Source organism: Hyla sarda, chromosome 4 (genome assembly GCF_029499605.1).
Source record: "Hyla sarda isolate aHylSar1 chromosome 4, aHylSar1.hap1, whole genome shotgun sequence".
In the NCBI taxonomy this organism is placed as follows: Eukaryota; Metazoa; Chordata; class Amphibia; order Anura; family Hylidae; genus Hyla; species Hyla sarda.
In genome coordinates, this window is record NC_079192.1 from 49,942,725 (window position 1) to 50,086,903 (window position 144,179).

Below are 144,179 nucleotides of genomic sequence, written 5' to 3' on the forward strand. Positions count from 1 at the left end.
GAGTTATTTTTGGAGAAAGGGAGATAAGCGGCTGCCAGATACAACTTATTTTGTATATAAAATAAAAATACACAAATAGGACCAAAATGGCCAAAAAATAACCTGTCCAATCCATAAGGCTCATAGACTTGAGATTGTCAGCAGGGTCTGGTACAATAGGAGGGACCTCCTGACAATCTCATGTCCTCTGGCTCTTGTATATGGCCGGCGTTAGCTTCATGCTGGGGCTGTAGAAATCCTGGCTGCATGAACATGCTTGTAAAGAGCTTTGTCACCATCTGTTTCCAGCTGGACAGAGATGTCCGGGCTCCACCTCTTCAAAGGTCTTATACTATTCCTCAGGCCGTAATAATCACATTCGACTATGGCAGACATTCCTTACGTGTTTCTGAAGCTCCAAAGTCAAACTACTAGGTATGTCCAAGCACTGACTGACCATACACAGGCATTGTAACACCAAACCACAAAAAAAAACATCTCCAGCCCTTGGTACTTATAGTAGACTGGAGAGCAGGCGGGAGCCACAGGGACCGCCCCAATGACTCGTGGTTCAGGCAGCATGAAACTGAAGACAGGTTCCCTTTAATAGGTGGCTTAGCTGCAATACCAAACAAGATGCCTTTCATACAACATGTTATTGTTTAACCCCTTAAGCAGTACAGCTCTTTACCTGTAAATCCTGGTTTGCACACACAGTCATCTGTCATCTGTTTATCCCGTCTTTGCATTCACCGTATTCACATGGGTTGCTGGCACAGTCATCGTAATTGTATTCGCAGTTAACACCTATGAAGCAAAACATAAGATTATTTACAAGGCAAACACGTCTTTTGACTTGGTCTTGTAAAACAGAGCTCCTACTGCTGAGGGAGAAGAACGAGACGTGGTGTCTGGAAGGTGTTAGGCTAGGTTTCCACTTGGTTTTTTTTCTGGCAGTTTTTGGAAAACTGCCACTGCAGTTTTTGAGCCAAAGCCAGAAGTGTATTCAAAAGGAATGGGAAATATAAAAGACAGACTTATACTTCTCCTCCCCTTTTAGATCCAATTCTGACTTTGGCTCAAAAACTGCAGTGGCAGTTTTCCAAAAACTGCCAGAAAAAAAACCAAGTGGAAACCTAGCCTAAGCAAAACAAAAAAAAGGATTGCATGCAACCCCCAAGGTAGTTGTAAGTGGACCATATGAGGCTTCACGATTTCTAACCTGAAGTCCCCTGCTGACAGTAACACACGTACTTGTTGACCAGGTCAATGTATTTTCCTTCATGCAGACAAGGGCTACTGTGGCATTCATTTATCTGGATCTCGCAGCGATAGCCAGTGCACCCAGGATCACAAGTGCAGGTGAACCTGGCGATTCCGTCGCGGCACTTTCCATGGTGAGAAGGGTCAGGAGAACACTCATTTATATTGCGTTCACAGAGAGGTCCTTTAAAGCCTGAAATGGGAAAAGAGTATAGTAAAGGAAGCACAAACAAGCAGCACATGCCAATGGTGGAGCTAAAACACAAGGGATGGCTTTCATGAGCCATCAGCAGAAGAGGACTCTCGAAAGAGTCAAAAGCTGAGCAGGCCATGGGAAAAAAAAAGCCAAAAAAGTCAAGCACGGTCATTGGAGAAGCAAAAGATGAAGAAGCATGAAGCACAAGTGAAGTCCATTTAGGCCAATGGGATTGGAGAAATGAGAATACAGCAGGCAGATGAGAAAAGGATGGAAATCTAGAGACAGCGCAAGACTTTCCTCCCTGAATATATAAAGAGACATCCAGAGAGCATGAGAGAGAACAGGATACTGCATCAGAGACAGACCCCAGGAGTAAGGCTACCCTCAGTCAGTTAACCTGGACCTAAGAACTCACCCTCCGCACACCGACATTCGTAACCGTTGGGTCTATCCACACATTTGGCTCCGTTCTTGCAGGGCGTACTGGCGCACTCGTCTATGTCAATCTGACACATGGAGCCCGTAAATCCTAATAGGACAATCACAACATTACTTAGAAGTATAAATTTTATTTTATTTTTCAATGTTAAATTCAGAACTTTGCGGCTAATCCTCTCCTGGGATATGAAGTATGCAACGAGAGGTCATCAAGTTGGACACAGGCTAGAATTCATTTGGATGCTATTGTTTTTGGTAGTGACCCAACTTTTATAGGACATCTGTTTGTGCTGCAGATAAAACGGCTTGGAATGCAGCATGTGGTTCATTTGTTCATAAATGGAAATGAAGAAAATGGACTGAAACAAATGGATGCTATTCATCCACTTAGACTTGTATTTCTGAGTTCTTCCTCTAAGCAGGAAGATAATTTGCTTTAAGGGGTACTATGGTGTAAAACAACTGTGTTCAAATCAATTGGTGCCAGAAAGTTTTACAGAATTGTAAATTACTTCTATTTAATAATCTTAATCCTTCCATTACTTATCAGCTGCTGTGTAGTTCTTTTCAGTCTGACCACAGTGCTCTCTGCTGACACCTCTGTCCATGTCAGGAACTGTCCAGAGCAAGATAGGTTTGCTATGGGGATTTGCTTCCACTCTGAACAGTTACTAACACAGACAGAGGTGTCAGCAGAGAGCACTGTGGTCAGACAGAAATGAACTACTACTCTGTAATATACAGCAGCTGATAAGTACTGGAAGGATTAAGATTGTTAAATAGAAGTAATTTTACAAATCTGTATAACTACCTGGCACCAGTTGATTTGAAAACATTTGCTTTCCACCGGAGTACCCCTTTACCAGACAACCAGGCATCAGATTTTTCCACTAAGTATTCAAGAAGTTTGTGTTTGGAAAAATACTGTTAGTCTTGTCTATTCTTCTCATTCCTATGAATACATGCAGCTCTTCTCTAATGTACAGCTATAAGTCCAACATATGTGAACCACAGCTTTAAGCCACACCATCTAATACAAAAACCCAGACATGCATACAGACATGATATATAACATCTAAATAACAATACTTACCAGCCGGACAGCTACAGGTAAATCTGTTCACCACATCTTTATAGACCCCGCCATTAACACATACACTGTTGCCTCACTCATTGATGTTGTGCTCGCAGAACGTACCGGTAAATCCTGGAAGAGAACAAGTCCAAGTTTTACACGCCCAATAAAAGCAATAAAAAAAAAAAATATATCACAAGGTCATTGTTAGTAATGCTATAGAGCAACTCACCAGCCATGCAGATACAAGTGAAGCCTCCAATTTGTTCTAAGCAGGTGGCATTGTTCCTGCAAGGGGTGGACAGACACTCATTGACATCCGTTTCGCAGCAAGACCTGGTGTAACCCCGAGCACACTGACACTGAAAGGAACCCTGAGTGTTCACACTGCATCCAAAGTGTTCACAAGGGTTGGCACCTTGAAGAAGAGACCGGTAGCTCAATATCAGATTGTTATACAGTATATACTTATCCGTCTATGCCTACATTCATAGTCAGCCCTCCATTAATCATAGCGCTTTCCATTACCTAGTGAGCATTCATCCACATTTTGATCACAAGCTCCCCCTGTAAAACCAGGAGGGCATGTACAGATGGCGCGTCCATTCACCTGGTTAGTGGCACACATGGCGTTGTTGTGGCATGGGTTCCTGACACGCGTCCTCCAAATGACATAGGAGACCTGGCAAAACCAAGAGTCACAAGTCGATTATTTACTGATAATATTATCAGAACTGAGGATTTATTAATAATGATTACTATCCTGGGCCGAAAAAGGGGTGACATTATGGTATGGATCATTTACTTATGGACAAGGCCTCCTGCGTAGTTCCTCTATGCCAGTCCCTATGCCAGGTCAACTCAGCTGACCCCAATAATTAAGCTAAGGGTCTGCAACTGTATTCCAGTATGACATGGGTTGGATCCACTGTCCACACTTACCCGTTTTGCCCATGGGACATTCACAGTAGAAGGAAGCCACCCGATCATGGCAGGTGGCTCCATTGAAACAGACAGCAGTAGCGCAGTCGTCGATATTCTCGCTGCAGCTTTCTCCCGTCCAGCCATTGACGCAAACGCACGTGTGCCCACCCAGGGTGTTATGACAGGTCCCTCCGTTGTTGCAGGCATTGGGTTGGAGTTGACATTCATCCACGTCTTTTGTACAGAACTGACCTATTGTGCAAAAGGCAGTGTTTCCCAATCAGGCTGTCCAGACATGCTGAGAGTTGTAGTTTTGCAACAACTGGAGTCACCATGGCTGGGAAACACTGCCATAAGGGTTTGCTGGGGTAGAAATGGCTAATCCAGTAAAAGGATTTAAATGGGCACTGTCAGATTTAAAAACTTTTTATATGTTGTACATCTTGGAAAAACAATAGTTTTTCTGATATATATATATATATATATATATATATATATATATATATATTCAACGTATTCGCCGATACATCTCTCCCCCTATTCACATGGTGCGTTTGTAGCATTAATGCGTTTTTTTATTTTTTATTATTAATATGTCCTTTCATTGCTTTTGGACTGGGAGAGAACGATTATGTTCCCTCCATGGTCTATGATGACAGAGGTATTTGCCCCTTTACTTTATTTTGTATATCGTTTTTTATATATCTTACTTCTGTTATGTACTTTAATCTAATATAGACTCACACTGTTTTGAATGGTCCGGGACCTGTGGCGCTCCCACATCTTCGCCAGGTCGCCTGATGCCGTTTTCGGCATCAGAGTGACGGGCGTGCATGCGTGAGTATGCGCTACGGTCACGTGACGACGGGGCGGAGTGGGGGGACGTCACATGACCGGGAACCATGTGACAACAATAGGAGACGCCGTAATGGTGGCGCCCATACGCGGGAGGTGAGTGGTCTGTCCCCATGGCAATATTGTTTTTAATCACTGTAAGATGCAGTTGCAGCTGCGTCTTAATTATATGCACTTTATTTTTTTAACAACAGCGATGGTCTAATGTGTGAACTGTGATCATTGCTGTTTCTGATTGCTGCACTTTTTATATCACTTGCACTTTTTGTATATTATGAATTTTGAATTGATAATGTTTTTTAATGTATGGATTGTGTTTAATTATATTGATTGGAGATTGTGATCAGCTTAATATGACACCATATATAGGTGTGTCTTGCACAATTGTATACCATGCTTGAAAAAGGTGGTGGATACCACTGAAACGTTGCATCCAAACATGGTTTAAATAAACACCCTTGTGTTAACTAATTCTCTATAAATCAAATGTGCTCTAATAAAACTTAGCTTTTATTAAGTTCAAATAATAGGGTTCGTGAGGAGGCACTGGTCAGGGGACCCGGCTGGCTGGAGGAACATCTGCTGGGGGCCCCGGGAGTCGCAGGGCCATCAGGTGAGCCTCGGCCTGCACGCTCCAGCGCGCACAGTTCCCGGGTGCCAGAGAGGCTGAGCCCCGACGTGATCCTGCGCTCGCGCCGCCGCCATGGGAGCCCCGACAGGGACCCTCAAGCTTCCTCCTCCTGCTCTGTGTTGAGCGGTGGAGGGGCGGGAGGAATCCCCCCGGGCGGCAGCGGGTGGCGGAGGCATCAGGCAGACACGTGGCAGCGAGGGCCGGTGGGCGGAGCAGATGGAGGACTGCAACTGCGGCCGGCACGGATGTTCCGGGTGCCGGTGGGGCTCGGCGGGCACAGAGGAGAGAGAGCCTGTCACCCGCGGCCCATCTGGCTGAGCGGTGTTGGTCTGGAGGGGTGTCCGGAGGAAGGGGGAGTACGTGGAGATTTTCTCCCTTTGGAGAAATTTAACTTGGACCGGGTTAAGCCGGACGAGTCAAAAAAGGAGGAGGAGAGGCGGCGGTACCGCCTCATCCCTCGTACTTTTATGAATTGGTTGCAGGCCTTCACCATCATAGCCAGTATAATTGGGGAAAAGGCTCTGGAGCATTGTTCCGGGCTTTTTTTGCTATATGGACTCTATAGGGGAGGCTTATAGGGTGTATGGGGGTGCGGCCTGGCTCAGATACGATGATCAATTCCGTCAGCGGAAGGCGGTGCGGGCGTCCTTGAGGTGGGATCACGAGGACATTAGCCTTTGGATGCTCCTCATGGCGGCACCAAAAGGGGTTGGGGGCCCGCAGGGCCCTCAGTCCTTTCGAGAAAGGGCCGGTGGCTTTGGACCTGGGTCCTGGTGGCCGGCAGGAGCCAGTAAGGGTTGCTGCTGGCAGTTCAATGAGGGCCAGTGTAAGTTTGGGGAGTCCTGCCACTTCCGGCACTCTGGGTGCTCTGGGTGTGGGGGGGGGGGGGGGACATAGCTTGTCCCGTTGTTTCAAGAGAAGGAAGTGGGCGGGGAAGTGGGGATGCTGACCAGAAGAGGGGCGACGCCGGTGATGGTGGGAAGGATGCTTCCCTACCTCGACAGGTATCCCGATAGGAAGGTTGCTGGAGTGTTGGCAGCTGAGTTTGTGGCCGGGTTCCTGATTCCGTGCGAATCGGCCTGTCCGGAGGGGGGGGGGGGGTTAGGAATTTGGTGTCAGCTTTAACCACACTAACCGATCGGGTTAGTGCCTAGGAAGGAGGCGAATAAGTTTCGCCTGATTCACCACCTCTCGCATCCGGCGGGAGCCTCGGTTAATGACTGCACTGATCCGGCCCTTTGCGCTGTTTCATACACATCTTTTGATAAGGCCTTGGTTTGGGTCCGGAGATATGGGGCCAGGGCGCTACTCGCTAAAACTGACATAGAGGCGGCGTTCCGGCTCCTGCCGATGCATGCGGATAGTTTTCATTTGTTGGGGTGTTGTTGGGAGGGTGAGTTTTTCGTCGACTTGTGCCTTCCGATGGATTGCTCCATCTCGTGTTCTTACTTTGAGTATTTTGCCACGTTTTTGGAGTGGGTGGTGCGATCGGAGTCACAGGTGGCTTCTGTTTTGCGCTACTTAGATGACTTCTTGTTCATCAGTCCTAGGGGATCGGCGGTCCGCGCCATCTTGTTGCAGACTATGGAAAGGGTAGCGGCCCGCTTTGGGGTGCCTTTGGCGCCCGACAAGACGGAGGGGCCCGCCACTGAGCTAAAGTTCCTTGGTATCGTCATTGATACGGTTGCCATGGAATGTCGGCTTCCGCAGCAGAAACTGGGGGAATTGAGGTTAGCAGTTGGTTTGGCGTGTCAGGCACGCAAGATTCAGTTGCATGACCTGCAGTCGTTGTTGGGCTGCCTTAACTTTTCCTGTTGGATTATGCTGATGGGGCGGATCTTCTGTCGCCGGTTGGCGGTGGCTACGGCTGGGGTTCGTCGGCCTAGGCACTTTGTGCGCCTGACTGCCGATCTGCGAGCGGATTTGGCAATGTGGCAGGAGTTTATGGGGCTGTACAACGGTAGGTCGTTGATGATGGAACCGCAGGTGTCCAATTGGGACATGCGTCAGGTAGTCATGGGTTTGGGGCCTATTGCCAAGGACAGTGGTGTGTGGGTGAGTGGCCGGAGGCTTGGAAAGGGTCTGGTTTGGTGCGTAATCTGGCGTTGCTGGAGTTAAAACCCATTCTGGTGGCGGTCGAGATTTGGAAGGTGTGTTTTCGGTGTGACAATTTGGGAGTAGTGCAGGCGGTCAATGTGCAGACGGCAAATTCCCCAACGGTGGTGAGGCTGTTGCGCTAGCTGGTGTTGCGGGGTTTGAGTTTGAATGCACAGTTTGATGCGTTGCATGTGCCTGGGGTTCTTAATGATAATGCTGACTCTATTTCTCGTTTCCAGTGGGAGCGATTCCTGGAGCTGGCGCCGGAGGTGGAGGTTCGGGGCATCCCTTGCCCGGATCAGCTGTGGAGCGTGGTGTGAGGGCGCTGCCATTGGTACAGCGGTCCGTGAGTGGAACCACGTGGGCAGGCTATAGTCGCTGTTGGGGGGAATGGGAGGCGCTGTTATTGGAGGTAGGTGGGGAACGGGGCTCCGGTGACTGGGAGGTGCTAATTTTATCCTATGTAGGTAGGTTGTTTGGGGATGGGGTGTCACCCTCTGGACTGGGGTGTCGGTTGGTGGCCCTTGCATTTTGGGTCAAGGTTCGGGGTTTGGGGGATGCGACCAAGTACTTTTTGGTGCGGCAGGCTGCTAAGGTTTTTCGGAGAGGTGCAGTGGTTAGGGACTCTAGGCGTCTGATGTCTTTTTCCTTGTTGTTGGAGTTGGGTTCTGGAGCGGGTGTGTTTTTCGGCATTCGAGGTGGCGCTGTTTAAGTTGGCTTTTCCTTTAGCGTATTTTGGGGCTTTTAGGGTCTTGGAATTGGTCACTCCCAGTAGACAGGTGGCGGGGGGTTTGTTAGTGACTGATGTGAGATTGGAGGGGTCTGCATTGGAGTGCCGCATTAGGCGTTCCAAGACGGATCAATCGGGTCGGGTTTTCTGGTGCGTTTGGCTTCTGTGGGTGGGTCCTTGATGTGCCCGGTGGAGTGTTTTCAGGAAACTTATGGTGCTTCGCCCGCATGGGGGGGGGGGGGGGGGTGTCCCTGTTGATTCATGAGAATGGGGATTTTTTTTGTCCAGGTATCAGTTTACGCAGGTTTTTCAGCGCAGCTTGGGGTTGTTGGGTAGGTCTCCGTGGGATTTTAGTTCTCATTCGTTTAGAATTGGGGCCGCCACAGAGGCTGCGCGTTGGGGGCTGGAGCCAGAGGCGATTAAACGTATCGGGCGCTGGGAGTCGGAGCGTTTTCGAATGTATGTACGGCCTCATCTACTTTGAGGGCTGGTGGTGCTTTGATGTTGGGTGGATCTTGTTTGGGTGGGTTTTATTTTTCTTTTGTGTCTTACAGGGCCTGACCCGTGCCTAGTGTGGATTGTGGGGCATTCATACGTCCGGAGGGGTGCTGCACGGGCGGAAGGTTGTCCTATCAGGAGACAGCTAGGGTTGGCCCGGGTGTGGCACAGGTTAGGTGGTTGAGTAAAGGGGGGATGTTGTGTGCGGGTGTGCTGCCTTTTGTTCAGTCCTATGTGGGGGTGGATAGGGACCCTGATGTGTTAGTTTTGCATGTGGGGGGTAATGACCTGGGAATGTGGGCGTCTAGGTCCCTCATGCGGGACATTAAATTGGATATGATCCATTTGTGGTCCTCGTACCCAGGGATCTTGTTGGTGTGGTCTGACATAGCAAGGTCCGTCAGGAGGATTGATTGGGCCCGGGCCAAGGTCAATCGCGAGGTTGGCCGCTTCATTGCTCGGAATGGGGGCTTCATTGTGCAACACAAAGAGTTGGAGGTGCCGTCGAGGGACTTTATGGCGTCCGATGGTGTTCATCTGAATGCCATTGGGACTGATCTATGGGCGTTTTCCATTCGGGAGGCGGTGGAGCGTGCTGTGGCCTTGTGGGCGGCCAGCCGTGAGTAAGGTGTAACTCGCGACCGTGGTGGCAGGGGCTGGAGGGGGACTTGGAGGCATTGGGAGACATCTGGAGAAGAGTATGGAGAAACTAGGATGGTGAAGCTGTGGCGGTACCCAGCCGATGGTGGAAATCCCTCCGGGGGCGGTCCCAAAGGGAAATGGTCTCCGAAAGAGGTGTCCTTGGGTCAGGTGAGCTACGGCCAAGGGTAAAGTAGGAGACTGAAGATTAGTCTGCCTTCAAGTCCCTCTCCCTCTGGGATAATGGTTGTAGGATTTTTTTCCTTGCACTGTTTTTCTTGCACTGTGAAAATGTTATGGGTAATGTTTACCTAATTATTATAAATGTATTTATCACAGTTATTTATATGGTTAAAAATGTTATTTAATAAAGTGGGCTGCTATGGCCTTTTTCTACCAACCTGGTGTAGGATTATTCTTTGAAAGGGGGTTTACGGGGGACACAGCGGTATAGCCTGTGAGTCCTGCTTCTTCCAAGTACACATGGGGGAGATTTATGAAAACCTGTTTCACAGGAAAATTTGCCAAGTTGCCCAAAGCAACCAATCAGCTTGCTTCTTTCATTTTTAACAAGGCATCTGCAAAATGAAAGAAGCGATCTGATTGGTTGCTATTGACAACTCACCAACTTTTCCTTTGCACAGGTTTTGATAAATCTCCCCCATAGAGAAAGCCTTTACCATTGCCAGGCAATCGGGGATCAGATTTTTCCACTAAGTATTCATGAAGTTTGTGTCTGGAACAATCTTTTTAGTCTCATCTATTCTTCTCAACCCTATAAATACATTATATACAAACACAAAAACCAAGTTGATATTAACTATTAAAAGTATTTACTTTTATTGTATACCATTAAAAAACATATCGTACATGGTGATATTCACAGGATTGCAGACATAAAAACTACCAGAGCCAGCATTACATTCCAAAAAATGCTAATCTACACATATCAGCTGAGAGTAACTCGAAATGTATAATATACATTCATATATATCAATAATGCACCGGGACTGAATGCAACACTTGGACACAGTATGGTACTATAGTATTCCAAAATAGGAGTTACCACTATACTTTGCCCATAACCAGTGTTAAAATCATCCTAATTACAAGGTATTGCTGCATTGCTGCTTACCCATGTGCGCTGCTGGTGCTGTGTCTGGACCCCTATAAATACATGTAGCTATTCTCTAATGTACAGGTATAAGCCCACCTTTACAGACCCCGCCATTAACACATAGACTGTTATCTCACTCATTGATGTTGTGCTCGCAGAACGTACCAGTAAATCCTGAAAGAGAACAAGTCCAAGTTTTACACGCCCAATAAAAGCATCACAAAAAAAAAAAAAGTCACAAGGTCATTGTTAGTAATGCTATAGAGCAACTCACCAGCCATGCAGATACAAGTGAAGCCTCCAATTTGGTCTAAGCAGGTGGCATTGTTCCTGCAAGGGCTGGACAGACACTCATTAACATCCGTTTCGCAGCGAGATCCGGTGTAACCCCGAGCACACTGACACTGAAAGGAACCCTGAGTGTTCACACAGCGCCCGAAGTGTTCACAAGGGTTGGCACCTTAAAGAAGATGAGACAGGTAGCTCAATATCAGATTGTTAGATATACTTATCCGTCTATGCCTACCCCAACCAATCCAACAATCCTCCATTCATAGTCAGCCCTCCATTAATCATAGTGCTTTCCATTACCTAGTGAGCATTCATCCACATCTTGATCACAAGCTCCCCCTGTAAAACCAGGAGGGCATGTACAGATGGCGCGTCCATTCACCGGGTTAGTGTCGCACACGGCGTTGCTGTGGCATGGGTTCCTGATACACGCGTCCTCCAAATGACATAGGAGACCTGGCAAAACCAAGAGCCAGAAATCCATAATTTACTGATACGATTGTCAGAACTGAGGATTTATCAATGATTACTATCCTGGGCTTAAAAAGGGGTGACATTATGGTATGGATCAGTTACTTATGGACAAGGCCTCCTGCGTAGTTCCTCTATGCCAGTCCCTATGCCAAGTCAACTCAGCTGACCCCAATGATTAAGCTAAGGGTCTGCAACTCTATTCCAGTATGACATGGGTTGGATCCACTGTCCACACTTACCCGTTTTGCCCATGGGACATTCACAGTAGAAGGAAGCCACTCGATCATGGCAGGTGGCTCCATTGAAACAGACAGCAGTAGCGCAGTCGTCGATGTTCTCACTGCAGCTTTCTCCCGTCCAGCCATTGACGCAAACGCACGTGTGCCCGCCCAGGGTGTTGTGACAGGTCCCTCCGTTGTGGCAGGCATTGGGTTGGAGTTGACATTCATCCACGTCTTCTGTACAGAACTTACCTGGTGTGCAAAAGGTCACAATTTAGGATATTCAATAGTACCATAATAGCCATGTGGAAGAGATGAGATATTGCCATCATCGTCAATGATGCTACCTCATAAGGCAGTCTTTCCCAACCAGTGTGCCTCCCGCTGTTGGAAGACTACAATTTCCTGCATGCCGGGAACTACCAGGGAGCTTAGACATGCGCGTATGTCCTAGGTCCTTAAAGGGGTATTCTGCTGGAAAACATTTTTTTTTTAAATCAACTGGTGCAAGAAAGTTAAACAGATTTGTAAATTACTTCTATTAAAAAATATTACTTTTTACAGTACTTATCAGCTGCTGTATGAGACACAGGAAGTTCTTTTCTTTTTGAATTTCCTTTCTGTCTGTCCACAGTGCTCTCTGCTGACACCTCTGTCCATTTTAGGAACTGTCCAGTGCAGAATAGGTTTGCTATGGGGATTTGCTCCTACTCTGGACAGCTCCTAAAATGGACAGTGTTGTCAGCAGAGAGCACTGTGGTCAGACAGAATGGAAATTCTAAAAGAAAAGAACTTCCTCTGTAGTATACAACATCTGATACATACTGGAAGGATTAAGATTTTTAAATGGAACTAATTTACAAATCTGTCAAACTTTCTGGCACCAGTTGATTTAAAAAAAAATAATGTTTTCCAGCGGAGTACCCCTTTAACCCCTTAAGGACTGAGCCCTTTTTTACCTTAAGGACTCGGCCATTTTTTGCACATCTGACCACTGTCACTTTAAACATTAATAACTCTGGAATGCTTTTAGTTATCATTCTGATTCCGAGATTGTTTTTTCGTGACATATTCTACTTTACGTAGTGGTAAAATTTTTTGGTAACTTGCATCCTTTCTTGGTGAAAAATCCCCAAATTTGATGAAAAATTTGAAAATTTTGCATTTTTCTAACTTTGAAGCTCTCTGCTTGTAAGGAAAATGGATATTCCAAATAAGTTTTTACTTTTGGAAGACACCAGAGGGCTTCAAAGTTCCGCAGCAATTTTCCAATTTTTCACAAAATTTTGAAACTCGCTTTTTTTCAGGGACCAGTTCAGGTTTGAAGTGGATTTGAAGGGTCTTCATATTAGAAATACCCCATAAATGACCCCATTATAAAAACTGCACCCCCGAAAGTATTCAAAATGACATTCAGTAAGCGTTTTAACCCTTTACGGGTTTCACAGGAATAGCAGCAAAGTGAAGGAGAAAATTCACAATCTTCATTTTTTACACTCGCATGTTCTTGTAGACCCAATTTTTGAATTTTTGCAAGGGGGAAAAAGGAGAAAATTTTTACTTGTATTTGAAACCCAATTTCTCTCGAGTAAGCACATACCTCATATGTCTATGTAAAGTGTTCGGCGGGCGCAGTAGAGGGCTCAGAAGGGAAGGAGCGTCAAATGGTTTTTGGGGGGCATGTCACCTTTAGGAAGCCCCTATGGTGCCAGAACAGCAAAAAAAAACCACATGGCATACCATTTTGGAAACTAGACCCCTCGGGGAACATAACAAGGGGTAATGTGAACCTTAATACCCCACAGGTGATTCACGACTTTTGCATATGTAAAAAAAAAAAAAAAAATTTTACCTAAAATGCTTGGTTTCCCTAAAGTTTTACATTTTTAAAAAGGGTAATAGCAGAAAATACCACAGGATTGAAACCCCACTTTTGTCCATAGGTGCGGGTCCTCTACCCCATTGTATGAGTGCACAATTGCACATGGGGTTGAGCACCTGTTATCACCTTCAGACTACGTTGTTTTGTTTTTCTAATAGCAGAAAATACCCCCCAAAATTTGAAGCCCAATTTCTCCCGATTCAGAAAACACCCCATATGGGGTTGAAAAGTGCTCTGCTGGCGCACTACAGGTCTCAGAAGAGAAGGAGTCACATTTGGCTTTTTTGAAGGAAATTTTGCTCTGGGGGCATGCCACATTTAGGAAGCCCCTATGGTGCCAGGACAGCAAAAAAAAAACACATGGCATACCATTTTGGAAACTAGACCCCTCGGGGAACGTAACAAGGGGTAAAGTGAACCTTAATACCCTACAGGTGTTTCACGACTTTTGCATATGTAAAAAAAAATTAAAAAATTTACCTAAAATGCTTGGTTTCCCAAAAAATTTACATTTATACAAAGGGTTAAAGCAGAAAATACCCCCCAAAATTTGAAGCCCAATTTCTCCCGATTCAGAAAACACCCCATATGGGGGTGAAAAGTGCTCTATTGGTGCACTACAGGTCTCAGAAGAGAAGGAGTCACATTTGGCTTTTTGAAAGCAAATTTTGCTCTGGGGGCATGCCGCATTTAGGAAGCCCCTATGGTGCCAGGACCGCAAAAAAAACCCATATGGCATACCATTTTGGAAACTAGAGCCCTCGGGGAATGTAAAAAGGGGTTAAGTGAACCTTAATACCCCACAGGCGTTTCACGACTATTGCATATGCAAAAAAAAAAAAAAATGCTTCTTTTCCCAAAAACTTTACATTTTTAAAAAGGGTAAAAGCAGAAAATACCCCCCAAAATTTGAAGCCCAATTTCTCCCGAGTACGGCAATACCCCATATGTGACCCTTAACTGTTGCCTTGAAATACGACAGGGCTCCAAAGTGAGAGCGCCATGCGCATTTGAGGCCTAAATTAGGGATTGCATAGGGGTGGACATTGGGGTATTCTACGCCAATGATTCCCAAACAGGGTGCCTCCAGCTGTTGCAAAACTCCCAGCATGCCTGGACAGTCAACGGCTGTCCGACAATACTGGGAGTTGTTGTTTTGCAACAGCTGGAGGCTCCGTTTTGGAAACCGTGGCGTACCAGACGTTTTTCATTTTTATTGGGGAGGGGGGCTGTGTAGGGGTATGTGTATATGTAGTGTTTTTTACTTTTTATTTTATTTTTTGTGGTAGTGTAGTGTTTTTAGGGTACAGTCACACGGGCGGGGGTTCACAGTAGTTTCTCGCTGGCAGTTTGAGCTGTTGCAGAAAATTTGCTGCAGCTCAAACTTGCAGCCCGATACTTACTGTAAGCCTCCGCCCATGTGAGTGTACCCTGTACGTTAACATTGGGGGGGACCTCCAGCTGTTGCAAAACTACAACTCCCAGCATGCGCTGACAGACTGTACATGCTGAGAGTTTTAGTTTTTGCAACAGCTGTAGGCACACTGGTTATGTGTCAAGGAGTTTGTGACCTTACTCAGTGTTTCAAAACCAGTGTGTCTCCAGCTGTTGCAAAACTACAACTCCCAGCATGTACGGTGCATGGTGTAAGGTGACTGCTGGGAGTTGTAGTTTGCAACAGCTGGAGGCACACCGGTCGTGAAACACTGAGTTAGGTAAAAAAAAAAAACTCTGTTTCACAACCAGTGTACCTTCAGCTGTTGCAAAACTACAACTCTCAGCAGTCACCGACAGCCAACGGGCATGCTGGGAGTTGTAGTTATGCAACCAGCAGATGCACCACTACAACTCCCAGCATGCACTTTAGCTGTTTGTGCAAGCTGGGAGTTGTAGTTATACAACAGCTGAAGGTACACTTTTCCATAGAAAAAATGTGCCTCCAGCTGTTGCAAAACCATAAGTCCCAGCATGCCCATAAGGGAATGCTGGGAGTTGTGGTGGTCTGCCTCCTGCTGTTGCTAAGCAACAGCAGGAGGCTGTAACTCACCTCCTCCTGCTGCTTCATCGCAGGAAAGTCCCTCGCCACCGCCGTCGCTCCTGGGGCCCCGATCCCAACATGGACGCCGGGGATCGGGGTCCCCAGCACCCGGGGTCGTCTTCCCGCTCACGCCCTCCGGAAGAGGGGCGGAGCGGGTGCGGGAGTGACACCCGCAGCAGGCGCCCTGATTGGTCGGCCGGTAATCCGGCCGACGAATCAGGGCAATCGTGAGGTGGCACCAGTGCCACCTCACCCCTGCAGGCTTTGGCTGTTCGGGGTCGTCAGAGACGGCCCCGAACAGCCAGTAATTCCGGGTCACTGGAGACCCGATTGACCCGGAATCGCCGCAGATCGCTGGACTGAATTGTCCAGCGATCTGCGGCGATCGCCGACATGGGGGGGCATAATGACCCCCCTGGGCGATATGCCGGGATGCCTGCTGAACGATTTCAGCAGGCATCCGGCTCCGGTCCCCAACCGGCTAGCGGTGGGGACCGGAATTCCCACGGGCGCATGGATACGCCCTGCGTCCTTAAGGACTCAGAAAGCAGGGCGTATCCATACGCCCTGCGTCCTTAAGAGGTTAAGCCCTTAAGGACCAAGGACGTATGCGTACGTCTAAGCTCCCTGGTAGTTAAGGACCAAGGACGTAAGCGTACGTCCGTGGGAATTTCAGTCCCTGCTGCGTGCCGGGCGGGGACCGAATCGGCGTGACTGCTGATATCGATCAGCAGTCACCCCGCGCAAATGCCCAGAGGGGTCATCGGATTTGCGCCAATTCCGGGTCATACGGGTCTATTGTGACTTGGTGACCCAGAAAATAAGGGGGATCGGGGTTGTCCAAGACACCCACGATCCCCCTGATGGGATAGGAGTGAGGTGGCAGGGGTGCCACCCCTCCTATCCCTGCTATTGGTCATCTAGAAGCGACGACCAATAGCAGATCGGGGGGCGGGGCGGTTAACTTTCGGTTTCCCCGTTCTGCCCACCCACAATAGGCGGGGCAGAACGGGGAAACCAACAGAGGACCGGCGCCGAAGATCCACTTACCCATCCGGCGACAGCGGGCGGTGATCGGCGGGCGGCTGCTCCCTGGATCCTACGGAAGACGGTGAGTTGCCTAGCAACATCTGGAGGGCTACAGTCTAAGCCATCCAGATGTTGCAAAACTACAACTTCCAGCATGCCCAGACAGCTGTTTGCTGTTTGGACATGCTGGGATTTGTAGTTTTGCAACAGCTGGAGGGCTACAGTTTGGAGATCCCTGTGCAGTGATCTCTAAACTGTGGCCCTCTAGATCTTCCAAAACTACAAATCCCAGCATGCCCACACAGCAGTTTGCTGTCTGGGCATGCTGGGATTTGTAGTTTTGCAACATCTGGAGGGCCACAGTTTGGAGATCACTGTGCAGTGGTCTCTAAACTGTAGCCCTCCAGATGTTGCAAAACTGCAAATCCCTGCATGCCCAAACAGCAAACAGCTGTCTCGGCATGCTGGGAGTTGTAGATGTGTACCTCCAGCTGTTGCATAACTACATCTCCCAGCATGCCCTTCGGTGATCAGTACATGCTGGGAGTTGTAGTTTTGTAACAGCTGGAGGCACACTGGTTGGAAAATACAGAGTTAGGTAAAAGAACCTAAAGGTTTTCCAACCAGTGTGCCTCCAGCTTTTGCAAAAGTTCAACTCCCAGCATGCACGGTCTGTCAGTACATGCTGGGAGTTGTAGTTTTGAAACAGCTGGAGGTTTGCCCCCCCATGTGAATGTACAGGGTACATTCACACGGGTGAGTTTACAGTAAGTTTCCTGCTTCAAGTATGAGCTGCGCCAAATTTTTCGCAGCAGCACAAACTCCTAGCGAAAAACTCACTGTAAACCTCCCCCGTGTGAATGTACCCTAAAAACACTACACTAACACATAATAAAGGTTAAAACACTACATATACACCCCCTTACACTGCCCCCCCCCAATAAAAATGAAAAACGTATTGTACGGCAGTGTTTCCAAAACAGATCCTCCAGCTGTTGCAAAACAACAACTCCCAGCAATTCTGGACAGCCACTGACTGTCCAGGCATGCTGCGAATTTTCGTTAAAGTTGGATGGGGTAATGAAAAAAAAAATAAAATTCCCACTAAAATGCTGGTGTTACCCTGCATTTTTCATTTTCACAAGGGAAAATAGGAAAAAAGCCCCCCAAAATTTGTAACCCCATTTCTTCTAAGAACATACCCCATATGTGGATGTAAAGTGCTCTGCGGGTGCACTACAATGCTCAGAAGAGAAGGAGCACCATTGGGCTTTTGAAGAGAAAATTTGTCCGGAATTAAAGGCATGTGTGTTTACAAAGCCCCCATAGTGCCAAAACATTGGACCCCCCCCACACATGTGACCCCATTTTGGAAACTACACCCCTCATGTAATGTATTAAGGGGTACAGTGAGCATTTATGCCCCACAGGTGTCTGATAGATGTTTGGAACAGTGGTCCGTGAAAATGAAAAATGTAATTTTTCATTTGCTCAGCCCACTGTTCCAAAGATCTGTCAAATGCCAGTGGGGTGTAAATGCTCACTACACCCCTTATTACATTCTGTGAGGGGTGTAGTTTCCAAAATGGGGTCACATGTGGGGGGGGGGTCCACTGTTCTGGCACCACGGGGGGCTTTGTAAACGCACATGGCCTCTGACTTCCATTCCAAACAAATTCTCTTTCCAAAAGCGTAATGGCGCTCCTCCTCTTCTGAGAATTGTAGTTCGCCCGCAGAGCACTTGAGGTTACAAATTTTGGGGTTAATTTTCTCCTATTACCCCTAGTAAAAAAATTTAATTTGGGGAAAAACTGCATTTTAGTGAAAAAAATATTTTTTTTCATTTACACATCCAACTTTAACAAAAAGTCGTGAAATACCTGTGAGATGTTAAGGCTCACTGTACCCCTTGTTACATTCCTTGAGGGTGTAGTTCCCAAAATAGTATGCCATGTGTTTTTTTTTTTTTGTTTTTTTTGCTGTTCTGGCACCATAGGGGCTTCCTAAATGCGACATGCCCCAAAAACTATTTCAGCAAAATTTGCTTTCCAAAAGCCAAATGTGACTCCTTCTCTTCTGAGCATTGTAGTTCATCCACAGAGCATTTTACGTCTTAACATGGGGTATTTCCATACTCAGAAGAAAACCATTTCAGAAAAACTCACTCTCCAAAATCCCATTGTCGCTCCTTCCATTCTGAGCCCTCTACTGCGCCCGCCGAACACTTGACATACACATATGAGGTATTTCCTTACTCGAGAGAAATTGTGTTACAAATTTTGAGAGGATTTTTCTCCTTTTACCCCTTGTAAAAATAAAAAAACTGGGTCTACAAGAACATGCGAGTGTAAAAAATTAAGATTTTGAATTTTCTCGTTCACTTTGCTGCTATTCCTGTGAAACACCTAAAGGGTTAACACACTTGAATGTCGTTTTGAATACTTTGAGGGGTGCAGTTTTTATAATGGTGTCATTTGTGGGGTATTTCTAATAAGAAAGCCCTTCAAATCCACTTCAAACCTGAACTGGTCCATGAAAAATTCAGATTTTGAAAATTTTGTGAAAAATTGGAAAATTGCTGCTGAACTTTGAAGCCCTCTGATGTCTTCCAAAAGTTAAAACATGTCAACTTTATGATGCAAACATAAAGTAGACATATTGTATTTGTGAATCAAAATATAATTTATTTGAAATGTCTATATTCCTTACAAGCAGAGAGCTTAAAAGTTAGAAAAATGATAAATTTTCAATTTTTTCATCAAATTTTTGAATTTTCACCAAGAAATGATGCAAGCATTGACAAAATTTTACCATTAACATAAAATAGAATATGTCACAAAAAATGTCAGAATGAAAGGTAAAAGCATCCCATAGATATTAATGCTTAAAGTGAAAGGATAGATCAGGATACAATCTCTTTAGTTGTAATTGGAAATTGGATGTGATGAGGGTCTACAAAGTCCATCTAATTGTATCTGCCACAAATAAATTTTACCCCCAGGTAACATTAGCAATTCCTATGCCTAACCTTTCATTATGTCAGCCATAAAGGGGCTCTGTCAGGTCTCTCCTAAGCTACCAAATCTGAGGGCAGAATAGAATAGAGGAGAAGACAATGGGGGAGATTTATGAAAACCTGTCCAGAGGAAAAGTTGCCCAGTTGCCCATAGAAACCAATCAGATCGCTTCTTTCAGTTTTAACAAGGCCTCTGAAAAATGAAAGAAGCGATCTGATTGGTTGCTACGAGCAACTGGGCAACTTTTGTTCTGGACAGGTTTTGATAAATCTCCCCCATTAAGCTTGAGGACATATAATTTTCTATGGTTTAACCCCTTAAGGACCAGGCCATTTTACACCTTAGGACCAGAGCGTTTTTTGAACATCTGACCACTGTCACTTTAAGCATTAATAACTCTAAGACGCTTTTACCTATCATTCTGATTCCGAGATTGTTTTTTCGTGACATATTCTACTTTATGTTATTGGTAAAATTTTGTCGATACTTGCATTGTTTCTTAGTGAAAAATTCCAAAATTTTATGAAAAAATTTAAAATTTTGCATTTTTCTAACTTTGAAGCTCTCTGCTTGTAAGGAAAATGGATATTCCAAATAATTTTTTTTATTCATATATACAATATGTCCACTTTATGTTTGCATCATAAAATGTATGTGTTTTTACTTTTGGAAGACACCAGAGGGCTTCAAAGTTCAGCAGCAATTTTCCAATTTTTCACAAAATTTCCAAAATCCCTATTTTTCAGGGACCAGTTCAGGTTTGAAGTGGATTTGAAGGGTCTTCATATTAGAAATACCCCATAAATGACCCCACTATAAAAACTGCACCCCCCAAAGTATTCAAAATGACATTCAGTCAGCGTTTTAACCCTTTAGGTGTTTCACAGGAATAGCAGCAAAGTGAAGGAGAAAATTCACAATCTTCATTTTTTACACTTGCATGTTCTTGTAGACCAATTTTTTAATTTTTACAAGGGGTAAAAGGAGAAAATGTATACTTATATTTGTAGCCCAATTTCTCTCGAGTAAGCACATACCTCATATGTCTATGTAAATTGTTCGGTGGGCGCAGTAGAGGGCTCAGAAGCGAAGGAGCGACGAGGGGATTTTGGAGAGTACGTTTTTCTGAAATGGTTTTTGGGGGGCATGTTGCATTTAGGAAGCCCCTATGGTGCCAGAACAGGAAAAAATACCCACATGGCATACCATTTTGGAAACTAGACCCCTTGAGGAACGTAACAAGGGGTCCAGTGAGCCTTAACACCCCACAGGTGTTTGACGACTTTTCGTTAAAGTCGGATGTGTAAATGAAAAAAAAAAATTTTCCACTAAAGTGCAGTGAGCCATAATACCCCACAGGTGTTTCACGACTTGTGCATATGTAAAAAAATCTTAAAAAAATGTCACCAAAATGTTTCCCCCCAAATTTCACATTTATGCAAGGGTTAATAGCAGAAAATACCCCCAAAAATTTGTAACCCCATCTCTTCTGAGTATGGAGGTACCCCATAAGTTGACCTGAAGTGCACTATGGGCGAACTACAATGCTCAGAAGAGAAGGAGTGATATTTGGCTTTTTGAGAGCAAATTTTGCTTGGGGGCATGTCGCATTTAGGAAGCCCCTATGGTGCCAGGACAGCAAAAAATACCCACATGGCATACCATTTTGGAAACTAGACCCCTTGAGGAACGTAACAAGGAATAAAGTGAGCCTTAATACCCCACAGGTGTTTCACGACTTGTGCATACGTAAAAAAAAAAAAAAAAATTCACTAAAATGTGTGTTTCCCCCCCAAATTTCACATTTTTGCAAGGGTTAATAGCAGAAAATACCCCCCAAAATTTGTAACCCCATCTCTTCTGAGTATGGAGGTACCCCATAAGTTGACCTGAAGTGCACTACGGGCGAACTACAATGCTCAGAATAGAAGGAGTCATATTTGGCTTTTTGAGAGCAAATTTTGCTCGGGGGGCATGTCGCATTTAGGAAGCCCCTATGGTGCCAGGACAGCAAAATAACCCCCCATTGCATACCATTTTGGAAACTAGACCCCTTGAGGAACGTAACAAGGGGTACAGTGAGCATTTATCCCCCACTGGTGTCTGTTAGATCTTTGGAACAGTGGGCTGTACAAATTTTTTTATTTGCACAGCCCACTGTTCCAAAGATCTGTCAGACACCAGTGGGGTGTAAATTCTCACTGCACCCCTCATTACATTCCGTGAGGGGTGTAGTTTCCGAAATGGGATCACATGTGTTTTTTTCTTTTTTTTTGCGTTTGTCAAAACCGCTGTAACAATCAGCCAGCTCTGTGCAAATCACCTCAAATGTACATGGTGCACTCTCCCTTCTGGGCCTTGTTGTGCGTCCCCAGAGCACTTTGCGCCCACTTATGGGGTATCTCCGTAGTCGGGAGAAATTGCATTACAAATTTTGGGGGGCGTTTTTCCCTTTTACCTCTTGTCAAAATGAAAAGTATGGGGCAACACCAGCATGTTAGTGTAAAAAAATTTTTTTTTTACACTAACATGCTGGTGTAGACCCCCAACTTCACCTTTTCATAAGGGGTGAAAAGAGAAAAAGCCACCCAAAATTTGTTAGGCAATTTCTCCCGAGTACGGCGATACCCCATATGTGACCCTAAACTGTTACCTTGAAATACGACAGGGCTCCAAAGTGAGAGCGCCATGCGCATTTGAGGCCTGAATTAGGGATTTGCATAGGGGTGGACATAGGGGTATTCTACGCCAGTGATTCCCAAACAGGGTGCCTCCAGCTGTTGCAAAACTCCCAGCATGCCTGGACAGTCAACGGCTGTCCGGCAATACTGGGAGTTGTTGTTTTGCAACAGCTGGAGGCTCCATTTTGGAAACAGTGGCGTACCAGACGCTTTCATTTTTATTGGGGAGGGGAGGGGGTGTGTTTAGGGGTATGTGTATATGTAGTGTTTTTTACTTTTTATTTTATTTTGTGTCAGTGTAGTGTAGTGTAGTGTTTTTAGGGTACAGTCACACGGGCGAGTTTCCCGCTGCGAGTTTGAGCTGCCGCGCAAAATTTGCTGCATCGCAAACTTGCAGCCTGATATTCACTGTAAGCCCCCTGCCCATGTGAATGTACCCTGTACATTCACAGGTGGGGGGGGGGGGGACCTCCAGCTGTTGCAAAACCACAACTCCCAGCATGCACAGTCCATCAGTGCATGCTGGTAGTTATAGTTTTGCAACAGCTGGAGGAGCACGGGTTGGGAAACACTGAGTTAGGAAACAGACAATGTTTCCCAACCAGTGTGCCTCCAGATGTTGTAAAACCACAACTCCCAAACATTCTCAGGCATGCTGGGAGTAGTAGTTCGGCAGCATCTTTAGAGCCAGATGTTGCCGAACTACAACTCCCAGCATGCTTGGAGTTGTAGTTTTGCAACATCTGGAGGACTATAGTTTGCAAACCACTAATACAGTGGTTACCAATCTGTCCCCTTCAAGATGTTGCAAAACTACAACTCCCAGTATGCCAAAACTGTCCAGGCATGCTGGGAGTTGTAGTTCTGCAGCATCTGAAGGGCCAGATGTTACAGAACTACAACTCCCAGCATGCCTGGACAGTAAGGGCATGCTGAGGATGTGTAGTTTTGCAACATCTGGAAGGGCACAGTGGTCTCCAAACTGTGGACCTCCAGATGTTGCAAAACTGCAACTCCCAGCATGCCCAGACGCCAAGGGCTGTCTGGGCATGCTGGGAGTTGTAGTTTACAGGGTCCCATTACAGCAATGCATGTCGCTTTACGGCTACTGAATTGGGGAGACGCCATGTGGCAGAATTTGGCAGGTTGTTTTTTTGCGTTTCTGAAAAAGAAAATTACAAAAAAAAAAAGAGTGGAAACAGGCTAACTTTGTTTTTGCAAGTAAGAAGCTGTTTAAATGATGTCGAAACTCCTTAAAAAATCCTCCATTCTTCTACCCCCCATCATCCTGAGAAAAGCCTGTGAGTCCTGCTTCTCCTATCTAAACAGACAAAGCCTGTGAGTCCTGCTTCCCTCACCTACACATAGAGAAAGCCTGTGAGTCCTGCTTCCCTCACCTACATATAGAGAAAGCCTGTGAGTCCTGCTTCCCTCACCTACACCTAGAGAAAGCCTGTGAGTCCTGCTTCCCTCACCTACACATAGAGAAAGCCTGTGAGTCCTGCTTCCCTCACCTACATATAGAGAAAGCCTGTGAGTCCTGCTTCCCTCACCTACAGATAGAGAAAGCCTGTGAGTCCTGCTTCCCTCACCTACATATAGAGAAAGCCTGTGAGTCCTGCTTCCCTCACCTACACATAGAGAAAGCCTGTGAGTCCTGCTTCCCTCACCTACATATAGAGAAAGCCTGTGAGTCCTGCTTCCCTCACCTACACATAGAGAAAGCCTGTGAGTCCTGCTTCCCTCACCTACACTTAGAGAAAGCCTGTGAGTCCTGCTCCTCCCACCTACATATAGAGAAAGCCTGTGAGTCCTGCTTCTCCCACAACTCAACCAGGAAAAGCAGTTAAAGGGGTACTCCTGTGGAAAACTTTTATTTTAAATCAACTGGTGCCAGAAAGTTAAACAGATTTGTAAATTACTTCTATTAAAAAATCTTAATCCTTCCAATACTTATTAGCTGCTGACATCACGAGCACAGTGCTCTCTGCTGACAGAACTGTCCAGAGAAGGAGAAAATCCCCATAGCAAACATATGCTGCTCTGGACAGTTCCTAAAACGGACAGCAGAGGTCAGCAGAGAGCACTGTGGTCATGATGTAAGCAGAGAGCTCTGTGTTCCAAAAAGAAAACAATTTCCTCTCTAGTATACAGACCCTAAAAAGTACTGGAAGGATTAAGATTTTTAAATAGAAGTAATTTGCAAATCTGTTTAACTTCCTGGCACCAGTTGATTAAAAAAAAAAAAATGTTTTCCAAGGGAGTACCCTTTAATTTCTATGTTTGGCAGGGTCATTAGCACTCATTTAATGACTGGGCGGAGTTAACAGGACTCACAGGCTCTATCGATAACTCCTGGCAGCATTTTAACAGCCTATGTGATTTAAGTAACAGAAAATGAAATATCCCAGTATGTCTTTCCTCCTTTCTATGAAAAAGTATAATTGGAGATCTAAAAGATCCGCTTTTAAAAGTAGAACATCAGAGTCTTCTCTTCAAATGGATTCCAGTATAGATTCCTAACAAGGAAAGCTAAAGCTTTGTTGGTCCCACTCCTCCTTGATCAAGAATACAATTCTAATGCTTTAGTAAAGACTGACACTCCTAGTAGCTCAGCAAAAATATTGAGGGAATTCTTGCCATTAATATAGGTATTCAGTTCCACTAGAATTTAGGATCTCAACTTTCAAATTTTTGGCTAAAATGTTATTTAAACCAGCTGTTGTCTAAGGATGATGTGAGAAGATCAGACATATTGGTCCTTACCTGTCCATTCCGGAGGACACTGGCAGTTATAGGTGTTCACGCCATCCACACACGTGCCACCATTCATACATCTGTGGTCAGGGCAGTCGTCAACATTTATCTCACAGTTTGAACCTTCAAAACCTGTAGGACAAAGAACATTAATAATGAGTTGTAACACAGGTCAAGTTCAATGACTCCATTACTAGGATGGCAGGTTCAGAATCATCTCCTTACCTGGTAGGCAAACACACTGGTATGTGAGGTCCCCAGTTGGTCGGCAGGTGCCTCCATTTTGGCATTGTGAAGGTGAACATGGAACGTAAGGGACTTCACATAACTGGCCGGTGAAGCTGCTAGGGCAGCGGCAGCGAAACGAACCAGCAGTGTTAATACATTGGCCTCCATTTTGACAAAGGCCTGGAGTTCGGCATTCATCAATATCCACTCTGCAACTTCGTCCTTGGTATCCTGGGGGGCATGTACAGTTGTATCGCCCATTCCAGTTGGTACAACTAGCCCCGTTTTTACATGGGTTGGAGGCACAGGCATCGATGAGAGAGCAATCTTGTCCTGAGAAGAGCAAAATTATTAAGATGGACGAATTAACATACTCCCAACCCAAGGAGAGAACCTGTGGTGTTACAACTGCTCACCTTTGAAACCCTTGGGGCAGCTACATTCATATTGTACAGTTCCTCCTTTAATAGAACTCTGGCAGACGCCACCATTGACACAAGGAGTTGGCACACATGGATCTTTAAATTGGTATTGTTCCCCAATCCAACCAGTAAGGCATCTAAAAAAAAAAAAGAATAAAAAATAAATGAACCTTTTAAATGTAGACATGGCACAGATACCCACCGACAGGCTTTTCAAAACTTCCACCTCAGGTGTGTAACGCATAAAAAGTATGGCACTATATTTGGAGATCCCTTTCTGCCCTAAGGTGGGCTGTTCTTCACAACAGTTTACTTTACTGCAGGCCACTGTCTTCAAAAGAATCCCATAAGTATAAAAAAAACATCAGTCTCAAAGTACAACACCAGTCAATGGAGATGACACATTGAAAAAACATGCGAAAAGCAGAGATCAATGACCAAATGTTCACAGATTTCAACCCAGTAAATGTTAACCGGTTCTTTTCTGTAGGAATTTCTATACTTAAAGCAAACAGAAAGTGAGCAAACAGAGAAATACATGGGAAAAAATGATACACAAAAAAAGAAAAAAGGGGGGAAAAAAGACCAAACCAAAAACAGCGGGAAAATTCATAAAATGTATAAATAAAATAAATAAATGTGTGAACAAGACAGATTTGCGTAAACAGTAAAGAGGGAGACAAAGAGAGGGGGGAGGGGGGTTTCAAGAACCAGACATGAAAGAGCTGGGATGTGAGCGGATACTGTAACCCTTTCCAAGTTTGAAGACTGAGGCTTGGATGATACTACACAGGGCATTATGATGTATGGTGGCAAGTAGAGATGAGCGAACTTACAGTAAATTCGATTCGTCACGAACTTCTCGGCTCGGCGGTTGCTGACTTTTCCTGCATAAATTAGTTCAGCTTTCCGGTGCTCCGGTGGGCTGGAAAAGGTGGATACAGTCCTAGGAAAGAGTCTCCTAGGACTGTATCCACCTTTTCCAGCCCACCGGAGCACCGGAAAGCTGAACTAATTTATGGAGGAAAAGTCATCAACTGCCGAGCCGAGAAGTTCGTGACGAATCGGATTTACTTTAAGTTCGCTCATCTCTAGTGGCAAGATCGTGTGCCAAAAATAGAAACGCTGGTTTTTAAATTTAGGAAGTATCGCAACTTTAGAATTTCCCTATAGAGGAAAAATGTATACAAGAATTAGAATTTCTGTCATTAATGCCCACAACTTTTGCTATCATAAGAAAATGCAAATTATGGGTTTTGAGTTCTCTCTTTCCCTGATTACCCCATTCACATGCTGATTGTTCATGTGTTCTTAAAGGGGTACTCAGATGCCTGATCGCGGGGATACCGCCGCTGGGGACCTACGCGATGTCTCCTGCAACACCCCCTTTTTCTCAGCTGCACAGAGTGAGTATGATGATGGGCGATCCAGGGGACTGAGTAGCATGATGTCACAAGGGGGCGGAGCCATTACGTCACGAGATCAGCCCGTCAGTTCCTCGCTCTGTGCACCTGAGAAATGGGGGTGCTGCAGGAGAGATCATGGAGGTCTCCAGCGGCGGGACCAGTGGCGTTGCTAGGGTTGGTGTCACCCGGTGTGGTAGAAAATGGTGTCACCCCCATACCTTCCCCCCCTCAGTAAGTTTTTAGCCTGTTGCGCCTGTTGTGACAGGCATTGTGAGAAATTCCAGTATAATATACCAGTTGCCACAGAATGGGAAAGTGTTAAAGAAGTTTAAAGAAGAAATACTCCACTGGAAAACATTTACTTTTATATCAACTGGTGCCAGAAAGTTAAAGGGTACCTCTCATCAAAAAAACTTTTGATATATTATAGATTAATGTATGCAGAATAACTTCACAATTGCATGTTATTAAAAAATATGCTTCTCTCTATTTAATTTTCCACTTTGAAGAAATGACCACTAGGGGTCTCCCCACCAGTCCTGGCAGCATGCATTTCAGACTCATGCTGGAGTCCTAAACACTACGAGCTGCCAGTCTGCTTTGTTCACAAAGGAGAACACTCAGAGCTGCCAGCCTGCTTTGTTCACAGCCTGTTTGGCTGTGAACAAAGCAGGCTGTCAGCTCTGAGTGTTTAGGACTAGAGCATGAGTCAGAAATGCTTGCTGACAGAACTGGTCGGGAAAAATACAATAGAAAGAAGCATATTTTTCATTTGCATGCTATTGGAAAGTTATTCAACATTCATTAATCTAAAATATATCAAAAGTTTATTTGATGAGAGGTACCCTTTAAACAGATTTTTAAATTACTTCTATTTAAAATCTTAATCCTTACAGTACTTATAAGCTGTTGTATTCTCCACAGGAAGTTGTGTAGTTCTTTCCAGACTGTCCACAGTGCTCTGTCTGTCCATGTTAGGAACTGTCCAGAGCAGGATAGGTTTGCAATGGGGATTTGCTCCTACTATGGACAGTTCTTGACATGGACAGAGGTGTCAGCACAGAGCACTGTGGTCAGACAGAAAATAAATTAAAAAAGAAAAGAACTTCCTGTGAATCACTTATACAGCAGCTAATAAGTACTGGAAGGATTAAGATTTTTAAGTAGAAGTAATTTATAAATCTGTTTAACTTTGTAGCACCAGTTGATTAAAAAAAAATGTTTTCCAGTAGAGTACCCCTTTATGCAGTGGTAAGGTTATGCTGGGAGTTGTAGTTTCACTCACCATAACTGTAGAACTTACAAGTGACTACAGCTCTGATAGGACAGTGACTACAGGTGACGTCTTCTCTATAGTGAGGAGAATACACAATGATATCAGTGACTACAGGTGACGTCTTCTCTATAGTGAGGAGAATACACAATGATATCAGTGACTACAGGTGACGTCTTCTCTATAGTGTGGAGAATACACAATGATATCAGTGACTGCAGGTGACGTCTTCTCTATAGTCTTCCCTTATCTAATTCAGATAGTACATACCACCGGGTCCAGCTAAAACTCCTGTCTGCAGAATGTGACGCCCAGATGACTCCTCACTATGTCAGCGCATTCTCATCCTCTATATTAAAACAAGTATTATTATAAACCTGCCAGACACTGTATCCTCTAAATATAATACTACTATACACTATACTCTTTGATTATAAACCTTCCATACACCATACCCACTGAATATAATACTACTACCACACACTGTACATTCTGAATATAATACCAACACATACTGTACCCTCTGAATATAAATCTGCCACATACTGCACCCTCTGAATATAATACCGCAACACACTGTACCCTCTGAATATAATGCTACCACACACTGTACATTCTGAATATAAATCTGCCACATACTGTACCCTCTGAATATAATACTACCACATACTGTACCCTCTGAATATAAATCTGCCACATACTGTACCCTCTGAATATAAATCTGCCACATACTGTACCCTCTGAATATAAATCTGGTGGTGTTGCTAGTGGATAATGGGGGTGCTAGTACTGGGGGGGGGGGTGTTGCTGGAGGATGATGAGGGTTCTACTGGCCATCCCCCCTGGCAGTATCACCCCCATCATCCATTGGCAGGATCATCCTCCTGGCAGGAGCACCCCCATCATCCACCATCAGGATCTGCTGATGGAGGTGCTGCTGCTGGGGGGGTTTGCTGGTGGATGATGAGGGTGCTACTGCCTGGGGGGAGCATTAGGTAGGCAGTAGTTCCCCCACTTAAGGTAGGTAGCAGTTCCCCCACATTAGGTAGGTAGCAGTTTCCCCACATTAGGTAGCATAGATTCCCCACATTTGGTACCAGTTACCCCACATTAGGTAGTAATTTCCCCACATTAGGTAGCACAGATTCCCCAAATTAGGTAGCACAGATTCCACATATTAGGTAGCAGTTTCCTCACATTAGGTAGCACAGATTACCCACATTAGGTAGCAGTTTTCCCACATTATGTAGCAGCTTTCGCACATTAGGTAGCAGTTTTCCAACATTAGGTAGCAGTTTCCCCACATTAAGTATCAGTTTTCCCCCATTAGGTAGCATAGATTCCCCACATTAGGTAGTAGTTTCCCCCCATTAGGCCGCAGGTTCCCTTGCATGTTCCCCACAATAGGTCAAAGTCTCCCCACATTAGATCGCTGGTTCAAACAAACCACCCCCTCTCCCCACACAAAAAAAAAACCACATACACACACAACACAGAGACACTGTTACGCCTAGCGCTCCGGGTCCCCGCTCCTCCCCGGAGCGCTCACGGCGTCTTTCTCCCTGCAGCTCCCCGGTCAGTCCCGCTGACCGGGAGCGCTGCACTGTCATGGCCGTTGGGGATGCGATTCGCACAGCGGGACGCGCCCGCTCGCGAATCGCATCCCAGGTCACTTACCCGTTCCCGTCCCCTGCTGTCATGTGCTGGCGCGCGCGGCTCCGCTCTCTAGGGCGCGCGCGCGCCAGCTCCCTGAGACTTAAAGGGCCAGTGCACCAATGATTGGTGCCTGGCCCAATTAGCTTAATTGGCTTCCACCTGGTCCCTGACTATATCTAACCTCCTCCCATGCACTCCCTTGCCGGATCTTGTTGCCCTTGTGCCTAGTGAAAGCGTTTTGTGTGTCTAAAGCCTGTGTACCAGAACTTCTGCTATCCACCCTGACTACGAACCTTGCCGCCTGCCCCCGACCTTCTGCTACGTTCGACCTTGCTTCTGTCTACTCCCTTGTACCTCGCCTATCATCAGCAGTCAGAGAGGTGAGCCGTTGCTAGTGGATACGACCTGGTCACTACCGCCGCAGCAAGACCATCCCGCTTTGCGGCGGGCTCTGGTGAAAACCAGTAGTGACTTAGAACCGGTCCACTAGCGCGGTCCTCGCCAATCCCTCTCTGGCACAGAGGATCCACTACCTGCCAGCCGGCATCGTGACAGTAGATCCGGCCATGGATCCCGCTGAGGTCCCTCTGCCTTATATCTCTGATATCACCACGGTGGTCGCCCAGCAATCCCGACAGATCGCCCATCTAACCCACCAGCTGTCGGAAATGTCCACCATTGTGCACCAACTTCAGTCGCAACTTCAGCAGCAATCATCTCCTCCGCCAGCTCCTGCACCCCTTCCGCAGCGAGTGGCCACTTCTAGCCTCCGCCTGTCCTTGCCGGACAAATTTAATGGGGACTCTAAGTTTTGCCGTGGCTTCCTTTCGCAATGTTCCCTGCACATGGAGATGATGTCGGACCAGTTTCCTACTGAAAGGTCTAAGGTGGCTTTCGTAGTCAGCCTTCTGTCTGGAAAAGCCCTGTCATGGGCCACACCGCTCTGGGACCGCAATGACCCCGTCACTGCCTCTGTACACTCCTTCTTCTCGGAAATTCGAAGTGTCTTTGAGGAACCTGCCCGAGCCTCTTCTGCTGAAACTGCCCTGCTGAACCTGGTCCAGGGTAATTCTTCCGTTGGCGAGTACGCCATACAATTCCGTACTCTTGCTTCTGAACTATCCTGGAATAATGAGGCCCTCTGCGCGACCTTTAAAAAAGGCCTATCCAGCAACATTAAAGATGTTCTGGCCGCACGAGAAACTCCTGCTAACCTGCATGAACTCATTCATCTAGCCACTCGCATTGACATGCGTTTTTCTGAGAGACATCAAGAGCTCCGCCAGGAAAAAGACTTAGATCTCTGGACACCTCTCCCACAGTCTCCACTGCAATCTGCGCCTAGGCCTCCCGCCGAGGAAGCCATGCAAGTGGATCGGTCTCGCCTGACCCTGGAAGAGAGGAATCGCCGTAAGGAAGAGAATCTTTGTCTGTACTGTGCCAGTACCGAACATTTTTTGGTGGATTGCCCTATCCGTCCTCCACGTCTGGGAAACGCACGCTCGCACCCAGCTCTCGTGGGTGTGGCATCTCTTGATGCTAAGTCGGCTTCTCCACGTCTCACGGTGCCTGTACGGATTTCTACTTCAGCCAGCTCTTCCCTCTCAGCCGTGGCCTGCCTGGACTCTGGTGCTTCTGGGAATTTTATTCGGGAGTCCTTGGTGAATAAATTCCGCATTCCGGTGACCCGTCTTGTCAAGCCACTCCACATTTCCGCGGTCAACGGAGCCAGGTTGGATTGCACCGTGCGTTACCGCACGGAGCCCCTCCTAATGTGCATCGGACCTCATCACGAGAAAATTGAATTTTTGGTCCTTCCCAATTGCACTTCCGAAATTCTCCTTGGACTACCCTGGCTTCTACACCATTCCCCAACCCTGGACTGGTCCACTGGGGAGATCAAGAGTTGGGGTCCCTCTTGTTCCAAGGACTGCCTTAAACCAGTTCCCAGTACTCCCTGCCGTGACCCTGTGGTTCCTCCTGTATCCGGTCCCCCTAAGGTCGTTAGGGACTCTGCCTGCCACAGAAAATGCCTCTCCCCCCCTCCCAGTCCCTTCAGGCAAGCCTCTGTGTCCCCTCATGGCTCCCGTCCTTGTGTCTCCCTGCCCCGTGCCAAGCTTCACCCTCTGCCCTCCCTCCCCATTCCTACTCCTGCTGTACTGCCTGCCATTGAGGAAACCATCCATTCCTTCCCGGTGTCCTCATCCCAGGGGAGGCAGTCACCGGACCAAAAAAAGGGGAGACCTAAGGGGGGGGGGGGTACTGTTACGCCTAGCGCTCCGGGTCCCCGCTCCTCCCCGGAGCGCTCACGGCGTCTTTCTCCCTGCAGCTCCCCGGTCAGTCCCGCTGACCGGGAGCGCTGCACTGTCATGGCCGTTGGGGATGCGATTCGCACAGCGGGACGCGCCCGCTCGCGAATCGCATCCCAGGTCACTTACCCGTTCCCGTCCCCTGCTGTCATGTGCTGGCGCGCGCGGCTCCGCTCTCTAGGGCGCGCGCGCGCCAGCTCCCTGAGACTTAAAGGGCCAGTGCACCAATGATTGGTGCCTGGCCCAATTAGCTTAATTGGCTTCCACCTGGTCCCTGACTATATCTAACCTCCTCCCATGCACTCCCTTGCCGGATCTTGTTGCCCTTGTGCCTAGTGAAAGCGTTTTGTGTGTCTAAAGCCTGTGTACCAGAACTTCTGCTATCCACCCTGACTACGAACCTTGCCGCCTGCCCCCGACCTTCTGCTACGTCCGACCTTGCTTCTGTCTACTCCCTTGTACCTCGCCTATCATCAGCAGTCAGAGAGGTGAGCCGTTGCTAGTGGATACGACCTGGTCACTACCGCCGCAGCAAGACCATCCCGCTTTGCGGCGGGCTCTGGTGAAAACCAGTAGTGACTTAGAACCGGTCCACTAGCGCGGTCCTCGCCAATCCCTCTCTGGCACAGAGGATCCACTACCTGCCAGCCGGCATCGTGACAGACACACACACAGATAGATAGAGAGAGAGAGACACACACACACACATTCAGTCAGAGAGACACACAATCACAGACAGAAAGACACACACACAGACAGAGTCACACGCAGTCACACACACACAGAGTCACACACAGACAGAGTCACACACAAACAGAGAGCCACAAACAGACAGAGATAGCGACAGACACACACACAAACACACACACACACACTCACAGACAGAGAGACACACACACAGACAGAAAGTCACACACACACAGTCACACACAGACAGAGTCACACTCAGTCACATACATAGAGTCATACACACACACACACACAGACACAGACAGAGACACACAAACAGAGATAGAGTGAGACAGACACACACTCACTCACCCATCCAGCGCAGCGCTCCTTCTATCCGGGCGCTCTGTGAGTGACATCACGTCCTCCTGCGCGGCCCTGCGGAGGCACGTCGGGCCGGCGCAACAGAAGACGTGGGGGCGCAGGCCGGTTCACTGTGCAGGTGACCGGGGGGTGGGGGGGGGGGGTGCTGCTAGTACGGAGACAGCACAACTGAGGTCCGGGGACATACCTGGTGTCACCCCATCAGGCCGTCGGACATCTTATCCCCTATCCTCTATCCTTTGGCTAGGGGATAAGATATCTAGGGGCGGAGTACCAAGCCCAATAAACTCCTCTTTAAGGACCAGGCCAATTTTATTTTTGCATTTTCGTTTTTTCCTCCTCACCTTGTTAAAATCTTAACTCTTTTATATTTTCATCCACAGACTTGTATGACATCATTTTACCATAAAATGTATGGCGCAACCAAAAAAAATACTATTTGTGTGGGGAAATTGAAAAGAAAACCGCAATTTTGCTAATTTTAGAAGGTTTCATTTTCACACCGTACAATTTACGGTAAAAATGATGTGTCCTTTATTCTGTGGGTCAATACGATTAAAATGATACCCATGATTACATACTTTTCTATTATTGTACCGCTTAAAAATAATAGCAAACTTTTTAACCAAATTCGTGCGCTTAAAATCCCTCTAATTTGAAGACCTATAACTTTTTAATTTTTCCGTATACGCGGCGGTATGAGGGCTCATTTTGCACTGTGATCTTTACTTATTATAGATACCTGTTACGCTGAGCGCTCTGGGCACCCTGCTTACCTCGGTGCGCTCACAGCGTGTGCTCCCAGGCAGCGCTCCAGTCACCCGGTCTCGGCATGCGCGTGCCGGGACTCTTAAATTTAAAGGGCCAGTGCACCAGTGATTGGTGCCTGGTCCAAACTGGTTAATCTAGGGTTAAAGGTTCTGCTTTGACTTAATTAGGCCTGCACCTGTACACTGCCTATAAGTACCATCTCCTCCCAAAGCTTCCTGCCGGATCTTTGTTGCCTTAGTGCCCTAGAGAAAGCGTTTATGTGTATTCCCTGCCTGTTGCTGAACCTGTTGCTATTGACTACCGCCTGAGAACCGTTGCCGCCTGCACTGACCTTTTGCTACGTCTGACATCGCCTCTGCCTGATTGTTTTGTACCTTGCCTCATCTCAGCAGCCAGAGAGGTTGAGTCGCTCCTGGGTGGAACGACCTGGGGGTTACATGCCGCAGCAAGACCATCCCGCTTAGCGCCGGGCTCTGGTGAAAACCAGTAACTCCTTAGACTCCGTTCCCCTGGTACGGCCCACGTCATCTCCTCTCTGGCACAGCTGATCCACCTCCAGCTCCTGCTAGCTCCTGCCAGTCCGGATCCTGACAATACCACATTTTTGTAAAACTTTATATTTTTTTATTATTTTTTTGGGGAATAAAATGTGACAAAAAAGCAGCAACTTTGGACTTTTTTTTTTTTATGTTCACGTCGTTCACCGCACAGGATCTTTATATTTTAATAGTTCGGACATTTACGCACGTGGCGATACCCGATATATTTATTAATTAATTAATTTATTTTACACTTTTTGGGGGTAAAATGGGAAAAAGGGACAATTTACATTTTAATTGGGGGAGGGAATTTTTCAGTTTTTTTTAAACTTTTTTTTTTAACTTCTTTTTTCATACTTTTTATGTCCCCATAGGGGACTATTTATAGCAATCACTTGATTGCTAATACTGTTAAGTGCTATGCATAGTATAGCACTGATAAGTATTATCGGTGATCTTCTGCTCTGGTCTGCTGGAAGGCAGATCAGAGCAGAAGGCGGTGGAGGCAGGTGAGGAGACCTCTGTCCGCCATGTTATCTGATCAGATCAGCTAAAACTGTAGGCACACTGCCGCAGATGCAGTGATCTGTATTGATCACGGCATCTGAGGGGTTAATGGTGGACATCCATGCGATCGCGGATGTCGGCCATTACCGGCTGGTCCCTGGCTGATATCAGTGTTATCAGCAGCCGGGACCTGCCGTGCATAACCCAAGCATCAATCTGATGCTCGCGGTCATGTACAGGACATAAATGTACGTCCTGGTGCGCAAAGTACCGATGCACCAGGACGTACATTTACGTCCTTGGTCATTAAGGGGTTAATGTAGGAGGGATTGGGGGGAGATTGGGCCTAACTCTCCAAGAACAACAATAATTCATCCAGCTCAATCACTTGGGAAGCACCCATCAACATTAGACAGTCAGCTGGTCCCAATAAAATCGACATGTTAGACTTACTTTTTTCTGAGGTGTAGAAATTATCATAGACGATTAGGTTTAAAAAGAAAGTTTTACTTTTTTTTTTTTTTTTTACACAACAATGGCACAACAACTCTTGATGGTTACAGTCTTTCACCCCCCCCTCCCATAGACATTAAAGGGGTATTCCAGGCAAAAACTTTTTTCTTATATATCAACTGGCTCCGGAAAGTTAAACAGATTTGTAAATTACTTCTATTAAAAAATCTTAATCCTTTCAATAGTTATTCGCTTTTGAAGTTTTCTGTCTAACTGCTCAATGATGATGTCACGTCCCGGGAGCTGTGCATGATGGGAAAATATCCCCATAGGAACTGCACAGCTCCCGGGACGTGAGTCATCAGAAAGCAGTTAGACAGAAAAAAACAACTCAACTTCAGAAGCTAATAACTATTGCAAGGATTAAGATTTTTTAATCGAAGTAATTTACAAATCAGTTTAACTTTCCGGAGCCAGTTGATATATAAAAAAAGTTTTGGCCTGGAATACCCCTTTAACGGAGGGTGCGTGGCGTGACGTCACTAGGGGGCATGGCCATGATGTCACGTCCCCGTCTCTGAGACAGCGCCCGGCAACAGAATGCTAGGGGCTGCACCGAGATCATGGGGGTCCCCAGCGGCGGGGCCCCGGCAATAATATATCTTATCCCCTATCCTTTGGAAGAAGAAGATTCCTATGTTCTCCCTGGGTTCTTCAGAGCCTTCTTCAGAGTTTTCAGCCTGTTTGGAATTGGATCCAGATTTGAAATATGATGATCTCCCTGAGGTAGATGAGGAATAATCATCTATTTCAATGATAGTGCTTGTTGTGTCCTTTGTAGGGCCCTTACATCGAACTCACCACGATAAGCAAGGTAGTGAATGTATAAAATATTAATACAATGAAATAAAATAAAATAGACATTAGTGTTGGGCGGCATAGGCCATATTCGAATTCGCGAATATATGGACGAATATTCGTCATATTCGCGAATATTCGCATATTATCGTTTTATTTTCGCATATGCGAATATTCACGTGTGCGAAAATTAACATATACGAAAATTTGCATATTCAACAAATTAACATAAGCGGAAATTCGCATATGCGTAAATTAGTATATGCAAATATTCGCAGATGCGAAACTTCGCACACCAGTCTCACACAGTAGTATTAGAGCCTTCTTACACCACATAAGCTGGAAGCAGAGAGGGATGATCACTGTGATGTGTACTGTGAAAAAAAAAAAAAAAAAAAACGAATATTCGTAATTACGAATATATAGCGCTATATTCACGAATATTCGCGAATTCGCGAATATGCGATATTCGCGAATAAAATTCGAATTGCGAATATTCGCGAGCAACACTAATAGACATATAGGGGGAGATTTATCAAAACCTGTCAGAGTAAAATTTGCCCAGTTGCCCATAGCAACCAATCAGATTGCTTCTTTCACTTTTGAAAAGGCCTCTGAAAAATGAAAGAAGCGATCTGATTGGTTGCTATGGGCAACTCAGCAACTTTTCCTCTGCACGGGTTTTGATAAATCTCCCCCATAATAGATGTATGCACAGAGATCGTGCCTTTTATGGTTGATTACAAATAGTCTGAGTAGCAATGTCTCTGTATAGCTCGTATCTGGTCAGGATACTGCATTCGGCAGCGTGTTGGTAAGGGGTTAAAATCAATGCGCTCTGCGGCGCTGGGGTTTCCTTGTGTGTATCCCACTCTACCCTGGCGGCACAGGGATAGAGATTGGTGAGTGGGATATAGATAGTCTCTAAATTGTAATCCTGTGGGTGCATAAGGCAGCACTCTGCAGCGCTGGAGGCCCCTCAAATGTGGACCACTCTACCCCGGTGGCACAGGGAAAGTTTTGAGTGGATTTGGGGATTGGCACACTATGCCTCTTACCAGCAATGTCCTGGAGCCTGGTTGCCGGAAAAAGGTTTTTGCTAGGGAGACGTCCGCTGGCAGGCGGGATGTGTACAACCCCGGAAGCATGCTCCGGTAAATTATGGTAAAGATCGTCGGGTTTGCCAATACTGGGGTACAGGTGATAAAGGCTAGACGTGTTTCGAGGTACTCATCTACCTCTTTTTCAATAGCAATCATTTTATTTGATTCTAGTAGCAAAAAAAAACAAAAAAAACACCGTAGTTTGGGTGAACTTTACCTGACGTTTCTACTGTGACTCTTGATTTTGAAGAAAGAAGAACCCTAAGAAAGGAGTTTACCGCTCCTTTAAGTCCTGCCAGTACAAATTCCGTGATTCATTACGTCCTTTAGCTAAGATTATGGACCTTACTGAAGAAGATATTGCTTTAGACAAACCAGTAGATGTTTTCATCCGTCACGGCTGGATCCAAAGAGCTATATGACTTTTTGGTAATGCCAATACTGCATTGTGCACGACGGCATTCCATTCTTATGAAAATGGATTCTCAGTTGACCCATTTGGCCACGTCTTTTTTTTTTAATGGTACCCTACGAAATTTTATTAGAAAAGGTATCTCCATCAATTTTTTGGATAAAGTCTAAAGTCCAAAAAAGAATAAAACCCGCCAGCCAAAGTTTAAACCCACATGGCGTTTTTCTTGGTGTTTTTTTACTCCCATAGACTTCTATGGGAGAAAAACACCAAGATTTTTCCGAAAAATACAACAAGAGGTCGTTTTTGAAAAACTGCCAAGGAGCCAAAAAGAGCTGAAAAACGTCCAAAGGATTAAAAAAAGCCAAACTGAAAAACGCCAAGCAGATCTGGCATTTTGCAGTTCACTACTGACTTACAGCTAACATCTGGCTGCGACATTTTTTCACAGAAAAAACGCTGTGCAGCAAAATGGGCATGAAAAACCTCAGTGTAATCATAGCCTTATAGAACTCCTATAGAACAAACTCTTATAGTTCCAAGAAAGCTATTATCCCGGTTTCTTCTAAATTTTCTGGTTTTCTAAACAATCTATTTCTAGTAAAAAAAAAGAAAGATGGAGATCACAAATCTGTAATAAATATAAGATTTCTCTACAACTCTGTCAAGTATCAACATTTCAAAATGGAGGGAACTCATCTGTTATGAGATCTTTTGATTTAAATAAACTGGATAGTCAAAATTGGTCTAAAGGATGCCTATTTCACTGTCCCTATTCACCCATCATGTCAGGCGTATCTTCAATTTTCATGAAAGAATCAAATATGGAAATTCACATGCCTTCCATTCAGTCTAGCCTTAGCTCCCTGGTGTTTCACAAAATTCTTGAAACCAGTAGTAGCGGTATTACAAAGCCGGGGTGTTCGCCTTATACTTTATCTAGACGACATTCTTAACATGGCCCAGTCTCTAGCTCAAATATGTAATGGAATCTGTCCTTACTTACAGATCTCGGATTTCTGATCAATTTCAAAAAATCCGTTTTGACCCTCTAGGGAAGCGGAATTTCTAGGGTCCTTGAACTTTTTAATTCCTGGGGAGACAAAGGAGGAGGCTCCTTATCAATTACATTTCTATTGTATAAATTATAAATAGAATGCTTTTCTGCTTGATTTCATTTAAGAGAGTATCAGATGTTAGAGTTCTGGATACCTCTCAGACAAATTTTCTCCTCAGGGTGTTCATTTTTCTATAGTTAAACGTATAAAAAAATAAATAAACGTATCGTTAAACGATAAAGAAGAAATTATAAATCGGGATCAGGAAAGAGCAAATATATTAAACAAATTCTTCTCCACTGTATTTACTGAGAAAAATTAAATGCCAGGTAAAATACAGCGAGATAAGGTAAACGCCCCTGTACAGGTCACTTATCTAACCCAGGAAGAAGTACAGTGCCGCCTACAAAAATCAAAGTAGACAAACCACCAGGTCCATTCACCCCCGTGTTCTAAAGGAATTAAGTAATGTAATAGACAGACCCCTATTTTTAATATTCAGGGACTCTATAGTGACAGGGAAAGTTCCCCAGGACTGGTGCATGGCAAATGTGGTGCCAATATTTAAAAAGGGGTCAGAAGGTGACACCGGGAATTATAGGCCTGTTAGTTTAACCTCGGTTGTATGTAAATTGTTTGAGGGTTTTCTAAGAGATAATATTTTAGAATATCTTGATAAAAATAAATGTATGACTCCATATCAGCATGGCTTTATGAGGGATCGGTCCTGTCCAACTAACCTGATCAGCTTCTATGAGGAGGTGAGCTCCAGACTGGATCAGGGGGAATCGCTGGATGTCGTATATCTGGATTTTTCCAAAGCATTTGATACGGTGCCACATAAAAGGTTGGTGCATAAAATGAGAAAGATTGGGCTGGGGGAGAATGTGTGTAAGTGGGCAGGGCCGGCCTTAGGGGTGTGCGAGCTGTGCGGCCGCACAGGGCGCCATAGCAACAGGGGCGCCGGGCGGCCGACACAGCTCACACCAAGTATATATAATTTGTATTGCCCGACGCCCGGGATTTAGCCCTGCTTCGGGCAAGCAGCTCTAAATGCCGGTGTAATGAAGAAAACTGTGCCCTGCAGTGGAATGTGACCCTCCGCACAGGGACACAGTTTTCTGCTTTTCAGGCCGCTCCCTCTCATTACATTCCCACTACCCTCCCTCAACTGTGTCCCTGCGCTTCAGGGCACAGTTTTCTTCATTACTCCGGAAGGCTTCACTTACCCGGCCCTCCTCCGCGTCTCTGGTAGGCTGGCGAGGCCCGAGTCTGAAGAGGGACGTCGCACATGTGACATGCCTCCGCAGACCCGCACAGGACGTCAGTGACATCACTCGTCAGGCCGCCACCGGAGAGAAGAGAAGCGCAGGTCAGGTAAGCTTGTCTATGTGTATGTGTGGGTGTCTGTGTGTGCGCGTATGTGTGGTTGTCTGTCTGTGTGTGTGTGTGTGTGTGTGTGTGTGTGCATGTGTGGGTGTCTGTCTGTGTGTGTGTGTGTGAGTCGGGAGGGGGATGGGGGAAGGACAATGCTACCGAATCCGAATTTGGGGAACCTGCTTCTTCCTAATGTGGGGCTATACTGCACCTAATGTGGGGAGCTATACTGCACCTAATGTGGGGCTATACTGCACCTAATGTGGGGAGCTATACTGTACCTAATGTGGGGAACTATACTGCACCTAATGTGGGGAACTATACTGCACCTAATGTGGGGAGCTATACTGCACCTAATGTGGGGCTATACTGCACCTAATGTGGGGCTATACTGCACCTAATGTGGGACTATACTGCACCTAATGTGGGGATCTATACTGCACCTAATGTGGGGCTATACTGCACCAAATGTGGGGAGCTATACTGCACCTAATGTGGGGCTATACTGCACTTAATGTCAGGCCATACTGCACCTAATGTGGGGAGCTATACTGCACCTAATGTGGGGAGCTATACTGCACCTAATGTGGGGAACTATACTGCACCTAATGTGGGGAACTATACTGCACCTAATGTGGGGGAGCTATACTGCACCTAATGTGGGGGAACTATACTGCACCTAATGTGGGGGAACTATACTGCACCTAATGTGGGGGAACTATACTGTACCTAATGTGGGGAAACTATACTGCACCTAATGTGGGGGAACTATACAGAACCTAATGTGGGGGAACTATACTGCACCTAATGTGGGGAACTATACTGCACCTAATGTGGGGGAGCTATACTGCACCTAATGTGGGGGAGCAATACTGCACCTAATTTGGGGGAACTATACTGCACCTAATGTGGAGAGCTATACTGCACCTAATGTGGGGGAACTATACTGCACCTAATGTGGGAGAACTATACTGCACCTAATGTGGGAGAACTATACGGCACCTAATGTGGGGAACTATACTGCACCTAATGTGGGGAACTATACTGCACCTAATGTGGGGGAGCTATACTGCACCTAATGTGAAGAGCTATACTGCACCTAATGTGGGGGAACTATGCTGCACCTAATGTGGGGAACTATACTGCATCTAATGTGGGGAACTATACTGCACCTAATGTGGGGGAACTATACTGCACCTAATGTGGGGGAACTATACGACACCTAATGTGGGAGAACTATACTGCACCTAATGTGGGGGAGCTATACTGCACCTAATGTAGGGAAACTATACTGCACCTAATGTGGGGAACTATACTGCACCTAATGTGGGGGAGCTATACTGCACCTAATGTGGAGAGCTATACTGCACCTAATGTGGGGGAACTATGCTGCACCTAATGTGGGGAACTATACTGCACCTAATGTGGGGGAACTATACTGCACCTAATGTGGGGAACTATACTGCACCTAATGTGGGGGAACTATACTGCACCTAATGTGGGGGAACTATACTGCACCTAATGTGGGAGAACTATACTGCACCTAATGTGGGGGAACTATACTGCACCTAATGTGGGAGAACTATACTGCACCTAATGTGGGAGAACTATACTGCACCTAATGTGGGAGAACTATATGGCACCTAATGTGGGGAACTATACTGCACCTAATGTGGGGAACTATACTGCACCTAATGTGGGGGAGCTATACTGCACCTAATGTGAAGAGCTATACTGCACCTAATGTGGGGGAACTATGCTGCACCTAATGTGGGGAACTATACTGCATCTAATGTGGGGAACTATACTGCACCTAATGTGGGGGAACTATACTGCACCTAATGTGGGGGAACTATACGGCACCTAATGTGGGAGAACTATACTGCACCTAATGTGGGGGAGCTATACTGCACCTAATGTAGGGAAACTATACTGCACCTAATGTGGGGAACTATACTGCACCTAATGTGGGGGAGCTATACTGCACCTAATGTGGAGAGCTATACTGCACCTAATGTGGGGGAACTATGCTGCACCTAATGTGGGGAACTATACTGCACCTAAAGTGGGGGAACTATACTGCACCTAATGTGGGGAACTATACTGCACCTAATGTGGGGGAACTATACTGCACCTAATGTGGGGGAACTATACTGCACCTAATGTGGGAGAACTATACTGCACCTAATGTGGGGGAGCTATACTGCACCTAATGTCGGGAAACTATACTGCACCTAATGTGGGGAGCTATACTGCACCTAATGTGGGGGAACTATACTGCATCTTATTTAGGGGGGCAGGGGACTGGTGAAGGGAGACATGGGACTGATTAAGGGGGTAGGGGACTGGTGAAGGGAGACAGGGGACTGATTAAGGGGGAACGGGAATGATTAAATATTATTAAAAAAATTGTTACAAAGATTTCTTTCCTCTATGTGTATGTTTATGGGGTAATGGGGGGGGGGGGGGGGGGGTCACCTAAGGCCGGCCCTGTAAGTGGGTAAGTACCTGGCTCAGTGATAGGAAACAGAGGGTGGTTATTAATGGTACTTATTCTGATTGGGTGACTATTACTAGTGGGATACCACAGGAGTCTGTCTTAGGTCCTATTCTATTTAATATATTTATTAATGACCTTGTAGAGGGGTTGAATAGTCAAGTAGCAATCTTTGCAGATGATACTAAACTCTGTAAAGTGTTAAACACAATAGAGGACAGTGCACTGTTACAAATGGATCTGGATAGGTTGGAGGTTTGGGCTGGGAAGTGGCTTAGGGGTTACTTAATAACTATGTATAAATATATCAGGGGACAGTACAGAGATCTCTCCCATGATCTATTTATACCCAGGACTGTATCTATAACAAGGGGGCATCCTCTACTTCCAGAGAAAAGAAGGTTTCTACACCAGCACAGATCAGGGTTCTTTACTGTAAGAGCAGTGAGACTATGGTAAACTCTGTAAAATAGTTCAAAAGGGGTCTGGATGCATTTTTGGAGAGTAATAACATCACTGGTTATGTATACTAGATTTATAGGGACAGAACGTTGATCCAGGGATTTATTCTGATGCCATATTTGGAGTCGGGAAGGAATTTTTACCTTGAGTATGAGGGTTTTTTGCCTTCCTCTGGATCAACTCAATAGGGCCACATTAGGGATATAGGTTGAACTTGATGGACTATGGTCTATTTTCAACCTTATGAACTATGTTACTATTTTACTATTAAAACAAACCTACGTACAGTGTTTTATCACGCTTTTCCTCACAATAATAACTTATGTGTACAGGGTGGGCCATTTCTATGGATACACCTTAATAAAATGGGAATGGTTGGTGATATTAACTTCCTGATTGTGGCACATTAGTATATGTGAGGGTGGGGGGGGGACTTTTCAAGATGGGTGGTGGCCATGGCGGCCATTTTGAAGTCGGACATTTTGAATCCAACTTTTGTTTTTTCAATAGGAAGAGGGTCATGTGACACATCAAACTTATTGGCAATTTCACAAGAAAAACAATGATGTGCTTGGTTTTAACGTAACTTTATTCTTTCATGAGTTATTTACAAGTTTCTGACCACTTATAAAATGTGTTCAATGTGCTGCCCATTGTGTTGGATTGTCAATGCAACCCTCTTCTCCATCTCTTCACACACTGATAGCAACACCGCAGGAGAAATGCTAGCACAGGCTTCAAGTATCCGTAGTTTCAGGTGATGCACATCTAGTATCTTCACAGCACAGACAATTGCCTTCAGATGACCCCAAAGATAAAAGTCTAAGGGGGTCAGATCGGGAGACCTTGGGGGTCATTCAACTGGCCCACGACAACCAATCCACTTTTCAGGAAACTGTTCATCTAGGAATGCTCGGACCTGACACCCACAATGTGGTGGTGCACCATCTTGCTGGAAAAACTCAGGGAACGTGCCAGCTTCAGTGCATAAAGAGGAAAACACATCATCATGTAGCAATTTCACATATCCAGTGGCCTTGAGGTTTCCATTGATGAAGAATGGCCCCACTATCTTTGTACCCTTAGACTTTTATCTTTGGGGTCATCTGAAGGCAATTGTCTATGCTGTTAAGATACGAGATGTGCAGCACCTGAAACTACGGATACTGGAAGCCTGTGCTAGCATTTCTCCTGCGGTGTTGCTTTCAGTGTGTGAAGAGTGGGAGAAGAGGGTTGCATTGACAATCCAACACAATGGGCAGCACATTGAACACATTTTATAAGTCGTCAGAAACTTGTAAATAACTCATGAAAGAATAAAGTTACGTTAAAACCAAGCACATCGTTGTTTTTCTTGTGAAATTCCCAATAACATGACCCTCTTCCTATTGAAAAAACAAAAGTTGGATTTAAAATGTCCGACTTCAAAATGGCCGCCATGGTCACCTCCCATCTTGAAAAGTTTCCCCCCTCACATATACTAATGTGCCACAAACCGGAAGTTAATATCACCAATCATTCCCATTTTATTAAGGGGTATCCATATAAATGGCCCACCCTGTAGTTCGTTGCCTACTCAGACATCACTGTTCTTCTCAGTTACTTATATCCTATTGTAAACCCTTTTCACCCATTTCCTCACCTACATTAGTGAGATGAGTAAAACAAACCATGCTTTTGGCTGGCATTAATATCCCTATGTTTGGTGCTCATTCAACTAGAGGGGCTAATTCCTGCAACCTGGAGGCTCGTTGTTGGATATCCATAAAGCCACTAACCAGTCTTCCGAATCTATGTTTAAGACTTTCTATTTTAGACCTGAATCTTGTGTATCTTTGGTATTCCTTTAAACTTGATCTAACGCATGCTATTATATTATTTTAATGTGTTTAGCTTTAAACATGCATAATATAAGCCTCCTGTCTGACATACAATTGGAGATTTTCCTAGCCTTGGTAACGGAAAATATAGATTTCATTAACCTGTCCAGGACCAGCGGAGAACGGGTTAAACCCAGTGGGTCCCAGTTGCTACGGGCAGCCAGGACCCATGGCGGATGCTGGCACCACCAATGGGGCTGATGCCCGGCATTAACCCTTTAGACACCACAATCAAAGTTGACTGCAGCATCTAAAATGAAAGTGAAACTGTCCCGGCAGCTCAGTGGAGCTGATCTGGACTATTGCGACAAAATCGCTATGTCCCGATCAGCTCACCTGCCTCTTCATCATGCAGGCTAGAGCAGCAGGCTAGAGCAGCAAAGCGCCGATAACACTGATCAATGCTATGCTATGGCATAGCATTGATCAGTATATGCAATCAGAAGATTGAATGTTGTAGCCCCCTGTGGGGGTAAAAAAAAAAGTGTAAAAAAAATTTCAGTAATAGTAAATCCCTTCCCTTTTCCATTTTTTTTCAAATAAAATAATGCAATAACAAAATTAAAATAATCATATGTGGTATCGCCACGTGCATAAATGTCCAAACTAAAAAATATAAGGTTAGCTAAACCGCACGGTCGATGGCGTACACGTAAAAAAAAGTACCAAAGTCCAAAATTGTGCATTTTTGGTCACTTCATATGCCATAAAAAACTAATAAAAAGCGATAAAAAGTCCCATCAAAACAAAAACGGTACCGATAAAAACTACAGACCACAGCGCAAAAAATTTGCCTTATATAGCCCTGTATGTGGAAAAATAAAAAAGTTATAGGGGTTAGAAGATCACAATTTTAAACATACTAATTTTGGTGCATGTAGTTAGGAATTTTTTTAAGCAGTATGAGCGGACGCGAGTGAAGGAGCTCCGCGCTCGCTACCACCGATACATCTCCGTTCTGCCTCCAGACCGACGCCAGCTGAGGGTAACAACTACCTGTTGGTACAGCATTACATCCCGCATCATATGGAGAAATTCCTCCGCTGCAGCGGAGACTCGGGACCTGATGCGCCATCTCCCCGCGCCTCTCAACACCAGGCGGCCCTCAAAATGGCGGCGGTAGCAGAGGAAGCACGGGACCCTCAGGCAACCACGCAGGTCAGCAAACAGGGAGACGGGGCTGTGGAGATGGAGGAGCAGCCCTCCCCACCTGATAATGGGGTCAGTGGGGGAATCCCTTATACGGACATGGCAGCAGTGGTGGCACGCATTCTCCTGCCGGAGATAAGGGCCTCGGTGGAGGCGGCCTTTGCTAGTTCTATCCAGCAGATACAGGCTGAGGTGACTGTGCATACCTCGAGGCTCACTGACTTGGAGCAGCGGGTCAGCAGCCTAGAAGATGTGGTCGGCACAAGTGCTACAACAGTCCAAGCTCTGACCAGAGCTAATCTCCTATTAAAAGAGAAGGTGGAAGATTTGGAAAACCGCTCCAGGAGGAGCAACTTGAGAATTGTGGGATTACCTGAATCCATAATGGCTAACCAGCTTTTACAGATCTGTGCCAGGGAGCTACCTGAAGCTCTGGGACTGTCGGGTCCCTGTGTGGCGGAAAGGGCTCATAGGATTGGGCCGCCGTTACATTTATCAACGCAGTCACCAACGGATGATATTAAGCCTCGTCAAGTTATTGTTAAGTACTTGAACTATGCTGATAAAGAACTTATATTGCGCACCTTTAAAAAAGTACAAGCACCTTTAAAGATCAGAGGCGTGAAAGTGTTACTCTTTGGTGATTACTTGATTGAGGTGGCTAAGAGGCGTAAGGCTTATGCAGCAGTCTGCTCCTCCCTGGTGCAGCAACAAATACGATTTGTACTGCAATACCCGGCAAAATTGAAGATTTTCTTTCCCAATGGTAACTCAGAAAGCTTCTTGACTCCTGAAGCGGCAGCAGCGAAGATGGCCTCTCTAAAGCTACAGGATGACGGTTCGAGATCTCAGCAGAAAAGGCGCAGAATGGATAAAGACGGCACAATACCTGCGCCACCTGTCTGACGGAGTGGGACTGTATGTGGCAGACTATGTCATTACTGTTTTTCTAGGTGGAGATTGAGAACTTTGGTGGGAGACTAAGGATCCACTGTTTGAGTGCACTACCTAAAGTTTTAGTGTTACGGCTATTGTGCTCTTACTGTTCTGTATTCACTATTGCACACTGGTGCTGCGTGTTCTGCCCGACGGTTACAGGACAGTGTGCCACGTGATGCAGGTGTCTACCTGCATACTTTACCTCTATGGCCAGTTTTGTTTTATTTTAGAGGTGTTTGCCTGAGTTTATTATCCCTCTCTTCTCTATGTTGGGGCTCCAAGGAGTCCTAGGGTATATTGAGCTTGTGTACAGTACTGGGGGGAGAGGGGAGGGTTCGAGATATTTCTACGGGACAAGGTGGGGGGGGGGGGGGTTGAGTCAGGGACACATATGTCTGTCATGGTTATTGGTGGGGGCGGGAGTGGGTGGGAGGGAGTTGTGCTAGTTTGAGTAGTCCTCAGGGGGGAGTGAGTGTGCCTCTCGCCGTACGCGGAAGAAGAGAAGTCTGGGACGAGGATTTAGCACTAGGTGGTTAGGGGAGTTGTGTTATCTTCTGGCACTCTTTGACCAGAAGCAGGAACTATTGTTAATGATTGATGTATTTGTGTCTATGTCTGTTTTTGCCTTCTATTGTACGTCTTCTACTGCTCTCCGTGCTTTCCTCTTTTCTCCTTTCTTTCTGTTCCCTCTTACCTCTCGCGCTGGGGGCCCTCGCCACTCCTGTTTTGCATACGCTACTATATCTACTATCTTTCCAACTCAGTTATGAGATTAGTCTCGTGGAATGTGAAGGGACTTAGGTACCCTGCTAAGCGCAGGATGGTCTTGAAACATCTTAAAAAGCTGGATGTAGATGTTGCATTGTTGCAAGAAACGCACCTGTCAGACTTGGATTTTCAGCGCATGAAGCAGTTCTGGGTAGGGGAAGTACTGGGATCGCCCGCAGTGCAAGGGAAAGCAGGGGTGTTGATGTTGTTCCATAGGAGACTGCAATACCATATACGCTCTCAGGAGCGTGATGATCAGGGGAGATTGTTGAAGGTTGTGATGGATTCGCCAGCGGGGACATTGACAATATATAATGTTTACGCCCCTAATGTGTCTAATATGCCTTTTTTCTCGTCTCTAGAAGCTAAACTGTTACAGGACGACCCGACTGCCACTGTAGTAGGAGGAGATTTCAATGCGGTGTCTTGTACGGCCGAAGATAGACAGCGTACTAGGAGCTTATCATCCGGGGGTTCCAGAGAGGTACATGTGTTGCAAGATTTGATGACCTCCACTTCTCTAGTGGATGTATGGAGATATTTTAATCCTATGGGACGGGAGTTTACGCACTTCTCGCATGCGCAGCAGGCCTGGTCGCGCATAGATTATTTCTTACTAGTACAGGGACTCCTGGCGAGGGTGGAGGACATACACATTGGGGATCTGGTGATCTCGGATCACGCCCCGGTGTGTCTGACAATACGGGAGACATATCAGAAGGGCACAGACATACTGTGGCGCTTCCCCAATTATTTGGCGTCTGATGCAGATTTTGTGGCAAGACTCAAGGGGTGGTGGTTGGAGTATGCGGAGACTAACTCAGACGTTCTTGATAGGCCGTCTCTTTACTGGGATGCGGAAAAAGCGGTCATACGGCGGAGGATTATTGCTTATGTGGCAGCTAAGAAGAGGAAGTGCAGGGCTGATTTTGCAACAAGGACAGATAAGGTGAGGACTGCTTATACCCAGTTCGCGCATGCGCCTACACAAAACAATATGGAGGCCTGGGTGGCGGCCAAAAGAGATTTTGAAGCTTGTGTAGAGACTTGGGACGTAATGTACAGGGATCAAAAATCTGTGGATTTATTCAAGTTTGGCAACAAGGCTGGGAAGTTGCTGGCTAGACTAGCCAGACCAAGGGGGAAAGGGGAGTTTATTCGTTCCCTTATGGACAGGCGGGGTGTTTCTGACACCAGACCTAAGGACATAAATTCTGTATTGCACCAATTTTATACTGGCCTCTATACAAAGGACAACACTGATGATGCGGGTGGGCGAGCATTTCTTGCAGGCATCGACTTGCCTCAGTTGACCAGTGAAGATAGTGATATACTCAATGCGCCCATAACACAGAAGGAGGTGATGGCTGGAATTAAGTCCCTGAAAAATGGAAAGGCGCCAGGCCCTGATGGCTTTGGAGGGGAATTTTACAAGGCCTTGATGGTGGACTTGGCGCAGCCGCTGACTTCACTATTTAATAGTGTGTTGGGAGGAGAGCCTATTATGCCATCTAGTAACACGGCCTATATTAAGGTGTTGTATAAGGAGGGCAAGCCACCAGAGGACCCGGGATCGTATAGGCCCATCTCTCTGATAAATCAGGACCTCAAGCTACTTGCAAAAATAATGGCGGATAGACTGGCTACTTTTCTACCTTCTCTACTAGGACCGCACCAGACTGGTTTTGTTAAGGGACGCTCTGGAGTGGTCAACATTAGAACGGTGTTGGCTGCCTTAGAGGCCATGCACAGGAAGGGTTACTGTCCAGACCCGTCCGGCCTTTTGGCCATTGATGCGGAAAAGGCATTTGATAATGTCAGCTGGGCGTGGCTGGATAGTGTCCTGGACAAGTTTTGGGTGAGGGGTGCCTTTAGAACGTTCCTTACTGCTTTATACTCTGACCCTAGAGCTAGAATATATACACCGGGTTTTTTATCTGATAGTATTTGCCTGCAGAAAGGGACCCGCTAGGGGTGCCCTCTTTCTCCACTATTGTTTGATTTAGCTTTGGAGACATTGGCAGTTCACTTAAAGAGGTCATCACTATATAGGGGTGTAGGGGTAGGTAGTGTGGAGGTAAAGTTGGCGTGTTTTGCAGACGACATGCTATTGTTTATGGGATCTCCTAATTCACAATTACATGATGTCCTGGATGCCCTGACTACTTTTGGCCGCTACTCAGGTTACAAGGTGAATGTTTCTAAATGCCAGTTGCTTTATCTAAGCCAAGGACCGCATTGCACTTCTCGAGAGTTGGGAGTGGAGGTCGCGCCCAAATCCATCACTTACTTGGGGATCAAGGTTGGCACCATACCTTCTTCCTTATACACCCTGAACTACGCTCCTCTCTTCAAGCGTATCACCCGGGAACTGACCAGGTGGCAGGCTTTACCGCTATCTCTGTTTGGTAGGGCACATCTCCTCAAAATGGTGAGCTTTGGTAGGTTGCTATACCCCTTACAGATGATACCATTGTTGCTCCGTCATTCAGATGTAGCCACATTGCAATCGGCATTCACGGCCTTCTTGTGGAATGGCAGAAGGCCTCGGATTGCCTTTAAAAAACTGTGCCTGCCTCTGCATGATGGAGGAATTCAATTGCCTGATTTACGCCTGTATAATCTTGCTGCTCTCATGCGACATGCTAGGGATTGGTATCTGGATGCCACCTGGTTCTCTAATACGATGTTAGAAAACGCGCTTGCGGACCCTTGGGATCTAAAGGCCTTGCTGCATGTGCCCTCTCCCGTCCCATATTAAATGTAACTTATTGTTGAAAGATACAATAGCCGCATGGAAAGCGACCAGGAAAATTTATGGCTTACCTTATATTTTGTCGAGCTTCTTACCTCTCTGGAACTCCACACTGTTTCCACGGGGAACTGATCATCACTTTGCTCAGATCTGGAAGGCTAAGGGGCTGCATAGTGTGCATCAGTTGTTTTCTGGGGAGGACGGGGCCATATGGGAATGGGATACTTTACGTAGCACATTTAATCTACCTCCGGGTCATTTCTTGCACTATATGACAGCACGTTCATATGTCAAGGGCCTTCCCAGGAGTAAGGAATATCTTTCCAGGGAGGCGGTCTTCACCACTCACTTGGGTCCGGCTAAGGGTAGGCTGTCTCTATCTTATTTATATCTTACTCTTAAACAGACGACGCTACATGTACTGGGAGAATCCCTTTTCAATTCATGGGGAGAGGAACTGGACATCAATGATGCGAGGGCCAAGTTATTGGTGGGGTTACAGCACGTCAGAAAATCCATAGTGAGTGAAAGGTGGAGGGAAATGCATTTTCGTATTTTAGATAAAGCGACGTATGCATTTAACTTTTCATATGCGGATGCCCCAGCACACTATCTTAGGAGTTGCCCTAAATGTGATTTTCCTAAGGCCGATTTGCTTCATGCGCTGTGGAAATGCCCGAGATTAGAATCACTATGGGGTGAGGTGCAAGCTCTCATCAAGACGATTTGGGGTGTGGAGGTTCCTCTGTCCCCACTGACGATGATATTTCACTATATTCCCCTTTCCCTATCGGGAGGTGCGGAAGGTCCAGTAGTGACATCTAAGGGCGTACATCTCATGTTGCTAGCCACGGCCAAAAGTTTATTGCGACAGTGGTTACAGAAAGAGCCTCCTACGTGTGGGCAAGTGGTAGAGGTCATGAAGGACCTATTATTCATAGAATGATTGGATACCCTACGTGATACTGAGAAGAAAGCTGCAAGATTTTTCAAGACCTGGAGGAGGTTTATGGAGTATGCACCCAGTGAGCTAACTAGATTGATGAAGGAGTTTGTTGACTCCTCGTGGTATTGTACGGCCAGTCTTGCGGGCTCGCTGGGTGTTTTGAGAGTTGATTAGTGGGGGGGGGGGGGGGGTCCAGCGCGGGAGGTTTCTTCTTCTTTGCCTTTGTCTATATGTTCATCTTTCTATTTGTGTTTTCTATCCTATTTCTGACCCTACTTTTTCTTTTTCTATCTTTTCTATACTTACCTATATTTGCCGTTCTTATCATTCATGTGCCTTATGTAGTAGGCAGCACAATCCGGAGTTTCTTGACAAATGGTGAGAGTTCCACTGCAGTATAGAGGGTAAAAGCCCCCATATATGTACTGATGGGTTCATTGTTAAGATATCCATGTTTCTATATGTGCAAATACAGGGTACTATTGTAGGGGGGGGGGAGGGTATACCAGCACTGTAGGATGGTGTGTCTCATTAGGAACTACACATGACTGTGGGTTTGGGTAGACGTGTACCTTATGAGATAACGCTCAGGCTGAACCGAATATGGCCTATCCATCAACCTGTTTAGATGGCCAGATCTACTGTCATTTTGAGCTATAACTGATTTTGGTTCTCTATTATAATCGAGTGTATTCACGGTGACAGGTTTAGATATACGGGGACTAGTGAACACTTTTGGAGTTGTCACGATGCCGGCTGGCAGGAGGTGGATCCTCTGTGCCAGAGAGGGATTGGCGTGGACCGTGCTAGTGGATCGGTTCTAAGTCACTACTGGTATTCACCAGAGCCCGCCGCAAAGCGGGATGGTCTTGCTGCGGCGGTAGTGACCAGGTCGTATCCACTAGCAACGGCTCAACCTCTCTGACTGCTGAAGATAGGCGCGGTACAAGGGAGTAGACAGAAGCAAGGTCGGACGTAGCAGAAGGTCGGGGCAGGCAGCAAGGATCGTAGTCAGGGGCAACGGCAGGAGGTCTGGAACACAGGCTAAGAACACACAAGGGAACGCTTTCACTAGGCACAAGGGCAACAAGATCCGGCGAGGGAGTGCAGGGGAAGTGAGGTATATATATGGAGTGCACAGGTGAACACACTAATTAGAACCACTGCGCCAATCAGCGGCGCAGTGGCCCTTTAAATCGCAGAGACCCGGCGCGCGCGCGCCCTAGGGAGCGGGGCCGCGCGCGCCGGGACAGGACCGACGGAGAGCGAGTCAGGTACGGGAGCCGGGGTGTGCATCGCGAGCGGGCGCCACCCGCATCGCGAATCGCATCCCGGCTGGAGGCGGTATCGCAGCGCACCCGGTCAGTGGATCTGACCGGGGCGCTGCAGTAACGAGAGTGTAGCGAGCGCTCCGGGGAGGAGCGGGGACCCGGAGCGCTCGGCGTAACAGTACCCCCCCCCTTGGGTCTCCCCCTCTTCTTTGAGCCTGAGAACCTGAGGACCAGACTTTTATCCAGGATATTGTCCTCAGGTTCCCAGGATCTCTCTTCAGGACCACAGCCCTCCCAGTCAACCAAAAAAAAGGTTTTCCCTCTGACCTTTTTGGAGGCCAGTATCTCCGTCACAGGAAAGACGTCCGGAGACAGGAGTGGGAGAAATAAGTTTAGGAGAGAAACGGTTGAGGATGAGTGGTTTAAGAAGAGAGACATGAAAGGCATTAGGAATACGAAGAGAAGGAGGAAGAAGAAGTTTGTAAGAGACAGGATTAATCTGGCACAAAACTTTGAAAGGACCAAGATAGCGTGGTCCCAATTTGTAGCTGGGAACACGGAAGCGGACATATTTAGCGGAGAGCCATACCTTGTCTCCGGGAGAAAAAATGGGGGGAGCTCTTCTTTTCTTATCAGCAAACTTCTTCATGCGTGATGAAGCCTGTAAGAGAGAATTTTGGGTCTCTTTCCATATGGTGGAAAGATCACGAGTTATTTCATCCACAGCGGGCAAACCAGAGGGCAAGGGAGTAGGGAGGGGGGGAAGAGGGTGACGGCCGTACACCACGAAAAATGGGGATTTGGAAGAAGATTCAGAGACTCTGAAGTTATACGAGAATTCGGCCCATGGTAGAAGATCTGCCCAGTCATCCTGGCGGGAGGAAACAAAATGCCGTAAATAATCACCCAGGACCTGGTTAATTCTTTCTACTTGCCCATTGGATTGAGGATGATAAGCAGAAGAAAAATTTAATTTAATCTTGAGTTGTTTACAGAGAGCCCTCCAGAATTTTGACACGAATTGGACGCCTCTATCCGAGACGATCTGCGTGGGCAACCCGTGAAGACGAAAAATGTGTACAAAAAATTGTTTTGCCAACTGAGGCGCAGAAGGAAGACCAGGAAGAGGAATAAAATGTGCCATCTTGGAAAATCGATCAACGACCACCCAAACAACAGTGTTGCCACGGGATGGGGGTAAGTCAGTAATAAAGTCCATACCAATCAGAGACCAAGGCTGTTCGGGGACAGGCAGAGGGTGAAGGAGACCAGCAGGCTTCTGGCGAGGAGTCTTGTTCCCCGGGCACAGACAGTGCAGGCCCGCACAAAATCAACAACATCCGTCTCCAGAGTCGGCCACCAATAGAAACGAGAGATGAGTTGCACGGATTTCTTGATGCCCGCATGGCCTGCGAGATGGGAGGAGTGACCCCATTTGAGGATTCCGAGGCGTTGGCGTGGAGGGACGAAGGTCTTCCCTGGAGGAGTTTGCCTGATGGAGGCTGGAGAAGTGGAGATCAGGCAGTCAGGAGGAATGATGTGTTGCGGAGAGAGCTCTACTTCCGAGGCATCCGAGGAACGAGAGAGAGCATCGGCCCTGATGTTCTTATCGGCAGGGCGAAAGTGAATTTCAAAATTAAACCGGGCAAAGAACAGATACCACCTGGCCTGGCGAGGATTCAGCCGTTGGGCAGACTGGAGATAGGAGAGATTCTTGTGATCGGTGTAAATAATAACTGGAAATTTAGATCCCTCCAGCAGATGCCTCCATTCCTCAAGTGCTAATTTAATGGCCAGTAGCTCTCGATCCCCGATGGAGTAGTTCCTCTCCGCCGGAGAGAAGGTCCTAGAAAAAAACCCACAGGTAACAGCATGCCCGGAAGAATTTTTTTGTAGAAGAACCGCTCCAGCTCCTACTGAGGAGGCATCAACCTCCAATAGGAAGGGTTTAGATGGGTCAGGTCTGGAGAGCACGGGAGCAGAAGAAAAGGCCGACTTGAGCCGTTTAAAGGCGTCTTCCGCTTGAGGAGGCCAGGACTTAGGATTGGCATTCTTTTTGGTTAAAGCCACGATAGGAGCCACAATGGTGGAAAAATGTGGAATAAATTGTCTGTAATAATTGGCGAACCCCAAAAAACGTTGGATAGCACGGAGTCCGGAGGGGCGTGGCCAATCTAAGACGGCAGAGAGTTTGTCTGGATCCATTTGTAGTCCCTGGCCAGAGACCAAGTATCCTAGGAAAGGAAGAGATTGACATTCAAACAGACATTTCTCCATTTTGGCATAAAGTTGATTGTCACGAAGTCTCTGAAGAACCATGCGGACATGCTGGCGGTGTTCTTCTAGGTTGGCAGAAAAAATCTGAATATCGTCCACATACACAACAACACAGGAATATAAGAGATCACGAAAAATTTCATTAACAAAGTCTTGGAAGACGGCAGGGGCGTTGCACAGGCAAAAGGGCATGACCAGATACTCAAAGTGTCCATCTCTAGTGTTAAATGCCGTTTTCCATTCATCCCCCTCCCTGATGCGGATGAGATTATAAGCACCTCTTAAGTCCAGTTTGGTAAAGATGTGGGCACCTTGGAGGCGATCAAAGAGTTCTGAGATAAGAGGTAGAGGGTAGCGGTTCTTTACCGTGATTTTATTAAGACCGCGGTAGTCAATGCAAGGACGTAGGGAGCCATCTTTTTTGGACACAAAGAAAAATCCAGCTCCGGCAGGAGAGGAGGATTTGCGGATAAACCCCTTTTCTAAATTTTCCTGGATGTACTCAGACATAGCAAGAGTCTCTGGGGCGGACAGAGGATAAATTCTGCCCCGGGGTGGAGTAGTGCCCGGGAGGAGGTCAATAGGACAGTCATAAGGCCTGTTAGGGGGTAGAGTCTCAGCTTGTTTTTTGCAAAACACATCAGCAAAGTCCATATAGGCCTTAGGGAGGCCGGTTACAGGGGGAACCACAGGGTCACGGCAGGGAGTACTGGGAACCGGTTTAAGGCAGTCCTTGAAACAAGAGATACCCCAGCTCTTGATCTCCCCCGTGGACCAATCCAGGGTTGGGGAATGGCGTTGGAGCCACGGTAGTCCAAGGAGAATTTCGGAAGTGCAATTGGGGAGGACCAAGAACTCAATTTTTTCTTGATGAGGTCCGATGCACATTAGAAGGGGCTCCGTGCGGTAACGTATGGTGCAGTCCAATCTTTCATTATTAACACAATTGATGTAGAGGGGCCTGGCGAGACTGGTTACCGGGATGTTGAACCTGTTGATGAGAGAGGCCAAAATAAAGTTTCCTGCAGATCCGGAATCCAAGAAGGCCATAGTAGAGAAGGAGAAGGTAGATGCAGATGTCCGCACAGGCACAGTAAGGCGTGGAGAAGCAGAGTAGACATCAAGAACTGTCTCACCTTTGTGCGGAGTCAGCGTGCGTCTTTCCAGGCGGGGAGGACGGATAGGACAATCCTTCAGAAAGTGTTCGGTACCGGCACAGTACAGCCAGAGATTCTCCATGCGGCGTCGTGTCCTCTCTTGAGGTGTCAGGCGAGACCGGTCAACTTGCATAGCCTCCACGGCGGGAGGCACAGGAACGGATTGCAGAGGACCAGAGGAGAGAGGAGCCGGGGAGAAAAAACGCCTCGTGCGAACAAAGTCCATATCCTGGCGGAGCTCCTGACGCCTTTCGGAAAAACGCATGTCAATGCGAGTGGCAAGATGAATGAGTTCATGTAGATTAGCAGGAATTTCTCGTGCGGCCAGAACATCTTTAATGTTGCTGGATAGGCCTTTTTTAAAGGTCGCGCAGAGGGCCTCATTATTCCAGGATAGTTCAGAAGCAAGAGTACGGAATTGTATGGCGTACTCGCCAACGGAAGAATTACCCTGGACCAGGTTCAGCAGGGCAGTCTCAGCAGAGGAGGCTCAGGCAGGTTCCTCAAAGACACTACGAATTTCCGAGAAGAAGGAGTGTACAGAGGCAGTGACGGGGTCATTGCGGTCCCAGAGCGGTGTGGCCCATGACAGAGCTTTTCCAGACAGAAGGCTGACTACGAAAGCCACCTTAGACCTTTCAGTAGGAAACTGGTCCGACATCATCTCCAAGTGCAGGGAACATTGTGAAAGAAAGCCACGGCAAAACTTAGAGTCCCCATCAAATTTGTCCGGCAAGGATAGTCGTAGGCCTGAAGCGGCCACTCGCTGCGGAGGAGGTGCAGGAGCTGGCGGAGGAGATGATTGCTGAAGCTGTGGTAGTAGCTGCTGTAGCATCACGGTCAGTTGAGACAGCTGGTGGCCTTGTTGCGCTATCTGTTGTGACTGCTGGGCGACCACCGTGGTGAGGTCAGCGACAACTGGCAGAGGTACTTCAGCGGGATCCATGGCCGGATCTACTGTCACGATGCCGGCTGGCAGGAGGTGGATCCTCTGTGCCAGAGAGGGATTGGCGTGGACCGTGCTAGTGGATCGGTTCTAAGTCACTACTGGTATTCACCAGAGCCCGCCGCAAAGCGGGATGGTCTTGCTGCGGCGGTAGTGACCAGGTCGTATCCACTAGCAACGGCTCAACCTCTCTGACTGCTGAAGATAGGCGCGGTACAAGGGAGTAGACAGAAGCAAGGTCGGACGTAGCAGAAGGTCGGGGCAGGCAGCAAGGATCGTAGTCAGGGGCAACGGCAGGAGGTCTGGAACACAGGCTAAGAACACACAAGGGAACGCTTTCACTAGGCACAAGGGCAACAAGATCCGGCGAGGGAGTGCAGGGGAAGTGAGGTATATATATGGAGTGCACAGGTGAACACACTAATTAGAACCACTGCGCCAATCAGCGGCGCAGTGGCCCTTTAAATCGCAGAGACCCGGCGCGCGCGCGCCCTAGGGAGCGGGGCCGCGCGCGCCGGGACAGGACCGACGGAGAGCGAGTCAGGTACGGGAGCCGGGGTGCGCATCGCGAGCGGGCGCCACCCGCATCGCGAATCGCATCCCGGCTGGAGGCGGTATCGCAGCGCACCCGGTCAGTGGATCTGACCGGGGCGCTGCAGTAACGAGAGTGTAGCGAGCGCTCCAGGGAGGAGCGGGGACCCGGAGCGCTCGGCGTAACAGGAGTGATGTTGTTACCAATAACTTTTATCATATTGTTATTGATTCTATACTATATCTTACCTTGTGCAGATGTATCTCATTGTATCTCATTTTATTGTATACGGTTTGTTGAAATGCAATAAAACATTGTTGAAAAAAAAAAGAATAAACATATGGTGTAATTTTTACTGAAAATTGCACTGTGTAGAAATCGAAGTCCCCAAGTGTTACAAAATGGAATTTTTTTTAAGTTCCCCCCACAAATATATATATTTTTTGGCTTTGCGGTAGATTTTGTTATTAAATGATTGAGGTAATTACAAGGTACAATTGGTGACGCAAAAAACAAGCTGTTATATGGGTCTGTAGGTGCAAAATTGAAAGCGGTATCATTTTTAGAAGGAGAGGAGGAATAAACGAAAGTGCAAAAAAGAAAATACGCCTTGTCCTTAAGGTGAAAATGGGCTTGGTTCTTAAGGGGTTAAAGCGGTTCTCCAGTGAAAAACAACTTATTCCCTTATCCACCAGATAGGTCCAACCCTTGGGATGTCCTGTAATTTCCAGAACAGGGTTACTCTTTTACCTCTGATCGATGTGGCCCCCACCTTCCAAGACATATTAGTCTGGGCACTGGCGGCCAACTCAACAAATCATGAGCCACAGCGGTGTCCCGCCTCAGCTGGTCATTGGCTGAGCAGACAATCACTGGCAAGGTTAGTTCGTCTAGTATAGTTAGGTGTCAGATGACCCCTCCCCTATGACTAAGAATGGTGCCTGTGCGAGCATGAAAACATTAGCATGTAATTTTGACAGTTTCCCGATGTATCCATCCCTCAAGGTACAAATGGTGGTGTGAACTTAGCCTTACATTTTCATAAAAGTCTATCACAAACTTTACTACTTACACGCAGGAAGCTTCTCCATTAAAATACATAGCACATTTAGCTCCATTGAGACACGGTCTGTAGGTATCAAGACACTGGAAACCTGTAAGTAAGAATAAAATAATAATAATAATTTAGAAGAAAAAAAATTAAAAATAACAATTCATGAAATATTTCAAATAAAGAACAAAACAAAATAAAAAATTAAATACTTACTGTACAAAAAATGTAAAATGAAGTCCTATACAAGTATTGTATATTACCAATTTTCGTCATTAAAACAATAAAAACCAAAACATTAAAAGAAAAAAAATGTTTACATTCGAAATATTTTGTTAATGAAAATAATAAAAAGTAAAAAAAAATTAACATTTTCATCCTTTAAAGCACGTTAGCCTCTGTGGCCAAATCACTGAATATAAATTATTCGATGTGATCATTCTCCATTGACAATAACTCCTGTCATCATGACTGACACCAATTGGCCTTGCTAAAAACTGGTTTTGTGGGGCCCTTTAGGTCACCATGTCTAACCTGCTGTCAACCTAAATCATTCTCAGCCAATCAGAATATGGATGCACCTATACATTATACGTCCCCCTTACTAACAGCTAAAAACAAGTTTATGCAACTACAAATATTTGAGTTACTATGTCCAAGTGTGCCCAAAGTCAGCATGTAAGTTAGACAGTCTTCATGCCTACAGAAGACATCAGATCTGAGTGACTGATCTGGAGGAAATCCCAAAGTCTATGAAGCGAGAGTATCCAAAAAGTCCCTTTATTTGTCCAATTTAAAAAAATTCTTGCACATGCAGTGTGCCTAGACAAATTTTGGTCAAGCTTGCAGGGGCAGAAGATCACAACATGACTATACATCTATTTATTTTTAAGACCTCAGAGATAAACCAGAACAGAAACAGGTACTCCGCCCCTAGACACCTAGGATAGGGGATAAGATGTCAGATTGCGGGGGTCCCGCTGCTGGGGATCCCCAGGATCTCGGCTGCAGGACCCACCTGTTGCGGCTTCCGGAAATGCTGGAGGCTTCGGCTCCCGACCACGGTGACGGGAGATCATGACGTCATGACTCTGCCCCGTGTGACGTCACGCCCTGCCCCTCAATGCAAGTCTATGGGAGGGGGCGTGACAGCCGTAACGCCCCCTCCCACAGACTTGCATTGAGGGGGCGGGCGTGACGTCACACCGGGCGGAGTCGTGACGTCACGATCTCACGTCACCGTGGTCGGGAGGCGTTAGGATGAGAGGCTCCAGCGCTGCCGGAAGTCTCAACAGGTGGGTGCTGCAGCCGAGATCCCGGGGGTCCCCAGCGGCGGGACCCCCGCGATCTGACATCTTATCCCCTATCCTTTCAATAGGGGATAAGATGCCTAGGGGCGGAGTACCCCTTTAAGCTAGAGTTACATATACGCGGCGTCCAGCTCCGGTGAAACTGGGTGAAAATTGCCACAACTGATGTCAGAGGTGTATCAGTTGGCACCAGTTCTGCATCACCCAGCATCCTTTGTTTGTGATCGCCGGGTGGGGGAATGAAGCAAAATGCGTTCTTCTGTCTGTGCCTGCTGTCCGACAAGTACAATCATCCGATGCCCAAACTGAGACGCTGGATGATTGTGAACTTTCCCATTCAAATGATTGGGATCAGTTCTTGCTTTGTTTTCTCTTCAATACATTTTTTGCAGCGCCGGAGGGAAAATAAAAAAAAAGTGACCACAGGTGATAAAAAAAAATATATATATATTATAATTTAGATAATTGCCCAATGAAAAAACCTGTCCAACCAAATGGACACAGATAAACAGCTTGTGACAAAAAAAAGTACAGTAAAACCCCCTCCCACCCAAGATAATGATGGCCAATACTCTTAACCCCTTAAGGACCCAGCCCAAATATACCTTAAGGACCCGGCCATTTTTTGAACATCTGACCACTGTCACTTCAAGCATTAATAACTCTGGAATGCTTTTACCTTTCATTCTGATTCCGAGATTGTTTTTTCGTGACATATTCTACTTTATGTTAGTGGTAAAATTTTGTCGATACTTGCATCATTTCTTGGTGAAAAATTCCAAAATTTGATGAAAAAATTTAAAATTTTGAATTTTTTTAACTTTGAAGCTCACTGCTTGTAAGGAAAATGGATATTCCAAATAAATTATACATTGATTCACATATACAATATGTCTACTTTATGTTTGCATCATAAAATTGACGTGTTTTTACTTTTGGAAGACATCAGAGGGCTTCAAAGTTCAGCAGCAATTTTCCAATTTTTCACAAAATTTTCAAAATCGGAATTTTTCAGGGACCAGTTCAGTTTTGAAGGGGATTTGAAGGGCTTTCATATTAGAAATACCCCACAAATGACCCCATTATAAAAACTGCACCCATCAAAGTATTCAAAATGACATTCAGTAAGTGTGTTAACCCTTTAGGTGTTTCACAGGAATAGCAGCAAATTGAAGGAGAGAATTCAAAATCTTCATTTTTTACACTCGCATGTTCTTGTAGACCCAGTTTTTGAATTTTTACAAGGGGTAATAGATGAAAAATCCCCCCAAAATTTGTAACCCAATTTCTCTCGAGTAAGGAAATACCTCATATGTGTATGTCAAGTGTTCGGCGGGTGCACTAGAGGGCTCAGAAAGGAAGGACCGACAATAGGATTTTGGAGAGGGAATTTAGCTGAAATGGTTTTTGGGGGGCATGTCACATTTAGGAAGCCCCTATGGTGCCAGAACAGCAGAAACCCCCAACATGGCATACCATTTTGGAAACTAGACCCCTCAAGGCACGTAACAAGGGGTCCAGTGAGCCTTAACACCCCACAGGTGTTTGACGACTTTTCGTTAAAGTCGGATGTGTAAATGAAAAAAAAATTTTTTCCACTAAAGTGCAGTTTTCCCCCAAATTTACCATTTTTACAAAGGGTAATGGGAGAAAATGCCTCCCCAAATTTGTAACCCCATCTCTTCTGAGTAAGGAAATACCACATGTTAGGACATAAAATGCTTTACGGGCGAAGTACAATGCTCAGAAGAGAAGGAGTCACATTTGGCTTTTTGAAAGCAACTTTTGCTGAAATGGTTTTTTGGGGGCATGTCGCATTTAGGAAGCCCCTGTGGTGCCAGAACGGCAAAAAATACCCACATGGCATACTATTTTGGAAACTACACCCCTCAAGGAACGTAACAAGGGGTCCGCTGAGCCTTAACACCCCACAGATGTTTGACGACTTTTCGTTAAAGTTGGATGTGTAAATGAAAATTTTTTTTTTTTTACTAAAATGCAGTTTTCCCCCTAAATTTTACATTTTTACAAGGGGTAATAGGAGAAAATGACCCCCAAAATGTGTAACCCCATTTCTTCTGAGTATGGAAATACCCCATGTTAGGACGTAAAATGCTCTGCTGGCAAACTACAATGCTCAGAAGAGGAGGAGCGCCATTGAGCTTTTGGAAAGAGAATTAGTTTGGAATGGTAGTCAGGGGCCATGTGCGTTTACAAAGCTCCCCGTGGTGCCAGAACAGTGGAACCCCCCCACATGTGACCCCATTTTGGAAACTACACCCCTCACAGAATTTAATAAGGGGTGCAGTGAGTATTTACACCCCACAGATCTTTGGAACAGTGGGCTGTGCAAATGAAAAATTTTATTTTTCATTTTTACGGACCACTGTTCCAAAAATCTGTCAGACACCTGTGGGGCGTAAATTCTCAATGTACCCCTTATTACATTACGTGAGGGGTGTAGTTTCCAAAATGGGGTCACATGTGTCGGGGGTCCATTGTTCTGGCACTATGGGGGCTTTGTAAACACATGTGGCCTTCAATTCCGGACAAATTTTCTCTACAAAATCCCAATGGCGCTCCTTCTCTTCTGAGCATTGTAGTTCGCCCCAGAGCACTTTAAATTCACATATGGGGTATGTTCTTACTCAGAAGAGATGGGTTTAAAAATTTGGGGGGGCTTTTTTCCTATTTCCCGATGTGAAAATGAAAAATTTAGGGTAACACCAGCATTTTAGTGAAAAAATATAATTTTTTTCATTTTCCCATCCAACTTTAATGAAAATTCGTCAAACACCTGTGGGGTGTTCAGGCTCACTATACCCCTTGTCACGTTCGGTGAGGGGTGTAGTTTCCAAAATGGGGTCACATGTGGGTATTTTTTTTTTTTTTTGCGTTTGTCAGAACCGCTGTAAAATCAGCTACCCCTGTGCAAATCACCAATTTAGGCCTCAAATATGGGGTATTTCCGTACTCAGGAGAAATTGCGTTACAAATTTTGGGGGTCTTTTTTTTCCTTTTACCGCTTGTGGAAATAAAAAGTATGGGGCAACACCAGCATGTTAGTGTAATTTTTTTTATTTTTTTACACTAACAGGCTGGTGTAGCCCCCAACTTTTCCTTTTCACAAGCGGTAAAAGGAAAAAAAGCCCCCAAAATTTGTAGTGTAATTTCTCCCGTGTACGGAGATACCCCATATGTGGCCCTAAACTGTTTCCTTGAAATACGACAGGGCTCCGAAGTAAGAGAGCACCATGCGCATTTGAGGACTAAATTAGGGATTGCATAGGGGTGGACATAGGGGTATTCTACGCCAGTGATTCCCAAACAGGGTGCCTCCAGCTGTTGCTAAACTCCCAGCATGCCTGGACAGTCAGTGGCTGTCCAGAAAAGCTGGGAGTTGTTGTTTTGCAACAGCTGGAGGCTCCATTTTGGAAACCCTGCCGTACAAGACGTTTTAAATTGTTTATTGGAGGGGGGGGCAGTGTAAGGGGTGTATATGTAGTGTTTTACCCTTTATTAGGTGTTAGTGTAGTGTTTTTAGGGTACATTCACACTGGCGGGTTACGGTGAATTTCCCGCTAGGAGTTTGCACTGTGGCAAAAAATTTGCCGCAGCCCAAATTTGAAGCAGGAAATTTACTGTAAACCCGCCTATGTGAATGTACTCTGTACGTTCACATGGGGGGGGGGGGGGGGGGGGGGGGGCAAACCTCCAGCTGTTTCAAAACTACAACTCCCAGCAGCATGTACTGACAGACCATGCATGCTGGGAATTGTAGTTTTGCAACAGCTGGAGGCACACTGGTTGGAAAACCTTCAGTTAGGTTCTGTTACCTAACTCAATATTTTCCAACCAGTGTGCCTCCAGCTGTTGCAAAACTACAACTCCCAGCATTTACTAATCACCGAAGGGCATGCTGGGAGATGTAGTTATGCAACAGCTGGAAGTACCCAACTACAACTCCCAGCATGCCGAGACAGCTGTTTGCTTTCTGGGCATGCTGGGAATTGCAGTTTTGCAACATCTGGAGAGCTACAGTTTTTAGACCACTGCACAGTGATCTCCAAACTGTGGACCTCCAAATGTTGCAAAACTACAACTCCCAGCATGTCCAGACAACAAACAGCTATGTGGGCATGCTAGGAGTTTTAGTTTTGCAACATCTGGAGGGATATAGTTTAGAGACCACTGTATAGTGGTCTCAAACTGCAGCCCTCCAGCTGTTGCAAAACTACATATTCCAGCATGCCCAAACAGCTGTCTGGGCATGCTGGGAGTTGTAGTTTTGCAACATCTGGAGGGCTACAGTTAGAGACCACGGTCTCAGACTGTAGCCCTCCAGATCTACTTACCGGCTTCCGTAGGATCCCGGCAGCCGTCCTCTTCAGATGCACGTGACGCCGCCCGCCGATCAACGTCGCCGCAGCCTCCGGACGGGTAAGTGGACGTCGGCGCCCGGTCCCCTTCGGTTCCCCGTTCTGCCCCGCCTATTGTGGGTGGGCAGGACGGGGAAAACAAAAGTTAACCCCCTCGCCCCCGGTCTGCTATTGGTCGTCGCCTCTGACGATCAATAGCAGACCAATAGCAGGGATAGGAGGGGTGGCAACCCTGCCACCTCACTCCTATGCCTACAGGGGGGTCGTGGGTGTCTTAGACAACCGCGATCCCCCTTCTATTCCGCGTCACCGGGTCACAATAGACCCGTATGACCCGGAATCGGCACAAATCGCCAGTGTGAATTCACTTGCGATTTGCGCCGATCGCCGACGTGGGGGGGTCTGATGACCCCCCTGGGCATTTGCACGGGGTGCCTGCTGATTGATATCAGCAGTCACCCCGGCCCGGTCCCCGCCCGGCGCGCGGCGGGGACCGAAATTTCCACGGGCGTATGGATACGCCCTGGGTCCTTAAGTACCAGGACGTCAAGGCGTATCCATACGCCCTAGGTCCTTAAGTGGTTAAACCTCTTAAGGACGGACCCATTTTTTACCTCAATGACCAGGCTCTTTTTTTTATTTGACATGTATCTCTTTAAATGGTAATAACTTTAGAAGCTTTTTCTGAGCAGAGCAATTCTGAGATTATTTTTTCGTGACATATTGTACTTTATATATGTGGTGCATTTTTGTTGACACATGCAGCATTTTTTGTGAAAAACTCCAAAATATTGTGAAAAACTGTTTACATTTTTTTTAATGGTGTACACTGTGCGGTAAAAGTGATGTTATATATATTCTGCGGGTCAGTACGATTATGGCGATACCCATTTTATATAGCTTTCTATGTTCTTTTTCCTTTTCTGGGCAAAATTATTTTTCTGCCATTCATTTTCCAACAGCCGTAACTTTTTTATTTTTTGTCCGACGCCATTGAGTAAGGGCTTATTTTTTGCGGGATGAACTATACTTTTTATTGGTATCATTTTTGCGCTTCATGCTACCTTTTGCTCTTTTTTATTCCTCTATTTGTACCAAAATTGGTGAATATTGTGATTTTTTTTTACGGCGTTCATCGTGCGGGATAATTTACTGCATAGTTTTAAAGTACACGTCATTACGGACGTGGTAATACCTATTATGTATATGGTTTGTGTTTTTGATCTTTTTTGGCAATAATACAGGGCTTTCATTGGGAAAGGGGCATTTTTTTAATTTATTTTTTTTACACTTTTTACAGGTTATACTATGCTGCAATACATTTGTACTGCAGCACAGTATGACCCGATCAGCTGCACACAGTATAGCCTGTGCGATCCAGCCTCTGGCTTCTGTAGCAAGCAGACAGAAGGTCATGATCTGACCTCCTGCTGCCATAGCAACCAGTGGCGACCTGCGATCGTATCGAGGCGCCGCCGTTGGTGAACAGGGGGAGAGCGCTCCCCCTGTCAACACCATAGATCTACGGGGTTAATACTGCCAGGACAGGCACGATCGCGGCTCCGGCAGGACTTTGGCCGTGATTGACAGCCGGGTCCCGCCGCCGATCTCCTGCGCTGCCCGCTGCAGTGCCTGAGATTGCTAGGACGTATGCATAAGTCCCAGAGCGCGAACATGTCGGGTGCTGGGACGTATGCATACGTCCTATAGTGGAAAGGGGTTAAAGGGGTACTCTGGTGCAAAACATCTTAACCCATATGAAAAGGATAGGGGATAAGATGTTAGATCGCGGGGGTCCCGCCGCTGAGGACCCTAGCGATCTCCGGGCCAACTGCTGCGGCGTCAGGAACACGGGAGTGTGAAGCTCCCATGTTTGTGATGTCACACCACGCCCCCTCCATTAATGTCTATAGGCCTGAATGGAGGGGGTGCAGCAGCAGTGGTTGCCAGTCATCCAGCATGGAACGGAGTTTATAATAATACCCCCTCACATGGCCCCCATACATAATAATGCCCCCTCACATTGCCCTCATATATAGTAATGCTCCCTCACGTTGCCCCCATATAAGTAATGCCCCCTCACATGGCCCCCATACATAATAATGCCCCCTCACATAGTAATGTCCCCTCACACAGCTCCATGGGGAAAAAAAAAAAAAAACACCACTCACCTCTGATTCTTTCCCCCGCAGCTCCTGTCCTCTTTTCTCTCTGTTTCCTGTGCTGATAGCCTCCGCAGAGCCGCTGCCGCACAGGAAACCCAGGCTGGAGGGACTGGCCGGAGCTGCCAACTCCTTTCGGTCACGTCAGCCGCAGCAGCTGAGCGCAGTCAACACTGTGTGCGTCTTAAAGGCGCACCCAGTATTGAAAGCTGCGATCGCTCGGGGATTCAGGACAGGTGTTCCCCCCCCCCCCCTTCACCTGCAGGCCCAGTCGCAGGGGGTACGATGGGGCCCGCAGGTGAAGGGTCCTGTTATGCACATGCAGTGACCGTGCCATTACCGGTCCCCAGCATGCTGCAGTCCTAGGGCCCCTGACTGGGTTACCGGCTGTAGCACCCTGATGGCAGCCCTGTTCTTGACACTGGGCTGTACTTTTAGGACTGCCCTCTCGCACAAGCAAAACACAATCTTACTACAAGGGACACCCAACACCGCCACTTGCTTAATAACACCACAGCGCGCCAGTGATACAAACCATCAATACAATAAAACTTTATGCCACACGACACGGAAGCTAAAGTAAATAACTTTCCCACTAAATTTTGTTTCATTAGGTGAAGATTTTATTTATTTATTTTTTTAATGGTTTATAGTCAAAAATGTATAATAAAATCACAATATATGTTGAGGTAAGGCGTGTAGTGAAGTCAATAGCAGGGAAACATGATACAGTCAAGAGGTATAGGTATGAACATGTTTGTGTGCATTGATGTGTGGCAAGAAGTTGCCGAGATAAATATAAGGTACAACGCACCTTGTGAAGTGCTTTTCATGCTTCCAAGAATATATACGAAGTCTTAAAGGGGTACTCCAGCTAAAGGATAGGGGATAAGATGTCTGACAGCAGGGGTCCCCCGCAATCTTGCATTCAGCACCCACCTCGGGGAGCTGCATGCCGCGCTGCCAGCTCAGAATCTGCAGTGTGGCAACCACGGGGCCGGAGTATCGCGACGTCATGCCCCACCCCCGCTATGCAAGTCTATGGGAGAGGGCATGACAGCCGTCACTCCTCCCATAGACTTGCATAGCAGGGGCGGGGCGTGATGTCACATGGGGGCGTCCATCCACATTTTAGCCCATTTTGGCTGTTACAGTCGTTTACACTCAATGACAGTGAAAAAAAGATGCACGATCTTTAATAATAATGCGGGAACTTTTGAGAATATTCTATCCAAAAAGACAGTTCATGGAGGACAGTTCAAGAGGTTAAGCAGTTAAGTGAGTACACCCCTTTTTTCATGAATGCAGCATATTGAAGAGTATACAGCCAATGATGCCTTTCTATGCCAACGGTCCTGATAAAAAGAACAGAGCAGGTGGAAAAAGAATAGATGAACACAAAAACTATAGTTTTACAAGGCCAAAAAAACATAATATTGGTCAAATTACTTAGGGGTCCGGGCTCTTTAAAATTGACCTGAATCTTTAGAAAAGTTGTTCATATATTAATATATAATATGTATTTTTACATTGAATTATATGAATTTCTTCACAATTTGTAGATTATTGCCCGATCCATATTATGATCAGAATGTTTTATAAGTAATAGACGGTAGGTCCTGATGAGTCGACTGTCCTATCCAACTCAAGAGTATAGTCCCTATGGTCCCTCATACCTGAATGAAAGGACAAACTTATAGAAAACATTTCTTTTTAATGGTTGAATCAATAGAAAATGTCTGAAGAAAAAAAGAGGTAAGGGGGGGGGGGGGAAGATGTGAGGACCAGCCCCGTAACCGAGAATACAAAGACACAAGTGATCATAAGAATCAAAAGGGCTGAGGAGGAGGATGAGGGACAGAATGTAAATGCGCAGGTGGAGGAAACAGCATGCAACTGGTTCATAGGAAATTATAGAAGAAAAAAATCAAATTTTAAAAATGTATAATTCAAGGCAACATCATGCAGCATTTACAATTTTATGTGTAAAATTCATCCCATATAGATAAGAATCCAATATAAGAATCCAATGAAAATAGAGTTCACAGGGCCAGAAGCTGCCTTAAAGGGGTACTCTAGGGAACTAAACCCATAGCCCATTCTTTCCCTCTCACCAACCTATGTATTTGTCTAAATATCATTTGTTAGCTATATTCAGCAGTTTCTTTCTTTCAGTTGTCACTTACATGCAGGGAGAAAGAGAAAAACGTAATTCTCACATCCACCTTGTCTCCTCAGGGACAAGACAACACCATGTGATGATTTCTGTCTGGTCTAGAGCTCTGGCTGTACATTCACACCTCCACTCCCTGTGTGAGGAGCTTGTGAGCCTTGAGAGAAGCTCAGAGAATATTTTTAGTCATAAACTGCACTTTTCCTATGTAGATCTAATCACTGACTGATGCCATTCAGAGCAGAGCACGATTTATTGCTGGAGGAAGGATAGTCTGAAAGAAAAGACCTGTACAGTGTGTGTGTGTGTTGTAGTGTAAGCATGCACACAGATAGTGAAAGCAGTTGGCCAGCAGCCATTACACAGAGCTGCACTAACTTCTGGAAGTTGTAGTCTGGGCTGCAAGCAAGGAAAAATAATATTTAGGAGACTACAGGGGCCAAAGGAGCTGCAAAAAGCACATGGATAACTACAGAGGACACAGAATAGGTATTGTGGTGGCTTTGGGGCATTTTTCTTTTTCTTAACTTTGCTGGAGTTACAAATTTCTAATGTAAGCAAGCAAGCAAGCTTTGTGGTTGTGGCTGCTCCCAGCCAAACGGACACTATTCGCATTGTATTTTTTCCTTGCAATGACTTTTTGCACTTTAGCCACTATTTTTAATGTATTCTAGCACTGAAATGGCAATTAAGCTGTACATTGTTGCCTTGAACAATTAACCCCTTAAAGGAGTACTCTGATACCCAAAAATCTGACACCATAGTGAAGTGTCCTGGAATACCTTTCATTAGAGGTCCTGGTCGCCCAAATCGGTCCAGCCGTTCTCCTGTAATTCTCCCCGGTAATTTTGCTTACTTCCGGGTACTGTAAGCATGGCCGTGACGTCAGGAATGACGTTTTCCCATCATGCTTACTACACTTCTTCCGCTCGCAAGACCTCCCTTACTCCTGTTCCCCACCCCTGAAATTATAATGTATAACGCCCCTTGCTGCCTCCCCTTGTTGCTTTACCCACCCCCTGCCACTACGCCATCTCCTCCCACTCTGCCTCCTCCAATCAGCTCCTCCTAATCGCTGCAGCCGGCGCACAAAAGTAGCTAACAGCTCACATAGCTGTAGCTTTTGTGCCGGAGAAGCAGCGTTCCCTGGAGTTGGCTGGCACGCCGCTCGAACAGTGATAGGAGGAACGAATGAGAGGCGCTTACTACACGCAGCGAATCACTGCTGGGGAAACGAGGTGGGTTATGCATATTCAGATATGGGACCGCACCGCAATAGTGGGGGCTGGCATTAGGCGGGGAGTGAACTTAGAGATATGACGTTTCGTTTACAAGATGGCCGCGGGCAGACAGTGAGTGTTGAACGAAAGTCATAACTCACTATGAGAGGCTGCACTTCCGGTTTTGCCGAAAAACATAGATGCCTGCATGGAACGCTAGTGAGGTAATTGACAATCTTATATATCTTAGGGAAAGCTTTATAATGGTGCTTAATTGTTTTGCCTCAGAGTACTCCTTTAACGACCACAGATATCCAGGCTAGAGCAATGGAGCACCGATTACACTGATCAATGCTATGCTATGGCAAAGCATTGTTCAGTATATGCAATCAACAGATTGAATGTAATAGTCCCCTATGGGAGCTAAAACAAAATGTAAAAAAAGTGACAAAAAAAAAAAAGTGAATAAATGTGATTTAACCCCTTCCCGAATAAAAGTTTGAATCACCCCCCTTTTCCCATTTAAGAAGATTATATATATATATATATACACAAAAATTAAAATGTGGTATCACCGCGTGCATAAATGTCCAATCTATAAAAATATAATGTTAATTAAACCGCATGGTCAATGGCGTACAAGTAAAAAAAATTCAAAAGGTCCAAAATTGCATATTTTTTGATCACTTTGTATACCATAAAAAAATATATAAAAAGCGATCAAAAAGTCCCATCAAAACAATCATGGTACCGATAAAAACTTCAGATTACTGAGCAAAAAATGCTTTGTATACGGAAAAATAAAAGCTATAGGGGTCAGAAGATGACAATTTTAAACATACAAATTTTGGTGCATGCAGTTAAAAATTTTTTTTTTAAAGTAGTACAGTAAACTAAACCTATATAAATTGGGTATCCTTGTAACCATATGGACCATCAGAATAAATATAAGGTGTCCTTTTTACCAAAATAGTGTTTTTTTTCCATTTTTTTTCTGGTTTCACCCTAAATTCTTGGCAGAAACAATTTACGTTGTTACAAAGTACAATTGGTGGCGCAAAAACCAAGCCATCATATGGGTCTGTAGGTCCAAAATTGAAAGCGTTCTGATTTTTAGAAGGTGGGGTGGAAAATTTGAAAGTGCAAAAGTGAAAAAATAAATTAACGGTGGTCCTTAAGGGGTTAAAAAATAAATGTCTTTAAAGAGGTTCTCCGGTGCTTTAACATCTTGTCTCCTATCCAAAGGATAGGGGATAAGATGCCTGATCGCGGGAGTCCCGCCGCTGGGGACCCCCGGGATCATGCACGCGGCACCCCGTTTGTAATCAGTCCCCCGAGCGTGTTCGCTCCGGGACTGATTACCGGCGATTACAGGGCGGGCGGCGTGTGACGTCACGCTCCGCCCCTCAATGCAAGCCTACGGGAGGGGGCGTGATAGCAATCACGCCCCCTCCCGTAGGCTTGCATCGAACACACTCCGGGGACTGATTACAAACGGGGGTGCCGCGTGCATGATCCCGGGGTCCCCAGCGGCAAGACTCCCGCGATCAGGCATCTTATAGGGGATAAGATGTTTAAGCACCGGAGAACCCCTTTAAGACAAAAATCTGTTTGTTTGCAGTTTCTAATGAGAAAAGAGAAAAAAATTAAAATAAAAAATAGAAATAAAATTGGTCATGTCGCATAGAAGAGGTTTGGCATCAGCTTTTACACTTTGAAAAAACAAACACTCGGCACAAGTTGGAAGGATTTATCTCAAGGGACTATAACATTTTGTAGTAACTGAGTCTGGTGCTGAAGCTCTGTTTCATTCACGTTAAAGGGAAGAAGATTGCAAATGCAAAAGTATATTTCTTCTAGAAACAGCGCCACTCTTGTCCTCAGTTTGTGTGCGGTATCACAGCTCAGTTCCAGTGAGGTGAATGGAACAGAGTTGTAATCCCACACAAATGAATTAGACAGGAATAGGTTGACGGCTGCACAGTTGAACAAACAATTGTCAGGCAGAAACATTTTTTGTCTACCACACTTACCATGATTAAGACTTGTTAACAGGTCGAAACGCGTTGGTTGCGTTTCGTTTGTTCTTATCTACACTATGTTCCAGTTTGGTTTTTAACTTTTTCTAATAAAGCCAGTATTTTATCCAGTCTGGGAGCCGGATGCTACTTTCTCCTCTGCCTAATTGCCAGAAACATTATAGTCCATACTGGTAGGTACAGAATGATAACTGGCCAATGTCCAATGAGATCGGGCGTAGGGTAAAAGATCTCTTGCCCATGAAAAAGATCTTAAGATCAACTATCGACCAAAAACATGAACAGCTGATTTCTTTCCAGACTTTGACGGTCTGTCATTGGTTGACTAAAGGTGCCCATACCCCTTCAATAGCTGTCTCCTGAACATTAGTCATCTCTCCAGATCACGCCATACTTGAATGTTTGGCTCTGTGTAGCAGGGGCTTATCTCCCAAAATATAAATAATTTGGCAGCTGAAAAGGCCTTCATCCTCCATGCACATTAGATGGCCCACCAGCCTTGTTGAAAATGGTATACTCGACCAGCTTTTTACGAACAGGGTTGGGGGGCCTTAAAACAAATTGGTATACCTCAAAAACATCATATAATGCTGGAGCCTATGGGGAAAAAAATATGATACTTACCTACCCTATTCTCCCCCACAGCTCCTATCAGTCCTTTGGTCTTTGTCTCTACTGCCTGCTTCTGATACGACAGCTCAGAGTAGGGCTTGCCTGCTCAGCCAATGACTGGCTGCAGTGGTTCCTTGTCTCAGAAAGTGATTGGTTAAGTAGGCAGGTGGTGATCTGTACTCTTCCTTGAAGCAGCAGTGGGACAAAAAGAGTTGTAACAGGAGTTGATGGAGACTGGGGGTAAGCAAATATTGATTTATTTTCTTCCCATTTTTTTCCCCTTCAACCCAAGAATTATATGATGTTTTTTTGGGGAAAAAAAAACCTTAAATGTTTCAGCAACTTTAGTCTAATGTGTATGGGCACCTTAAAGGGCTACGCCAGTGGAAAACAAAATGTTTTCAAATCAAATGGTGTCCAAGAGATCAAACAGATTTGTAAATTCCGTCTATTTAAAAATCTTAACCCTTCCAGTACTTATCAGTTTCTGTATGCTCCAAGGAAGTTGTGTAGTTCTTTCCAGTCTGATCACAGTGCTCTCTGCTGACACCTCTGTCCATGTCAGGAACTGTCCAGTGCCAAAGCAAATCCACATAGCAAACCACTCCTGCTCTGGACAGTTCTTGACATGGACTTAGGTGTCAACAGAGAGCACTGTGGTCAGACTGGAAGGCACTACACAACTTCCTGTGGAGCATACAGCAGCTGAGAAGTAATGGAAGGGTTAAGATTTTTATATAGAAGTAATTTATAAATCAGTTTCTTTGTTTTCCACCGGAGTACCCCTTTAATATTTGCATATAATGCCCCAGTTTATCAGCCATTTAAGGCTTAGGAGAGGCGGATCGTGTTATTTAATTATAAGCTCTTTCTATAAGGCATCTCTTTTTGGTTTGGGGCTCCTTTAAGAAAAGCACATGTTCAATTTTATTTTTTATACTTTTACAAGCCAACAATTCTCCCGGGATTTCAACCCTCAAAATTCACAGCGTAACCTTCACCATTTGAATTTCTCTCAGTCTCAGATTATTTTTCCTCTCCGGGATCACGTTACGCTGCCCCCTAAAATGTAGTCTTGGCTCTTCGGGATAATTGTTTTTAAAGTGTGAAAGTAATAATGATGAATGTGTACGGCGTGGAGGGGAACGGCGCAGAGTGAAGGGTGGTGTCTGGGAAGAAAGGGAAGTGAAGCTCGTGTAAGTGGAGGAGAGTGTAGAGAGCGCAGAAAGAAGAGAATCGTTTTTATACTACGAAGAAAGCTCAAGTGAAAGGGAAAAAACAAGTGATTCATTTCAGTATGCTTTAAAAAAAAAAATTAAGCTCAAAGTAAAAAAAATAAAAAATTAAAACACATGGAAATTCCAGACACATTAGCTGAATTTTCAAATGCAACAAGAACCAGGGCTCCTTCAACTGTTGCCTTCAGCTGTCCGGGCATGCTGGAAATTGTAGTTTTGCTAAAGCGGGAGGCGCCCTGGGTGAGAAATGCTGCCCTAATGTGTATGAGGGCCTTTCAACTTTCCCCTTAAGGATTGGGCAGGTTGGGTTTCGAACATTCATATGTATGGGTGAATTGGCAGAGACCGCTATCGAACAAACAGAACATGAGGTCAACTACTGAAGCTTAAAGGGATAAAATAAAAAGTTAAAGGAGTACTCCAGTGAAAAAATTTTTTTTTTTAATATCAACTGGCTCCAGAAAGTTAAACAGATTTGTAAATTACTTCTATTAAAAAAAAAAAAATTATTCCTATCAGTACTTAGCTGCTGAAGTTGAGTTGCTCTTTTCTGTCTGACCCAAGTGCTCTCTGCTGCCACCTCTGTCTGTCTCAGGAACTGTCTAGAGCAGGAGAGGTTTGCTATGGGGATTTTCTCCTACTCTGCACTCCTCCTATTGTTTGACTGAGCATGCATGGGTATGAGGATGATAGGAATGGGTTTGCAACAACAATGAATTATATTCAACAAATCTATCAAGCATAATTCTCTATATACACTGCTACGTGTGCACACACATACATTGACAGATATTCAATATATTTTACATATTACAATCAACGACAAAATTATCATTACATGTACAAAAACATCTGACAAGTTAATGTCCATCAGCTTCCTCATTTCTTTAAAGTTGAATACAACACGGTTGTGTTTCACATCTTCATGTTTTCACAGATTCCATAGAATAGTTTCCATCAGCTGATCTCTTTGGGCTGTCAATATGTAGACCACCGTTAAAGGGGTATTCCAGGAAAAAAAAAATTTATTTTGTATCAACTGGCTCCAGAAAATTAAACAGAATTGTAAATCACTTCTATAAAAATAATCCTTCCAATAATTATCAGCTGCTGAAGTTGAGTTGTTCTTTCCTGTCTAACAACAGGGCTCTCTTCTGACACCTCTGCTTGTCTCGGGAACTGCACAGAGCAGAAGAGGTTTGCTATGGGGATTTGCTTCTACTCTGGACAGTTCCCGAGACAGGTGTCATGAGAGAGCACAGTAAAGAACAACTCAACTTCAGTAGCTCATAAGTATTGAAAGGATTAAGATTTAATAGAAGCAATTTACAAATCTGTTTAACTTTCTGGAACCAGTTGAGATGGATCGATAGATCGGATCGATAGATCGGATCGATAGATCGGATCGATAGATCGGATCGATAGATCGGATCGATAGATCGGATCGATAGATCGGATCGATAGATCGGATAGATAGATCGGATAGATAGATCGGATAGATAGATCGGATAGATAGATCGGATAGATAGATCGGATAGATAGATCGGATAGATAGATCGGATAGATAGATCGGATAGATAGATCGGATAGATAGATCGGATAGATAGATCGGATAGATAGATCGGATAGATAGATCGGATAGATAGATCGGATAGATAGATCGGATAGATAGATCGGATAGATAGATCGGATAGATAGATAGATATATATCCCCTTTAAGACTTTAGTTGATAACAGAACCTTTGAAGAAAGCCTTTATTTTCCAAAACTGACGGCTTAAAGGGGTACTTTGCTGCTCAGCATTTGGAACAAACTGTTCTGAATGCTGGAGTCGGGAGCTTGTGACGTCATAGCCTCGCCCCCTCATGATGTCACGCCCCGCCCACTCAATGCAAGACTATGGGAGGGGACATGATGGCATCATGAGGGGTGAGGCTATGACGTCACGAGCTCCCGGCGCCAGCGTTCGGAACAGTTTGTTCCAAACGCTGAGCAACGGAGTACCCCTTTAATTTAAAGGCCATCACATGTATGGCTTATATAGACATCCAGGAACCAGCACATGCCAATCTTGTCTTTGCTTCACAAAAGGATCCTGGGAACAAAAGAACAAGAGCAGTATCAGATTCTCAGCAGTATAATGTGATTGTTATAACATTAAACATCGGCATAAGGAATAATTTGTCAAGTAGAATGTATTAGAGGGAATAATCTGTCAAGCAATTGCTATAGATTGCTTCCCTAATAGTCCTAGAAGTTCTTATGGTCCATATGGTGTCTCCTCCATTCATTGCGTTCCTATAACCCGATCCAAGCTGGGCCCCTCTTTGCCAGCACTAATATTAGAAACTTCTAACTAACAAGTTAAAGGGGTTATCCAGGAAAAAAATTTTTTTTTTATATATCAACTGGCTCCAGAAAGTTAACCCCTTAACGACAATGGACGTAAATGTACGTCATGGTGACGTGGTACTGAATGCACCATGACGTACATTTACGCGCGGCCATGATCACGAGCACCGGAGTGGTGCTCGCATCATGCGCAGCAGGTCCCGGCTGCTATCAGCAGCCAGGGACCCGCCGGTAATACCGGAGATGCGCGATCGCGCGGATGTCTGCCATTAACCCCTCATATGCCGTGATCAATACAGATCACAGCATCTGCGGCAGTGCGGTACTTTGAAAGGATGATCGGATCGCCCGCAGCGCTGCCGCGGGGATCCGATCATCCAGAATGGTGGCCGGAGGTCCCCTCACCTGGCTCCGGCCGTCCCCCGGGGTCTTCTGCTCTGGTTTGAGATCGAGCAGACCAAAGCAGAAGATGACCGATAATACTGATCAGTGCTATGTCCTATACATAGCACTGAACAGTATTAGCAATCAAATGATTGCTATAAATAGTGCCCTATGGGGACATAAAGTGTAAAAAAAATAAAAAGTAAAAAAAAAGTGAAAAATCCCCTCCCCCAATAAAAAAGTGAATCATCCGTTTTTCCCATTTTACCCCCAAAAAGCGTAAAAAAACAAATACACATATGTGGATGGAAATATAAGAGAGTTATGATTTTTAGAAGGCGGGGAGGAAAAAACAAAAATGCAAAAATAAAAATTGGTCTGGTCCTTAAGGGGTTAAACAGATTTGTAAATCAAAATATATAAAGAGTCGTGAATATCGGATATATGTTGATTTATTGGATTAGATAAAATTAATACACTTGTGTCTTTTGACTCACAGGGCCCTTGTGGGTCAGCAGAAACACAATGATAGATATTTAATAAATGGTTAATACATTAAATATGGCAAAAAATATATATATTTAAAATCTTATTAAAATAAAGTAAAAAAGATACGATTACATGAAAAATACTTAAAAAGTTAATTGGAAAAAAGTGTTCACACGTTCTATGGAATAAAAGCAGATAAATAATGTAAGGAAGTGTCTTGGTAACGGCGATATTGTACTCAGATCACATATGCTTTACATCCAGATATTTTTAATCCAAGTATAGTACACTGTCTGTAGATGTTCTCTCTTATAAGATGCAGCGATTCATTCAATTGTAGCTATGTAACAATTTGTATCAGAGTAAAGTTATAATCCTGGCTCTTTACGCTGCTAGAGACACAGCAGTCTCATAAATGTGCAGCGGCAATATTCAACTTATTTGCTAATGGTGACAGCACTTGTTGTATAATACAGTGGTCCCACAGTATACTATGGTAATTAGTTCCAAATAAACCATCGTTCGTTGAAACCATCGTATGTTGAGGGATCCGTGCAATGTAAAGTATAGGACGTTATACTCGCCTGTCCCCGCTGCTCCGGACCGTCACCGCTGCCCTGAATGTCACCCTCCATCGCTGTCGCCGCATCCCTGCCACTCCAGACCGTGTCTGCTGGCCGGGATCATCGCTCTTCATCGCCGTCTTCATGTCGCTGGTAAAGCCGCTCCTATTGGATGACGGGACGGCGTGCGCGGCGACGTGATGACGACGAAGGAGAGTGACAGCGATGCAGCGGAGCCCGAAGAGGACGGTCCGGTACATCAGGGACAGGTGAGTGACCATCACGGACCACACAGGACACATTAAACGACTATCCGGCGGCAGCTGACGCAGTCTGCGCTGCTGGATAGCCGTTTATGCGATGGCCCCAAAATACAAAAGCATCGTATGAGAGGACATCGTATGTCGGGGCCATCGGAGGTCAGGGGAATCACAGTAATAGCAAAGTTTATACCTTGGTGTGTGCTGAGCTGGTTGCCGGACGGGTCCCGGCTCCCTGGGCGGTGGGTGCGCTGCTGGAGACACGGCTGTCTCACAGATATGTAGCGGAGATAGTAAATAGTGGAAGCGCTTCTCACATAGGAAAATTATATGGTTGGTACCTCTTATGAAATGTCCTGATCATCAGTCCAGTCCTGGCTCCCTGGGCAGAGGGTGCGCTGTTAGAGACTCAGCAGTCTCAACTTATACAGCGGCAGCAGTGGGCTCGATCTGTGGGTACTGCAGCAGTTCTCCTGCAAGTGATAGTGGAAAGCCAGCGGCGTCCTCGTGGTATGGATGGCACGTACTGTTCTATGTTTAGCTGCTGAAGAAAGGTCCTATGGGGGACCTGAAACACGTCCAGCCTTAACTACTACTAAGCCAAAGTGTCACACACCAGTTTCACAAGGATACAGGGATTTACAAGATCCACTGCTCCTGTCAATTAAACATAGGACAGTACGCGCCATCCATACCACGAGGACGCCACTGGCTTTCCACTATCACTTGCAGGAGAACCGCTGCAGTACCCACAGATCGAGCCCACTGCTGCCGCTATATAAGTTGAGATGGCCAAGTCTCTAACAGCGCACCCTCTGCCCAGGGAGTCAGGACAATTCTTAAGAGGTACCAACCATGAGAAGCGCTTCCACTATTTACTATCTCCACAGCCATGTCTCCAGCAGCGCAGCCACCGCCCAGGGAGCCGGGACCCGACTGACGATCAGGACAATTCATAAAGGAGATACCAACCATATAATTTTCCTATGTGAAAAGCGCTTCCACTATTTACTATCTCCGCTACATATCTGTGAGACAGTCGTGTCTCCAGCAGCGCACCCACTGCCCAGGCAGCTGGGACCCATCTGGCGAACAGCTCAGCACACACTAAGGTATAAACTTTGCTATTATTATACAACAAGTGCTGTCACCATTAGCAAATAAGTTGAATATTGCCGCTGCACATTTATGAGACTGCTGTGTCTCTAGCAGCGTAAAGAGCCAGGATTATAACTTTACTCTGATACAAATTGTTACATAGCTACAATTGAATTAATCGCTTCATCTTATAAGAGAGAACATCTACAGACAGTGTACTATACTTGGATTTAAAATATCTGGATGTAAAGCATATGTGATCTGAGTACAATATCGCCGTTACCAAGACACTTCCTTACATTATTTATCTGCTTTTACTCCACAGAACGTGTGAACACTTTTCCAATTAACTTTTTAAGTATTTTTCATGTAATTGTATGTTTTACTTTATTTTAATAAGAAGATTTTAATATATACATATATATTTTTTTTTTGTCATATTTAATGTATTAACTATTTATTAAATATCTATCATTGTGTTTCTGCTGACCCACAAGGGCTCTGTGAGTCAAAAGACAAGCGTATTAATATTATCTTATTAAATAAATCAACATATATCCAATATTAACGACTGAGCCCCAATCTCTTTATATATTTTGTACTTTTTTGGCACCGTGGGTATAGGGGCCATTTGGGTAGCTCGAGACTTAGGTTGCCTGGGTGCCAAGAGCCTCTCTAATCCTTTCAGTATTCATGAGCTGCTGAAGTTGAGTTGTTCTTTCCTGTCTAAGTGTTCTCTGATGACATTTGTCTCGGGAACTGTCCAGAGTAGAAGCAAATCCCCATAGCAAACCTCTTCTACTCTGTGCAGTTCCCGAGACAAGCAGAGATGTCAGCAGAGAGCACTGTTGCCAGACAGAAAAGAACAACTCAACTTCAGCAGCTTATAATTATTAGAAGGATTAAGATTTTTTTTTATAGAAGTAATGTACAAGTCTGTTTAACTTTCTGGAGCCAGTTGATATTAAAAAGAAAAGTTTTTTCCTGGAATACCCCTTTAAACTCCTGGACTGGTTGCACTCACCTAATCCCTCATACCAATTCCCTCACATATGCCATAAATGCAGTGGTGACTAGAAGTATCAGACTAAACACAGACAAGTGAGTATGTAAGAAGCATTTATACTCAAGTGAATGCACATAAAAAAAGAATAAAAAAAAATGTATCATGAAAAGCAACATAAGCTTTCATACAAATTTAAGGGGTACACCGCCCCTAGATATCTTATCCCCTATCCAAATGGGATAAGATGTCTGATAGCAAGGGTCCCCAGCAATCTCGGCTACGGAGGCTTGCGACGTCACAACCACGCCCCGCTCATGACATTAGGGCCACGCCCCCTCAATGCAAGTCTATGGGAGGGGGCATGACAGCCGTCACATCCCCTCCCATAGACTTGCATTGAGGGGGCGTGGCCAAGACACCACGAGCCTCAGGCGTTGCGCTTGACACTCTAAACAAACGACGGGTGCAGCAGGGAGGACTCGGGTGCCCCCACAATCAGACATCTTATCCTCAAGACATGTGAAAAAAAGAAAATGGCAGCAGCACACTTGGTCAACAAAGTGTGCTAGGAGCCTCCATTTTGTTGACCAAGTGTGCTGCTGCCATTTTCTTTTTTACATGTCTTGTACTTGCCACAGCAGCGTGCACCCATGTATTGGGTTTAGGTGCTGGCTACATTTTTGTTTTATTTTGTTTTTGCTGTGCAATGTGGGGGGAGTGGCTCCCTCTGTAGCCGTGCATCCCCTCCCCTATTTCACAGGAGGTGGTTTTAGGTTGTTAGTGGATCCAGCATGTCGCCCAGCCTGAGGTGAGTGAATGTTAGGGTCCCATCCTATATGAGGCCACCTCCACGTGGTGGATGGGGGGACACGTCTTGATCAAAAAGTGCGCTAAGAGCCTCCATTTTGTTGACCAAGTGTGCTGCTGCCATTTTCTTTTTTACATGTCTTGTACTTGCCACAGCAGCGTGCACCCGTGTATTGGGTTTAGATGCTGGCTACATTTTTGCTTTATTTTGTTTTTGCCACACAATAGATAAGATCATTGGCTAATTATCTGGTTTTAGGGCTCTTGTTGATGGTCAGAAATCACTAAGGCATGGGGAAAAGTAGACAGATTGACATGAGAGTCCTGAGTGCCTGGTGACAATACAAAGTGGATGTGGATAAGAGGTGGAGGGTCAAGAAGACTGGATCTGATCTGATGGGACCAAGGGAACTGATATGGTGGATCTAGACTGGATCTGGTCTTATGGGACCAAGGGAACTGATATGGTAGATCTAGACTGGATCTGGTCTGATGGGACCAAGGGAACTGATATGGTAGATCTAGACTGGATCTGGTCTGATGGGACCAAGGGAGCCGATATGGTGGATCTAGACTGGATCTGGTCTGATGGGACCAAGGGAACTGATATGGTGGATCTAGACTGGATCTGGTCTGATGGGACCAAGGGAACTGATATGGTGGATCTAGACTGGATCTAGTCTGATGGGACTAAGGGAATTTATGGTGGATCTTTTATTTTACAACTTCACAAGGATCAGGAATTTAGAATTTGAGAACAGTAAAGTTTGCACAGAAGATAAGAACCACGGCCAAGGAGAGCAGATGGGTAGTGAGGAAAGTGGGGGTACGGTGGGAGGGGGTGAGGGGAAACTGAGAAGAAAACTCTGCAAAGAAAAATGGGGTCAGAGAGGAGGCAGAGACACAAGATAGACAGGCGGGCAGAGTATCGAGCAGCTGAGAGAGAACAAATAGGTGAGAGATGTGGGGGAGAAGCGAGCGGCAGGAGGTAGCAGGCATTTGTGGGGGCAGTTTGGGAAGAGTCTACCCCCCTCCCCCTTATCCCAATTGTTATCATACAAGAAAAGTCCCTGCTCTCCCCACTACACTCTGTCCTTCTCCCTCCCCCTCTCTCCTTAACTCTTCTCTTAGTTTGATGCAGAATTCTACAGATCTTAAACAGATGCTCGCACAAATATGTTCACATGGATTCTGCAAACACCCGGGATTCCTGCACTGCTGCGGTACTACTACTACCATCACATTTCCATGATGGGAGTAATAGTTCCCCAGCTGTGAGAGTCTGCAGTCGGCTGGGGAGACTGTTGTGCTAGTACTACTACCCCCATCATGGAACGGAGTCTGTTCCATGATGGGAGTTGTAGTACAGGGGCTGAAAATTTGATCACATTGGGTTTCACTTCTGAAACCCGATGCCATCAAAAGTTATTAAACGGGGGATCGGACAGCAAGCCAGCTGCACAGCTCCCCAACGATATATTTTTTACTGTCAAAAATTCATATTCAAAACCCCCGCCGGGAGCCCTGAATGGCTACTTGATGTCGGCCATTCAGGGCTCCCGGTGGGGTTTTTAAAATTCTGTCATGGTGCAATGCTGCCCGCTTCCACGGCAGGAGCCATCTCTCCTACTACAGCTCCCATCATGGAACAGACAGTGTCCATGATGGGAGCTGTAGTAGGAGAGATGATTTCTGCCAGGGAACCTGATCTGCACTCTAGAATTTTTAAAACCCTGCCGGGAGCCCTGTATGGCTGCTTGGTACCGGCCATTCAGGGCTCCCTGTGGGGTTTTTGAATATTAATTTTTGACAGTAAAAAAAATAAAATACATCGCTGGGGAGCTGTGCGGCTGGCATGCCGTCAGCTCCCCTGGTTAACAACTTTTGATGGTATCGGGTTTCGTTTTTTATTATTAAACATGACAGTTCGTGCGGATTTCGTATGAATTCGGCTTCAATGGGATTCTGCAGCCTAAGTGCGGGAAAAATATAAGACCAGACATATTTTTCCGGACCACGGAATGCGGAATTTCACTAGCGGTATTCTATGCATTAAAAAGCAATAAAGTCACACGGAATTCGGCGTGGAAAATTCACAGCCTTCGATGTGACCATTGACTGTTCATGCCAGACACTATAATCATTAGGGCATTATATATATATATATATATATATATATATATATACACACACATACACACACACACACCCACCCCTATAGAGTACCGTCAATAGGTAATTCTATACCCAGAATATTAACCGCTAACAAGAAAAAGAGCAACCAATTGCTTTAAGAACATTACAAAATAAAAAATAATTATTAATTATTATTATTATTTCTCAGTAACATTGTATCAAGAATAGAAAAAAGATACATTATGTAAATGGAAACCTATCTAAACAGGATAAAGTCACAGCCCTAGTGCATCCTGAGTTGTTGTGGAACTACAACTCCCAGCATGCCCTGACAGCCTTCGGCTGTCAGGGCATGCTGGGAGTTGTAGTTCCACAAGAGTCGATGCCACCAAAATTAAAGATAAACAATGATAACAGGAGCATTTATCATCCATCGGAGATTATAATGGACTATTTGATCAGACACAGGGGATATACACAGCGGCCCCTTATATACAATTAATATAAAATTATATTCCCAGAGTATGCTTAAATAACTTTTTTTTTTTTTTTTTTATTTATTTATTTTATTTTTTAACGATACCATTACGATATCAGTGACCTCCAAACTTTCTGAAAAAGTGAAAAATTCCAACATCGATGGGTTAAAACAATAGACTAAATAAAGAAGATACATTGTATCAAGAATAAAAATAGATACATTATGTAAATGGGAACCTAACAGGATAAAGTCACAGCCCTAGTGCATCCAGAGTTGTTGCAGTACTACAACTCCCAGCATGCCCTAACAGCCTTCAGCTGTCAGGGCATGCTGGGAGTTGTAGTTCCACAACAAATCGATGCTACCAAAATAAAAAAATAATTTAAAAAAAAATCGACAATGATAACAGGAGTATATATCATCCAGCGGAGATTATAATGGACTATTTGATCAGACACAGGGGATATACACAGCGGCCCCTTATATACAAACGCTTTAATGACTTCCTGCCCATGGGGACCTGCAGAATCTCTGCACCCTGTCATGTGTGGGAAACTTAAAACCCTTGACACAGCGGAGAAGGTCACCCGCATCGCAACGTACAAGGGGGGCAAAGGGGGGGCACTTTGTAACAATATAGATGCACTGTGCAAAACTCAACCGAATCTAAACAACGTTTAAATTTTTTTTTTAAATGCAATTTTTTTTTTTATTTCCTCAATATTTTTGCACTGTTTGCATTTATTTACATTTTTTTCTTCCCAATTCTTTTGCGAATTTATTTGCGATTTTTTTTGTTCATCATTTTATTTGCATTCATTTTCTTAAATGTTTCTCGGCAAATTACAAGTGAATTATGAGCAAATTATGTAAAAAAAAATAGAAAATAAAAAATTCTAAAAGTATTTGCAAAAGATAAAAAAATACTTTAAAAAATTATAAAATTTCACATAAGTTTCAACAAGAATTAGCTAAACAATAGTTATGAACAATCTTTCTTTACAATATATTTTTTTAAATATATATTTCTTTTTGCAAATGTATTTTTTAGGAGGGCAATTTTTTTAAGCAAATTATTATTATTATTATTTTTGGTGGTGGTCGGGGGGGGGGGGGTGCACATAGTTGTAATTTATAGAGATTCTATAGACATTCCCCACAATTTGGAGCATGAAGTAGTGCCGGCACCGTGGCGCAGCAGAGACGACTATGCAGTGTGACAAGCCCCATAGTAATAATACATCCTCCCCATACACAGTGCACGGGGAGCGCAGGAATACCAACACATGATGCTGCTGACTACGTGGATAGTGAAGCTCCACATATACTCACCATAGATCCCTCCGCCTCGGCTGAGCAGCACCGCAGTGACCCACATGAATCCGTACATCCCCGGCCGCCCCATGCTGCAGTCCTGCCCGGGGGAGCCCTCCAAACCCGGAGCTCTTCTATCGTCCGGTGACTGAGCCACACTAACGTGAAGGCAGTGCTAGAATCCGCCGAGCGGAGCCGAAACCACGCCCCGTCAGGAACTCTAAACCAATCAGCGAGCACCCAGGGGAGACGTTTACCCAATGGCTGCGGTTAGACCACGCCCAGTTGATTTACAGCACATCAGCAGGCCCCGCCCCCTTTGTTTAAAAACTCTATCAATTTTATACTTATTAAAGGGGTACTCCAGTGGAAAACTTTTTTTTTAAACAGATTTGTAAATGACTTCTATTAAAAAAATCTTTAGCCTTCCAGTACTTTTTAGCAGCTGTATGCTACCGAGGAAATTCCGTTCTTTTTTTATTTCTTTTTTGTCTTGTCCACAGTACTCTCTGCTGACACCTATGTCCTTATCAGGAAGTGTCCAAAGCAGGAGAAAATCCCCATAGCAAACCTATGCTTCTCTGGACAGTTACTGACACAGACAGTGGTGTCAGCAGAGAGCACTGTGGACAGGACAAAAAAGAAATTAAGAAAGAACAGAATTTCCTCGGTAGCATACAGCTGCTAAAAAGTACAGGAAGGGTAAAGATTTTTTCATAGAAGTAATTTACAAATCTGTTTAACTTTCTGGCATCAGTTGTTAAAAAGAAACGTTTTCCACCCGAGTACCTGACATTTATTATGGAAGGGGTTAAATGATCTTTATTAACACTTTATTTTCACTTTTTTTTCTTGCAGTGTTATAGCTCCCATAGGGGACTATAACACTGCACACACTGATCTTCTACACTGATCACTGCCAGGCAACAGCCTGGCATTGATCAGTGTTATTGGCGCTCAACTGCTTCTGCCTGGATCTCAGGCACGGAGCAGTCATTTGGCGATCGGACAGCGTGGAGGCAGGTAAGGTCCCTCCTGCTGTCCTGCAAGCTGTTCGGGACGCCGCGATTTCATCACGGCGGTCCCGAACAGCTCCACTGAGTTAACGGGCAAAGTTTACTTTCACTTTAGACGTGGCGATCAACTTTGATCGCCGCATCTGAAGGGTTAATACCGGGCATCACCGCGATTGGGGATGTCCGGTATTAGCCGCGGGTCCCGGCCGTTGATGGCCGCCAGGACTGACGCGATACAACGTGGGGTCAGCGCGTGACCCCACGTTCTATCGCGGGAGCCCGCTCATGATGTATGCATACGTCATGTAGCGGGAAGGGGTTAAGGCTGCGTTCACACGGCCGTCTGTCCCCATTTTCTTTATCCCCGTTTCGGTTCCGTTCTTATAGGCTGTAAACGGATTAAAAACTTTTATGTCAATGGGATTTTTTTACAATCGGTTTGTACCCGTCTGCACTCATTTCGGTTTTTTTTGACGACAGAAGAAACGGCACATGCAGTATTTTTTTCTGTCAAAAAAACGGAAGAAAAAACTGATACAGTAATTAAAGTCTATGGAAAACTGATGAGTCTTTAATGTCATCTGTTTGTATCCGTTTTGTTTTAATCCGTTTATACTAATGAGCATGCTCAGAACAAAAAAAATTTTTTGGGGGGGTTTATTAACCGAACAATAACAGATCCAAATGAATAACATCCGTTTGCATCTGTTATTTGTTCTGGACAGGAGAAGAACCGGACAGGTCTAGACAGCCGTGTGAACGCAGCCTTACCCAGTCACTTACAGACCGGGAGAGAGGGGCGGAGTTACGAATCACATCTCAGACACGCCCCCTCAGAGTTGACTGTCCAATGGCAGCATTTAGATGATATTTCAGATTGCAGCACAGCACCACATGGGGCAGCTAGTCTGTGCTATGGATCCATCTGGATCAGAACTCTGGTCTCCCATGTACAATACATGTTCTATAGACGACTGCTCAGACCACGGACCTACAGCCAGAACTAGCTATAGATCAGTCTGGGCCCTATTGTCCGCTGGCTGCTGGTCGGGGCCCGGACATTAGGCTTTCCCGCCATGGCTTGTCACAGGAGAAGCTTTGTTACAATGTGTTTTAAGGCGATCGCAGGGTTCATAGTGCCAGGCAGCCCCCAGATTACATTGTAAGGGTGCGTTCACACTGAGGAAATCAAGAGGTATTCATGAAAAAATTGAAGTGCGAAAAAAACGGAATTTGCATGGGATTTGCGCGTGGAATTGCAAGCGGAAATGGGGGAGAAAGAAGGGGAGGGTTTTTCAGACATTTCCATTCCGTGCGAAAACGATGTCGGGCGGAATTATTTTTTTATCATTGACTTCTATTGGATTCTGCTCGCGGTTTCCGCTTGAAGAATGAACATGCTCTTTCTTCAAGCGGAAAGGAATTCAGTGTCGGAATTCCGGTAGCAGAATTTCCGCAGTGTGAACAGGACAGTGGAAATAACATTAAAGTCAATGGGCAGAGGAGATGTGCATTCATTTGTAGCGGAGAATTCAAGAGGAATTACTCGAGTAAATTCCTCTTGAATTACTCAGTGTGAACGCACCCTAATAGTCATCTCCTGACCCTTTATGTCAGCGTTTATCAACCTGTGATTGGACAGCTCTTGCAGCACTACAACTCCCATCATGCCCAGTCAGCTGAAGGCTGCCCAGATATGATGGGAATTCAGCTTTTGCATTAGCACAGGTTGGGAAGCAGCCTAAGGGTGCATGCACACCACGGTTTTGCTATCCAGTTCCCGTATACGGTTTTCCTTCAAAAACCGTACTAAAACGTATTAAAACCGGATGTATTGACTTAACATTGCAAACCGTATTACCGTATACGGTTATGTCCATTTGGCGACTTTTACGGTTGGGTCCGTTTTTTCAGCCGTGTTCGCAACCGGAGTATACAGCGTTTATAGGTCCGGTTGACCAACCGCATCCTAACCGGATACGTTTTTATTAACATGGAAATCAATGAGAACCGGACTAAACCGTATGAGTGTACGGTTGCATCCGTTTTAATCCCTCTGTTTTTATTATTGCACAATGCAAGCCGAAAACACCACCCACCTTCTAGAATGTTCTAACTGGAAAAACGTTATTTAAAAACAAGGCGAACATTGACAGACGTATAAGTTTTTTTTTAGGGTGAAAACGGATACAACCGGATTAAACCGTACATCACGATTCAAACCGTATACAGGTTGATCTATGTGCGCACGGTTTAATACGGTTGAGTACGGTTTTTGCCTATATGTTTTTTACAAAAAACCTGATACGGGAACTGGATAGCAAAAACGTGGTGTGCATGCACCCTAATAGAGCAAAGGATCCACTGAAAGCTGTCAGGGCAGGATGGGAGTTGTAGTTTTGGGGAACAATCTAAGAGAACATATAATCAGCTGAAGGTTGTCAGGGAATGATGGGAGTTGTAGTTTTGCAGCAGGTGGAGAAGCACAGGTTTGGGAACAGCCTAAGGCTCTGTTCATACTGTGTTTATTCTCTGTCGGAGAATATCCGTCTACAACCTGCTGAGAATAGGATGCTAACATATACTATGGCGGAGAGCAGCGGATGACATTCATTTCAATGGCCCAAACAAAGTCCCCTAGTGACTCAGTTCACACTGTATACCAGGGTTTCCCAACCAGGATGCCTCCAGTTGTTGCAAAACTACAACTCCCAGCATGCCTGGACAGCCAGAGTTTGTCCAGGCATGCTGGGAGTTTTAGTTTTGCAACATCTGGAGGAACCCTGGTTGGGAAACACTGCTTTATACACTCTTTTTAACCCTACTCAAAAGTCTGGTTTTCTGCATTGTCCAGTCCGGTTAGAATAGTGTATATTGCCTTGGTGACTCTGTTCAGGCCATTGAATTGAATGGCATCGGCTGCTCTACGCCACAGTATATGTTGGTGTCCCTTTCCCAGCGGAATACTGAAAGATGGAAACACGGAAACCCTAAACAAAATGTGGAAAAGCATAAGAATAAAAAGACGGAGCACTCACTGAGATGTAGTTGCTGTGGCTTCTTTATTCGTTCATCCGAACAGTCGGGAGTACAGCAGTGCGGGGAGGCAGGGGGAAAAGATGCGGGGGTATGGAGCGATGGGCCGTTCTCGCACTGAGGTGCTTCATCAGGCTCAGGTATCACCTCGGCATGTATTGCAGGTGTGTTGTATGGCGGTGCAGCCTGAGCACCACCATACAACACACCTGCAGTACATGCCCGAGCCCCTGAATCAGGTTCTCCGTAAAAACCGCAGTGCCGATCGAATCTACTTACCTGCTTGTTTGCTGTATGAACTGTCTTTTGCCTTTTATTTTTATTTATTTATCTTTTTTAAGAGGCCAGGAATTAAGAGGTGAGTGCCACAAGGTGAAGAGTTAATGGTGCTAGTGCTTCAACTCAGTGAGCCAGTACACCCAGTGAGTTTTGGCAAGTCGGGGGTCACCACTCCCTGAGGCACTTAAGTACCTCGGCTCTAGACCCTCCCAGCCTCATGGCGAGACCGGGAGGGAACAGGTCCCATCGGGGCAGCCGTCGAGCTGATTCCTTAGAACCAGCCCCAGAAAGCCCTGGTACACCTGTCCCCTCCATGCAGCACCCATCCCCACCAGCCCAATACCGGCGTTTCAGGACACCGGCATGAACTGATAAGAACAGATACTACACTTGATCTAAGCCAAAAGGTAGAGAACTGTCTTTTGCCTTTTATTGTTCAGAGCACGCGGGAGTAGTGGTATAATAGCCACAAAACATGGAGACGGATCAGAACGGGATCCTGGAGAAGCTAGATATTGCTATACCCTCAGGGAGAGAGGATGCAGGGGGGTATTTTCTGAATTGCAACATCAAGAATGACCTGGAAGTTATATGCACTAAGACATTTGAACACCGCATTATGTCATTATCGGAAAAAGAAATTGCATCCTTTTGGACTGTGAATTCTCTCCAGTCCTACATACAATGTGACCGAGTCCCAAGGGGACTGAGGACTTATAAGATCCCAGCCGTATTCCAAGATGATGTGGTATTTGTCAATGCGTGGAAACAAGAACATCACGAGCATTCTCAAAACTACTGCAGATAGTTCTTACTCGCAAAAGAATTGAATATGACAAGATATCAGAAGAGTTATTAGAATCTAAAAATGAATACATTAAAAGAGCACCTCAAGAACAGTCCCAAGCTTTTTTTGCCAAACTAGAAAATAAAATAGTGACCATCAAAGAAAAAATAAAAGCGAAAAAACATGACAAATTCATCAGGGATAAAAAAAGACTACGATGCTGACCAAGTTTTTTCATGGCACAATAAAACATATATGCCTGGCTCTGGTTCTCATAAGGGTAACAAAAAGAGAAGAAACCCAAACTTAAATGTGGAAAAACCCCAAACATCTGAAGCCTCACATAAAGCTCCTCTGAAAGAAAACGAGTCCAATCTATGAGAACAACATCTAATGGTCTATGAAATTCCATCTCAAGTCCCTTTAGAGAGAGAAAAAGAAGTACTAGACGGAGCAGAAGGAAAAAGCAGAGAGCAGGAATTACCACCACCCGAGCAAAAGAAGAGAAAAGCAACAACCTGGAAACGTATAAATTGGTGTCCAATGTCATCAATGTGACTGGTGATCCCCTCAACAAAGAGACAATATCTCTTCTGTCTAAGGCAGTGGTTCTCAACCTGTGGTACAAGTACCCCCAGGGGTACTTAGCAGTTCTCCAGGGGGTACTTAAAAAAAAATCACTTATGGCAGCCACAGCCATTAGGTTACTTGTCTGGACCACTTTGAAAGAAATGGTAGGCTGACGTCTCTGCACCAAGGAGTGGAGCAGGAGGACAGCAAAGGGGAAGTGCGGACACTGGGCTGCTGTGGGCAGTAACTACCATCAGCTTTGTTGCTCCACTGCCCCTGCAGACTGGGGACCTACTAATATGAGCCATAGCAATAGGTTCCCAGACCAGAGGAGCAGTGGAGCATCAAAGCGGGACAGTATGGTGGTCTACAACTGTTACGCCGAGCGCTCCGGGTCCCCGCTCCTCCCCGGAGCGCTCGCTACACTCTCCCCGCTGCAGCGCTCCGGTCAGATCCACTGACCCGGGGCGCTGCGATTCCGCTTCCAGCCGGGATGCGGTTCGCGATGCGGGTAGCGCCCGCTCGCGATGCGCACCCCGGCCCCCGTACCTGACTCGCTCTCCCTCGGTCCTGTCCCGGCGCGCGCGGCCCCGCTCCCTAGGGCGCGCGCGCGCCGGGTCTTTGCGATTTAAAGGGCCACTGCGCCGCTGATTGGCGCAGTGATTCCAATTAGTGTCTTCACCTGTGCACTTCCCTATATCACCTCACTTCCCCTGCACTTCCTTGCCGGATCTTGTTGCCATTGTGCCAGTGAAAGCGTTTCCTTGTGTGTTCCTAGCCTGTGTTCCAGACCTCCTGCCGTTGCCCCTGACTACGATCCTTGCTGCCTGCCCCGACCTTCTGCTACGTCCGACCTTGCTTCTGTCTACTCCCTTGTACCGCGCCTATCTTCAGCAGCCAGAGAGGTGAGCCGTTGCTAGTGGATACGACCTGGTCACTACCGCCGCAGCAAGACCATCCCGCTTTGCGGCGGGCTCTGGTGAAAACCAGTAGTGACTTAGAACCGATCCACTAGCACGGTCCACGCCAATCCCTCTCTGGCACAGAGGATCCACTACCTGCCAGCCGGCATCGTGACAGTAGATCCGGCCATGGATCCCGCTGAAGTTCCTCTGCCAGTTGTCGCTGACCTTACCACGGTGGTCGCCCAGCAGTCACAACAGATAGCGCAACAAGGCCAACAGCTGTCTCAACTGACCGTTATGCTACAGCAGTTACTACCACAGCTTCAGCAGTCATCTCCTCCGCCAGCTCCTGCACCCCCTCCGCAGCGAGTGGTCGCTCCTGGTCTACGCCTATCCTTGCCGGATAAATTTGATGGGGACTCTAAGTTTTGCCGTGGCTTTCTTTCCCAATGTTCCCTGCATCTGGAGATGATGTCGGACCTGTTTCCCACTGAAAGGTCTAAGGTGGCTTTCGTAGTCAGCCTTCTGTCTGGAAAAGCCCTGTCTTGGGCCACACCGCTCTGGGACCGCAATGACCCCGCCACTGCCTCTGTACACTCCTTCTTCTCGGAAATCCGAAGTGTCTTTGAGGAACCTGCCCGAGCCTCTTCTGCTGAGACTGCCCTGTTGAACCTGGTCCAGGGTAATTCTTCCGTTGGCGAGTATGCCGTACAATTCCGTACTCTTGCTTCAGAATTATCCTGGAATAATGAGGCCCTCTGCGCGACCTTTAAAAAAGGCCTATCCAGCAACATTAAAGATGTTCTGGCCGCACGAGAAATTCCTGCTAATCTACATGAACTTATTCACCTAGCCACTCGCATTGACATGCGTTTTTCCGAAAGGCGTCAGGAGCTCCGCCAAGATATGGACTCTGTTCGCACGAGGCGTTTCTTCTCCTCGGCTCCTCTCTCCTCTGGTCCCCTGCAATCTGTTCCTGTGCCTCCTGCCGTGGAGGCTATGCAGGTCGACCGGTCTCGCCTGACACCTCAAGAGAGGACACGACGCCGCATGGAGAACCTCTGCCTGTACTGTGCTAGTACCGAACACTTCCTGAGGGATTGTCCTATCCGTCCTCCCCGCCTGGAAAGACGTACGCTGACTCCGCACAAAGGTGAGACAGTCCTTGATGTCTACTCTGCTTCTCCACGTCTTACTGTGCCTGTGCGGATGTCTGCCTCTGCCTTCTCCTTCTCTACTGTGGCCTTCTTGGACTCTGGATCTGCAGGAAATTTTATTTTGGCCTCCCTCGTCAACAGGTTCAACATCCCAGTGACCAGTCTCGCCAGACCCCTTTACATCAATTGTGTAAACAATGAAAGATTGGACTGTACCATACGTTTCCGCACCGAGCCCCTTCTAATGAGCATCGGATCTCATCACGAGAGGATTGAACTTTTGGTCCTCCCCAATTGCACCTCGGAAATTCTCCTTGGACTTCCCTGGCTTCAACTTCATTCCCCAACCCTGGATTGGTCCACTGGGGAGATCAAGAGTTGGGGGCCCTCTTGTTCCAAGGACTGTCTAAAACCGGTTCCCAGTAACCCTTGCCGTGACTCTGTGGTTCCTCCAGTAACCGGTCTCCCTAAGGCCTATATGGACTTCGCGGATGTTTTCTGCAAAAAACAAGCTGAGACTCTACCTCCTCACAGGCCTTATGATTGTCCTATCGACCTCCTCCCGGGCACTACTCCACCCCGGGGCAGAATTTATCCTCTCTCTGCCCCAGAGACTCTTGCCATGTCTGAATACGTCCAGGAAAATTTAAAAAAGGGCTTTATCCGTAAATCCTCCTCTCCTGCCGGAGCCGGATTTTTCTTTGTGTCCAAAAAAGATGGCTCCCTACGTCCTTGCATTGACTACCGCGGTCTTAATAAAATCACGGTTAAGAACCGCTACCCCCTACCCCTCATCTCTGAACTCTTTGATCGCCTCCAAGGTGCCCACATCTTTACTAAATTGGACTTAAGAGGCGCCTATAACCTCATCCGCATCAGAGAGGGGGATGAGTGGAAAACGGCATTTAACACCAGAGATGGACACTTTGAGTATCTGGTCATGCCCTTTGGCCTGTGCAACGCCCCTGCTGTCTTCCAAGACTTTGTTAATGAAATTTTTCGTGATCTGTTATACTCCTGTGTTGTTGTGTATCTGGACGATATCCTAATTTTTTCTGCCAATCTAGAAGAACACCGCCAGCATGTCCGTATGGTTCTTCAGAGACTTCGTGACAATCAACTCTATGCCAAAATTGAGAAATGTCTGTTTGAATGCCAATCTCTTCCTTTTCTAGGATATTTGGTCTCTGGCCAGGGACTACAAATGGATCCAGACAAACTCTCTGCCGTCTTAGATTGGCCACGCCCCTCCGGACTCCGTGCTATCCAACGCTTTTTGGGGTTCGCCAATTATTACAGGCAATTTATTCCACATTTTTCTACCGTTGTGGCTCCTATCGTGGCTTTAACCAAAAAAAATGCCGATCCCAAGTCTTGGCCTCCTCAAGCGGAAGACGCCTTTAAACGACTCAAGTCTGCCTTTTCTTCGGCTCCTGTGCTCTCCAGACCTGACCCTTCCAAACCCTTCCTATTGGAGGTTGATGCCTCCTCAGTGGGAGCTGGAGCTGTTCTTCTACAAAAAAATTCTTCCGGGCATGCTGTCACTTGTGGTTTTTTTTCTAGGACCTTCTCTCCGGCGGAGAGGAACTACTCCATCGGGGATCGAGAGCTTCTAGCCATTAAATTAGCACTTGAGGAATGGAGGCATCTGCTGGAGGGATCAAGATTTCCAGTTATTATTTACACCGACCACAAGAACCTCTCCTACCTCCAGTCTGCCCAACGGCTGAATCCTCGCCAGGCCCGGTGGTCTCTGTTCTTTGCCCGATTTAATTTTGAGATTCACTTTCGTCCTGCCGATAAGAACATTAGGGCCGATGCTCTCTCTCGTTCCTCGGATGCCTCAGAAGTTGAACTCTCTCCACAACACATCATTCCACCTGACTGCCTGATCTCCACTTCTCCTGCCTCCATCAGGCAAACTCCTCCAGGAAAGACCTTTGTTTCTCCACGCCAACGCCTCGGAATCCTCAAATGGGGTCACTCCTCCCATCTCGCAGGTCATGTGGGCATCAAGAAATCTGTGCAACTCATCTCCCGCTTCTATTGTTGGCCGACTCTGGAGACGGATGTTGTGGACTTTGTGCGAGCCTGCACTATCTGTGCCCGGGATAAGACTCCTCGCCAGAAGCCCGCTGGTTTTCTTCATCCCCTGCCTGTCCCCGAACAGCCTTGGTCTCTGATTGGTATGGATTTTATTACTGATTTACCCCCTTCCCGTGGCAACACTGTTATTTGGGTGGTCGTTGATCGATTCTCCAAAATGGCACATTTCATCCCTCTTCCTGGTCTTCCTTCAGCGCCTCAGTTGGCTAAACAATTTTTTGTACACATTTTTCGTCTTCACGGGTTGCCTACGCAGATCGTCTCGGATAGAGGCGTCCAATTCGTGTCTAAATTCTGGAGGGCTCTCTGTAAACAACTCAAGATTAAATAAAATTTTTCTTCTGCATATCATCCCCAGTCCAATGGACAAGTAGAAAGAATTAACCAGGTCTTGGGTGATTATTTGCGACATTTTGTTTCCTCCCGCCAGGATGACTGGGCAGATCTCCTTCCATGGGCCGAATTCTCGTATAACTTCAGAGTCTCTGAATCTTCCTCCAAATCCCCATTTTTCGTGGTGTACGGCCGTCACCCTCTTCCCCCCCTCCCTACCCCCTTGCCCTCTGGTCTGCCCGCTGTGGATGAAATTTCTCGTGACCTTTCCATCATATGGAGAGAGACCCAAAATTCTCTCTTACAGGCTTCATCACGCATGAAGAAGTTCGCGGATAAGAAAAGAAGAGCTCCTCCCGTTTTTTCCCCTGGAGACAAGGTATGGCTCTCCGCTAAATATGTCCGCTTCCGTGTCCCTAGCTACAAGTTGGGACCACGCTATCTTGGTCCTTTCAAAATTTTGTGTCAAATTAATCCTGTCTCTTACAAACTTCTTCTTCCTCCTTCTCTTCGTATCCCTAATGCCTTTCACGTCTCTCTTCTTAAACCACTCATCCTCAACCGTTTTTCTCCCAAATCTGTTCCTCCCACTCCTGTTTCCGGCTCCTCGGACATCTTCTCTGTCAAAGAGATCTTAGCTTCTAAAAAGGTCAGAGGGAAAACTTTTTTTTTAGTGGACTGGGAGGGTTGTGGTCCTGAAGAGAGATCCTGGGAACCTGAGGACAACATCCTAGACAAAAGTCTGCTCCTCAGGTTCTCAGGCTCTAAGAAGAGGGGGAGACCCAAGGGGGGGGGGGTACTGTTACGCCGAGCGCTCCGGGTCCCCGCTCCTCCCCGGAGCGCTCGCTACACTCTCCCCGCTGCAGCGCTCCGGTCAGATCCACTGACCCGGGGCGCTGCGATTCCGCTTCCAGCCGGGATGCGATTCGCGATGCGGGTAGCGCCCGCTCGCGATGCGCACCCCGGCCCCCGTACCTGACTCGCTCTCCCTCGGTCCTGTCCCGGCGCGCGCGGCCCCGCTCCCTAGGGCGCGCGCGCGCCGGGTCTTTGCGATTTAAAGGGCCACTGCGCCGCTGATTGGCGCAGTGATTCCAATTAGTGTCTTCACCTGTGCACTTCCCTATATCACCTCACTTCCCCTGCACTTCCTTGCCGGATCTTGTTGCCATTGTGCCAGTGAAAGCGTTTCCTTGTGTGTTCCTAGCCTGTGTTCCAGACCTCCTGCCGTTGCCCCTGACTACGATCCTTGCTGCCTGCCCCGACCTTCTGCTACGTCCGACCTTGCTTCTGTCTACTCCCTTGTACCGCGCCTATCTTCAGCAGCCAGAGAGGTGAGCCGTTGCTAGTGGATACGACCTGGTCACTACCGCCGCAGCAAGACCATCCCGCTTTGCGGCGGGCTCTGGTGAAAACCAGTAGTGACTTAGAACCGATCCACTAGCACGGTCCACGCCAATCCCTCTCTGGCACAGAGGATCCACTACCTGCCAGCCGGCATCGTGACAACAACTATATATTGGGGCAGTTTGAGGGCCTACAGCTATATTTGGGGGCACAGAGGGGGCCTAAAAACTTTATGGGGACACAAAGCGGGCACTATTACTGTGTGTGACACTAAACACGGGGAGTATTGTACTGCAGAAAGGAGCCTAAAATTTTAGTTTGGCTGGTTCTGTGGAGAAGTCTTGTATGGGAGAAATCTTAATGGCGGTCTAGGCCAGATAGTGAAGAAAAGAAAAGTAAACAACTCCGGTTGGAGAAGACGTAACCTGTAAATCGGGGACTGGGGAGATAGGGAGAGGAATAGGGGGCCTGTTATAGAGGAAAGTAAAGCATGTGAATTATACTATAATCATTACAAAGTGTATCTAATATGGGGGATACAATGGACTGTCAAGAGGTACTCAGGCAAAAAAGAGTTTGAGAACCACTTGTTACGCCTAGCGCTCCGGGCCCCCGCTCCTCCCCGGAGCGCTCACGGCGTCTTTCTCCCTGCAGCTCCCCGGTCAGTCCCGCTGACCGGGAGCGCTGCTCTGTCATGGCCGTTGGGGATGCGATTCGCACAGCGGGACGCGCCCGCTCGCGAATCGCATCCCAGGTCACTTACCCGTTCCCGTCCCCTGCTGTCATGTGCTGGCGCGCGCGGCTCCGCTCTCTAGGGCGCGCGCGCGCCAGCTCCCTGAGACTTAAAGGGCCAGTGCACCAATGATTGCTGCCTGGCCCAATTAGCTTAATTGGCTTCCACCTGGTCCCTGACTATATCTAACCTCCTCCCATGCACTTCCTTGCCGGATCTTGTTGCCCTTGTGCCTAGTGAAAGCGTTTTGTGTGTTTAAAGCCTGTGTACCAGAACTTCTGCTATCTCCCCTGACTACGAACCTTGCCGCCTGCCCCCGACCTTCTGCTACGTCCGACTTTGCTTCTGCCTACTCCCTTGTACCTCGCCTATCTTCAGCAGCCAGAGAGGTGAGCCGTTGCTAGTGGATACGACCTGGTCACTACCGCCGCAGCAAGACCATCCCGCTTTGCGGCGGGCTCTGGTGAAAACCAGTAGTGTCTTAGAACCGGTCCACTAGCACGGTCCTCGCTATCCCTCTCTGGCACAGAGGATCCACCTCCTGCCAGCCGGCATCGTGACAGTAGATCCGGCCATGGATCCCGCTGACGTCCCTCTGCCTTATATCTCTGATATCACCACGGTGGTCGCCCAGCAATCCCGACAGATCGCCCATCTAACCCACCAGCTGTCGGAAGTATTCACCATTGTGCAGCAACTTCAGTCGCAACTTCAGCAGCAATCATCTCCTCCGCCAGCTCCTGCACCCCTTCCGCAGCTAGTGGCCACTCCTAGCCTCCGCCTGTCCTTGCCGGACAAATTTAATGGGGACTCTAAGTTTTGCCGTGGCTTTCTTTCGCAATGTTCCCTGCACATGGAGATGATGTCGGACCAGTTTCCTACTGAAAGGTCTAAGGTGGCTTTCGTAGTCAGCCTTCTGTCTGGAAAAGCCCTGTCATGGGCCACACCGCTCTGGGACCGCAATGACCCCGTCACTGCCTCTGTACACTCCTTCTTCTCGGAAATTCGAAGTGTCTTTGAGGAACCTGCCCGAGCCTCTTCTGCTGAGACTGCCCTGCTGAACCTGGTCCAGGGTAATTCTTCCGTTGGCGAGTACGCCATACAATTCCGTACTCTTGCTTCTGAACTTTCCTGGAATAATGAGGCCCTCTGCGCGACCTTTAAAAAAGGCCTATCCAGCAACATTAAAGATGTTCTGGCCGCACGAGAGACTCCTGCTAACCTGCATGAACTCATTCATCTAGCCACTCGCATTGACATGCGTTTTTCTGAGAGGCATCAAGAGCTCCGCCAGGAAAAAGACTTAGATCTCTGGACACCTCTCCCACAGTCTCCACTGCAATCTGCGCCTAGGCCTCCCGCCGAGGAGGCCATGCAAGTGGATCGGTCTCGCCTGACCCTGGAAGAGAGGAATCGCCGTAAGGAAGAGAATCTTTGTCTGTACTGTGCCAGTACTGAACATTTTTTGGTGGATTGTCCAATCCGTCCTCCACGTCTGGGAAACGCACGCTCGCACCCAGCTCTCGTGGGTGTGGCGTCTCTTGATGCTAAGTCGGCTTCTCCACGTCTCACGGTGCCTGTTCGGATTTCTACTTCAGCCAGCTCTCCCCTCTCAGCCGTGGCCTGCCTGGACTCTGGAGCTTCTGGGAATTTTATTCGGGAGTCCTTAGTGAATAAATTCCGTATTTCCGGTGACCCGTCTTGTCAAGCCACTCCACATTTCCGCGGTCAACGGAGCCAGGTTGGATTGCACCGTGCGTTACCGCACGGAGCCCCTCCTAATGTGCATCGGACCTCATCACGAGGAAATTGTATTTTTTGTCCTTCCTAATTGCACTTCTGAAGTTCTCCTTGGACTACCCTGGCTTCAACACCATTCCCCAACCCTGGATTGGTCCACTGGGGAGATCAACAGTTGGGGTCCCTCTTGTTCCAAAGACTGCCTTCAACCGGTTCCCAGTACTCCCTGCCGTGACCCTGTGGTTCCTCCTGTATCCGGTCCCCCTAAGGTCATTAAGGACTCTGCCTGCCACAGGAAATGCCTCTTCCCCCCTCCCAGTCCCATCAGGCAAGCCTCTGTGTCCCCTCATGGCCCTCGTCCTGGTGTCACACTGCCCCGTGCCAGGTCTCGCCCTCTGCCCTCTCTCCCCATTCCTACTCCTGCTGTTCTGCCTGCCGTTGAGGAATCCCTCCATCCTTTCCCGGTGTCCTCATCCCAGGGGAGGCAGTTACCGGACAAAGAGAAGGGGAGACCTAAGGGGGGGGGTACTGTTACGCCTAGCGCTCCGGGCCCCCGCTCCTCCCCGGAGCGCTCACGGCGTCTTTCTCCCTGCAGCTCCCCGGTCAGTCCCGCTGACCGGGAGCGCTGCTCTGTCATGGCCGTTGGGGATGCGATTCGCACAGCGGGAAGCGCCCGCTCGCGAATCGCATCCCAGGTCACTTACCCGTTCCCGTCCCCTGCTGTCATGTGCTGGCGCGCGCGGCTCCGCTCTCTAGGGCGCGCGCGCGCCAGCTCCCTGAGACTTAAAGGGCCAGTGCACCAATGATTGGTGCCTGGCCCAATTAGCTTAATTGGCTTCCACCTGGTCCCTGACTATATCTAACCTCCTCCCATGCACTTCCTTGCCGGATCTTGTTGCCCTTGTGCCTAGTGAAAGCGTTTTGTGTGTTTAAAGCCTGTGTACCAGAACATCTGCTATCTCCCCTGACTACGAACCTTGCCGCCTGCCCCCGACCTTCTGCTACGTCCGACTTTGCTTCTGCCTACTCCCTTGTACCTCGCCTATCTTCAGCAGCCAGAGAGGTGAGCCGTTGCTAGTGGATACGACCTGGTCACTACCGCCGCAGCAAGACCATCCCGCTTTGCGGCGGGCTCTGGTGAAAACCAGTAGTGTCTTAGAACCGGTCCACTAGCACGGTCCTCGCTATCCCTCTCTGGCACAGAGGATCCACCTCCTGCCAGCCGGCATCGTGACACCACTGGTCTAAGGGACTGAATTCTGGACTTGCAGAGAGGTTTAATGAAGCCCAGTTCGAAATTGACCTAGCTAGGGCCATTGGAGATATCAGTCTGTTTATGTTTTTCTCCAATAAATCCCCTTATCAGCAAGTTACATTAGAGGGTGAGACACCTATTGAGATAGGTCTTTTGGGCTTCTTTCCATGTGAGTTTGATGCCATAAAAAAGGAGTGTGTAGGAATGCTAGCCATGGGGTTTGAGGAATTTCAGCCTGAAAATGTGACAATAGGTACTCCTGAGCTAAGGAGATTCACCAAAGGGAAAAAGTCGAGGTTCTCCCCCCAATCCCCCTGGGTAGTAACCTAGATCTCTTTTCTAGAGCTGTAATGAAGGGTGTTAAGTCCATTCTATTTCCCCAGCCTGAAGCTAATCTTACCTCTCCAGAACTACAGGCATTGAAGGTTTTGAAGAATAGGGAAGACGAGTGGATAAGGGTAGCAGTATAGTTGTTCTTGGTAAAAAGCAATATAATGATGAAGCTGAAAGGCAATTAGCTGACAGAGCGACAAACACCACCCTTTCTGCAGATCCTACCTATAAGATTATGTTTAAAGGGGTACTCCTGTGGAAAACTTTTTTTTCTAAATCAACTGGTGACAGAAAGTACAGAAACAGATTTGTAAATTACTTCTATTAAAAAAATCTTAATCCTTCCAATACATTTTATGGGCTGTATTATACAGAGGAAATTCTTTTATTTTTGGATTTCTCTGATGTCATGACCACAGTGCTCTCTGCTGACCTCTGCTGTCCATTTTAGGAACTGTCCAGAGCAGCATATGTTTGCTATGGGGATTTTCTCCTGCTCTGAACAGTTCCAAAAATGGACAGCAGAAAGCACTGTGGTCATGACATCAGAGAAATCAAAAAAGAAAGCATTTCTTCTGTAGTATACAGCCCCTAAAAAGTACTGGAAGGATTGAGATTTTTTAATCTGTTTAATTTTCTGTCACCAGTTGATTTTAAAACAAAAGTTTTCCACGGGAGTACCCCTTTAACTTGAAATCCTTTCTTAATGCCTTTGTGATGAAAGGAGTTATTTCTAAGAAAAAAGGAGACCGAGCACTTATCTAATTATTTAGATTGGCTCCTGAACCCTCTCTTATTCTCAATCCCATCGTATATAAAAAAGACACGAGGCATCTTCTACAAATAGTTAAGGATGTTCATTGGGAGGTGGGATATAAACTTTGTTCTGTAGATGTAGTCAGCCTGTACTCATGGATCCCACATGATGCGGGTGTACAGGCTGTTAGAGCATTTTTGCAGTTTACAGATGTGTCGTCAATATTCATGGATTTCATATGTGGAGGTCTGCAATTTGTACTTTCCAATAATACATCTAAGTTTGCTGAACAATGGTACAGGCAGGAGCCGGGGACCCCTAAGGGGACCCCGGTCTCCTGCACTTATGCTAATCTGTTCTTAGCTGTCTTCCAGACCGGTACATTTGCACCTCTCACAATCCATATTTACAGTATATAAAGACCTATGCCAGGTATGTGGACGACGTCCTAGTCATATGGTCAGGGTCTGAACAGCAGTTTATCAATTTTGTTGCGTATTTAAACAGTAGTAACACTGTTAATATGGCTTTCAAACATCAATACAGGGGAGACACACTAGAGTTTCTAGACATCAAACTATTGATCAGTAACAACACTTTTATCACAGAAGGATACAGAAAGGAAGTTGCTTGGAACACTCTACTCCATTATGACAGTTCTCATCAACACACAGTTAAAAAGGAATAATAAAGAAATGTATTAGACTAAAAGGTAACACCACCAAAGAGGAGTCGTAACATAAACAGGCAGATGACTTAGAAGAGAGATTGAGGCTGAGATAATATGCAGAAGCGCTGATTAAAAAGAGCAGACAAAGAGCAGATAAAAAAGAAAGACAAGACCTTGTAAAGTCCAAATCTAGACAGAGCCAAGAAAGACATTTTACTTTTGTCTTCGAGAATTCCCCGATGAACAAAATCACTGAATCGGCCATAAGACGTAACTGGTATGTAATAGAAGCAGATGAGGACTTAAAAAGAGTTGCGAGCAGAAATCCTCTGATCACATATAAACGTAACAAAGCGATAGGTGACACATTGAAAGCATCAAGAGAAAAAGAACAGAAAAAAAATCAAAAACTACATGGCTAGGAGATCTTATACCAAAAGGAAACCTAAAATGTAAAAAGTGCAATTTTTGTAAATACAACATGGCAACTAGGAATTTGAGGATAGGACCTATCCAACATACAATAAATGAATTAATTACTTGCCGGTCAAAAAACATATAGTGTACGCCTTGTTCTGTCCATGCAGCTTTTTCATGTAGGGAAAATGGGCCAACAGTTATTCGTGCAAATCAGGGAGCATTTTTACTCCATTCGCATGGGTAAACATGGTGCTCCCCATTTATTGTCCCACATTAAAGAAGCGCATGGTAACAACCCAGAGTTCCTGCTCTTCACTGTACTTGAAAAAGTAGAAGTGAAAGCTGGTGAGTGCATAGACACAAAACTCCTGCAGAGAAAAACACATAAGATCATTAGATCCAATTCTACAGGCCCTCTTGGGTTAAACGAGAGAACAGATCTAGTGGTGTGCTTCTAGCTTCTAGACATGCCCATCCTTGACGTCAGACATCACGTGTGTGGGTGTAATTGTTTGTGAATGGTCACAAACAATTACACCCACACCCTGTATATCTGTTGCACCGATCCAGAGAAGGATGTATGGTCGGAAGAAGCACTTGTTAGTGCGAAACGAAGCTTTTCGCCTTATCTGTACCCCCTGATCCACATCCCTCTCCCTTTTTGCTATATGAGTATCACTTGCTAAAGAAGCATATAAAGAAGTATCACTTAATAAAGAAGCTTGAAGATGGAATATGGTGAGTGGCCTGCTTTCTTCCTTCTCAAGTCTAAACCCATCTGCCCTGCATCACACCCTCTACCACAACTTTTGGCGTCCTACGAATAGGATTCGGGTGTGCGCCTTATGTCCAAAGTACCCCCCAGTCTGAACTGTGTCCAGTATTGCAGAGTAAAACGCACGTGCAACAAAAATTGAACCTGTGAGGCCATGCACCTATATTAGCCAACTTAGGTGGGGCTTGCAGTTTGCCTCCCTCTTCCCATTGTATGTGTGCTTAGCCAGGCTGGAGGGTACCTGGGAGGACTCTGTAAGCCGACCTAATGCTGCCGTAATTGCCCACTGGCCCCTGTTTTGCTTATCACGCACAGGTAGGTTTAGCGCTAGGTCCCGTGCCATTTGAGAAACCTTGGTGTTGGTGTGCGGGCTCTGATATGTCCTTCATACAAGGATATACTGGCGAATGTCTCAATTTTAACATCAGTGTTGAGGGATAGCCAATGTCACTGTATACATCTACCACAGTAGTGCTAACCTAAATTCCTGTATTGTATTTGTCTATCATATTGTAACTTCTTAAGTTCACCGGGGATATAGTGCATAACTCTGTATCCAATGCACTATGTCCTGCCTGTTGCATATGGTATGTAGGCTGTATGCGCTATGACCTGAAAGTTGTTTAATTGTTCTTTTGCCTGCCCATAAAGTGGTGCAGGTGGGATTTACGTCATTTATACCACTGTCTAACACAATTTTTTATCAATTGACAAATTGGGGTTATTTTCAGTGCTCGGTCATAATGCCTGCTCTCCTCATTGTTGTATCATATTAATGTACCAATAATATATTTATCTGTCTCTATTGGTGGTTTTCTAGTTTGTTTATTTACCCGTCAATCATTGTATTGACCCTTTATAGCCTACTTTCAGCTGCTTAACTCTATAGCCCATCTCCCTGGTACATAATGGTTTTTAGGTACTTTAACAGTTATCCATACCTTATACTGTGTTCCATTATCCTTATCCCTTATGAACCCGTTCTCCATTTGAACAGGAGAAACGTGTCGGATTAGTACATGGATATATAATACCATGACATTAAGGGGTATATATTTTTAATCTTGGTTGTATCCAATATCTATCGGAATAATACAACCTTTGTGTATCTATATTTTTGTTTATTTTTTTCACGTGTGTTCACAGTTTTTTTTGTATTTCCTTTTTTTCTTGACACTATACATGTTTGCTTGACCATATGAGGGTTTAACTATTCTCTCCATGACATAGACTGCATATACCATCTCCAGTTTATATATATATATAATTACCACTTGCTGTAATCCCTGTTTTCAGCCCTGCCAATCTCTCCCCTCCCCCTTTTTTTGTTTTATCCAGTGCACATTAGTGCTAAGGAGGGAACATCACCGTGTTCGAGGCCATCCTATTAAGGAGATGGGTCCCTCAAAAGGTAGGGACAGTGTCATGGTGGGCTATAGTTGTTAGAGTGGGCACATACACCTTTCCCCGCCCTTCTATTTTTCCACTTAGATCCTGTGGATTATATTGAGTTTACTGCGCAAATTACAAATTATCATTACTACCAGCAGGGCCGACTATTATATTCAGCCCTTCCCCCTCCTTTTTATACACCAATGCTAGATTATGTACTATAGTGTACAGGTTGCACCAATTCACAATTTATCTCTCTACTCTCTACCCTCAATCTTTGTATTCCTACCACATGTACACATTTTGACAGTTTTTGTGTCTAATTTGTTATGGTACCTTTTTTAACTTTATAAATAAAAATTATATTTTCTTATTACTCCTAAAGGGTAGTTACCCATTCTGTGAATATAGTGTTATATTCAGAATGTACTGTGTGTGATAGTATTATATTCAGTGGGTACAGTGTGTGGTAGTATTATATTCAAAGGGTACGGTGTGTGACAGTATTATATTTAGAGGGTACAGTATGTGGCAGATTTATATTTAGAGGGTACGGTATGTGACAGTATTATATTTAGATGGTACAGTATGTGGCAGATTTATATTCAGAGGGTACGATGTGTGACAGTATTATAATTAGAGGGTACAATATGTGGCAGATTTATATTTAGAGGGTACGGTGTGTGACAGCATTATATTTGGAGGGTAAAGTATGTGGCAGATTTATATTCAGAGGGTACAGTATGTGGCAGATTTATATTCAGAGGGTATGGTGTGTGACAGTATTATATTTAGAGGGTACAATATGTGGCAGATTTATATTCAGAGGGTACAGTATGTGGCAGATTTATATTCAGAGGGTATGGTGTGCGGAAGGTTTATGTCACGCCGAGCGCTCCGGGTCCCGCCGCTTCCTAGGAGCGCTCGTGGCGTGCCCGTGTATGCAGCTCTTCAGTCGGCACCGCTGACCGCGAGCGACGCTTCCATGTCTCCGGTGGGGACGTGATCAGAGGTACGGGACGTACTCGGATCGCGCCCCATGTCTCTCACCTGCCCCATCCTCCTGTTCAGTCCCGACGCGCGCGGCCCCGCTCTCTAGGGCACGCGCTCGCCGGGTCTCTCAGATTTAAAGGGCCAGTGCACCATTAATTGGTGCTTGGCCTAATTAGTCCCAAGCACTTCCTATATTATATAAACCCACTTCCCCTTCCTGTCCTTGCCGGATCTTGTTGCCTAGTGCCCTGTGAAAGCGTTTCTGTGTGTTTCATTGCCTGTGTACCCAGACCCTTGCCGTTGCCCTTGACTATGAACCGTTGCTGCCTGCCCAGACCTTCTGCTGACTCAGTTGACCGCTATGCTGCAACAGCTTCTGCCACAACAACAGTAACCATCTCCTCCGCCAGCTCCTGCATCTCCTCCGCAGCGAGTGGCTGCTCCCAGTTTCCGCCTGTCTCTTCCAGACAAGTTTGATGGGGACTCTAAACTGTGCCGTGGGTTCCTGTTCCAGTGTTACCTACACCTGGAGATGATGTCGGGCCAATATCCTACAGAACGATCTAAAGTGGCGTTCGTGGTCAGCCTCCTGTCTGGAAAGGCCTTGTCATGGGCCACACCGCTTTGGGACCGCAACGATCCTGCCACTGCTACAATCCAGTCCTTCTTCTCAGAAGTACGTAGTGTCTTTGAGGAGCCAGCCCGGGCTTCCTCAGCCGAGACTGCTTTGCTGAATCTTGTCCAAGGGAGTTCTTCAGTGGGCGAATACGCCATCCAGTTCCGCACCTTCGCCTCTGAGCTATCCTGAAATAATGAGGCCCTCTGCGCGACCTTCAAGAAAGGCTTATCCAGTCACATCAAAGATGTCCTGGCCGCACAAGAAATTCCTGCTAACCTGTTTGAACTCATCCATTTGGCCACCCGCATCGACATGCGTTTCATGGAAAGACGCCAGGAACTTCGTCAGGAAAAGGAGCTTGTTCACACCAGGCGGTTTCCCTCCCAGGCTCCTCTCTTCCAACGTCCTTTGCAATCTGTTCCTGTGCCTCCTGCCGAGGAGGCTATGCAAGTGGATCGGTCTCGCCTGACCCAACAAGAGAGGACTCGCCATAGGAATGAAAACCTGTGCCTATACTGTGCAAGCACCGAACATTTCCTAAAAGACTGTCCTATTCCTATCATGAACATATTGAATTTTTTGTGCTACCCAACTACACTTCTGAAATTCTTCTGGGCTTGCCCTGGCTCCAAGGTCATTCATCTAGCCTCGACTGGGTCACCGGGGACATTAAGAGCTGGGGATCTTCTTGCCACAAGTGATGTCTCCACCCAGTTTCTTCCTGCCAGGTCTCCATGGCTACTCCATTGCCAGGTCTTCCTAAGGCCTATCAGGACTTTTTAGACGTCTTTTGTAAGAAGCAGGCAGAGGTCTTGCCTCCACATAGACCCTATGACTGCCCTATCGACCTGCTCCCTGGTACCACACCGCCCCGTTGTAGGATTTTCCCACTTTCTGTCCTGGAAACCCAAGTACATACAAGAAAACCTCAAAAGAGGTTTTATCCGGAAATCTTCTTCCCCGGCTGGAGCTGGATTTTTCTTTGTCCCTAAAAAAGATGGATCTCTCCGCCCTAAAATTACCGTAAAAAATTGCTATCCTCTGCCTCTCATCTCCGAACTCTTCGACCGACTGCGAGGTGCCAAGATTTTCACAAACTTGATCTGAGGGGCGCATATAACCTCATCCATATTCGAGCAGGCGATGAATGGAAAACCGCCTTCAATACCAGAGATGGTCACTTTGAATACCTAGTCATGCCTTTTGGCCTATGCAACGCCCCAGCAGTCTTTCAGGACTTTGTTAATTAGATTTTTCGGGACATGCTGTATTCCTGTGTGGTAGTCTACCTTGACGACATCCTCATTTTTTCCTCCAACCTAGAGAAACATCACCTTCATGTTCGTCAAGTGCTCCAGCGACTACGCCAAAATCAACTTTACGCTAAAATTGAGAAGTGTCTATTCGAATGCAGCAGACTTCCCTTCTTGGGTTACATTGTGTCCGGACAAGGTCTTCAAATGGACCCTGTTAAACTTTCAGCGGTAATAGATTGGCCTCGTCCCACTGGCCTACAAGCAATCCAAAGATTTCTCGGATTTGCAAATTACTATCGTCAATTCATTCCCCACTTCTCCGCCATCGTTGCTCCTATTGTAGCACTGACTAAGAAAAATGCTAATCCGAAATCCTGGCCGCCAAAGGCGGAGGAAGCCTTTAACCACCTCAAAGCCGCCTTCTCCTCTGCTCCAGTCTTGTCCAGACCTGATCCTCAGAAGCCCTTCTTCCTCGAGGTTGACGCCTCCTCTGTTGGAGCTGGAGCTGTTCTCCTACAAAAATCCGCTAAAGGAAAAAATGGCACTTGCGGATTTTTCTCCAAAACCTTTTCACCTCCAGAAAAAAATTATTTCATCGGAGACCGTGAACTATTGGCGATTAAGTTGGCCCTTGAGGAGTGGAGACACCTTCTGGAAGGATCACTTCACCCCATCACCATCTATACAGATCACAAAAATTTGTCTTATCTCCAATCCGCCCAGCGGCTAAATCCTCGCCAGGCTAGGTGGTCGTTGTTTTTTGCCCGTTTCAACTCTCAGATCCATTTTTGTCCCGCAGACAAGAATGTCAGAGCTGATGCTCTATCTTGTACCACCGATGCCTCTGAAGCCGAGACCCTTCCTCAGCACATCATTCCCCCTGAGTGCCTGATCTCTTCGTCTCCTGCTTCTCTGGTACCTGTCCCTCCAGTAAAGACTTATGTTCCTCCTCGTCTTCGCCTCCAGATCCTCAAATGGGGCCATTCCTCCCTTCTGGCTGGTCACGCTGGAATAAAAAAGACTTTACAGTTGATTGCAAGACACTATTGGTGGTCCTCCTTGGAAAAGGATGTGACCGATTTCGTACGAGCCTGTACAGTATGTGCAAGTGACAAGACCCCTAGTCAGAAACCTTCAGGTCTTCTCCATCCGCTGCCCGTGCCTGAACAGCCTTGGTCCCACATAGCCATGGACTTCATCACTGATCTTCCTGTATCCCATGGCAACACTGTCATCTGGGTGGTCGTTGATCTTTTTTCCAAAATGGCTCACTTTACTCCGCTTCCAGGCCTTCCTTCTGCGCCACAGTTGGCGAAGCAATTTTTTCTGCAGATCTTTCGTCTTCAAGAGCTTCCCACGCATATCGTCTCGGATAGAGGCGTTCAATTTGTGTCTAAATTTTGGAGAGCTCTCTGCAATCAATTAAAGATCAAATTAAATTTCTCGTCCTCCTACCACCCGCAGGCGAATGGACAAGTGGAGAGAGTGAACCAGATCCTTGGTGACTACCTGCGACATTTTGTTTCCTCCCGCCAAGATGATTGGGTCGACCTGTTACCTTGGGCTGAATTCTCGTACAATTTCAGAAACTCTGAGTCATCCGCCAAGTCTCAGTTCTTTGTGGTGTACGGCCATCACCCGCTTCCCCTACTCCCCATCCCCACTTCATCTGGAGTTCCTGCCGTAGATGAATTTACCCTGCACTTCTCCACTATCTGGAAAGAGACTCAAAAGTCACTCTCACTGGCCTCTTCTCACATGAAGAAACATGCAGATAAGAAAAGAAGAACTCCTCCTGTCTTTGCCCCTGGTGACAAAGTGTGGCTCTCTGCCAAATATATTCGGTTTCATGTCCCTAGCTACAAGCTGGGTCCTCGTTACCTCGGGCCATTTAGAGTCAAATCAACCCTGTCTCCTACAAGCTCCATCTTCCTTCTTCTCTTCATATTCCTAACTCCTTTCATGCATCCCTTCTCAAACCTCTCATTCTTCACCGTTTTTCCCCCAAGGTCACCGTTCCTGCTCCTGTCACTGGGTCCTCTGACGTCTTCTTGGTAAAAGAAATCCTCGCTTCCAAGGTCATCAGAGATAAAAAAAAATTCTTGTTGACTGGGAGAATTGTGGTCCCGAAGAGAGATCTTGGGAGCCCGAGGACAATATCCTCGACAAGGAGCTTATCCATAGGTTCCTGGGCTCCAAATTACAATTAGCCCTTATAACTCAAAAAATGACATTAACCCCAATAACTCTGAAAATCCCATTAGTGAGACTATATGTGTAAAACTTAATGTAAAGTGTATGTTCACAAATGCCAGAAGCCTAGCAAATAAAATGGGGGAGCTTGAGGCCTTGATACTGGAGGAACATATTGATATAGTTGGGGTCACTGAGACATGGCTGGACTCCTCGCATGACTGGGCTGTCAATCTGCAGGGGTTTACATTGTTTCGCAAGGATAGAATGAACAGAAAAGGTGGTGGAGTCTGTCTGTATGTAAGAAGTGGTATGAAAGTCAGTGTGAACGATGCCATAGTGTGTGATGATTCTGAGGAGGTGGAATCACTGTGGGTAGAATTACAAAAGGAGGGAAATACTGAAAAAATAATATTTGGTGTAATTTACAGACCCCCTAATATCACTGAAGAGATAGAAGGTCGGCTGTATAAACAAATAGAGAGGGCCGCCCGGGCAGGTACAGTGGTAATAATGGGAGATTTTAACTATCCAGATATAGATTGGGGTCCGGGGTTGGCTAAAACTACAAAGGGGCGACAATTCCTAAATTTATTGCAGGATAATTTTATGGGCCAGTTTGTGGAGGACCCAACAAGAAGTGATGCCTTGTTGGATCTGATCATTTCCAACAACGCAGAGCTGGTTGGTAATGTAACTGTGAGGGAAAACCTTGGTAATAGCGACCACAATATAGTTACTTTTGACTTAAAATGTAGAAAACAAAGACAGACGGGGAAAGCAAAAACATATAACTTTAAAAAGGCAAACTTCCCTGGGTTGAGGGCTGCACTACAGGACATAGACTGGGGGGAGGTGTTCTCAAATGCTGATGCAGAAGGTAAATGGGACATCTTTAAATCAACTCTAAATAACTATACAGCTAAATATATACCAAAGGGGAACAAATATAAACGATTAAAACTAAATCCTACATGGCTGACAAATGAGGTTAAAAGAGCAATAAACAACAAAAAAATAGCCTTCAAAAAATTCAAATCTGATGGGTCAGCTATAACATTTAAACAGTACAAGGAGCTTAATAAAATCTGTAAAAATGTAATAAAAACAGCAAAAATTCAAAATGAGAGACAGGTGGCCGAAGAAAGCAAAACTAATCCTAAATATTTTTTTAGATATATAAATACAAAAAAACCAAGGACAGAGCATGTAGGACCCCTTAATAATGATAATGGGGAGGTTGTCACGGGCGATCAAGAGAAGGCGGAGCTACTGAATGGGTTCTTTAGTTCTGTATATACTATGGAAGAAGGTGCTGACATTGGACAGGTCAGTGCTGGTAACACATCATGTAATGTACTGAACTGGCTTAATGTAGAGATGGTACAAGGTAAGTTAAGTAAAGTAAATGTAAGCAAATCTCCAGGGCCGGATGGACTACACCCAAGAGTTCTTAGAGAGGTAAGTTCAGTAATATCTGTACCCTTGTTCATGATATTTAGAGATTCTCTGGTGTCTGGTATTGTGCCAAGGGACTGGCGCAAGGCTAATGTGGTACCAATCTTCAAGAAGGGCTCTAGGTCTTCGCCAGGCAATTATAGACCGGTAAGTCTAACGTGCATTGTGGGTAAATTGTTTGAAGGACTTATAAGGGATTACATACAGGAATACATAGGGGATAATAGTATTATAAGTGATAGCCAGCATGGGTTTACTAAGGATAGAAGTTGTCAAACCAATCTAATTTGCTTTTATGAAGAGGTGAGTAGAAGCCTTGACAGAGGAATGGCTGTGGATATAGTGTTTCTGGATTTTGCCAAAGCGTTTGATACTGTCCCTCACAGACGTCTGACAGGTAAGTTAAGGTCCTTGGGCTTGGAAACTTTAGTTTGTAACTGAATTGAACACTGGCTCATGGATCGTACCCAGAGAGTGGTGGTCAATGATTCGTACTCTGATTGGTCCCCGGTTATTACTGGTGTACCCCAAGGTTCAGTACTGGGCCCGCTGCTGTTTAATTTATTTATCAATGATATAGAGGATGGTATTAACAGCTCTATTTCTATCTTTGCAGATGACACCAAGCTTTGTAGCACGGTACAGTCTATAGAGGATGTGCATAAGTTACAAGATGACTTGGATAGACTAAGTGTCTGGGCATCCACTTGGCAAATGAGGTTCAATGTGGATAAATGTAAAGTTATGCATCTGGGTACTAATAACCTGCATGCATCATATGTCTTAGGGGGGATTAAACTGTCAGAGTCACTGGTAGAGAAGGATCTGGGTGTACTTGTAGATCACAGACTACAGAATAGCATGCAATGTCAGGCTGCTGCTTCCAAAGCCGGCAGGATATTGTCATGTATAAAAAGAGGCATGGACTCGAGGGGCAGGGACATAATACTCCCCCTTTATAAAGCATTGGTACGGCCTCACCTGGAATATGCTGTTCAGTTTTGGTCGCCTGTTCATAAAAGGGACACTGCGGAGTTGGAAAGGGTGCAGAGACGCGCGACTAAACTAATATGGGGCATGGAACATCTTAGCTATGAGGAGCGATTAAAGGAGTTACAATTGTTTAGTCTTGAGAAGAGACGTTTAAGGGGGGATATGATAAACGTATATAAGTATATAAATGGCCCATACAAAAAATATGGAGAAAAACTGTTCCAGGTTAAACCCCCCCAAAGGACGAGGGGGCACTCCCTCCGTCTGGAGAAGAAAAGGTTTAGTCTAAAGGGGCGGCACGCCTTCTTTACCGTGAGGACTGTGAATTTATGGAACGGTCTATCTCAGGAACTGGTCACAGCAGGAACAATTAACAGCTTTAAAGCAGGGTTAGATACATTCCTGGAACAAAATAACATTAATGCTTATGCAGAATTATAAAACTACATCCCTTTCCCTTATCCCCTTACATCCTTCCCTTCAATCCCCTGGTTGGACTTGATGGACGTATGTCTTTTTTCAACCATACTAACTATGTAACTATGTAAAAAGAGGGGGAGACCCAAGGGGGGGTACTGTCACGCCGAGCGCTCCGGGTCCCGCCGCTTCCCCGGAGCGCTCGCGGTGTGCCCGTGTATGCAGCACTCCGGTCAGCACCGCTGACAGCGAGCGCTGCTTCCATGTCTCCGGTGGGGACGTGATCCGAGGTATGGGACGTGCCCGCTCTCGGATCGCGCCCCGTGTCTCTCACCTGCCCCATCCTCCTGTTCAGTCCCGGCGCGCGCGGCCCCGCTCTCTAGGGCGCGCGCGTGCCGGGTCTCTTAGATTTAAAGGGCCAGTGCACCATTAATTGGTGCCTGGCCCAATTTGTCCCAAGCACTTCCTACACTATATAAACCCACTTCCCCTTCCTTGTTGCCTAGTGCCCTGTGAAAGCATTTCTGTGTGTTCTATTGCCTGTGTACCCAGACCCTTGCCGTTGCCCATGACTACGAACCGTTGCTGTCTGCCCAGACCTTCTGCTACGTCCGACCTTGCTCTTGCCTTGTCCTTGTGTACCGCTCCTGTCTCAGCTGTCAGTGAGGTTGAGTCGCTATTGGGTGGAACGACCTGGGGGTTACCTGCCGCTGCAAGTCCATCCCGCTTTGCGGCGGGCTCTGGTGAAAACCAGTAACCCCTTAGATTCTGTTCCCCTGGTACGGCCCACGCCATCACCTCACTGACACAGAGGATCCACCACCCGTGTCCTCCCTGCATACCAGTCCGGATCCTGACAGTTTATATTCAAAGAGTGCAGTGTATAGTAATATTATATTTAGAGGATACAGTGTCTGGCAGGTTTATAATAATAATTGTTTTCATATAGAGGATCAGAATCCGTTGACATAGTTAGGAGCCATCTGGGCGTCACATTCTGCAGAGAGAAGATTTAGCTGGAACAAGTCCTGGCGGTATGTTCCATCTGAATTAGATAAGGAAAGACTATAGAGAAGACGTCACCTATAGTCACTGATATCATTGTACATTCTCCTCTCTATGTCCTATCAGAGCTGTAGTCACTGTCCTATCAGAGCTGGAGTCACTTCTAAGTTCTACAGTTATGATGAGTGAAACTACAACTCCCAGCATAACCTTACCACTGCTTAAAGGGATACTCTGCTGGATTATTTTTTTTTTTTTTTATCAACTGGTGCCAGAAAGTTAAACAGATTTGTAAATTACTTCTATTCAACCCCTTGGGGACGGAGGGTTTTTCCGTTTTTGCACTTTGTTTTTTCCTGCACCTAAAAATCCATATGATGGCTTATTTTTTGCGCCACAAATTCTACTTTGTAATGACATGAGTCATCTTACCCAAAAATCTACGGCGAAACGGAAAAATCATTTTGCGAAAAAACTTTTGGGGGCTTCCGTTTCTACGTAGTAAATTTTTTGGTAAAAATGACACCTTATCTTTATTCTGTAGGTCCATACGATTAAAATGATATCCTTCTTGATTTTGTCGGACTTCTGGAAAAAATCATAACTACATGCAGGAAAATGTATACGTTTAAAATTGTCATCTTCTGACCCCTATAGCTGTATGAGGGCTAATTTTTTGCGCCCTGATCTGAAGTTTTTAGCGGTACCATTTTTGTATTGATCGGACTTTGTTGATCGCTTTTTATTCATTTTTTCATTATATAAAAAGTGACCAAAAATATGCTATTTTGGAATTTGGAATTTTTTTTTGCACGTACGCCATTGACCGTGCGATTTAATTAACGATATATTTTTATAATCCGGACATTTCCGCATGCGGCGATATCACATATGTTTATTTTTATTTACAGTTTTTTTTTATTTTTTATTGGAATTAAGAAATGGTACCAGACAATGGTGCCCACTTTCACCCTTGATTTTCACCTTGGTGCTGGAATCATTTTTATGTAAAATTAGGCAAAATATAGATCTGCAGGGTATAAAAGTCCAGGGCACTATGCATAAAGTAGCAGCGTTTGCTGATGATTTCATTTTTTTTATATCAGAACTAATAATTTCCCTACCTACACTCATAAAGGAATTTGAATGGTAGAATTGTTTATCCAATTTCAAGATAAATTTGGGTAAATCATCAGCATTAAACCTATCGTTAAAAAAAGACACTGTGATGCATCTCCAGAAGTATTTTAACTTAAAATGGGCAGACCAAGCTGTGAAATTATTGGAGATTTGGATAATGGCTGACAGGAAGGAACCGTATAATTTAAATATCCCCTCCCCCCCCCCCCCCCTTGTTATACAGATACAACAGTAGTGCCAGAAATGGTCCCCTAATCTTTTTTTCTTGTTTGGGAGGTGTGCATTATTTACGATGATCATCTTACCAAAAATCTTATATTTTTTTCAATGCATCCCAATTAAATTCCCTCCAGTCTTCTTTAGGGAGATGACCTCAATTCAACAAGAATTAATTTGGGGAGGAAAGAAGGCTAGGATAAAAAGAGCGACCATATGCCGTCCGAAAGTCAAGGAGGAGGGGGGTTGGCTTACCGGATCTGAAGGGCTATTGTATTTCAGTACATTTGGCGCGGGTGATGAAATGGTGTAAACAGCCAACATGCTAACTTTGGGTGGGAGTTGAAAAGGCAGAAACAAATGTGGTGTCCCGATACCGTATAGTATACCGTACCTTGTATGGTGGTCCCCAAAGTCAGAGTTACTTCGTTCCAGTAGGGTCCTCCTGGTGGGATAGCCCCTAGTCACCTCTTCCTTCTTTAATTTTGTTATGTTTATGTGTGTATATTTAATTGTGTATATAGTGCCGTAGGACCTTAGGTCATGTGACTAATGTTAATTCTCTTAGGGTATGTTAAAGGACCTTCCTAGTTCACATGGGTGGTCACATTTAGACCATAATCCCTTGTGTAAAGTGACTGACAGATGGTATTGACCAATGAGCTCAAGGCCAGCCCCTGCCCATATAAGGGAGCTGCCAGCCAATCCTCGCTCTCTTGCTCCTGAGCTAAAAAGCAAGCAGCATATCTCTTGGGTTCCGGACTAGCAGAGAGAAGAGATCCGTGCAACTTTCAAAGACAAGACCAGGCCGAAGCCTGCTAATACCGCAACTTACCAAATCGTGAGTTACAATACAACTCCCCGCTAAAGTCTGCGTGAACTCAATCCCCTAAATCCAGCGGAACAGCGCATATAAATCTCCTGAGCTTAAAACTCACAAGGTCCCAACCAACTGTCAGGATCCTAATAAACTCTTCTTGTACAAAGACTGTTCCTGTTTAATTCTGCATAAAACCTGCAGTAAAAGTTCCGACAGTTTTCTGAAAACCTCCGGTTGTGGACAATCATTTATTATTCCTCCCTATCGCTCTTGGGACGGGTGGCTATAGGACAAGCATATACAGAGTGTTACGCCTAGCGCTCCGGGTCCCCGCTCCTCCCCGGAGCGCTCACGGCGTCTTTCTCCCTGCAGCGCCCCGGTCAGTCCCGCTGACCGGGAGCGCTGCACTGTCATGGCCGTTGGGGATGCGATTCGCACAGCGGGACGCGCCCGCTCGCGAATCGCATCCCAGGTCACTTACCCGTCCCGGTCCCCTGCTGTCATGTGCTGGCGCGCGCGGCTCCGCTCTCTAGGGCGCGCGCGCGCCGGCTCTCTGAGACTTAAAGGGCCAGTGCACCAATGATTGGTGCCTGGCCCAATTAGCTTAATTGGCTTCCATCTGCTCCCTGCCTTTATCTGACCTCCTCCCATGCACTTCCTTGCCGGATCTTGTTGCCTTGTGCCAGTGAAAGCGTTTAGTGTGTCCAAAGCCTGTGTACCTGAACTTCTGCTATCCATTCTGACTACGAACCTTGCCGCCTGCCCCCGACCTTCTGCTACGTCTGACCTTGCCTCTGCCTAGTCCTTCTGTCCCACGCCTTCTCAGCAGTCAGTGAGGTTGAGCCGTTGCTAGTGGATACGACCTGGTTGCTACTGCCGCAGCAAGACCATCCCGCTTTGCGGCGGGCTCTGGTGAAAACCAGTAGCCTCTTAGAACCGGTCCACTAGCACGGTCCACGCCAATCCCTCGCTGACACAGCGGATCCACTACCCGTAGCCGAATCGTGACAGTAGATCCGGCCATGGATCCCGCTGAGGTGCCGCTGCCAAGTCTCGCTGATCTTCCCACGGTGGTCGCTCAGCAATCGCAGCAGATTGCCCAACAAGGACAGCAGCTGTCGCAGTTGACCGCCATGTTACAGCAACTTCTGCCTCTGCTACAGCAGCAACCATCTCCTCCGCCAGCTCCTGCACCTCCTCCGCAGCGAGTGGCCGCTCCTAACCTACGCTTGTCCCTGCCGGACAAATTTGATGGGGACTCTAAACTCTGCCGTGGATTTTTGTCTCAGTGTTCCCTGCATATGGAGATGTTGTCGGACTTGTTTCCTACAGAACGGTCTAAGGTGGCGTTCGTAGTAAGCCTTCTTTCAGGAAAGGCCTTGTCTTGGGCCACACCGCTCTGGGACCGCAATGATCCTGCCACAGCCACAGTCCAGTCCTTCTTCGCTGAAGTCCGAAGTGTCTTCGAGGAACCTGCCCGAGCCTCTTCTGCTGAGACTGCCTTGCTGAACCTGGTCCAGGGTAATTCTTCCGTTGGCGAGTACGCCATACAATTCCGTACACTTGCTTCTGAACTATCCTGGAATAATGAGGCTCTCTGCGCGACCTTTAAAAAAGGCCTATCCAGTCGCATCAAGGATGTGCTGGCCGCACGAGAGATTCCTGCCAACCTCCAAGAACTCATCCATTTGGCTACCCGCATTGACATGCGTTTTTCTGAGCGACACCAAGAGCTCCGCCAGGAAAAAGACTTAGATCTCTGGGCACCTCTCCCACAGCATTCTTTGCAGTCTTCGCCTGGGCCTCCCGCCGAGGAGGCCATGCAAGTGGATCGGTCTCGCCTGACCCAGGAAGAGAGGAATCGCCGTAGAGAAGAAAATCTCTGTCTGTACTGTGCCAGTACTGAGCATTTCTTGGTGGATTGCCCTATCCGTCCTCCACGCCTGGGAAACGCACGCACGCACCCAGCTCACGTGGGTGTGGCATCTTTTGGTTCTAAGTCTTCTTCTCCACGTCTCACGGTGTCCGTGCGGATTTCTCCTACAGCCAACTCCTCCCTCTCAGCCGTGGCCTGCTTGGACTCTGGTGCCTCCGGGAATTTTATTTTGGAGTCCTTTGTTAATAAATTCAGCATCCCGGTGACCCGTCTCGTCAAGCCGCTCTACATTTCCGCGGTCAACGGAGCCAGATTGGACTGCACCGTGCGTTACCGCACAGAACCCCTCCTCATGTCTATTGGACCCCACCTCGAGAGGATTGAGCTATTCGTTCTCCCCGGCTGTACCTCTGAGGTCCTCCTCGGTCTGCCATGGCTCCGGCTTCATTCCCCCACCATTGATTGGACCACCGGGGAGATCAGGAACTGGGACTCTGCCTGCCACAGGAAGTGCCTCTCCCCCCCTCCCAGTCCCGTCAGGCAAGCCTCTGTGCCTCCCCATGGCCCCCGTCCTGGTGTCACACTGCCCCGTGCCAGGCCTCGCCCTCTGCCCTCCCTCCCCATCCCCACTCCTGCTGTACTGCCTGCCGTTGAGGAAACCCTCCATTCTTTCCCGGTGTCCTCATCCCAGGGGAGGCAGTTACCGGACAAAGAGAAGGGGAGACCTAAGGGGGGGGGTACTGTTACGCCTAGCGCTCCGGGTCCCCGCTCCTCCCCGGAGCGCTCACGGCGTCTTTCTCCCTGCAGCGCCCCGGTCAGTCCCGCTGACCGGGAGCGCTGCACTGTCATGGCCGTTGGGGATGCGATTCGCACAGCGGGACGCGCCCGCTCGCGAATCGCATCCCAGGTCACTTACCCGTCCCGGTCCCCTGCTGTCATGTGCTGGCGCGCGCGGCTCCGCTCTCTAGGGCGCGCGTGCGCCGGCTCTCTGAGACTTAAAGGGCCAGTGCACCAATGATTGGTGCCTGGCCCAATTAGCTTAATTGGCTTCCATCTGCTCCCTGCCTTTATCTGACCTCCTCCCATGCACTTCCTTGCCGGATCTTGTTGCCTTGTGCCAGTGAAAGCGTTTAGTGTGTCCAAAGCCTGTGTACCTGAACTTCTGCTATCCATTCTGACTACGAACCTTGCCGCCTGCCCCCGACCTTCTGCTACGTCTGACCTTGCCTCTGCCTAGTCCTTCTGTCCCACGCCTTCTCAGCAGTCAGTGAGGTTGAGCCGTTGCTAGTGGATACGACCTGGTTGCTACTGCCGCAGCAAGACCATCCCGCTTTGCGGCGGGCTCTGGTGAAAACCAGTAGCCTCTTAGAACCGGTCCACTAGCACGGTCCACGCCAATCCCTCGCTGACACAGCGGATCCACTACCCGTAGCCGAATCGTGACACAGAGGAGCCCTCACCCTGGCATCACGACAGTTAAGGGTTAAATCAGAACCCTTTAGTTACTGCACAGCTACACCCCATATACCTTATACCCCCACAAGCTTACCACACAAAAATTCCTTTACAAGCTCTCCTGTGGTGTATAAAGAACTGGTTAGGGGGTCTGACAGAACATCCACCCATAGGTGCCACCCATGTGATATGTACAGAGGATAGGGTACGGGAAGCGCTTCTCCCACTTAACTCACAACAGGTACCTATAATAGGCCACCCGGCTTTCTCTGTCAGTTTAGAAAACCCAGTCTTCAGACAATGGATAAGTGAGGATAGATTCAGAGTAAAACATATGAGGAATGAAGAGGGTCTAAGGAATGGATGGGATTTTGGGGAAATGGGAGTATCAGCAAAGCTGGGTGTTTGGAGGGAGTTACAGTTAAAACACTTTATGGCCTCAATCCCAAAGCCAGATTGGTTTAGGAATGGGAACACTAAATTTAAAGAAAAATCTCTGTCGGAGGCCCAGGTTAATAACCCTGTTTCTCATATATATATAAGATATGGATTACATTAGCAGATAACACTTTACCAGGGATTACGCAAAAATGGGAAAGTGAATAGACAGACATTTCACCTTAGAAGAATGGACTACGATGTTTAGTCTTGCACACTGTGCAGCTATCTCCACACGTACACAAGAGTCTAATTATAATATATTGGCGAGGTGGTATAGAGCACCTGAAGGGTTGGATAGAATTCAATATGGCCTCGACACCACATGCTGGCGTTGTGGAGAGGAGCCAGGCACTTTATTAAATATTTTTTGGCAATGCCCTATGATAACTGGCTTTTGGGAACAGGTCCATAGGGTAATTGTTAAGCTAACTGGACAAGCTGTGCCTTTTCCCCCAGAATTATTTTTATTACAACACAATGATTTATCGGTAAAGGAATATAGATATTCTCTTCTTAGTTTTTTGGTAACAACGGCTAGAGGTTGTGTTTCGGTGCTCTGGAGACAAAAAAGGACTCCATCGTTAGCATGTTGGTATTTAAGAGTGAATGATGTTATGTACCTGGAGAACTTATGTTTAGCAAATAAGGATCAAGATGCTAGCTTTAAGGGTACTTGGCAAGCATGGAAAGAATTCCAAAACTCAACGGAATTCGAGGAGGCCTTAGTTGGGGGAGGGGGGGGGGAGTTCGGGGGTGAGGAGGAGAGAGGGGAGGAGGGAGAGGGTATGGGTATAGGGAGGGGGTTATTAAGGGAGAAGAGTGGGGGGAGGAGTAGGGAGGGAAAGGGGGGAGTTTAACATAAAAGTTATAATATACATAATAAGAGATACAGTATTATCAGTAATATAAGGTATATACATGTATATAAAGTAAAGAAGTTTAGCAGGGCATGTTTGCTGTTATTAAGTTAAATTATGTACTGTAGTCTTCTTTATCTTTTGTTTGTTTTTTTCTTTTGGAAGGTAATTATGTATACGCATATAAATAAAAAATAATAAAAAATGGGAAAAGGGGGGTGATCCAAACTTTTATTAGGGAATGGGTTAAATGATCTTTATTAACTTTTTTAAACTTTTTTTGTTCAGTGTTATAGCTCCCATAGGGTGCTATAACACTGCCCACACTGATCTTTTACATTGCTCAATGGTTTCTGTTAGGAAACCATTGATCAACGATTCTGCCACTTGACTGCTCATGCCTGGATCTCAGGCACTGAGCAGTCATTCGGCGATCGGACAGCGAGGAGGAAGGTAGGGGACAGGCGATCCCGAAGAGCAACCCTGAGCTAATCGGCATTAGTGTACTTTCACTTTAGCTGCGTCTAAAGGGTTAATAGCGCGCGGCACCGCGATCAGTGCCGCGCACTATTAGCCATGGGTCCCGGACATGGCCCCGTGTTATAGAAAGGGAGTGGGTGGAGTGCATACAGGTACGCCCTCCGCCCCAAACAGATTAAAAATCTTAATCCTTCCAGTATTTATCAGCTGCTATTTGGTCCACAGGAAGTTCTTTTCTTTTTGAATTTCTTTTCTGTCTGACCACAGTGCTCTCTGCTGACACCTCTGTCCATTTTAGAAGCTGTCCATAGTAGGAGCAAATCTTCATAACAAACCTCTCCTGTTCTGGACAGTTCTTGACATGGACAGAGGTGTCAGCAGAGAGCACTTCCTGTGGAACACAGCAGCTGTTGGGTGTGTCTCACTTCCAGAGTTGTCCAGAGAGAGAGGAGAGAAGGAGTTTTTTCCAGCAACCTTTTCCCCAGGAGGGTGGCAGACTCCTGGGAAGAGCCTCCTGCTATGGACCCACGGCCTTCCACCTCCCGTACTAGGCCGGCGGGGGGTGGGAGTGAGAGAGTTACGGCCGATTCCAAGGACGGGGTCAGAAGATCCAGCAGGCTCCGCAGTAATGTGGAGCCCACTCCCCCGTCCATCGCTGGAAACCGCAAGGCATACGGTAGGAAGATAACTGTTGTGTCTTCAGGGACTGTTTCTAATGTTACGGAACCCCAGCAATGGGGGGTGAAGGGACCCAGGGAGTCGCTTGCCACGTTTGGATCCCGCATGCAGGCAAAGCTGGTGGAATACGAACAGCTGGGAAAGAAGCTGAAAGTGTTAAGGGAGGATCTGAAGTTTGCCCGCTACCAGACAGATAACTCTGCCAAGGCTATGAGGGCTAAGTTTGCTGCTAGAGTGTGCGAGCTGAAGGCAGAGGAGCAGGAGGTGGTGAGAGCCCGAATGCAGATCATAGAGGGAGCGGGTATGTTTAAAGAAAAATTAAAAAACGAGGACCGCTATAAAATCATGCGGACCCCTGTGAAGGAGGAAGAGGATAGTCAGGGGGAGGAAGAACACCTGTGTGATACAGAGGAGAAGATGGAGGAAGGTGGTGAGGGAGATGGCGGCAGTGAGGGTGATGAGAGTGAGGGGGATGTGTGTGATACCCCGTGTACCCCTAAGACCTCTGTCACCCCAAGTGCAGAATATATTAACCCTGCTCAAGTCGCCTTACCAACCACCTCAGAGGAAAGCGACAGTAGTGATGGTGGTGACAGCGGCCCAGTCGGTGGGGGGCTCCTGCGGGCCATAGTGATGCAGGAGTCACCCACCCGTCTGGAAAATTTCAGTTTTGGCCAGGACCTGGGCCCTGAGGAGAATAAAAGGAAGCAAAAGAACAGGAGGAAGAAAAAGGCTGAGGAGCAAGTCATGTTTGTTTTCTCCCCTATCCAGCAGTCTGGGCCACCTGAGAAGTTGGTTCAGACTGCTGGGCCCCCCACCCTGCCAGATCCAGTTTCTGCTGTGGAACGGGACCAGCACGGGGGGTACAGTGCTGCATCCAACATGGCCGTGGGTGCTACAGTCACGCATCCTGCTGGTAGGGAAGAGCAGGATGGGTTAATGGTGGGTGTCCCTGGCATTGTTATTAGCTCTGCAGGGCACTCCCCTGAGAGGGGGGGGAGTGTCCAGGCACCGGGACCCGCTGCTGATCCCGTGCAGTCAGGCGCAGTGTGTGGCATGGACGCTGTAGGGATTTCCCCTGTGAGGGAGGAGGGTCCCTGCAAGTCAGTGGCAGGTGGAGGGGCAGAGGTGCGCTTGGAGGGGCAGCCTCGGCCTCGGGATGTGATGTCTGCGGTGACATCCCACATGGAGGAGGAATCAGCATCGCCGACAGAGATCCAGCTAAAGCATGTCCTGGCCAGCCCAGAGGTAGTGGGTGAAGCAGCGGCTGATCCCAAAAACACTGCTAATAAAACCAAAAGCAATGTCACTACAAGGTGTGTGAATGATGGGAGTAGTAGTGCTGTGGATGAAAGGAGTGTATGTGGGAGTGATGGTGGAGTGAATGTGAGGAGTGGTAATGGAGTGAATAGGAGGAGTGGTAGTGGTGCAGATGGGAGGAGTGGTAGTGGAGTGAATGGGCGGGGTGGCAGTGATGCAGATGGGAGGAGTGGTAGTGGAGTGAGTGGTGGTGGTGGATTGAATGGGAGGAGTGGTGGTGGTGGTGCGGATGGGAGGAGTGGTAGTGGAGTGAATGGGCGGGGTGGTAGTGGAATGAGTGGGAGTGGTGCAGATGGGAGGAGTGATAGTGGAGTGAATGAGAGGAGTAGTAGTGGTGTGTATAATAGTGACGTTTGTGGCAGTGCAGGTGGTTTAGGTGGGGCCGTAGGGACAGGGTCTGGTCCGGCTGCCCCCTCGGTCGCCAGGAGTTATGCCAGCGTGGCGGCCGGGGGTTCAGTGGGATCTTTACCTCCTGTATCTGGTGACGGTCAGTTGCAACGGCGCCTCCTGGAGGCACTAAAGAGAGGAGAAAGGACGCTCCAGGTAGAGGGAAAGGAGATGGACCTATCTTTCTGGGTGGAGAGACATGGTCTGGGAGCATTCCGACAGAGAAATGGGGAGACTGTATGGTCCCTCCAGACACCCGGGCAGGAGGTAGGTCGCAGGAATGTGGCCCGTCTGGTCTGGAAAGGCGAAGATGCGTGCCCCCAAAGGGGCAAAGTGGTGGAGCTTCTCTTCCAGATGGGTTTCAGGGCTAGGGACATCTTTGCCCTGATCCACCCTTTCGGCTCCTCTGAGTTTGACGTCAGCTTTGTTAGGCCGGAGGGACTAGATCTCTTCTGGTCTAATTATGAGCTGGTGAAAAACGAGCCCGGATGGCGAGATTTCGCTGTAAAAGCGGTATCTCGCCAGAGTATGGTAAAGAAAGTGACCGTTTTGACCCGTAACGAGTCACTTTCTTGTTATGACATTATGACCTGGCTGGGCAGGTACGGGGAGGTGACGGACATCCCCCGGAAAAACTTTGATGAGCACAATATATGGTCTGGGGCCTGGACGTTTTCCGTCCGTCTCAGGCGTTCCGGGAACACTGTCACCCACATTCCTTCGGCCGCCTTCCTGGGACGCGACAGAATTCAGATCTTCTACCAGGGGCAGCCGAAGCTGTGTCACAGGTGTGGTGACCCAAACCACTTTAGTGCCAACTGCAATCAGCAGATATGCGCCCTCTGCTGTGGGGTGGGTCACCTGGCGGCCACCTGTGGGCAGATTCGGTGTAACTTGTGTGGTGACTTAGGTCACCCGTTCAGCCGGTGTCCGCGCTCGTTCTCTAATGCTGTGACCGCCCCGTCTGGGGAAAGCCTAACAGTTGCCCCAGCGGGGGAGGGGACCAGTGGAGGAGAGGGGGCACCAAAGCCAGTGAAGGAAAAACATAAGACCCCCTCTATGCGGAGGCGAGAGGAGAAGCGCAGGTTGGAGAGGGCCCTTGAGAATGCCCAGGTGCCAGGGGTAGCTCGGGGTCCCACTCCAGACACTGGCTCAGAAGGAGGTCAGAATAACTCTGAGGCTTTGGGTGAGGCCAAACTGGATGAGGAGATAGGGAGACTGCGTAGGGAAGAAGGTCAAGATGCTCCTTCCTCCAGTCATACCTCTGAATCCGAAACTGTGGATGAGGAGGAGGAGGAGGGGCAGACAGTAAATGGTGGCCAGAAAAAGAAGAGGAGGAAGAAGTGTAAGAGTAAGGTGGCGCCGTCCTCCTCTTCAATTGTAGCCTCAGACCATAGAAGGAACAACTCAGTCTCTGACCCTCTGATCGTCCTTTCGAATCGATATGAGGCCCTCGGGGATACCATCTCCCCTCCTCTTCTCGAGGGTCAGGAGGCAGTGCGGCCTCCAGGAGGTACCGAGCCTCCTTCCTCTGGGGTAGTTTCCTCAGGGGGAGAGGTAGCACCAGGTGCCGGAGGTAAAGATCCTGGGATGGATATGTCCCAGAGTTTAAAAAGAAGTAAAGGGTCTTCCTCTGATTCCGATGGGGGTGGAGGGAAGGAGAGGAAGAAGGTTTAAGGGGTGAGGCCATCTAACTCAATCACCCATGATGGCGGCACTCACCCCACTGACGCTGGCATCTATTAACTGTGCCAGTATAAAGTCAGATACGGCTAGATTTGCAGCCTTTGATTTTCTCGGCCGTGTTGAAGCCGACATTTTCTTTTTACAAGAGACCAGGTTGTCAGATCTTGCCTCTCTGGCAAAAGCCAGGAGAGAGTGGAGGCGCGGTCCCTCCCACTGGTCTCTTGCGGCTGAGCCGTATAGTGGGGTGGCGGTCTTTTTTTCCGCTCCTGTTGAATGCAGACGGGTTATTGAGCTAGAAATGGGGAGGTGCCTGATCATTGATGTCTTCATGAAGGGACAAGAGCTCCGGCTCATTAACATCTACGCCCCGCAAACTAAGCGGGGCCGTAAAGATCTCTTTATGAGGATTAAGCCCTTTCTTTTTACGAGTCGGCAGGTGATCTTTGGAGGGGACTTCAATAATGTCACGAGGTCCCAGGATAGGAGAGGCTCCAATGGTCCACTGACTTGCGATAGTGTGGCACTAATTAGCATAACTAGAGAAGCTCGCCTAGAGGACGCCCACATCCGGAGCCCCTCGGGCCACGCGGGTTTCACCTATCATCAAGGTAGCCGCAGGTCTAGAATAGACAGGTTTTATTTAAAGGAGGAAGCTGTCTCTTCCGCAGTGTCCGTGGTTGAGGTGGAGTTCTCCGATCACTGTATGATTTTGTTTTCCCTGAATGTTTCAGAGACCCCCCGGATGGGTAAAGGTTATTGGAAGCTGAATTCGTCCCTCCTGGTGGAAGCGGAGGTAAGACAGTCCTTTGAGGATTTTCTTCAGAGTCAGGTACCTTTACTGGATCTTTGTAGTAATAAGCTGGAGTGGTGGGAGATATTCAAGAAGCGGGTTGCGGGGTTCTTCCGCCAGCTCTCGAGCCTCAGGTCCCTGAACAGGTATCGCTTGTATCAGGGTCTGAGGAGGAAACTCGAGCTTCTTGTCTCGACTGGAGGTAGCCGAGAGGATATCTCCAGAGTGAAATCCTTGCTGATGAGGTGTCAGTACGATAGGCACGCATCTTTGGTTTTTGAGAGGGATTTCGGGAAGTACCGCTCGCCCGACCCTTACAGAAACTGTAAGATGTCAGTGAGCAGTAAAGTCATTTCAGGACTGATCGATAGTACAGGATCTCTGAATCGGTCCAGATCGGGGATCTTGGAGGTCGTCAGATCCTTCTACTCGCACCTCTTGGGAAGGAAGGATCTAGATCGAGACGGGATGTCGGTTTTCCTGGCTGAAACCTTTCCTGAGCCAGGGGTAGACCCCTCTCTTGATGTTTTGGCAGAAGAAATCAGGGAAGAGGAAGTGAGACTGGCGATCGAGGGGCTTGCCCCTAAGAAGTCGCCAGGTCCGGATGGCTTAACATCCGAGTGGTACAGGACCTTTAAGGAGTCTTTAGCTCCCCTCTTGACTGAGGTATTCAATGAGTGTCTCTCCTCGGGCACTCTGCCGAAGTCAATGAGGAGGTCAGCCCTGATTCTCCTGTCAAAGGGTAAAGATCCTAGCCGGATTGAGAATTGGAGGCCCATAGCTCTTCTCAATACGGACAGGAAGCTTCTGGCCAAGATACTGTTTAATCGGCTGGTGAAGTTTGCACCCCGGCTCCTTTCGGGGGCCCAGCACTGCTCTGTTCCAGGCCGAGGCACCTTAAGTGCTGTCCTCAGTGTCAGGGAGGCAGTGGAGCGGAGTAGTGCGGGTCTCTGGAAGGGGTACATGCTGTCCTTGGATCAGGCCAAAGCATTTGATCGGGTGAACCATGACTACCTCTGGTCCGTCCTACTGAGATATGGCTTACCAAGTACTTTTGTTAATTGGCTTAAGATCTTGTATGCAGGGGCAGAGAGTTTCCCGCTTGTGAACGGTTGGTCTGGCCGCTCTTTTGAGGTGGGGTCCGGAGTCCGTCAGGGTTGTCCTTTGAGCCCGCTTTTATACGTGTTTGCGATCGATCCCTTCGTCCGGAGGGTAGATTGTGGGCCGTTGGCGGGAGTCGGGATGAGTCTGGCGGAGCTGGATGTCGCCCAGAGAGTGGTGGCATACGCTGATGATGTCACCATTTTCGTGTCCTCGAGAGAGGAGGTCGATGTGGTGATGTCAGAAGTGGACCGCTACTCTGAGGCATCCGGGTCTAAGATCAACCGGGATAAGTGTGAGAGTCTCTGGCTGGGAGGGGGAGATCCCACGTTTGATCTCCCGGACACCCTTCCAGGGCCCCAAGAGTCAGCAAAAGTTTTGGGCATCACTTTCGGCCAGGATGATTATCCCACCAAAAACTGGGATGGTAAGCTCCAGGATGCCGCTCAGAAGGTGGACCAATGGAAGGGTTGGTCTATGACCCTCAGGGAAAGGGTACACCTGATCAAATCGTACCTGCTCCCCTTGTTTATCTATCTGGGCAGCGTATGTATCTTACCAGAGGCTTACTACACTAGGGTCTACAGCCTGTTTTTCCAACTGTTATGGGGGAACAGGATGAACCTAGTCAAGAGGGAGGTTACGTACCGCACGAGGAGACTAGGGGGTTTATCTATGGTAAATCCTGTGGTGTTCTTAACAAACACCTTCTTGAAAGCTAACATCTCAAACCTCTGGTCAGAGAGGGCTCCTCCGTGGGTAATCTCCTGCAGGGAATGGTTTCGGCCTTTCTTCCAGGAATGGGAGACAGGAGGGCAAGTGAAGGACCTCCGTACGCCACACGGATATCTTCCGGCTTATGCTACCCCGACTCTGAAGGCGATACGTCGGTGGGGTCTGGGAGTGTGGGAGATCAGGACCCAGTCAAGGCAGTTCCTTGACAAACGGGTTCTGTTGACCCACTTCCAGAAGCCTCTGGCGCTCAGGGACTGCCCAGGTCGGGATCTGAGGGTGGGGTTGTACCTTTTAAACATGAAAAGGATCCCCCAGAAGTTTTGGGACTTGGCCTGGCGCTGCTTTCAGGGGAAGCTATATGTGAGGGACAATTTGAAGTGTAGGAGCTCTGATGACCGGGGATGTCCCAGAGAAGAGTGCGAGGACATGCTGGAAAGCATGGACCACTTCCTGCTTCATTGTCCCTTTAATATAGGGGTCTACAACCGGGTGGGTGCTTCCATTGGCTGGAGTCAGCTTGCCGGCCTTACCTATCCGGAGTGGGCTTATGGGGCATTCAGGAACCTGGGTGGCCGAGACCGGGGCACTTTATTTGTAGTCAGCTTAGTAGTTAGGTACTACACGTGGAACGCACGGTGTCTAGTATCTACACAGCGGAAAGTCCTCTCCGAGGTGGAGGTCTGTAGGAACATCACCGGTGACCTCGGGAAGATCAGGTCTTTGGAGTATGGCAGTCTTGGTACCAGCAGGGCTTCTCTCCTGTGGAGAGGTTTTTCATTTGATGTGCCCTAGGTACTAGACCTCTTGGGTAGAGTACCCCTTTTTCTGGTTAGGGATAGCAATGTAGGGACAGAGAGAGGGTGAGTGCAGGGTCAGTTTGTTGAAGGGATAACAGTAGGGTGAGTCGTAGGGAAAAGTTAGTGGAGAGAGTTTATAAAGTAACATCAGGATTGCCATCCTTCTTCCTGGTGGTGGGCTATGCATGTACACCCTAGTCTTTTTGTTTTGTTTTCAGAATATGGATTGCGTAAAGGGCTTACAGGCGACCGAACTTGGGCCTAAGTTGGGTTGTATTGTTTTGTATATGTTATGTTATGAAGTTGTATTTGTATAGTTGGTTTTGGGTATAGATTAGGTTGGGTGGGGGAATTGGTGGGTTGGTGGATGTTTGGAGGGACTGGCATGGGTCAGTTGTGGACTGGACTCGATATCCATGGACTATGGACTCTGACCCATGTCAATGTGGGTGGTTGTGTGGGTAATGGGTTAGTCTAGTGTAGGATGTCATGTGTTTTGTAGGTGTATATTTTGGTTTGTTGGTGTATATAGTTTATGTATGTATTTGCATTTAGGTTATGTATTTGTGTTTTTATATTCGTATTGTATATATTATTATATAGTATGGATTGGTTATCTTATTTGAGGGGATGGGGATAGGCAGTCGGATCAGATTTAGTTAGCATTTTTATATTACATTAATTTAATATTGGTTGTATTATGGTAGTGTAGATTAAAAAAAGGGTATGTATGTGTATGTATGTATATGTATGTATATATATATATATATATATATATGTGTATATATATATGTATATATGTGTATATATGTGAGGAAAAAAATTTAATTTTAGTAAAAAAAAAAAAAATAAAAAAAAAAAAAAAAATATATATAAAAAAACATATATAAAAAAAAAAAAAAGGGGGGGGGGGGTGGTGGTGGTGGTGGGGGTTTTGGGGTGGGTTAGTTGTGAATGTAATGTGTGGTTGAGTTTTACCAAGTCTGGTTGTTTTTTTAGTTAAAGCTAAGTAAAGCTATTTTTATATTTATGTAAAGAATGTGTGGGTATGTGTGTGTGATAGTATTTTTGATAATTTATATGTAGGTATAATGTTATGTGTTTAGTTAGTTTAGTTAAGTTGGGCTGGCCAGTTAGGCAGGTTTTGTTGTGTTGTGTTTTGTTAATGCTAGTTAAGCCTGTTTTTCTGTTTTGTTAAGTTTTTATATATTTATAATAAAAAGAGCGTCAGCAGAGAGCACTCTGGTCAGACTAGAAAGGAAATTCAAAAAGAAAAGAACTTCCTGTGGAGCATACAGCAGCTAATAAGTACTGGAAGGATTAAATAGATTTAAATAAAAGTAATTTACAAACCTTTAGCTTTCTGGCACCAGTTGGTTTAAAATAAAATGTTTCCAGTGGAGTACCCCTTTAACCCCTTAAGGACTGAGCCCTTTTTCACCTTAAGGACTTGGCCATTTTTTGCAAATCTGACCACTGTCACTTTAAACATTAATAACTCTGGGATGCTTTTAGTTATCATTCTGATTCCGAGATAGTTTTTTCGTGACATATTCTACTTTAACATAGTGGTAAAATGTTGTGGTAACTTGCATCCTTTCTTGGTGAAAAATCCCCAAATTTGATGAAAAATTAGAAAATGTTGCATTTTTCTAACTTTGAAGCTCTCTGCTTGTAAGGAAAATGGATATTCCAAATAATTTTTTTTATTCACATTTCCAATATGTCTACTTTATGTTTGCATCATAAAATTGATGAGTTTTTACTTTTGGAAGACACCAGAGGTGTCACGATGCCGGCTGGCGGGTAGTGGATCCTCTGTGCCAGAGAGGGATTGGCGTGGACCGTGCTAGTGGATCGGTTCTAAGTCACTACTGGTTTTCACCAGAGCCCGCCGCAAAGCGGGATGGTCTTGCTGCGGCGGTAGTGACCAGGTCGTATCCACTAGCAACGGCTCAACCTCTCTGGCTGCTGAAGATAGGCGCGGTACAAGGGAGTAGACAGAAGCAAGGTCGGACGTAGCAGAAGGTCGGGGCAGGCAGCAAGGATCGTAGTCAGGGGCAACGGCAGGAGGTCTGGAACACAGGCTAGGAACATACAAGGAACGCTTTCACTGGCACAATGGCAACAAGATCCGGCAGGGAAGTGCAGGGGAAGTGAGGTGATATAGGGAAGTGCACAGGTGAAGACACTAATTGGAATCACTGCGCCAATCAGCGGCGCAGTGGCCCTTTAAATCGCAAAGACCCGGCGCGCGCGCGCCCTAGGGAGCGGGGCCGCGCGCGCCGGGACAGGACCGAGGGAGAGCGAGTCAGGTACGGGAGCCGGGGTGCGCATCGCGAGCGGGCGCTACCCGCATCGCGAATCGCATCCCGGCTGGAAGCAGAATCGCAGCGCCCCGGGTCAGTGGATCTGACCGGAGCGCTGCAGCGGAGAGAGTGTAGCGAGCGCTCCGGGGAGGAGCGGGGACCCGGAGCGCTCGGCGTAACAGTACCCCCCCCCTTGGGTCTCCCCCTCTTTTTAGGGCCTGAGAACCTGAGGAGCAGACTTTTATCTAGGATGTTGTCCTCAGGTTCCCAGGATCTCTCTTCAGGACCACAACCCTCCCAGTCCACTAGAAAAAAAGTTTTCCCTCTGACCTTTTTAGAGGCTAAGATCTCTTTGACAGAGAAGATGTCCGAGGAGCCGGAAACAGGAGTGGGAGGAACAGATTTGGGAGAAAAACGGTTGAGGATGAGTGGTTTAAGAAGAGAGACGTGAAAGGCATTAGGGATACGAAGAGAAGGAGGAAGAAGAAGTTTGTAAGAGACAGGATTAATTTGACACAAAATTTTGAAAGGACCAAGATAGCGTGGTCCCAACTTGTAGCTAGGGACACGGAAGCGGACATATTTAGCGGAGAGCCATACCTTGTCTCCAGGGGAAAAAACGGGAGGAGCTCTTCTTTTCTTATCCGCGAAACTCTTCATGCGTGATGAAGCCTGTAGGAGAGAATTTTGGGTCTCTCTCCATATAATGGAAAGGTCACGAGAAATTTCATCCACAGCGGGCAGACCAGAGGGCAAGGGGGTAGGGAGGGGGGGAAGAGGGTGACGGCCGTACACCACGAAAAATGGGGATTTGGAGGAAGATTCAGAGACTCTGAAGTTATACGAGAATTCGGCCCATGGAAGGAGATCTGCCCAGTCATCCTGGCGGGAGGAAACAAAATGTCGCAAATAATCACCCAAGACTTGGTTAATTCTTTCTACTTGTCCATTGGACTGGGGATGATATGCAGAAGAAAAATTTAATTTAATCTTGAGTTGTTTACAGAGAGCCCTCCAGAATTTAGACACGAATTGGACGCCTCTATCCGAGACGATCTGCGTAGGCAATCCGTGAAGACGAAAAATGTGTACAAAAAATTGTTTAGCCAACTGAGGCGCTGAAGGAAGACCAGGAAGAGGGATGAAATGTGCCATTTTGGAGAATCGATCAACGACCACCCAAATAACAGTGTTGCCACGGGAAGGGGGTAAATCAGTAATAAAATCCATACCAATCAGAGACCAAGGCTGTTCGGGGACAGGCAGGGGATGAAGAAAACCAGCGGGCTTCTGGCGAGGAGTCTTATCCCGGGCACAGATAGTGCAGGCTCGCACAAAGTCCACAACATCCGTCTCCAGAGTCGGCCACCAATAGAAGCGGGAGATGAGTTGCACAGATTTCTTGATGCCCACATGACCAGCGAGATGGGAGGAGTGACCCCATTTGAGGATTCCGAGGCGTTGGCGTGGAGAAACAAAGGTCTTTCCTGGAGGAGTTTGCCTGATGGAGGCTGGAGAAGTGGAGATCAGGCAGTCAGGTGGAATGATGTGTTGCGGAGAGAGTTCAACTTCTGAGGCATCCGAGGAACGAGAGAGAGCATCGGCCCTAATGTTCTTATCGGCAGGACGAAAGTGAATCTCAAAATTAAATCGGGCAAAGAACAGAGACCACCGGGCCTGGCGAGGATTCAGCCGTTGGGCAGACTGGAGGTAGGAGAGGTTCTTGTGGTCGGTGTAAATAATAACTGGAAATCTTGATCCCTCCAGCAGATGCCTCCATTCCTCAAGTGCTAATTTAATGGCTAGAAGCTCTCGATCCCCGATGGAGTAGTTCCTCTCCGCCGGAGAGAAGGTCCTAGAAAAAAAACCACAAGTGACAGCATGCCCGGAAGAATTTTTTTGTAAAAGAACAGCTCCAGCTCCCACTGAGGAGGCATCAACCTCCAATAGGAAGGGTTTGGAAGGGTCAGGTCTGGAGAGCACGGGAGCCGAAGAAAAGGCAGACTTGAGTCGTTTAAAGGCGTCTTCCGCTTGAGGAGGCCACGACTTGGGATCGGCATTTTTTTTGGTTAAAGCCACGATAGGAGCCACAACGGTAGAAAAATGTGGAATAAATTGCCTGTAATAATTGGCGAACCCCAAAAAGCGTTGGATAGCACGGAGTCCGGAGGGGCGTGGCCAATCTAAGACGGCAGAGAGTTTGTCTGGATCCATTTGTAGTCCCTGGCCAGAGACCAAATATCCTAGAAAAGGAAGAGATTGGCATTCAAACAGACATTTCTCAATTTTGGCATAGAGTTGATTGTCACGAAGTCTCTGAAGAACCATACGGACATGCTGGCGGTGTTCTTCTAGATTGGCAGAGAAAATTAGGATATCGTCCAGATATACAACAACACAGGAGTATAGCAGATCACGAAAAATTTCATTGACAAAGTCTTGGAAGACAGCAGGGGCGTTGCACAGGCCAAAGGGCATGACCAGATACTCAAAGTGTCCATCTCTGGTGTTAAACGCCGTTTTCCACTCATCCCCCTCTCTGATGCGGATGAGGTTATAGGCGCCTCTTAAGTCCAATTTAGTAAAGATGTGGGCACCTTGGAGGCGATCAAAGAGTTCAGAGATGAGGGGTAGGGGGTAGCGGTTCTTAACCGTGATTTTATTAAGACCGCGGTAGTCAATGCAAGGACGTAGGGAGCCATCTTTTTTGGACACAAAGAAAAATCCAGCTCCGGCAGGAGAGGAGGATTTACGGATAAAGCCCTTTTTTAAATTTTCCTGGACGTATTAAGACATGGCAAGAGTCTCTGGGGCAGAGAGAGGATAAATTCTGCCCCGGGGTGGAGTAGTACCCGGGAGGAGGTCGATAGGGCAATCATAAGGCCTGTGAGGAGGTAGAGTCTCAGCTTGTTTTTTGCAGAAAACATCTGCGAAGTCCATATAGGCCTTAGGGAGACCGGTTACTGAGGGAACCACAGAGTCACGGCAAGGGTTACTGGGAACCGGTCTTAGACAGTCCTTGGAACAAGAGGGCCCCCAACTCTTGATCTCCCCAGTGGACCAATCCAGGGTTGGGGAATGAAGTTGAAGCCAGGGAAGTCCAAGGAGAATTTCCGAGGTGCAATTGGGGAGGACCAAAAGTTCAATCCTCTCGTGATGAGATCCGATGCTCATTAGAAGGGGCTCCGTGCGGAAGCGTATGGTACAGTCCAATCTTTCATTGTTTACACAATTGATGTAAAGGGGTCTGGCGAGACTGGTCACTGGGATGTTGAACCTGTTGACGAGAGAGGCCAAAATAAAATTTCCTGCAGATCCAGAGTCCAAGAAGGCCACGGTAGAGAAGGAGAAGGCAGAGGCAGACATCCGCACAGGCACAGTAAGACGTGGAGAAGCAGAGTAGACATCAAGGACTGTCCCACCTTTGTGCGGAGTCAGCGTACGTCTTTCCAGGCGGGGAGGACGGATAGGACAATCCCTCAGGAAGTGTTCGGTACTAGCACAGTACAGGCAGAGGTTCTCCATGCGGCGTCGTGTCCTCTCTTGAGGTGTCAGGCGAGACCGGTCGACCTGCATAGCCTCCACGGCGGGAGGCACAGGAACAGATTGCAGGGGACCAGAGGAGAGAGGAGCCGAGGAGAAGAAACGCCTCGTGCGAACAGAGTCCATATCTTGGCGGAGCTCCTGACGCCTTTCGGAAAAACGCATGTCAATGCGAGTGGCTAGGTGAATAAGTTCATGTAGATTAGCAGGAATTTCTCGTGCGGCCAGAACATCTTTAATGTTGCTGGATAGGCCTTTTTTAAAGGTCGCGCAGAGGGCCTCATTATTCCAGGACAATTCTGAAGCAAGAGTACGGAATTGTACGGCATACTCGCCAACGGAAGAATTACCCTGGACCAGGTTCAACAGGGCAGTCTCAGCAGAAGAGGCTCGGGCAGGTTCCTCAAAGACACTTCGGATTTCCGAGAAGAAGGAGTGTACAGAGGCAGTGACGGGGTCATTGCGGTCCCAGAGCGGTGTGGCCCATGACAGGGCTTTTCCGGACAGAAGGCTGACTACGAAAGCCACCTTAGACCTTTCAGTGGGAAACAGGTCCGACATCATCTCCAGATGCAGGGAACATTGGGAAAGAAAGCCACGGCAAAACTTAGAGTCCCCATCAAATTTATCCGGCAAGGATAGGCGTAGCCCAGGAGCGGCCACTCGCTGCGGAGGAGGTGCAGGAGCTGGCGGAGGAGATGACTGCTGAAGCTGTGGTAGTAACTGTTGTAGCATAACGGTCAGTTGAGACAGCTGTTGGCCTTGTTGCGCTATCTGTTGTGACTGCTGGGCGACCACCGTGGTGAGGTCAGCGACAACTGGCAGAGGAACTTCAGCGGGATCCATGGCCGGATCTACTGTCACGATGCCGGCTGGCGGGTAGTGGATCCTCTGTGCCAGAGAGGGATTGGCGTGGACCGTGCTAGTGGATCGGTTCTAAGTCACTACTGGTTTTCACCAGAGCCCGCCGCAAAGCGGGATGGTCTTGCTGCGGCGGTAGTGACCAGGTCGTATCCACTAGCAACGGCTCAACCTCTCTGGCTGCTGAAGATAGGCGCGGTACAAGGGAGTAGACAGAAGCAAGGTCGGACGTAGCAGAAGGTCGGGGCAGGCAGCAAGGATCGTAGTCAGGGGCAACGGCAGGAGGTCTGGAACACAGGCTAGGAACATACAAGGAACGCTTTCACTGGCACAATGGCAACAAGATCCGGCAGGGAAGTGCAGGGGAAGTGAGGTGATATAGGGAAGTGCACAGGTGAAGACACTAATTGGAATCACTGCGCCAATCAGCGGCGCAGTGGCCCTTTAAATCGCAAAGACCCGGCGCGCGCGCGCCCTAGGGAGCGGGGCCGCGCGCGCCGGGACAGGACCGAGGGAGAGCGAGTCAGGTACGGGAGCCGGGGTGCGCATCGCGAGCGGGCGCTACCCGCATCGCGAATCGCATCCCGGCTGGAAGCAGAATCGCAGCGCCCCGGGTCAGTGGATCTGACCGGAGCGCTGCAGCGGAGAGAGTGTAGCGAGCGCTCCGGGGAGGAGCGGGGACCCGGAGCGCTCGGCGTAACAAGAGGGCTTCAAAGTTCCGCAGCAATTTTCCAATTTTTCACAAAATTTTGAAACTCGCTTTTTTTCAGGGACCAGTTCAGGTTTGAAGTGGATTTGAAGGGTCTTCATATTAGAAATACCCAACAAATGACCCCATTATAAAAACTGCACCCCCCAAAGTATTCAAAATGACATTCAGTAAGCGTTTTAACCCTTTAGGGGTTTCACAGGAATAGCAGCAAAGTGAAGGAGAAAATTCACAATCTTCATTTTTTATACTCGCATGTTCTTGTAGACCCAATTTTTGAATTTTTGCAAGGGGTAAAAAGGAGAAAATTTTTACTTGTATTTGAAACCCAATTTCTCTCGAGTAAGCACATACCTCATATGTCTATGTTAATTGTTCGGCGGGCGCAGTAGAGGGCTCAGAAGGGAAGGAGCGTCAAATGGTTTTTGGGGGGCATGTCACCTTTAGGAAGCCCCTATGGTGCCCGAAGAGCAAAAAAACCCACATGGCATACCATTTTGGAAACTAGACCCCTCGGGGAACGTAACAAGGGGTAATGTGAACCTTAATACCCCACAGGTGATTCACAACTTTTGCATATGTAAAAAAAAAAAAAAACAATTTACCTAAAATGCTTGGTTTCCCCAAAAATGTACATTTTTACAAAGGGTTAACGCAGAAAATACCCCCCAAAATTTGAAGCCCAATTTCTCTCGATTCAGAAAATACAGGTCTCAGAAGAGAAGGCATCACATTTGGCTTTTTGAAAGCAAATTTTGCTCTGGGGGCATGCCGCATTTAGGAAGCCCCTATGGTGCCAGGACCGCAAAAAAAAAACCACATGGCATACTATTTTGGAAACTAGAGCCCTCGAGGAATGTAACAAGGGGTTAAGTGAACCTTAATACCCCACAGGCGTTTCACGACTATTACATATGTAAAAAAAAAAAAAAACTTTTTTACCTAAAATGCTTATTTTCCCAAAAATTTTACATTTTTAAAAAGGGTAAAAGCAGAAAATACCCCCCAAAATTTGTAACACAATTTCTCCCGAGTACGGCGATACCCCATATGTGACCCTAAACTGTTGCCTTGAAATACGACAGGGCTCCAAAGTGAGAGCGCCATGCGCATTTGAGGCTTAAATTAGGGATTGCATAGGGGTGAACATAGGGGAATTCTACGCCAGTGATTTCCAAACAGGGTGCCTCCAGCTGTTGTAAAACTCCCAGCATGCCTGGACAGTCAGTGGCTGACGTTTTTCATTTTTATTGGGGAGGGGAGGGGGGCTGTGTAGGGGTATGTGTATATGTAGTGTTTTTTACTTTTTATTTTATTTTTTGTTAGTGTAGTGTAGTGTTTTTAGGGTACAGTCGCACGGGCGGGGGTTCACAGTAGTTTCTCGCTAGAAGTTTGAGCTGTTGCAGAAAATTTGCCGCAGCTCAAACTTGCAGCCGATACTTACTGTAAGCCTCCGCCCATGTGAGTGTACCCTGTACATTCACATGGGGGGGGGGGGGGGGGGGGGGACATCTAGCTGTTGCAAAACTACAACTCCCAGCATGCGCTGACAGACTGTACATGCTGAGAGTTTTAGTTTTGCAACAGCTGTAGGCACACTGGTTATGTATCACTGAGTTTGTGACCTTACTCAGTGTTTCAAAACCAGTGTGCCTCCAGCTGTTGCAAAACTACAACTCCCAGCATGTACGGTGCATGGTGTAAGGTGACTGCTGGGAGTTGTAGTTTGCAACAGCTGGAGGCACACCGGTCGTGAAACACTGAGTTAGGTAAAAAAAAAAAACTGAGTTTCACAACCAGTGTGCCTTCAGCTGTTGCAAAACTACAACTCTCAGCAGTCACCGACAGCCAACGGGCATGCTGGGAGTTGTAGTTATGCAACCAGCAGATGCACCACTACAACTCCCAGCATGCACTTTAGCTGTTTGTGCAAGCTGGGAGTTGTAGTTATACAACAGCTGAAGGTACACTTTTCCATAGAAAAAATGTGCCTCCAGCTGTTGCAAAACCATAAGTCCCAGCATGCCCATAAGGGAATGCTGGGAGTTGTGGTGGTCTGCCTCCTGCTGTTGCATAACTACAGCTCCCAGCATGCCCTTTTTGCATGCTGGGAGCTGTTGCTAAGCAACAGCAGGAGGCTGTAACTCACCTCCTGCTGCTGCTCCGTCGCAGGACAATCCCTCGCCGCCGCCGTCGCTCCTGGGGCCCCGATCCCAACATGGATGCCGGGGATCGGGGTCCCCAGCACCCGGGGTCGTCTTACCGCACCTGCCCACGTCCTCCGGAAGAGGGGCGGAGCGAGTGCGGGAGTGACACCCGCAGCAGGCGCCCTGATTGGTCGGCCGGTAATCCGGCCGACGAATCAGGGCGATCGTGAGGTGGCACCAGTGCCACCTCATTCCTGCAGGCTCTGGCTGTTCGGGGCCGTCAGAGACGGCCCCGATCAGCCAGTAATTCCGGGTCACCGGGTCACTGGAGACCCGATTGACCCGAAATCGCCGCAGATCGCTGGACTGAATTGTCCAGCGATCTGCGGCCATCGCCGACATGGGGGGGCATAATGACCCCCCTGGGCGATATGCCGGGATGCTTGCTGAACGATTTCTGCAGGCATCCGGCTCCGGTCCCCAACCGGCTAGCGGTGGGGACCGGAATTCCCACGGGCGTATGGATATGCCCTGCGTCCTTAAGGACTCGGAATGCAGGGCGTATCCATACGCCCTGCGTCCTTAAGAGGTTAAGTCATTCTGGGAGCTGTAGTTTTAAATGGTGAAAACTTCTTTAGCGCTTTCCCATTCTTTTGGCAGTTGGTATATTTGATTATTACACTGGAATTTGTCACAACAGGCTAAAAACTTACTTTGGGAGGGGGGGGTAGGTATGGGGTGACACCATTTTCTACCGCACCGGGTGACACCAACCCTAGCAACGCCACTGAGAAATTGGGCTACAAATTTTGTGGAGCTTTTTTTCTCTCTTACTACTTGTGAAACTAAAAACTTTGGTTAATACCAGCAATTCAGTGTTAAAAATCTAATTTTTTACTTTTAAGGCCCACTGTTCAAATAACATATGAGATGTAAGTACGGTACTCACTGTAACCCTTGTTAAGTTCCCTGAGTGGTTTAGTTTCCAAAATGGTGTCACATGTGTGGGGTTTCTGCTGTGGGGGCTTTGTAAATGCACATGGCCCCCAACTTTAATTCAAACAAACTTCTCTCTCCAAAAGCCCAATGGCGCTCCTTCTATTCTTAGCATTGCAGTGCGCCCCCAGAGCACTTTACATCCCCATATGGGGTATTTTCTTTCTCAGGCAAAATTGCACTACAAATTTTGGGTGCCTTTTCCCCTATTACCTCATGTGAAAATGAAAAATTTGGAGTAACACCATCATTTTAGTGTTTAAAATCAAATGTTTCACTTTTACAGCCCACTGTTCAAGAAACCTGTGAGGTATAAGTACTCACTGTAACTCCTTACATTCCTGGAGGGGTGTAGTTTCCAAAATGGTATCCCATGTGGGGGGTTTCTGCTTTTCTGGCACCATGGGTTTATAAACGCACATGGCCCCCCGACTTCAATTCCAACAAAATTATCTCTCCAAAAGTCCAATGGCGCTCCTTCTGTTCTGAGACCTGTAGTGCCCCAGCAGAGCACTTTAAATCGACATATGGGGCGTTTTCTTAATTGGGAGAATTTGGGCTTCAAATTTTGGGGTCCATTTTCTTCTATTAGACCATGTGAAAATTAAAAATTTTAAGTAGCACCATCATTTTAGTCTTAAAAATCAAAATTTTCATTTGCTCATCCAAGTTCAACACAAACCTGTCAAACACCTTTGAGGTATTAGGGCCCACTGTACCCCTTGTTACGTTCCTTTGGGGGTGTGGTTTCCCAAATATTGTGCCATGTGTCGTTTTTTTTGCTGTTCTGGCACCATGGGGGCTTCCTAAATGCAACATGCCCCCCAAAACCATGACAGCAAAATTTGCTCTCCAAAATCCCACAGTTGCTCTTTTCCTCTTGAGCCATATTGTGAGCCCGCAGAGCACTTTATGTCAACATATGAGGTATTTCCGTACTCGTAAGAAAGTGGGCTACAAATTTTGGGGGGCTTTTTCTCCTTATACCACTTTTAAAAGTAAAAAAAAATGGGGCTACAAGAACATGTTGGTGTATAAAATGGAGATTTGGATTTTTCTCCTCCACTTTGCTGCTATTCCTGTGAAACACCTAAAGGGTTAACAAACTTTCTGAATGTCATTTTGAATACTTTGAGGGGTTTAATTTCTATAATGGGTTCATTTCTGGAGGATTTCTCATAGAAAGGCCCCTCAAATCCACTTCACACTTAACTGGTCCCTGAAAATTTCAGATTTTGAATTTTGTGTGAAAATTTTGAAAATTGCTGTTATACTTTGAAGCCCTCTAATGTCTTCAAAAAGTAAAAACATGTAAACTTTAATTCACACATACACAGCAACTAAGTAAAGAAACCATGGCTGGTCCGCTATAACATAACACTACCAACAAAATAGAACCAGATCATGTAAAATGACTTTTATTAACACATATGCAAAAAATACATACAATAAAAATAATAAAAAGAGGATAAAATAAGGCACTACAATAGCAGTCACAGAAGATGGGAGCAGACAAGTGGTGTAGCCCTACATGGAGTACAGGGAATATCTGGTGTACCATAGAAAGTGCACTTTCTATGGTACACCAGTTATTCCCAGTACTCCATGTAGGGCTACACCACTTGTCTGCTCCCATCTTCTGTGACTGCTATTGTAGTGCCTTATTTTATCCTCTTTTTATTATTTTTATTGTATGTATTTTTTGCATATGTGTTAATAAAAGTCATTTTACATGATCTGGTTCTATTTTGTTGGTAGTAACATGTAAACTTTGTGATGCCAACATAAATTAGAAATATTGTATTTGTGAATCAATATATAATTTATTTGGAATATCCATTTTCCTTACAAGCAGAGTGTTTCAAAGTAAGAAAAATAAGAAAGATCTTAATCCTTCCAGTACTTATTATCGGCTATTTACTACAGAGGAATTTCTTTTTTCTTGGATTTATTTTCTGTCACGACCACAGTGCTCTCTGCTCACACCTCTGTCCATGCCAGGGACTGTCCAGAGCAGGAGAAAATCCCAATAGCAAACATATGCTTCTCTGGCCAGTTCCTAAAATGGACAGAGGTGTCAGCAGAGAGCACTATGGTCAGACAGAAAAGAAACCCAAAAAGAAAAAAACTTCCTCTGTAGTATACAGCCGCTAATAAGTACTGGAAGGTGAAAGGTTGTATCAGGGCATGCTGTGAGCTGTAGTTAGCGAAAGGCTGCGGTAGAGTTCTCCTTTATTATTGTTTTCTTTTTCTTTCTTTCTTATCTCCTTCTTCTCGTTCTCAGCCTTCTCAAGGTCGTTCCCAATAATTTACATTTCCTGTAACTAAAGTTGCTTGCTAAAGAATTTCACTATCTGCTAATTGGCTAGCTATGTGCGCTGGGAAAAAGTATATAAAATCAAAACAATTATATCACCTTTTTGATGTGTGGTGTCCCAGTACCGTATTACATACAGTACCTTGGTATGGGTCCCCAAAGTCAGAGTTCCTAGGAACCGTGGGGTCCTCAGGTTTAGTCTTCCCCTAGTCACCCTTTAGATAGTGAGTATATTGTAAAGGTAATTGTATATAAATGTATATAGAAAGTGTACTTACCTTGAGCTAGCATCGCAGGACCTGCGGGTCATGTGACGAGGTTTAGTCTCTATGGTTAATGCAAAGGACCTTTGGAGGTTCATAGGCCATGTGATACCCACAATGCTTTGTGAGGCTGATTAATAGATGGCGTGGACCAATCCTAGAACGGCCAGCCCCTGCCCATATAAGGGAGCTGCGGCCATTATTCGCTCTCTTGGGTTGCTGTCACTGAATGAGGTAGGACCTCCGCAACTTTCAATGACAATTCCTAGGCCAAAGCCTTGCGTCCTCGGCTGAATAGCACAGTGAGGTATTCTAAATTCTCAGCAATTATTCGCAAGGACCCTGGACCTAAATATATCCCTAAATCCAGCGGATCTGCGCATACTAAATTCCTACAAGTTAAAGAACTTACTACAAGTCCCAACCAACGGTCAATCTCAGCCAAGCTGTTAATAGACTCTGTTACAAAGACTGTTCTTATGTTTGCATGCTGCAGAAAATCTTCAGTAAAGTTTATGCAAGTTTTCAGCGAAGCTCTGGTTGTGGACAATACTTTATTCTGCAAGCACCTATCATCCTTGGGAAGGGTGGAGATAGGCCAATACACTCAGCATTTAACCCTCACCCTGGCGTCACGACTGACAAGGGTTAATAACACCCTTTATAACCTGCACAGCAACATCCCGACCACCACTCACACCCTCAAGGCGATCACCACAAAGCCTTTTTGGCGTCTCACGAACAGGATACGGGTGTGTGCCTGACCCAACAGGTACAGATGCTTCTAGGGCAGCTCCAGGGGCCTGCCTTGGAGGAGCTCCGCACCTGGCCAGCGACTGATAAAGCTACAGTGGGATAGATCTTCGAGGGGCTCTCTCAAGTGTTTGAATCCCATTCCCCCTCTGAGGTACGCCTCAGACTATATGAGCGACGTCAGAAACCAGGTGAGACTCTCCGGGCATATGCGGTAGCCTTGCAGAATGCGCTAGAGGCAGTGCAGAAATTGAATGGTATCACGCCTGATCAGGGCAATAGAGTTCTGATGGACCGGTTTATAGAGGGGGCACAGAATAAGTGGGACAAGGCCCAGCTTAGGATGCTAGCGGTGCAAAATCCTGACATGGACTTCCCAGCTTTTAACCCCTTAAGGACGCAGGACGTAAATGTACGTCCTGGTGAGGTGGTACTTAACGCACCAGGACGTACATTTACGTCCTGTGCATAACCGCTGTTACGCCTAGCGCTCCGGGTCCCCGCTCCTCCCCGGAGCGCTCACGGCGTCTTTCTCCCTTCAGCTCCCCGGTCAGTCCCGCTGACCGGGAGCGCTGCACTGTCATGGCCGTCGGGGATGCGATTCGCACAGCGGGACGCGCCCGCTCGCGAATCGCATCCCAGGTCACTTACCCGTCCCGGTCCCCTGCTGTCATGTGCTGGCGCGCGCGGCTCCGCTCTCTAGGGCGCGCGCGCGCCAGCTCTCTGAGACTTAAAGGGCCAGTGCACCAATGATTGGTGCCTGGCCCAATTAGCTTAATTGGCTTCCACCTGCTCCCTGGCTATATCTGACCTCCTCCCATGCACTCCCTTGCCGGATCTTGTTGCCTTGTGCCAGTGAAAGCGTTTAGTGTGTCCAAAGCCTGTGTACCTGAACTTCTGCTATCCATCCTGACTACGAACCTTGCCGCCTGCCCCCGACCTTCTGCTACGTCTGACCTTGCCTCTGCCTAGTCCTTCTGTCCCACGCCTTCTCAGCAGTCAGTGAGGTTGAGCCGTTGCTAGTGGATACGACCTGGTTGCTACTGCCGCAGCAAGACCATCCCGCTTTGCGGCGGGCTCTGGTGAAAACCAGTAGCCTCTTAGAACCGGTCCACTAGCACGGTCCACGCCAATCCCTCGCTGACACAGCGGATCCACAACCCGTAAGCCGAATCGTGACAGTAGATCCGGCCATGGATCCCGCTGAGGTGCCGCTGCCAAGTCTCGCTGATCTTCCCACGGTGGTCGCTCAGCAATCGCAGCAGATTGCCCAACAAGGACAGCAGCTGTCGCAGTTGACCGCCATGTTACAGCAACTTCAGCCTCTGCTACAGCAGCAACCATCTCCTCCGCCAGCTCCTGCACCTCCTCCGCAGCGAGTGGCCGCTCCTAACCTACGCTTGTCCCTGCCGGACAAATTTGATGGGGACTCTAAACTCTGCCGTGGATTTTTGTCTCAGTGTTCCCTGCATATGGAGATGTTGTCGGACTTGTTTCCTACAGAACGGTCTAAGGTGGCGTTCGTAGTAAGCCTTCTTTCAGGAAAGGCCTTGTCTTGGGCCACACTGCTCTGGGACCGCAATGATCCTGCCACAGCCACAGTCCAGTCCTTCTTCGCTGAAGTCCGAAGTGTCTTTGAGGAACCTGCCCGAGCCTCTTCTGCTGGGACTGCCTTGCTGAACCTGGTCCAGGGTAATTCTTCCGTTGGCGAGTACGCCATACAATTCCGTACTCTTGCTTCTGAACTATCCTGGAATAATGAGGCTCTCTGCGCGACCTTTAAAAAAGGCCTATCCAGTCGCATCAAGGATGTGCTGGCCGCACGAGAGATTCCTGCCAACCTCCAAGAACTCATCCATTTGGCTACCCGCATTGACATGCGTTTTTCTGAGCGACACCAAGAGCTCCGCCAGGAAAAAGACTTAGATCTCTGGGCACCTCTCCCACAGCATCCTTTGCAGTCTTCGCCTGGGCCTCCCGCCGAGGAGGCCATGCAAGTGGATCGGTCTCGCCTGACCCAGGAAGAGAGGAATCGCCGTAGAGAAGA

The 144,179-nt window shown here is 46.8% G+C and overlaps 1 protein-coding gene and 1 pseudogene across 1 annotated transcript; both read right to left on the bottom strand.

Moving 5' to 3' along the window:
- Positions 1-1,857: 1,857 nt before the first annotated feature.
- On the bottom strand, positions 1,858-85,074 carry LOC130367890 (neurogenic locus notch homolog protein 3-like). Its single transcript, XM_056570864.1, is given in 14 exon segments — positions 1,858-1,970; positions 2,973-3,086; positions 3,187-3,372; positions 3,483-3,607; positions 3,609-3,636; positions 3,897-4,130; positions 10,720-10,905; positions 11,037-11,192; positions 11,450-11,683; positions 24,845-24,967; positions 25,061-25,396; positions 25,480-25,622; positions 58,912-58,993; positions 84,932-85,074. Coding segments are annotated over 13 exon segments (1,947 nt in total). The 5' UTR covers positions 85,005-85,074; the 3' UTR covers positions 1,858-1,970; positions 2,973-3,045.
- A 4,500-nt stretch (positions 85,075-89,574) lies between these two features.
- LOC130267957 (U2 spliceosomal RNA) lies at positions 89,575-89,658 on the bottom strand (annotated as a pseudogene).
- Positions 89,659-144,179: the final 54,521 nt, after the last annotated feature.